The 143512-nt window shown below is 33.9% G+C and overlaps 11 protein-coding genes and 1 long non-coding RNA gene across 13 annotated transcripts in view; 3 read left to right on the top strand and 9 right to left on the bottom strand.

Moving 5' to 3' along the window:
* LOC18594365 (protein trichome birefringence-like 41) lies at positions 2976 to 5732 on the bottom strand. Its single transcript, XM_007021890.2, has 5 exons — positions 5409 to 5732; positions 4110 to 4281; positions 3839 to 4023; positions 3553 to 3711; positions 2976 to 3462 (listed from the first exon to the last, which is right to left on the bottom strand). The coding sequence occupies exons 1-5, from the start codon at positions 5666 to 5668 to the stop codon at positions 3147 to 3149; spliced, it is 1092 nt and encodes a 363-aa protein (XP_007021952.2). The 5' UTR covers positions 5669 to 5732; the 3' UTR covers positions 2976 to 3146.
* Positions 5972 to 8482, bottom strand: LOC18594364 (protein trichome birefringence-like 41). Its single transcript, XM_007021889.2, has 5 exons — positions 8191 to 8482; positions 7636 to 7807; positions 7244 to 7419; positions 7001 to 7159; positions 5972 to 6494 (listed from the first exon to the last, which is right to left on the bottom strand). The coding sequence occupies exons 1-5, from the start codon at positions 8454 to 8456 to the stop codon at positions 6191 to 6193; spliced, it is 1077 nt and encodes a 358-aa protein (XP_007021951.2). The 5' UTR covers positions 8457 to 8482; the 3' UTR covers positions 5972 to 6190.
* LOC18594363 (protein trichome birefringence-like 41) lies at positions 9946 to 14383 on the bottom strand. The gene is made up of 5 exons (XM_007021888.2): positions 13476 to 14383; positions 12038 to 12209; positions 10767 to 10942; positions 10487 to 10645; positions 9946 to 10396 (listed from the first exon to the last, which is right to left on the bottom strand). Exons 1-5 carry the CDS (start codon positions 13742 to 13744, stop codon positions 10102 to 10104), a joined length of 1071 nt encoding a protein of 356 aa, XP_007021950.1. The 5' UTR covers positions 13745 to 14383; the 3' UTR covers positions 9946 to 10101.
* LOC18594362 (probable leucine-rich repeat receptor-like serine/threonine-protein kinase At3g14840) lies at positions 17002 to 29760 on the bottom strand. The gene is made up of 24 exons (XM_018124845.1): positions 29514 to 29760; positions 29212 to 29386; positions 25955 to 26026; positions 25775 to 25843; positions 24893 to 24964; positions 24702 to 24773; positions 24436 to 24507; positions 24286 to 24357; positions 24109 to 24180; positions 23932 to 24003; positions 23755 to 23826; positions 23059 to 23133; positions 22674 to 22739; positions 22308 to 22370; positions 22166 to 22201; positions 22004 to 22044; positions 20651 to 21036; positions 20298 to 20496; positions 19510 to 19674; positions 19175 to 19293; positions 18849 to 19059; positions 18427 to 18664; positions 17939 to 18089; positions 17002 to 17626 (listed from the first exon to the last, which is right to left on the bottom strand). The coding sequence occupies exons 1-24, from the start codon at positions 29602 to 29604 to the stop codon at positions 17231 to 17233; spliced, it is 3057 nt and encodes a 1018-aa protein (XP_017980334.1). The 5' UTR covers positions 29605 to 29760; the 3' UTR covers positions 17002 to 17230.
* On the bottom strand, positions 35680 to 36672 carry LOC18594359 (mitogen-activated protein kinase kinase kinase 2). The gene has a single exon (XM_018124322.1). The coding sequence runs from the start codon at positions 36670 to 36672 to the stop codon at positions 35680 to 35682; it is 993 nt and encodes a 330-aa protein (XP_017979811.1).
* On the bottom strand, positions 46349 to 61884 carry LOC18594355 (probable leucine-rich repeat receptor-like serine/threonine-protein kinase At3g14840). The gene is made up of 24 exons (XM_018124828.1): positions 61584 to 61884; positions 61284 to 61461; positions 60215 to 60286; positions 60027 to 60095; positions 59845 to 59916; positions 59659 to 59730; positions 54264 to 54335; positions 54070 to 54144; positions 53899 to 53967; positions 53728 to 53799; positions 53560 to 53631; positions 52987 to 53058; positions 52485 to 52550; positions 51032 to 51091; positions 50903 to 50938; positions 50757 to 50797; positions 49640 to 50010; positions 49242 to 49440; positions 48798 to 48959; positions 48504 to 48622; positions 48177 to 48387; positions 47769 to 48006; positions 47242 to 47392; positions 46349 to 46944 (listed from the first exon to the last, which is right to left on the bottom strand). Exons 1-24 carry the CDS (start codon positions 61696 to 61698, stop codon positions 46546 to 46548), a joined length of 3063 nt encoding a protein of 1020 aa, XP_017980317.1. The 5' UTR covers positions 61699 to 61884; the 3' UTR covers positions 46349 to 46545.
* LOC18594354 (NAC domain-containing protein 72) lies at positions 69464 to 72132 on the top strand. 2 transcript variants are annotated; one of them, XM_018124913.1, is made up of 2 exons: positions 69464 to 71327; positions 71441 to 72132. In XM_018124913.1, the coding sequence occupies exons 1-2, from the start codon at positions 71128 to 71130 to the stop codon at positions 71775 to 71777; spliced, it is 537 nt and encodes a 178-aa protein (XP_017980402.1). In that variant the 5' UTR covers positions 69464 to 71127; the 3' UTR covers positions 71778 to 72132. The 2 variants fall into 2 exon arrangements, with proteins under 2 accessions (XP_017980402.1, XP_017980401.1); XM_018124912.1 differs by having other exon boundaries at positions 69470 to 71327; positions 71411 to 72132.
* LOC18594353 (probable leucine-rich repeat receptor-like serine/threonine-protein kinase At3g14840) lies at positions 72599 to 89772 on the bottom strand. Its single transcript, XM_018124831.1, has 24 exons — positions 89595 to 89772; positions 89335 to 89509; positions 86959 to 87030; positions 86783 to 86851; positions 86252 to 86323; positions 86057 to 86128; positions 79766 to 79837; positions 79604 to 79678; positions 79450 to 79515; positions 79284 to 79352; positions 79117 to 79188; positions 78511 to 78582; positions 78020 to 78085; positions 77655 to 77711; positions 77524 to 77559; positions 77359 to 77402; positions 76182 to 76558; positions 75861 to 76059; positions 75244 to 75390; positions 74846 to 74964; positions 74519 to 74729; positions 74120 to 74357; positions 73514 to 73664; positions 72599 to 73213 (listed from the first exon to the last, which is right to left on the bottom strand). The coding sequence occupies exons 1-24, from the start codon at positions 89686 to 89688 to the stop codon at positions 72815 to 72817; spliced, it is 3024 nt and encodes a 1007-aa protein (XP_017980320.1). The 5' UTR covers positions 89689 to 89772; the 3' UTR covers positions 72599 to 72814.
* LOC18594352 lies at positions 80392 to 85450 on the top strand. The gene is made up of 3 exons (XR_001928831.1): positions 80392 to 81213; positions 84828 to 84878; positions 85079 to 85450. It is a non-coding gene; the product is annotated as an uncharacterized LOC18594352 (long non-coding RNA).
* On the bottom strand, positions 91021 to 100712 carry LOC18594350 (probable leucine-rich repeat receptor-like serine/threonine-protein kinase At3g14840). Its single transcript, XM_018124829.1, has 24 exons — positions 100456 to 100712; positions 100193 to 100367; positions 98029 to 98100; positions 97835 to 97903; positions 97518 to 97589; positions 97339 to 97410; positions 97129 to 97200; positions 96952 to 97023; positions 96782 to 96853; positions 96613 to 96684; positions 96452 to 96523; positions 96176 to 96247; positions 95685 to 95750; positions 95334 to 95399; positions 95172 to 95207; positions 95005 to 95045; positions 94177 to 94556; positions 93812 to 94007; positions 93278 to 93433; positions 92948 to 93066; positions 92627 to 92837; positions 92276 to 92513; positions 91811 to 91961; positions 91021 to 91609 (listed from the first exon to the last, which is right to left on the bottom strand). Exons 1-24 carry the CDS (start codon positions 100544 to 100546, stop codon positions 91202 to 91204), a joined length of 3051 nt encoding a protein of 1016 aa, XP_017980318.1. The 5' UTR covers positions 100547 to 100712; the 3' UTR covers positions 91021 to 91201.
* On the bottom strand, positions 121732 to 122166 carry LOC108662764. The gene has a single exon (XM_018124321.1). The coding sequence runs from the start codon at positions 122164 to 122166 to the stop codon at positions 121732 to 121734; it is 435 nt and encodes a 144-aa protein (XP_017979810.1).
* The window catches only part of LOC18594349 (probable LRR receptor-like serine/threonine-protein kinase At1g53430), a 10349-nt gene continuing 433 nt past the window's right edge, over positions 133597 to 143512 (top strand). The window contains exons 1-24 of the mRNA XM_018124830.1: positions 133597 to 133971; positions 136196 to 136367; positions 136914 to 136985; positions 137543 to 137611; positions 137719 to 137790; positions 137877 to 137948; positions 138467 to 138538; positions 138620 to 138691; positions 138821 to 138892; positions 139024 to 139095; positions 139197 to 139268; positions 139868 to 139939; positions 140067 to 140132; positions 140237 to 140299; positions 140404 to 140442; positions 140529 to 140578; positions 140698 to 141059; positions 141223 to 141418; positions 141500 to 141640; positions 141793 to 141911; positions 142073 to 142283; positions 142378 to 142615; positions 142994 to 143144; positions 143249 to 143512. The exon at positions 143249 to 143512 is cut by the window's right edge and continues 433 nt beyond it. Of these exons, the coding sequence (XP_017980319.1) occupies positions 133857 to 133971; positions 136196 to 136367; positions 136914 to 136985; positions 137543 to 137611; positions 137719 to 137790; positions 137877 to 137948; positions 138467 to 138538; positions 138620 to 138691; positions 138821 to 138892; positions 139024 to 139095; positions 139197 to 139268; positions 139868 to 139939; positions 140067 to 140132; positions 140237 to 140299; positions 140404 to 140442; positions 140529 to 140578; positions 140698 to 141059; positions 141223 to 141418; positions 141500 to 141640; positions 141793 to 141911; positions 142073 to 142283; positions 142378 to 142615; positions 142994 to 143144; positions 143249 to 143512 (2904 nt within the window). The 5' untranslated portion in view covers positions 133597 to 133856. The remainder of the gene's footprint in view (positions 133972 to 136195; positions 136368 to 136913; positions 136986 to 137542; positions 137612 to 137718; positions 137791 to 137876; positions 137949 to 138466; positions 138539 to 138619; positions 138692 to 138820; positions 138893 to 139023; positions 139096 to 139196; positions 139269 to 139867; positions 139940 to 140066; positions 140133 to 140236; positions 140300 to 140403; positions 140443 to 140528; positions 140579 to 140697; positions 141060 to 141222; positions 141419 to 141499; positions 141641 to 141792; positions 141912 to 142072; positions 142284 to 142377; positions 142616 to 142993; positions 143145 to 143248) is intronic.

The following is a 143512-nucleotide window of genomic DNA, read 5'->3' as shown; positions in this document are numbered from 1 at the left end:
GATTCAAGTTTTCAAGGTAAGAAGGTTTTTAGTAGTCCTTCCAAATTCTGAGCTATTGAAAAGCCTCAAGCTTTTGATACTTTTAAGGATAGATTGCCTCTTCAAGGAACTCAATTTTACCATGGCAAGATGTCCCAATAAAGGCTTAGGTGTTTATTATGTGGTGGAGGACATCGAGCTATTGAATATTAGCATATTACTGATGTTTGCTTTGGATGTGGCCAGCAAGGCCATTGTATTACTGATTGTCCCTTCATCCCTCAAGAATCTCAATTAGTGCAGAGGGCACAAAATTCTTGAATCTTTGAAATTGCAATGTAAAGAACACAACTCACTCATGTTGTGTAGATTGCATTGACACCTCCTACTAGACATCAAAAAGCGAGAAGACCTCGTACCTAGGTGCTTATGCTATCATTCAGTAAGATGCAAAGGCATCTAATATCGTTGTGTCTAGTATACTGCTGGTTGCCTCTGTTTATGCTCATGTATTGTTTTAAACTGGTGCATCTCATTTTTTTATTTCTTCTACATATGTTTGAAAGTCTGCCTTACCTTATATGTTTTTATATTATGAACTATGTGTAGAAACTCCAATTAGAGGTGAAATTGTCCTAAATCAGATTTGTAAGATATGTGTGGTAAAGATTGAAGATAGAGATTTGGTTACGGATTTCCATATTTTAGATCTGCAAGATTTTGATGTAATTCTTGGTATAGATTGGTTATTTTAAAATTTTGCTAAAGTTGATTGTTAAGGAAAAAAAAAGCTTGATTTTGAAATTCTTTGGGAAACACCTTTTTGTTTTCATAGAAGCGGTATTTGTACTCTTTTGTGAGTCATCTTTGCTTTTAAAAGCTAGGTGATTGCTTAATAGTGGTTATAAAGGATATTTAGCATCTATTTCAGACACTAGAAAAGAAGAATTAAAGATTGAAGAGATTCCTATTGTGAAGGAATTTTTTGATGTTTTTCCTGAGGGTTTACCTGGTTTACTTCCTGATAAGGAAATTAATTTCTTTATTGATTTGGTTCCAAGAACTACTTTATTTCTAAATCTCCTTATAGAATGACTCTTATAGAATTGAAGAAATTGAAAAAACAATTACAAGAACTTCTTGATAAAGGTTTTATTAGACCTATTGTATCTCCGTGGGGAGCACCAATGCTATTTGTGAAAAAAAAAAGATGAGAGTATGAGATTGTGCATTGATTGTTGAGAGTTGAATAAGATAACTATGAAGAATATGTATCCTTTGCCATGAATAGATGATTTATTTGATTAACTTAAAGGCACTTATGTGTTTTCCAAAATTGACCTTCGTTTACCACTTATTGAAGGTGAGAATTGAAGATATGCTCAAAACTGCATTCTGTACTCGATATGGAAATTATGAGTTCCTTGTTATGCCTTTTGGGTTGACATATGCTTCAGCTGCTTTTATGAATTTGGGGAATAGAGTTTTTAAACCTTATGTGGATAAGTTTATGCTTGTTTTTATTAATGATATTTTGGTGTATTCCACTAGCTCAACAGATCATGTAGAACATTTAAGAATTGTATTAGAGATTATGTATTCCTATGAGTTTCCCCTACTAGAGGAGTAGTGCGATTTGGGATTCGAGGAAAACTTAGTCCTCGTTATGTGGGTCCATTTGATATCTTGAATAGGGTCGATGATGTGGCTTATAAACTAGTACTTCCACTTGTTCTATCTGAAGTGCATAATGTGTTTCATGTTTCCTTGTTAACGAAATATGTTCTAAATCCTAGTCATGTGGTGGAGTTATATCCTTTAAGACTTAGAAAAGATTATCTTATGATAAGTGTCTTATACGTATTGTGGATGGAAAGGAGCAAGTTCTGAGAATGTGGACTATTCTTTATGTTAATTAAGGTCCAGTGAACCAGTGGAGTAATCACACAAAATGAAAAGCGACTTGGGATTCGGAAGAAAATATCAAGGGGAAGTATCTCAACCTTTTTGAGAACCAAGGTAAGAGTTTAAAGGACTAAACTGCTTTTAAGGAGAGGAGGATGTAATACCCCTCACAAAAAAAGTTATATTATACTTAGTTAATTATGTTAGAAAAACATTTATACCTATTAAGTTATAGTGTTTATAAAATAAATAAGTAAAATGTTGTTTTATGTTTTATCAATGCAGTTATGACTTTGGAGTTTATTTAATAAAGAGAGAATAGAAGTAAGGACTTAGGTGTAGCGATAAAGTCTTATAGTTTTTATAAAAATAAATAAGTAAAATATCATTTTATTTTTATTATAATTGTTGGTATAACTTTGGGATTCATTTAATAAAAAAGAGAAGAGAAGTAAGGACTCAGGCGTGATGATAGGTACCTTGATCTACATGTTAGAGATCTTTGGTTCAAACATTAAACCACTCAAGTCCTTACCACCATGCTAAGTTCTTGCTATTATAAAAAAAAAATAAAACAATATTTTAGTTATTTATTTTTATAAAACCTAGAACTTAATATGTATAAATATTTTTATAACATAATTAAATAATTAAGTAAGTATAATATAAATTTTTTAGTTATTTATTTTTATAAAAACTATAACTTAATAGGTATAAATGTTTTTATAACATAATTAAGTAATTAAGCAAGTATAATATAAGTTTTCTTTAGGGGTATTACACATGGGGACCCTGTTCTAGGGAATTTCTGCAGTGATAGGAGTGAAGGCTGTGTTTAATTAAGACAGGGGAATAGACAGAGGTATGCTGCTGCAGGATTTTTTTTGTCCAAACTGCAGTTTTTGTCTCGGGCATCAGGGGACAGGTGCAAACCTCCCTTGTGATTTTTTTGTACAGATATGATATCAATACAAAGATAAAGCCTTCCAAAAAAAGAATACCTAACCAATTTAGCCATTAAAGAGAGTTTAAGCTGAAATATATAACCCTCATAATTTGATTTCAAAATCAACAATAATCAAATGGAAGTCTAACTTTGCAAATTCAATTTATGTGATTATTTCTTTTTTATGTAATAAATTTTGACATACACGAAAAATTCTGACCTCTGCAAAAGATCAGCTGATCGAGAAGAAGAAATTTGGGTTCTCAACAACGTCAAATTCCTTTCTCAACATTATTTATTAGCTAATAAAATCCCGCTACTTTAACCTTGACGCTTTGTCCCCTGTTGAAAGAATTGCATAGAGAATTTCATTCCAAGAATCGGGAACTCCAGCAAGACACCAATGGCTACAATCATTTCCCTCATTTCCTGAGTAAAGAGAAGGGTGCCCATCTTTCCTTAGCAGCGAAAGCATTGTTATATCGATCAAAGTGACGGGCTTTGACATGCTTCCCAACACTTCCTTGACAATGTCTACTGCTGGTGGCAAACCTCCTGGATATGTTGTCCCATTCAATGGTTTGGTTTCGCCTTGGCAGGTCGCTGTTATGGGACCATTCCATCCCTTCCCACTTTCACAATTCACACCAATAACATGTTACTTACCAAGATTTATATATGAAGCCTAACATATAACAGTGCCATTACTATATTTTACTTACTCGTAATGAATTGGCGAGATGCCCTGAAAGAATACTTGTGTAGTGTGAGGGTCAACGTTGGAATCAACCCATCTCGACCAAGTAGTCAGTCCCTCTTTAAAAGCAGCCAATCGATCCATATCTTTCACTTTCTTTCCTCCCGATTCAATGTATTCCCAGCTGATTCAATACATGAAATCAGAGCCATATAATTGAAACATCAATTGTAGTATAAATTTAAACATTTAGAAAAAGAAAAAAAAAAGAAATATAATTTCGGAGAATGATAAAATGAAAGAATACGTACGGTTGATTCTTTCCTTTGACTGTATGAACCCACCAATGCCAGGTATTGAAGATGAGGACATCGTATCCTTTCCATGAATAATTGCCATTATCAATAGAGTCGAGCTTTAAAACAACGCCTATGTCTTCTTTGACGAGATCAACCAGATACACATTGTGGGAATACTCCAACGAAACATTAAAGTCCTGCAATATCCTTTTTTAATTGTTTCTATTTTTCTTTTTTTTTTAGAATGGAAATATTGCTACTAATATAGGGTCATGGAACTCACTGGTAAAGCAAAGGTAGAGAGGTTTCCATGACTCTTTAAAGTGTACTGTGATTGTGGCACAGCTACATGAACCATGCACGTGAATGACTGCCACATATTCAAGCTTATAGAGTCCCCAACGAACAACACTTTTTTCCCCTTCATCCTCCTCACAAATTCCTCACCATTAAAGCTGTATCAGCAGTTGTGTACAGCATCAAAAATATCCAATGAGATTACACAAGACATTAACTTTTTGGATAAAATACCTTCATACTCCTAAGTTTTAATCGAAATTTCAAACGAGTTTATTAGTTTTCAAAATAAACACTTTACCCCAAGAATGCAAATGGCGTTAATAGAGATTATGAAATGACTAAAATATTTTTTTATTAATTTAAAAAATTATTATTATTTTTAAAAAAATAAAAAAAAATAGGAAGCACTATCCGGTGCTCCCCAGCTCCCCAAGAAAGGGGAGCACCGATCTCCCTTGGTGTTCCCCTATTTTTTTTTAAATTAATAAAAAAATATATAATAGTAATTTTTTATTAATTTTTAAAAGTAATAAAGGGTAAAATTATCATTTCAATATTATCATGTCTTCAAACTAACGAAAACTCTAATGATTGGGCCTATGTATCTAACAGAACATATTTTTTTGGAGTAGAGGATCCATTTTAAAAACTAATGAGTCCGTTTGAAATTTCGATTAAAACTTAAGGAGGTGAAGTTTTTTACCCTAACTTTTTTGATATAGTAAATCCTTTCTATTTAGCATACATATGGTTTTTCAATATCCTTGCAATAAATATTCTCCCTTTTCTCGATGATGTTATCATTGACTACAAAGATAGTTACAAGCAAGCAATATTCTATCACTATTCATTAATTGTGATTCTGTCATTTTCTTAATGATTTGTCATTTTCATATCCTTATATGTTTTGTCATATTCATATTCATTCATGCTGCTAACATTTAAATTCTAAATTTTCGTTGCTTATGTTGTTCTTTTATGGGACAATGAAAGATATTAAAACGTTTCGCCAAATGTTATTCACCAAACCATTTGAGCTTCAAGTTGATGTAAGTGTTGAGCAGGGAGTTTCTGCTCAAAAACCTTAGTGATTAAGGAGTACCAAAAAGAGAATCTTTGTAATCAGAAGTTTAATTTCAGTTTATCATATCCGATAAAAGAAAAGAAGAAGTTACTGATAAATTTAGCTTCTTTATAATCTTGAGTTGGAAGCCTTTCCCCTAAGAAATATAATTAATAACATAATTGGCAGGAAAAAAAAAAAAAGAAAAAGGAAGTATACCTGGGCAATGCGCAAGATGCTGGCTTCCATCTATATTTCAGGTAGAGTTTGTCTAAGCGTCCATTTGCTTGACAATCAAACCCTTTCAAGATAAAGGGACATTTCGAGGTATCATAAAGAGGGTAAGCATCGTCTTGAACCCAACTCCCCTGGAAAAAATCACAGCTATCGGATTGAGACTCAGTTTGGTGAAGCCACGAAATGAGAATAATCAAAGAAAAAGAAACGTGGCAAAAGCTGATAAGAACTCCATTCCCCATTGTCAGAGAGAGAGAAAGAGAGGCTGTAGGAAGGACTTGAAGAGGTGAGCGAGTTGATAATGAAATGAAAATGTTACATATATATAGACAACTCAGGTTTGCAGAGCAAAAATATATATATATATATACAACTCAGGTTTTGTCTGCTAAGAGTCTGTAATCAATGTTTTTCCTTTTTCTTTTCTACTGTTTTTCTCTCTTAATTTCTTACCTGGCATGTTTCAAATGAAGACAGGTTTTCCTCCCTTTCTTGCAACTCCAAATTAAATATAAAGCTTTGTATGGAAAAGATGTATTGGATAATATTCCATAGGTGGATACACTAGTAACACCACAAAAAAATTCATGCTAATATTAGCTTTCAAGCCATAATTTTGCAGAAGTGGCAAAAATATGCCACTAAAAGCTGTCCTGGATGGTGCACTTGTGCCTCCCACCTTTTCAAATTTCAACCATTAATGTGAATTAAATTTCTTTTTCAACTTAATACATACATTTAAAAAAAATTGTAAGCTATAATGTTCAAGCTTCCCCAGTTGTAAGAATTGCATACAAAAGTTGATTCCATGTGTCAGGAACACCAGCTAGACACCAATGGCTACAATCATTTCCCTTTAGACCAGTATAAATTGATGGGTGCCCATCTTTCCTCAGCTGTGATAGTCCGGTTATATCGAGCAAAACCACCAGCGTAGACATGTTTCTCAACACTTCCTTTACGATTGTCACAGCTGGTGGCGGTGAACCACCTGCATATATTGAAGCGGTTGCTGGTTTGGTCTGACCCATGCAGGTTGATAATTTGGTCCCATTCCATTCCTTGCCACTGTCGAATGCATCAAATGTCAAATTGTGAGCTAGAGTGGATAATAAATTACTTCTGAACTTGGAAGTCGGAGTTGAAACTTAATGATTTTTTTTTTAAAAAAAAACTCATTTTATAAAAATACAGAATAGAGGTGTTCATGAATCGAGTTATCTATTTAGATTATAAATTTAATTTAAGTAATTTTTTAAATTTGATTCTATCTAAATATATTATTATCAAAACAACAAAAATATTTTATATTAATATTGTAATATTTCAAAATTCAAAATATCATTAATTAAATAATAAAATAGTATTTTTCAAGTTTAAACTTAAAATCTAAGTCTAAGATCGGCCCAAATTGGGTAGGGCCAATTATTATTATTGATTATATAATTAGTGTACAGCAAAAATGGCATCCAATTTTTATTAACTTATTTTAATTTCCTTATTAGAAGTAAAAAAAGAAGGACAAAGCTAATGCCAAGGTAAGGATTAGCAATATCAAGAAGAGAATAGCTTACTTGAAATGAGTTGGAGAAATGCCCTGAAAGAATACTTGGGTAGTGGTAGTGTTAACATTGGAATCCACCCATTTTGACCAAGTAGTTAGTCCCTCTTTGAATGCAACCAAACGATCCATATCTTTCTTCACCTTTCCTTTTGATTCAATGAAATCCCATCTGATATCCAAGCATTGAAAGCCAAATTAGTACCTGGAAATTGATTTTTATTCAATAGAATTGCTGAATTTTGAAGTCTCTTACGGTTGTTTTCTCCCTTTGTGGTTCCACCAGTGCCAGCTATTGAAGATAAGCAAGTCATATCCTTTCCACAATTTGCCATTTTCAATGGAATCCAGCTTCAGAACGGTGCCTCTCTTATCTTTTACTAGATCGACTAGAAATGCATTGCGGGAGAGCATCAATGAAACTCCATAGTCCTGCAATGATGTACATTTTTGCTCAACACAATTATCCAATGGTAACTGCAGAAATTAGGGGTCGAAAATTCGAGTACAGCTGTTATATATATTCAATCCGTACTCTATTATCTTCCGGAACTTCCCTCGGTAACCAACTATATTTAATTAAAAGGGAAGGCAGTTGGCATTTAACTAATCAATACCAATAGTAGACAGGTAGAATTGGCGACTCACCGGCAAAGAAAAGGTAGAAAGGTCTCTTTTTCTGTTAATGATGTAGTTTGATTGTGGCACAGCAGCATGCAACATGCATGTGAGAGACTGCCATTGATTCAAGCTTAGGGAGTCCCCAATGAACAAGATTTTTTTCCCTTTCAGCTTCCTCAAGAAATCCCGACCATTAAATCTGGACCCAAAACATATACCAGATGCGAAATCCAATATTTTTTTATTCACATAAGACCAACAGGTGTCAATGAATTTTGGTGCATTATGCATAATATTGTAGTCAGATTATTGGAACTTGATTGGTGAAGAGTGCTTATCACTTGGGGCAAGGTGTGGTGATGAGTTCATGTTATACAATGCAACATTTCACAAAATTTCATTTTGCCTACCTAATAATGAAAATCTTGATTTCGAAAAGACCAAATAAAATTAGTGATCAAGATCAAACGTTGAATTAATGAGGATGATATATCTTCTTCTTTGTATAATTCTTTCCTTGCTGTCAAAGTAGAGGAACCTAACAAATTGCAGTCATAACGAATCAAAACATAGGGCACTTACCTTGGCAGCATGCAATCAGTTGGCTTCCATCTATATTTGAGATAAAGTTTATCAGGGCGTCCATTTTCTTGGCAATCAAACTCTTTCTCAATGAATGGACAAGCCGATGTGTTGTACAGAGGGTAAGATTCATCAAAAACCCAACTTCCCCGGAAAAAATCACAGCTGCCATGCAATTGTGGTTCACTCAGCCGAACTTGGTGAATGCATAAGATCATAATCCAAGAAAAAGAAATCCAACAAAACCTATGAAACCCATCCCCCATTTTAAGAGAGATGAAGAATAATAAGAACTTGAATGACTATATATATATATTAAATTAGAATATGCAAGGAAAGTGTTTCTTTTTCCTGTGTTTCTTTTCTTCATTCCTAGTGGGGAATGGGAATCACTTAAAAACAAAGATAGCTTTTCTCTTCTCCAATTTTCCTTTTCCCCTTCTGTTGGGTGTAGTTGTTTGGAAAACGTAAAGGCCAATTAATTTCCAATCATTTGTCTAGTTTAGATACTATCCTTCTAAGAAAAGCTTCCTTTTGGGGGGGCATGCATGTTCTTTTTGTGTTATTGGCAAGAATATATCAACCCTTGTTCTGTCAAGGAAATTCAATGGAGGTTAAGTTACAATACCATAGAGCAAAGAATCTTGCCAGAATTATCGGCAGGGAATTCAGTGAATGACTATAAAATTAATTTCACGTGTCAATAAATTTCTAGGATGATTTTCGAAAAGGATATTGTGGAAGTGTACAAATTAAAGAGCAGACAAGGAAAAAGCTTGCATCAGGACAAAGTAAATACTAACTGCGTTTTGTTTGATTCCACAAGAAAGTGTTGAGTATAGCTAGTTACATCCCCTCTTTTCTTGTGGTGAACTCATTTCATAATTAATAATAGGAAGCTGCATTAATAACATGTGGGTCAGAATTGAAAAGTAATTGTCATGAGTTGGTAATTATATACACCATTTTTTCCCATATTTATTAATTTTAGAGCTCAGCCTAATCAGTATGGAATAATTTGTTTGTAAAGCAATCTTTCATTGAATTATTGATTACAGAAAGGTTAAAGGCATGGGCAGCTGACCTAAGTAATGATATAAATTTTATGTACTTGAAACAGTTAATCAATAATTGCCCAACGAAAGGGAAATAAAGATTGTCATAATACTGTTCTGCGTAGTTGACTATCAATCTTCCAATGGGGGTCTTAAAAGAAAATTCAACTATAATTTTAAAGTAATATTATTACTTCCAACCGAAGAGTTAATCAGCAAAGAACTCAGAAAGAAGCAATCTTTTAAGTAGGCCGATGCTAGCTGCCAGCTATATTGTTATTCTCTCCCTCAAACCTACATTATTCTAATCTCTAGAGTCTAAAACACAATACCATTTCAATTTATTACGTTTTTCCTGCCATCAATATCTTATTGCTCTTAAGAAACCCAAAGTTTGGGATACAAGCCATCGAATGCTTGACAATTAAAGGTAGAATAGCACTTAAAACTTTAGACGTCTTGAATATGCATAGACAAGTGCCTTGATTTCCCATAGAGGGCGCAAACTTTAGCAACGTTGAGAGGAAATACTCTTGATTTTGGATCTTGACTCGTTTGAGAAGGGATACATGCATTTTGTTCATTGGGTCAAATACACAATTATAATTGATTTGTTACGTAGTCTAGGCAGAAATGAGAGACAATTTCGATTGTTGGGACTTAACTGCAATTAATATCAAATAATATTAATGGATTCGGATTAAGGAAAAGAGAACTAAATTTGTACGGAAGAGTTTACACGTTGGCCTCTAGCGCATCACATGAGCTCTGTGTAATGAGCCGATAGTGAGGTAGGAATCAAATGAGCAATTGATCATCATTATGACATTATTAGTTCATGTTAACAAATCGATGTTCAAAGAATAAGATTGTAAAGAATCTCGTTCCAAGTATCTGGAACTCCTGCAAGACACCAATGGCTGCAATCCATTCCTGTCGGTCCTTCACGCCCATACATTGAAGGATGTCCATCTTTGCGAAGCAACGAGAGCATGGTTATATCTAGCAACTTAACAGGTTTTTTCACTGTGCTTAAAACTTTCTTCAGCACATCTAAAGCTGGTGGTAGACCTCCTGGATATGTTGTACCAAGCAATGGCTGCTTCTGCCCTAGACAGTTCTTTGCGTTGGGTTCATTCCAAGATGATCCACTGGCATAAGAAATTCTAAACCATGTCAGATTCATTACTATCAGATAGTGAAAATTCTGATTATGAAGGGGCTTGCATTGTCAAGCTTACTTGTAATGCGATGGAGAAATTCCCTGGAAAAAGACCAGAGATTTGGCGGGATCAATGTTGGCATCCACCCATCTAGCCCATGTGTTGAGAGCTGTTTCGAAAGCAAGCATTCGATCCATATCTTTCTTAATTACGCCTCCTACTTCAATGAAATCCCATCTGCAAAAATTCATCAAATTCCACCAATATACATTCCATTAAGAACATATTTAGTCGCAGTGTTTTTCTCTTGTAGAAAAGAACACAAAAAGGAAAACCATAATGGTAGCTACTAGCTTACGGTTGAGTGGGTCCGCGACGGTTCCACCAATGCCAGGTATTGAAGATAAGCATGTCAATTCCTTTCCATAGCTTGCCTCCTTCGATTGAGTCAAGCTTCAAGACCCTACCAATCTTTTCCATCACAACATCTACCAGATACACGCTGCGATCAAGCATCACCTTAACTCCATAATCCTGCATATTTGCACAAATCATGATGAGCGTTTGCAAATAACAACCTAATTACAACATTAATCAGTAATCTAATTTTAAAATTTTGATCAATGACAACCATTATGTACGTTACTGCTTGCTTTTATCTTATTTATTGGATCAGTATAGCAGATGCCTAATAGCAATTCTGATTATCAGAAGAATACCCATTTAAGGAAAACACTGAATTTGTTTCTCTGTTATTGGATCTCCATTTAGACCAATGGAAATTGATTGCCATAGGTGCCTGGCACATGACAAAGATTTAACCACTGTGAAGTTGACCAGTGAACAATACAGACAGACTCTTAAATTCTTTCACAAAAAGGTTCCTTTGCGGTTTTAACATAAGGAAAATGGACAGTGAAAGGACCACATTGATGGTAACATTGCTGGAGAACCAATGGAAAATCGAGAAGCCTTCCATGACAAGCTAAAGAGGTAGCCAATTTCAGCAAGTGAAATACAAAATGATTATTTAAATCGTGACAAAAAGTTTTTACAATTGTCTGGTCTGATATGATAGATGAGTGTTGCAGAGATTTAAACTACCACATGTAGATAGGAAATGACAATCATATTATCCAGCCCACCACCCTTTTGTTTTTAATGAAATCTATTCTACCATTAACCACAAGAAAGCTTTTGCTAAAGTTAATGTCATAAATTTCGAATTTGTCACTATGTTATGATTCAATATTAAATTTTATCATTATATTTTTAATTGCGTTAAATTTTATTATCATATTTTAATATTGTTAATTTTTATCTAAAAATCAATCAAAATAATCGCTTGGTAACAAAATTTAATGTAATTGAGGTATAATGGCAACATTTTCAACATTAAACTATAGTATAGTAACAAATTTGAATACTATCACCAAGTTTATGCTGTATTTTGGTTAAAGAGATAGGAATTTGAATCACAAATTTGGACTTGATGATCATGTTAACTCTTAAGAAATTTTTAAAAACTAGGAAAGAAAGAACTTGTAAATCCCCGAATTTAATACCGAAAACAGTGCCTCCTACGTAAAAACTGTGAAGCAAAAGGAAAAGATTAAGGGTTTAACGCACCAGGAATTCAAATGTGGAGACATCTCCTACTCTAGTAATGTTGAATTCGGCATTGGGAACTGCAGAGTGAAGCATGCATGTCAAGGATTGCCATTGGTTTCGACTTAGAGAGTCTCCCACAAACATTATGCTCTTCCCTCTAAACGTTTCTAGGAAGTTCAATGCATTAAATCTACAAACAAGAAAACACAAATTGTTAATTGTTATCAACCCAAATGAAATTATTTACTTAATACTCCAAAATGAGTATGAAAATCCTACAACATCTTAAATTCTTCAATTGAAGGATCCAATCGAAATAGGATAAAAAGATTAGGGCAAAAAGTGAGATACGGAAAAGACATCCCCACCGCAGATCTCGTGAGGTCGACAGCACGAAACAAGAGTTCCATTAGAGAATCAATGTCAATTATACATCACATTTTATATTCCACGCGCTGATTGAGAGCGTGCCAAAAACATGACCAATCAGCGTGCTAACAATCATTTCCGTCTTCAGCAAAGCAAAGCCAAGCGACATTTACCCACGCGCTTCGTAAGTAAAGATTAGTTCACGTGATGTGAGAAATGGAAGTCCAATATATAGCTTTGATGTGTGTCATAAGGAGAGGAAATGCAGTTCACATGGGAAGAAAATGATTAAAGAGGCTAACAGGAAAAAGAATTAATAAATAAATTATTAAATAAATGCGTGTTAATTCTTTAATTCTTTAATTTCATTTGTGAAATTTAAAAATTTCATTGCTAATAAATGAATAGATTAATTCGTAAATTTTTTAATTTCACCGTCACCTGTCAATGGGGTTATGATACAACTTTTAATGTACATCGCAATTGATTGAGTTGCAAAACCATGTTTATAGAATTGTATCTTGTACTTTAACTATGGTTGGGATGCTTGATAAATCATCCAAACCGAATGCGTGTTTCTTGCAAAGAAGTTTAAAATCTGAGTTCTTGAGTGAAAATGAGAAAGGAGAGAGTTGCTGAGGATTTAGGTATACCTAAACTTATGTAGCAATGAAAGGGTTCACTTAGGCTTGGCGACTACTGCCTACATTAAATCAACGGCAGCCCCAACTGAGTGCGTCCAGAGTAGCATAATAAAACCAACTTTACTGCTGGCCTGTGGCCACCACAACAAACATAAATTTACCATGGTGACCTCCCCCCATCTTTCCATACTAGCAATATGCCAGTATCACTATATTGAACTGGCATACAATAAAAAATGTTCAGCCCCCATTGGCCATAACCTGTCTTTTCCTACCAATTGGAGACAACTCCTACTTTTAATGTGTTAAAATGGAGGCTAAAGAGCTCATTATACATCAACCACTAACCTTACTTTTTTCATTTTTCAAACAAAGGAGCAGCAAATTATTCACGAGTGAGGATAGAGAAAGAGATAAAGTAAGAGGAGATAGAATGGGGGTACCTTGTCAAGGTGCAACCAAGAGGCTGCCATCTATACTGTGTGTAAATCAGATCTTGGCGTCCATTTTTTAGGCAACTGAACTCTCTTTCAATGAAAGGGCAAGCAGACGCAGAGTAGAGAGGGTAAGACGGATCAAAAACCCACCTGCCTGTGAACAAATCACAGCCAGGGGAAGGGCCATAGGCAGCCGCATTTCCCTGGCAAACAAGACCCAAAACCATGAACAATGATGATGAAACAAGGAAACTGGAATGAACCCATAACCCCATTGTGCCTGTTACCTCTCTCTAAACAGGGAAAGAGAGGAACAGAGACAGAGAAAAAGACGAGAGAAAGAAAGAGAGAGATTTTTTCAAATAAGAGAAAAAAAAATATGGGACTTGAGACGGGGAAACAGGGAGCCACTCTTTCTCTCTCTCTCTCTCTCTCTCTCAGAGATGTGTTCTGGCCTGGCCAAGCCTGGCCTGTTACATCTTTATATAGTAGCGTGTTTGTGTTCCATTATATCTATGTCAGACTCGAAGAAGTTTACATATATAAGCCTTTCCATTGTGTCATTAGCCATATGGTACCACAAATACTAACTAAAACATTTTTGTTTTCTTTGGCCTCTTTTTCAATGGTAATGAATGAGAACAGTTATCAGTTTTGTTAAATTCTTTTCATCACAACAGTTTTAAGTCTAACATGTCAAAAATAGTTATCATATATGAATCTATAAGCACTTTATTATTAAACTGACAGAGTTGTTCTTATTATTAAGTTGCAGACTCATTTATACTGACATATTACTACTTTATATATCAAGTCCACATCTAATAACATAATAGAAAAAAGTGTATACAATACTTTCCTGTTATACGACAGAATGACAAAATTTAACCCAGCAAGATACTGACTTAAATATTTTTGACGCCATGGTGAATGCATGGCCCTGCAAAGGGGAAGACAGAGACAAGTGGGTGCAGCAGCAGTGACAGCAGGGGATACGGCTTTTCATTTTTTGCAAGTTTTTGTTGGGGGGTGAAAAGTGAATTCTCACTCAAGAGGAAAGATTGGCTGCTTGCTGATACAATAGGATCACGATGCAGAAGTCGAGAGCAGATCAGACGTACGTAGACAAAGCATTTGTGGGTCCTGATTGATGGGGAAATAACAATGTCACAGCCTGTAACTTTACTCTTACACAAGGGAAAGGGATGACACATGGTCCTTGACTTTTAGCAGTTACCACAATTTAATTACAACTACAGTACGTTCAAAGTTGAATGTCAATGTTAATCAGATGTTTCAATGTAATGCCTGGAGAAACGCTTTTCAGTCTTACCCTTAATTGAAATTTTAACTTTAGGATAGATACTTTTTAATTTTTATGTTATTATTCTAAGATAAAATTTATAAATTAAAAAATAAATTTATTTTTTAAAAATTTATATCATTTCACAAGTGAATAGTTAATTCGAAATAGAGAAAACACTTATTTACACTTACAATAGGTTTACATTATTGGGATTTTAATGGATTTTTTTTAAAAAAAAATTGATAATAAGGATTTTAATGGTTTCATTTGACTAAAATTAATGACTCTACATGTTCAAACCTAGAATCATTACTTGTAACTTAACAAGAAATATTTTAATCAAAATTATAAATTTATTTTAATGTGCTAATATTCTACTCCCTCCATTTCATAGTTAGTATTTGAGTTTATTTTTCGATCAAACTTTTTCGAGTTTAATCACTCTTTATATGTCAATTATTATTAATTAAAATTTAAAAGAAAACTACTCTTTCAAGACTATGAATAAATAGTTTTTGAACATATTTGTTAAAATATAATTTAATCAAATATTTGAATTTTAAGTAAAACAACCAAATTAAGACAATACTTATGAAATGAAGGTAATAATTTATTTAGTGTTAGGTATTTATTACCATCATCATATATAGACAATCCATGTGGTGCATCTTTAGATTTGTCATCTCTCTATTTTTCTTAGAAAAAAAAAGAAAAGAAATAATCTGAAAAGAAATCATTAATAGTACATAGTTATTACTACATAGGATTGAACTAAGGTCCAAGCTCCCATATACTGCCTTCTCTCATTTAAGATGTGTTTGATTCGTTTTGTGCACGTAATTGGAAGTGGCAAAGTTCACCACAGTTTTCTAGACTTCGCTGTGCATGGTTGGATCATCACTCCTAAATCCTGACACTCAACGATTGGATGTTTGCAACTGCCTAAAGCCAAGCTAAGAAGCTGACACATAGCATCAAGGTATAGGATTCCATAACCCAACTTGGAAAACTGCCAATTAACAGACTTGGGACCAAGATGATTTTTTGTGATGCAAGAAATCCTAGCTGATAACCTAACAAAAAAGGGAAGAAAAAAACAGAGACTATGTGCAATTGGGCTTTGTTTTCTTGGACAAATTTTTTGATGCTTTTGTTTTCCTTTTGCAATTGGGTTTCTCCAAGACTTTTTGCAGACAGACAAAACTTGTTTGTGTTGTGACACCATGATTGGTTATAAACTTTTGTTGCTTTCACTCTACTGATTCATCTTTTCTTGTTTCCTTGTTTACTTGAAAAGAAATACAATAAAGTAGAGATTTGATTTAGGGGGAACGTCCATTGTTGAACAGCGGTAATGAACCCCCTCTGTAGCCTCTTTTGTATGGTTTCCATGCCAAGAACAAATCCATGAAGGCTCATTGACAAGGATTTCTTGAAATGGAGAGATAGATGAATGCCTAACTGACAACAATTTATCTGAATGCTGCTGCTGAGCAGGATTATTCAAGTTTCTTAATAGAATGAGTTGTATCTGAAGTTGACATGCGTATGACAAGTAATATGAATGAAGTGAGCAGACCCTTATTCTAATTCTAGAAGTGGAATTAACCAGTTGGGTTCAGCCTAGCAAACAAATGGATAAGCTCTGTAAGTACTTACGGTCTGGGATAAAAGTAACTCAAGTGCCTAGAAATGTTTCCTTCTATTGTGTTCATGAAGAGAGGGGCAATGGAACGCATATAGATGGTTTAATGTCCTTGTCTCTCAATTTCTTACACAAAACAAAGAAATGCAAAGGCCAAAATTTTTGCTACTCTGCACTAATCCACTTTTACCTGGTTTCTCCAAGTTCTAGCAGGGTTGAAACTTCCTGAAATTTCTCAGACAGAATCAAAAGTACTGTTTATAACAGTGCTTTGCACTAGATGTTACACTTGTCCGTTTTTGCATATTGCCTTTACCATCACTGTTGAATCGCTACTGCCATGGTAAAAACTGCTATGGAATTCTTAAAATATTGCATCAAGAAGTTAAAAACAAGAATGCTAAGTATCCAAAAAGCAACAACCATAATCTCTAGAAGTGGCTGACACCTCCTGCCAACTATATGCTATAGCTTATAACAATCCTCATCCTGCATATACTGTTGGCCTTTTTTCCTTTTTTTTGCTCAGCGGATACTGTTGGCCTGTTATCTCACTACCCTTTCTGATATTTGAAACAAAATGAGGACAAGGAATCATAGATTTGGATTATTGTCTGAAAGGACAAACAGCTTCCATCAATAACAAATTGTTTTTAAGTATTTTCGATCTGTTGATATATATAAAATTATCACTTCACACTAGCTAATCTTTGCAAATGCACATTCAACTTAATCACTTCACACAAGAAAAATATTCGTTGTACCTTTCCTTTAAGGTATTCTGATAGCTAATCATGACACTTTTTTTTTTTAATTTGTTGAATCTCTGTTCTGCCAATAACTGGAAGTCAAACTGATTGGATAGAGATCAGCAGCAGAAGTAGAAGAAGTTGATGGCACATTTGCTAGCGGGCCACTCATTGTCCGACTGTTATCTGTTTCATTTTCTTCAATTTGCTGATACAACTTCATTGCAGTGATAAACTCATCAGTAGAAATACTTGAATCTGCAACGAACTCCGGAACTGCATCCCTTCCTTCAAGCATGCTCACCACAGAAGACATGGAAGGCCTTGATGCAGCAGTTTGATTAGTGCATAGGAGAGCCACATTGATCATTACCATCACCTCTTCAATGTTGCAATTAGAGCCTATCCTTGGATCGACTAAATCCAACAAGCTCCCTTTCTCCTTCAAAATTTGAGCCTAGAAACACAAAATTAATCGCTACATTAATTTTCATTTTAGAAATATTACACTTAAAACTGACAAAGACATAAGCTCCACTTGAGATAATAAAAATGAAACATGCACATATCCAGAAAACTGCAACCCTGGAAGAGTAAGCATTCCCTCATTTAAAGATCAAAGTAGTATTGCATTTCAATAACTCAATCTTTGTTGTACAAGCATGATAGTTGTGAGATTAGTCATTTAACAGACCTCTCTCATTTAATTTTGGTAAGACAACATAACAACATTAATAAACAATGGAAGAGAGAATTAGAGCTTACTTACCCAATCAAGGATATAGAAAGATTCTTGCTTTAACCGGTTTTGAGTGTTGCACCTGCCACTAACAATTTCAAGGGCCACGATCCCAAAACTATATACATCTGCTTTATCAGTTAAATGACCACGCAATGCATATTCAGGTGCCATGTAGCCCCTGCAAAGTGAAGAAGCTTAATTAAATAAAGCTTTTTTTGCGTCAGTCACTTCTATAGATTGCTATTAGCATAACATTTATCTTTGATCCTTTGTGCCAAAGACCAAATCACTGTGTCAAGTTGCACTAGAGAGCACCTAACCTAGAAATTTCTATACTGCCAAATGTTTCTTCAAGTGAAAGTGAAAATGTAGATAGGCAAATTTCTCTGTCCCTGTGCCAGTAGATATATCCTTTAGGAAATATTCTATCATACATTGGCATTTGAGAAAAAGGAAAATGCATATAAATGAAGTAAAGGAACACATTGACAATCAATCTAAACAGATATACTTACATAGTTCCGGCAATTCGGGTGCTTATGTGGGTGTTATCCTCTTCATCAAGCTTGGCCAGACCAAAGTCAGATATTTTGGGGTTTAGATTCTTATCAAGCAACACATTGGTGGCCTTAATGTCTCTATGGACAATCTTCAACCTTGATTCTTCATGGAGATAAGCTAAACCTCTTGCTATACCAATGCATATCTTCCGCCTTGTTCTCCAGTCTAATTTCAACTGAAATTCTTCTGGGCCTTTTAATAACCAAAAAAAGAGAAGCTCAGATATGATAAACATACGTCTCTTCATAGATTATTAATTACAAGCATTAGCATGTGCTTGGCTGTTGCGTGTGCTTGTGCGTGTGCGTGTGTGAGCATATCATTGAATATCACTAATACCAAAGGGAGTAAAAGCAAATAATGGGACAATATCTACCAAACAATGCACGAGCAAGGCTGTTGTTTTCCAAGTACTCGTATATAAGCATCAATTGATTTCCTTCGATGCAACATCCATGCAGCTTCACCAGATTAGGATGTTGTAGAGCTGAAATCATTCCAATCTCAGTCACAAACTCACGATTTCCTTGCTTTGATCTAGCAGATAGCTGCTTAACAGCAATTGCTGTGCCATCTGCCAGAGTGCCCTGCGTTTGAAAAAAATTACATGTTCAATCAACAATAAAGTACCTGGAGGAAATGCCGCAATAAGAATGGTGATCACACATGCATCAGAAGAAAGATTGTGTTTGCCCATGATACCTTGTAAACAGGACCGAAACCACCTTCTCCAATCTTATTAGCAGCATCAAAGTTGTTTGTGGCAGCTTTAATTTGCCTTAAGGCAAAGGAACTGGTGTGCAACTCTAGACCTTTTAGATCTGTGGAAGAAGCTAAGCTAAATGAGAAGCACAAATAATATAGGTTCTAAAATATTTGTATTCCCATAGTCTTGAGTCAGGTCTAAATGGGGTAATTGACACCAATTATGTTTACCACTCCTTGCCAAAATGGTGAAAGGGGAACGGGGAGGTGATGTCCTGGTCATAGTACCATATCCTTTCTACAAGTTTAGATAAAGACGGTTCCATAAATACCTCGTTCCAAGGTACTCTTCTGTCTTAAACAGCCATTCCACCAAAGGATACCCCCAATCAGGAAGATGGCAAATGCTGCTCCAGCCACAATTCCTACCACCACACCTGCAGAGATGACAGTACTACTACCCCCATTTTCTGACGGTGGTGGTGGTGGTTTATAACCTAGTTGAAGAAAATTATAGAAGAGTTATTTACAAAGATGAGATGACACTGTCAGTTGAAAGCATAACTCAATTATTTGGAAATCATGGAGAATATATAGGTTGTGATCAAATCATAAAATAAATAAATGAAGGAAAAGAAAAGAACAGGTAGTGGGGGGTATAGTAAACAGTCAAATTCTCTTGTCTGGCCTAACTTTTCTGTAGAATTAAGGAAAACACTCAATGGAAGGCTATGGAAACAACCATTCCATCCTGATGATCTCAAATGGAAATCTTTTCTGCCTCAAACTTATTCAAGAACAAAAAGAATAAAATCCAATGGCATCTGAATCCACATATTTGGCTACCATAATGTCCTAGAAATACATCCAAGTGAGTACATTTAGCAAGATTCTTTCTTGAATACTAGAATTCATTGAATCAAACTAAGAAATAAGAATAAAAAAGGTGAAGCAAAAATAAACACATTCTGAAGTTACAGCATGTAAATTCCTAGAATCTTAAGGAACACAAATAGCACAATCTGAATGAAATTTCCTAGCTATACTGAGTACAGAACATAAACCATGTCAATAGCAACGATTATAGACAAGAAGAATCTTGCAATAGTGGGCAACCTACCAGGATTAAAAACAGAGATAGCTGAGACAAGAGGACCATAAACTCCTTTCTCTGGAATAGAAGTTGTTCCTTTTCCAGCCCAGTAGAAACGGATCTCCAGAGTACTATCATTCACATCTGCAGTAAAATTTTTAATGATTGGCTTGCCAACCCCACCTGCTTCATCCTCAATATTGAAATCCTTCAGCTCCTGCTTGCCCTGCAATTATCCATTCCTTTTAACTGAACTGTCTATGCAGGAACATGTAGGAAAGGCAATTATTCTTTTGGAGTTGGATGGCCAAAGCTCCTTCAAGCAGAATGTGAAGTTTCTACTACACGAGAACTTTGTAAGAAGATTAATATTAAAATACCTGAATGTAAACATCAAATATCCGCCTTCCTAAGCTGCTAAAGTTTTGACCACCAGTGAACCGTATCTCCGCAAAATGGAGGCTTACATTGTAAGTTCCATTCACCAGACAGAATGCATAGTAAGTCAAAGAGATAGGTGAAAGTCGAGCAGTCGTGTACAGTTCATGATCACGCATAGAAAGTTGTGTATTTTCAATAATTAACTTGTCGTTTTGCTGGTTTGGCTGTTCAGCATCATCCTCAAAGTAACCAGTGCTGCTAAATGCCCAATTATTTCCACCTTTGAAAAATCTTAAAGGACTAGCTTCTGTTGAATCACCTTCATATGTGGTATTACTAACAGGTATTTGTTTCCCTCCACAGTTTATATGCAGAAAGTGCGAAGCTGAGGTATACAAAACAACAGTTCAGGGAAAATGAAACTGCTCTTAACATTTTGTGCAGGAGCCATGTGTTTCAAAAGGAAACGGCTCTGAATTTTGGTTGTTCTTGCTGGTAGACTGCTAGGTTTTAGGTGTGTTCTGTTTCTTTATGCACAGCTTATCTCATATTAGGGACGTGTCCTACATGTTTTTGCTGCAATACTACCAAAAAGAGGTAGCTCTTTGTACACATCCATGAAGTTTTTCTTTACAATTAATCTACCAAGTGCTTAGCTATAAAATCTCCCCCGCAACACAAGTTAAAACAGACTTTTTTTAGGAGACAGCTAAGCACAAGTTACACGGATAATGGATCCCAGCAGCAAATTTTCAATCTCAAATGGGGCAAGCAGTTGGTCATATAGCAACAAAAGTTAGAGCATATGCAGAAAGATTGGTGGTTTTTGAAAGAAAAAGAGAGATCATATTCTCAAGTATGCAGTTTGTACGCAAGCTGATGCATATTATCACAAAGCCACATAAGACCAATCCCCCTCCTTTTTCTCCTTACAGTGCTTTAGGTAATTCCTCTCAGAAAACATAGCAGGTCTATGACAGATTTCACATGAAATTATGTTTCATTTTATTCACGACAAGAAGACCCAATAGATACACTAGCACCATAGCCAGAATGAGTTCATGACCTTTTACTTAAAATACTAGCACCATAGCCAGAATTAGTTCAAGACCTTTTACTTAAAACGACATTTTTGAGTTTTTAAATCGTTTGCTTCGCTCAACCTCTTCCAAGCCCACCCTCACCCCCACCATTACCCCTCAAAGAAAAACTTGAAACAAAAATAGCAAAAGCATCATACAGGAAATATGAGAACCTAACATTGTTAAGAAGTGTATGACATTGAAATAGGCAAAGCATTACAGAGCTATTAGACATCCTAACATTGTTAAGAAGTATATAATTTTACTTACTTTGTTGACATTGAGTGATTCCCAAACATGAAACGATTCCTCTGATAAAACGATTAAAAGCCCCAGGAAAATGTCAAGCATTATAACAGCAAAATTGCAGTCACTCAAAGATAATGAAAATTCAATGATATTGTGTTAAGAAAAAAGTAAGTTAAAACTCACGAGTTCTTTCCCCTTGAAATGCTTGCAAATAGGTTCCTAGAGTCAATAGCACATATTAGAAAAATCTAGCTGTTTTTATCAAAGATCCACTCAAACACCAAAACTCACAAGAATGAAAAGAAAAAACAAATAACATTCTTACAAAATTTCCCCATTTCCACAATTTGCATCGCTTGTGCTTGTGAAATTGTTATATGAAACATCCCTACATGAAAGTAGTACAGCGCATCCATTAAACGGTTATCCCATTTATCTATGACTTTCTCTTTGATTGAGTTTTAGACAGAATGAACTGTTATCTCATTTCCTTGGTTCAGTCATTTTTTTTTTTTGAGTCAAACGGGCATAGCCACAGCTAAAGCAGGATTATACAAATGAAACTTACTTATGTATACAAGTTTCACCTTGTCAATTGAAGTATCAAACTTCTTTTTGGTTAATAGGAAATGTGTTATGATCAAACTTATCAAGCATATAATGTCATACAACATTTGGAAGAGAATCTTACACTGGTTTTTGTCTTTCCAATATCCAATCAGGGATTGGTCCAGTAAAAACGTTTCCAGTTAAATACCTGATAGAAGGAGTTATGATGTTATTGCAATTAGATATTCTGCACTAAAGGAAGATTTATTAGTTTTGATGAAAAGACTGTGTGTATTGAAACAGAATAGTTCTGATATATATATAATGGCCGGGAGAATAGTCAATTTTAGTAACTTAAAAGTTCAATGGTCATAAAAGTTTCCTAATGTCTTGTAAACCTCCAGTTTGTAGAACTGTAGTTATCCATCCTCTGACAGAGGGACAAGTTTGGGTTAGAAGATATATGGCTGAAGATGGCTGGTTGTCTGATAAAGAAAATTTTCACTAAAACAAAATCATTTGCTTACAAGTGTTTCAGGCGATTGCCAAGAACATCAAGTGTGGGTGGAATTACTCCACTGAGTCTATTAAAGCTGAGATCTCTGCAAGAAAATTTACAAAACGGTTACCCAAACCCAATGCTGTCTTGGAAAATTTTCTCAGAATGCAAAAAAGCTTCAGAACAACTGCATCAAATTCACAATTGAAAAGCAGAAACAAAGAAAAAGAAAGGAACTGCTAAGGAATATAAAATATGTCCTTAGCTAAGTTGCACATGCATGAACAGTTTGACGTCCTTGAAATGCACACCAAATGTGCAAGCACATTTACGAACTGCAGGTCGGTGAACTGATATTAGTCTGTGAACAACTACACATATTAGAACAAAAAAGAATTAAAATTGAGCCATGAGCAAGGACTTTTCTGCATGCTGCTAGCAGCATGATTGTGTTGCAGAATGAGTGGTCAAGATGAATTGTTTTAAGGTCTGGATTCTTTAAATTACAACGCCTATTCTTCCTCTATGTCAACATAACATAACATTGAACCTGGGAATAGAACCGGATGGTTCACTCATCTTAGGGGTGGAATGAACCAAAAAACAAAAAATCATAATAACATTACAAACGACTAGAAGAACATCATTATTCTTCAAATAGAAAGATATATGCTGTAATAAAATTGAAAGAGCTTTTCTTCAATCAAGGAAAGAATACACTAACAATTTCTTTAAAGCTGTCAATTCCCTAAGAGAATTAGGTAGGTCTCCAATGAGTTTGCAACTTCTCAGAACTCTGTAATACAATCACAAATGTTTGTTATTTAAGTTGCCACAAAAAAATAAAGAAAGAAGCTCAGAATTTTTATCAATCTCTGCCATATCTCAGAGTTTTACTCACAGTATTTCCAACTTAGTGAAATTATCAAGTGGTGGAAGAGGTCCTTCAGCTCCATTCAAGTCACTAATTACCCTGTAAGCCGACATTTAATAAACAAGAAACATAGTGATAAAACCAACAACATCCCAATTCCCAAGTTACATACTAAAATCTTTGAAATTTAACATCCATGCTTACAATTTAGTTAAATTTTGCAAAGCACCAATAGCTGAAGGAATTGGCCCACTCAAACCACTTGCCTGAATATATCTGTCATTACCAAAGTTGGGTTTATTTAAAAGATTGAAACAAAAAACAATATTTCTAATGACAAAAATGACACTTCAAACTATACCACAATATTAAAGCTCTCACAATGTTTTAAGCTGAACCCAGTTTTGGATGAAGTCAGGAATCTTTCCTGTGAAGTTGTTGTCTCCAATCCGACTGTTGAGAAAACAAAACAGTCATAACTACTTAGCATAGTACATTTTATAGTAATTCCATCTGAGCATAGAAGCTTACAAGTCCGTCAATGCAGTAAGCCTTGCAAATGTAGAAGGCAGTTCTCCTGTAAAATTGTTGGAATTAAGAAACCTGAAACACCAGCAACAACAATGAGTCATGAACCAATTAATTAAAGAAAAGAGAATAGCAATAGGTTATAAGACGTATATACAAACCACTTGAGCCAAAGCCAACCCTTAATGGTGGATGCTTCATGTTATAAGCATAAAAATACCAATTGTGAATGAAATTTAGCTAGAATTTAAAAAGGAAGAGTCTCTCACATTCTCTCAATTTTGGGTAGATTCCCAAGCGCTGGAGGCAAATTCCCTGCAAAGTTATTGTGCTCAAGGACTCTAAGCACATTTTTTCAATAAAATAAAATAGACTCATTAGACATTGATAACAAATATTCTATAAAGTTGTCATAATGAAATGAGAAATATATACTAGAACTTGCTACAAACCAACTCACAAGCTGGTAAGATTGCTTAAGCTTGCTAGCTCTTCTGGGATTGAACCTGTTAAACGATTTCCAAGAAGGGAACTGCAATAACATACATTTTTATTACAGAGATTTATAACAAAACACTTTGACTTTGAGTGCATTTAATTATTTTTTCAAAAAATTATAATATGGATAAATTTCTTTTTCTTTTGGTCAATTTAGTATTGATAAACTATAGTTTTTAATAGGCATAATATCTGAAAAAACCTCAAAACTATTTACAAAAATTTAAATAAATTTTTATATTTTTATTATGCTTAATCAAATTTTTATATTTTTATTTTGAGTCAAATAACTTTTATAACTAATAATTGACTTAATTAAAATATCTTTTATCATTTTATACTAGGTGACGTTGACTTAATAATACCATGACATATTGACATGTCATAATGGATGATCACATAGCATAATAATATGGCTATATCACAATTTTCACGATTCACATCAATTTTACGTCAGCGTCACGTGAATATAAAATGACTAGTAGCATTTTAATTAATAACAATTAGTCAACTATTAGTTATAAGGTTGATTTGATATAAAATAAAAATATAGAGATTTAGTTAAACGCAATAAAAAAAGAGTCTATTTAATTTTTTTTAAATAATTTAATTTTTTTTAATATTATACCTTTTGAATATAAAAAATTAAAAAAATTAATATAAAACATAAAACATTAAAGTTGTTGATGTTCAAAAAGGCAAAGTAAACATAGTTTTGGAATGGACTAAAAAGGAAAAATGGACATTCAATTGGAAATAAAAAGAATAAATAATATGAAATGTAGAAAAGTTAAGATTATTGGGTATTTAAATAATATATATATATATATACACACATACATACATGTGTGTCAATTGCATAGATCCCCATTGTGGGGGAATGGCGCCATTGAGATAGTTGCGAGTGAGGTCACTGCAAGAAGAATTACAAGAAACAAAGTCAATCATAAGGAAAATGAATCACAAGTATATAATTTATTGAGGTATAAAATGATGGAAGAAACAAGTTTGGAAAGGTTGTTACATTTCTTTGAGGAAAGGGAGCATGGCTAGTTCTGTTGGGAGAGTACCTGAAAGATTTTGTGATTTGAATAGTCTGTTCCAACAAAAACCATAGGGTTATTTATGTATTATTCAACATATACTACTTTCTACCAGTTGAAGATAAGTACAGATTGAAGTGAGACTCTTGAGTATTTACTTCTTAGTTTGTTGTTGCAATTATAATTACTTTAAGTGAAAGACCTTTGTGTTAATATTATATATATGTTTGGATTGCATCTAAGCATTATATCCATTCATAAAAGTAGATATTTATCTCAATAAAACAGATTAGATTTTGAATTGATGGAATTGAAAAAGAAAGTAATGGGAGGGTCCCTTCTAATTTAAACAAGGGATGGTGGGAACCTCTCTTTTTTCAATCACAAACTCACTTTTCTTATCATTTATATTTATAATATCAGTGTTTGACTTAATAATAGATGCATGTATCATTCTATTTTAAGAATTTTATTCAAATCCTCTCTTACTACATTTATATCTATATTCACTTGCTATTAAAGTTAACCCCAATGAATCGGTTGGTAGACATCTTGATGTCTAAGGGAAAAGATCACCTCAAACCCTCAAAATTGGAGGGATTTTAAGGGAAAGATTCTTCACCCGAAAAATTTTAATGTACAGAAGAATTAATTATCCTAATTCAACTATATATGATTGTAAAAATTATAAAAAAGCAAGAAATTATTTTTTCTTTTCCTTCCACCACCTTAACCAAACAAAATCAATGAAGTACTATTTGTTCTACCTTTTTCCTTTTCTTTTTTAAGAAATTAATTCAAATTATAAAGACTTTACCTTTGGAGGTATGCATGGTGCAAGCTGGAGCAGGCCAAACCCAATGGACACTTCCAAATGTCAAGTTTGGGTCTAGCCCATCTATTTAGACCTATTTAAATTTAATTTATCATTAAATATTAAAAATATTTTTATATTTAAAATTAAAATAAAATAAAAAATATTTATTTATATTAATTTAATAATCCTTTAAGTTAGACCTAAAATCACCCGTCCATGTGTCACGGCTTAGAACTTTAGCCAAGTTTCATGCGGCGCAATAATCTTATTTTCATAAAACTAAGCAAATCTAAACGAGGTTTCTTAATGAACAATACAGAAAAACAAAGTAAATAAATATGAAAAAAGAATTTTGAGAGAATAAATGCATCTGAGCATTTGGCTTATTGGTTGGTGCTTGATTCTCTACCTAAAGAGTAGGGTTCGAATCTCTCATCCACTAATTATAAAATTTTTTTTGAGAGAATAAGTAAGTATTATTGCTCTAATGAAAGAAAAACAAATTACCTAAAATCTAAATACAAAGTAAATTACCTGATTCGGTAAACTTGATTTACCTAAAGAGTAGGGTTCGAATCTCCCATCCACTAATTATAAATTTTTTTTTGAGAGAATAAGTAAGTATTATTGCTCTAATGAAAGAAAAACAAATTACCTAAAATCTAAATACAAAGTAAATTACTTGATTCGGTAAACTTGATTTAATTGTCTTACAATGACTCTTAAAGGTGCTATTTATAATAGTTTACTTAACCTAAACTTAGTGCGTAAGTAAAAATAAATATTAAAGTATCTAATCTAAAATTCCTTAAAGTACAAGAAAAATAAAGTACTAAAACTATGCTTCCTCAACGAGCAAGTAATTAATAAAAAAAAAATTATTTTTGAAAAGTATTCTAACTACTTTATAATACTTTGCTTGATTGCCAGGATGATAGTTGATGATCCCTTACATGTGGACTGACTTGGCAGTCCATTCGGACTAAACTAGTGATGTATCTGCAGATCATGACACTAAAGACTCTACCCGCAAGTCTAAAAAATAATTTTTTATTAATTTAATAATGTCCCTGGTGGGTTTACTTATCCTCTTTTGCCTCCTCTTTTCTCTTTCTTTCATTTCCTCTACTTTCCTTTCCCTTGTCCATACTGTATATAGTTTGTTCAACAATCAAAACTTGACCTAATTAATTATTACCCTTCCTTAAGAGAAATGATGTCCACAATAAGAATCTTCTCTCTCTCTTGAGTTTCCTTATATGTAGTAAAAAATATATATATTAGTTAATTTATTCAACATGGTTATATATGTTATATTATGTTTTTTTTCATTTATTATTTCTATGTATTAAATTTATTTTGTCCTTGTAAAAGGAGCACTCTATACCTCTTTTTCATTTTTAGATACAAAAAAGATAAGCTCTATTATTATACCGTAAATTAACATAGGGAAATGCCGCACTATGTTAAAGATTGAGAAGTTCAAGTATATTACATACCAACAAGCATAACGTTATGTTAAAAATTTTGGATTGAATCTCATTTCATTCTTAATTGTTATGATAATGAAAATAAAAGGATTATTATCCATGTTTCCATGTTGTGTTGGGGCTGTCATAAAAAAGTTGGGTCCATATATTATTTCAATTGAGTGTTCCACTTGGCTACAATGTCTCTAGTCAACACTGAGTTGTTGTCGGTAACTAGACTTTTTGGGTTCATAATGACTGCATTTTGCTCTTTTTTTCTTCCGTTTCTGCTACGAACTTTCCACATAAATTAATGTCTGGCCTCGCATCACTGCCACAGGCTTACCCTTGCATTTCAGGTTTTAATACTAACTAACATTAGTAAAGTAAAACTTTTTCCTATATGAGCTTTGAACTTATACAACAACGGTATGCTCCTTTTGTATATGGTAAGTTTGTGTTTAGTTTATACTTTGTTTTGGGTGTGGCTTTAATATGACTTTGATTTTGCTAGTTTTACGTTTTGAATGTGGTTTAAATTTGATTCTAGTGCTAAATGATTTTTCTTTGTTTTCTTTTGTTTTGTAAGGTATTTAAACATTCTCTTATTGAGATGTTGGTAAACTTGTTTTCAGTTTGTCTAATTTGGATATAAAACTGACTATCTATCAAGTTTCTAATCCATATATCTATCAAGTTTCTAATCCATATATCTATCAAGTTTCATTGACTTAAAAAAAATTTGCTTGCATCAACACCTGTTTATTAATTTATCGAAAAAAATGATTTACTTTTATTCAATTATTTTTTGAACTAATAATTTATAATTAACGCGTCAATTACAAATTGTTCATTTCTGAACATACGAACAATTCATGAACAGATCGTCTAAAGTCGATAAACTTTTCAGTTAAAAAAATTAATTTAAAGAGAGGGAAAGAGAGATGCTTACATGCTGACCACATGGCAGGTAGTGTTATTAGAGAAGGAGCAATCACAGGTGACATTATTAGCATAAAAGGGGCTGCTACCTACTTTCTCTTCCCAATTGTTGTCTTGACTACATGGAACATCAAAGTTCCAGTCTCTCTTCCCCAACGTTTCCACTATGCTTTTCAAAGCTTCCACTATGCATATATAACATAATTAAGTAGTTCCCAATTAGAAAAAAAGAAAAATTCAAACAAAATGAAAAGGATTAATGAAAGCAAAAAGAATTGAGCCAAGTTCTCTCTACATTTACTGTTGGATTACCTTCACCATTCGGAGGTGTAGCTCCAAGTGCAAAAATTGAGAGGCAAATGGCAATGAATATTGAAGCGAAAACAAGTCGAGGAGAGAACATCTTAGAATGTTGAGGAGGAATTCGCGAGCTCCTTAATTTGCTTGAACTGAAAGAAGAACAAAAATAGCTAGAAAGATTGGGTTTTAATAAAGATATTTGAGGACTTTCTATGAAATGAAACAAAGGCAAGGGGAAGAAGAAGAAGAATAGTATCTGGCCGTCTTAAATAGAAAAAGAAAGAGGGGGTGAACAATTTTGAGTCAAGTCAATTATATTTGTACAGTTAGTGGATGTTCGTATGACTTCTAATAAAAAAAATTTTATCATATAGTACCAAGTTGTATAAAAGTCCTACATGAGAATACAATGAATTAAGGTCCCATAGATAACGATGGAAACTGGAATCCTGCTTTCTTCCTTTAATGATTAAGACAATTACACTTTCTTGAAAAGTATACCATATATATATATATATATAAACTAAGTATCTAAACAAGTTCTTGAATTATAAAAAAAAAAATTAATTAAGAGTCTATCTTTTTTATTTCATTCAATTAAATTTTTATATTTTTACTTCAAATCAAATAAACCATTTTCATGAAATATGGACTAACTTTTATTAGTCAACGGTACAAACCATACGTTTATACTTCATCATCTGTCATATGACAAGTTTGATGTGTCATTTTAATGATTTCATTGTCACGTGACAGATGACGCGTTATTAAATATTGTTGATTACGATTAATTTGTATGTCCTTTTACCCATACACATGTTAAAAAAGGATTGGCTTAATGTTTTAAAACAAAAAAAAAAACCTTAATTTCTTTTTTTGCTAACATGATAGAAGACAAAGTTTTGTGCTTAAACAAAATAAATCATCTAAGCTAGGGTTTAAACCAAAATCCAAAAAAAATGAGAATCCTAGGCAATATACTCAGTGCTTTGCTAGTAGCTGCTGGGCGTTTACTAGCATCTACCTGCCAAACAATATACAATCCCTTAGTAGTTATCATAAGGACAATAACAAAGTCAACACCATTGTCACAAATAGCAGTAATGATGGAACATAGTTTTGATGCATAGTAATTTCATAATTGTAATAATTTTACAAATTTTTATAAAACTTTTATATTTCATAAGTTTCATCCAATTAGTACTTAATAACCTTTTATTATTGCATTAACACAAAGAAAAACCTTTATTACATATAGTTATACGAATAAATATGCATTAAATGACAATTCATATTCCTTGATTAATGCAATTGGCTTAAAGACATATACCAACAAAAGGATTATTATCCATGTTTCCTTGTTGTATTGGAGCTGTCATAAAAAAGTTAGGTCCATATATTATTTCAATTAGGTGTTCCATTTGGCTACAAATCTAAAGTCGTCAACATTGATTGGCTTTTGGTAGCTAGACCCTTTGGGTTCATAATAACTGCATTTTGCTCTTATTTTCTTTTGTTTCCGCTACGAAATTTCCACACAAACTGCTATGTGGCCTCGCATCAATGTCACAAGCTTACCCTTGCATTTCACATTTTAATACTAACTAACATTAGTAAAGTAAAACTTTCTTTTATATGAGCTTTGAACTTATACAACAAGGGCATGCTCCTTTTGTGTATGGTAATTATTTGTATATGGGGAGATATGGAGAGGATATGCACCACATAGAGTGGAGGTATTCTGCTGGCTGTTCATCTTGGGAAAGATTGCAGTGAAATAGGAACTTGTCCGCATAGGTCTTATAGGTGTAGAAATGGCTACTTGCCCTTTTTGTAGAGCTGATATGGAAAAGATTGGCTATTTGTTCTTTGGTTGTCTTGAAACATGGAAACTACGGGCCTTATGGTGTAATGAATGGAATATCAAGTGGGTGGCTCTTAATAATGCTAAGTCCTTCCTCATTTCATGGATATTGGTCCCCCTAAGTGAGAATGTAAAGAAAATTTGGATAATACCTTTTTTTGCGATGATATGATCCAATTAGCTATTTCAGAATGAAATGACATTTCAAGGTAAAAATTGAGATTCTATGACCTCATCAAATTATGAGTGGCACCGTGGATTAAAGCAAAATGGGCCAATGATGCCAACTCCACATTGGATATTTGTAAGTTTTCCATGAAGATGACTATACCGCAAAAAGAGAAGAAAACTAGATTGGGCACTATTTGGATTGCTTTAGTTGATGGGTGGATAAATTTTAGGTTAAAATACTCACTTCTCTAATTTTTAGTTATAATTTCATACAAGTTTAATTAATTTTTAAAATAAACAATGAAACCCAAAAGTGCAAACACCTTTAATAAAAAGTATGAAAAACTAAAATACTTTTTATTCTTTCTCTCTTATTTTTTTCTCTCAAACAATGTGGCTGCCAAGCGATGCTCTCTATCACCGGGCGACCACCCACAGTAGGTGCTCCCCAAGGAAGAGGAGCACTAGATCAGTGCTCCAAAGGGAAGGGAGCACTGATCTGGGGTTCCCAAGGGAGGGAGCACCAGATCAGTGCTCCCTAGGGGGAGGGGCTGGTGCTCCCTCGCATGGGAGCAAGTATTAGATCGGTCTTTTTTCTCCTAGGGAGCACCAGATGCCACTGACCACGAGGTGGCCTAAGAGAATTTTTTTTTTTGTAAAAAAGAGAAAAAAATTTTAAAAGTAAAAAATTATAATTTATATAATGATAATTTTTAAAATTAATGAAAGAGAAAATTATTTTTTTAATATTATTACGTCATTAAATTAAAAAAAACATTAACGGTTGACTAATAACTAGATTTATATGTCTAGTAAAAAATATTTTTTTGAAGTGGATTGTTCATTTTGAAAATTAATGAACTCGTATAAAATTATAACTAAAAGTTAGAGAATGAGAGTATTTTATCCAAAAGTTTAATGTCGATGGTGGAACCCAAAAGGGCATGGATCGGTGGAATACTACTAGATGAACAAGATACAATTAGAGCTATTTCCACATGGTCAATAGGAAACAGAGACTAATCTTGCGAAGCTACAGGCAATAAGGGAAACGTTCCTTATTTTTGTGGCATTTGATTGGGGATACAGCTTCAAGCTTGAGATTAAAAGCGATTCACTTAATGCTGTATCTTGGATTAAGAATCCCAAAGGTGCACCTTGTAGAGTTCAAAAGTGGCTGCTCCACGTTGAGACTTTCAACACTGAAATTGGGAAAAGCGAATTCAGAGGCTGATTCATTAGCCAAAACAGGAGTTAGAAGAAATTATAATCTGCTGGAAATTTTTAAAGAAGAGATGGTGGTGTATGGGAGTTTGGATCAACCTACGACATCATTGAGAAATAGTTGAAGGAGTCAATAATCAAATGGTCCCCCTCCAGTGGATTTAATTGTGTCATGCAGGTATTCGCGCCCTTGTTCCTTATTTTAAGTTCCTTTTCCAAATGGTGTTGGTCTAGGTGATGCCCTTCCTTTATTTAACTTTTGTTTGCTTTGGGATTTATTACCTGCTACAATTACCATTGTGTTGGGAGCATGGTTTTATGGGACTACTGAGGTGAAGTGGATGTTGGTGTCAGTTAATATTGTGGCCAAAGGAATTTTTGAGCTTGTTGATTATTCTATTGTGTATGGGCCAATATTATTTCAAGTCTGGTTGACTCATAGTTAATCTAGGTTGAGCCGTGCTTTCTGTTCCCAGGGTGCTAGTCTCTGTTTTGTCTTGTGTATAGCAAATGCTTCCCTCCTTTTGGCTTGTTATGATGATAGGGTCCGTGTTACAGCTACCCAAAAGTTGGGCTTCGGTTTTGTATATAGTTACAGGGAACATCCAACTCCCTGATTGATCAATGCAAATGCCTACCTTTCAAAAGAAAAAAGTTTACTTGTATATGAGTTTTGTGTTTAGTTTATACTCTGTTTTGGTGTAACTTTAATATGATCTTGATACTGCTAGTTTTATGTTTTGAATGTGGTTTATGCTTGATTATGGGGTTAAATGATTGCCCTTTACTTTGTTTAGTTTTGTAAAGAATTCAAACAGTCTCTTATTGAGATGCTGCTAAACCTGCTTTTCGATCTGTTTAATTAGGATATAGACCTGACTTTTTATCAAATTTTTAATACATAATTAAATGAATCTATTTGATTAAGTAAAAAAAAGTTACTTGCATCAACACCTGTCTATTAATTTATAAAGGAAAGGGTTTGCTTTTGGTTTGATAAATACTTTTTGAATTAATAATTAATAATTAACGCATCAATTATAAATTGTTCATTGAGAACATACGAACAATCCATGAACAAATCGGATCTAGTGCGTTTAGAGTCAATAAACTTTCCGGTGAAAAAAATTCAGGTAAAGAGAGAGAAAGAGAGATGCTTACTACTTAAAAATTCAGATAAAAAAATTCAGGTAAACAAATCTATATAACTTTTGTTTAAATGTAGTTGTCCACAAGAAGATTAAATGATTTTTTAGATATATATTAAGGGATGACAAATGTAAAAATTGGTCTTCAATGATTATAACGTTTGTTTTTGACAATTAACAAGGAAAATTATGCATCTAAACGTTAGACTTAATCATAAGTCTCCTGGTCTAAGAGTAGGTTTTGAATTTTTCTTCCTTTAACAATAAAAATAAAGTAAAACTTAGAGACAAATTAATGAATATATACATTGTCAGTAAAATGCAAAAACTTATAAAAATAAGTTTATATTTGTTTATATCATGTGTACTGCTATTTTAACTAAACAGGATAAGCAAACTTGGAAAATTTTTAATTTTGTTTATATATGTGTGTGTGTGTGAGACTATTAAAATTATAATATTTTCTAATTGAATTAACATTAAATTCCTGATTGATAATTTTTTATTCTCCATAATTGATAATCTTTTTATTAATTAGATAACATCGAAGTATATAGTATTAAAGCACATTATTGTTGTAATTGCATTGCAATTTAAGGTTTGAAAAAAATGTATTTTTAAGCAGAAGGTTGGCTTTCTCAATTTTTTAATTTTCAGTGTTGGGTCTGTTGCTGTTTTATTGGACCATTCGGTATTTTGTGAATTTATCAAAAGTTTCAAATGTGAATAATATTTTAAAATGTTTTTTTTAAATTATTTTTTATTAACCTTCGTAGTCAGAATGTTGTTTGCAAGTCTCTAGTTTTTCTGTCTAAAGACTTCCTATGGTATGAAATCTTACTTGGACAATAAAACTTCTTGTACAATTGCAAGAAGACTCCTCGTACAATTACATGACCCAAACGCTGCACAACCACAACAAAAATCAATGCTGCAAAAACAAAAATCGCAGCCATCATACAAGACCACAAGGCTAAACAAACCAAAAGGAGGCACCTATACAGATATCACTCATTAAGCTCTATGGCACAAGCACATAACAGGATGCCAGCTTTCCTAAACAACAATCAAAAGAGCATAAATTCTGAACCAAGGTCTCGACAATTTTCTCGAGCATGAGTAAGTGGAAGAAGAAGAACCTCATCAGCATGGTATTACCTATCATTCTAACATGTTTCTTTAATTGGTGGTAAATATAAATATTCATAGCATGAGAATGGCTGCTATAGACTTTGGGGCTAGTAGAGAGAAAAAAAAGGAGAAAATATCTTTTCCTTACATAACTTATATGCTTTAGTACAATGCTTATAATCTATATGGTTTAGTAGACATTCTGAATGATGATAGCAAGAATTATTTGTCCCAAAGCAAAAATTATATCAATGCTTTGTCTCAGATTTTGTACACTGTAGTGGTCATTGCTTAGTCAAATGTTTGTTTAGTTTGGTATCTAAATGTCAAGGTACCAAGGTTTAATAAATGCATAATCACGTAAATATAATTTAATTTTTTATGTCAAAAAACTAGGCGGTCAGTTGGTAGAATCTTTGGAATCATGATGACTACATCCCCATGAGGCACGAGCAATTGAGCAAATTTCATAAGAATACTCTCATTAATCAAGCATTGATAAGGATAAAAGTTCAAACTGAAATATGCAGATACAACCAATCATACAATTCTGAAATATTTCCTCCTCACCAAAGTTGAGTGAGTGAGAATTCCTACCAATTTCTTAATTTGACATACATGCGCAAAAAAGAAGAAAGCTTTAAAAGAGTGCACGTATGCTGGAAAACGAAGGTTGTCTCTCCGAACAACTTGAAGTATCTGGCAAAGGATCTTGAAGAAAACTTCTCTGTGGAGCCAATAAGGTAGAGTCCGGAATGAGAAAAGGATGATTTATCAGCATGTCGGCAGTCCAACGTTCACTGGGATCCCTAGCAAAGCACTTCATCAAGAAATCTTTCCCTTCCGTGGACATGTTGTCCGGTATAATATATGGTAAATCGTTTGTCAATGCAATCTTCTTTGCCAAATCTTTTGGATTCCTGGTAGATGTCCATGGCCGTGTTCCAGTCATCATCTCAAGAACAACACATCCTAGCGACCATATGTCTATAGAAGCAGTGATTTTCCCATCCCTGAGAGATTCTGGTGACATGTATGCTGGCGTACCTTGAAACCTAGGCAAGGGGTCAGGTGTTGCCTTTGGCGCATCACTTTGTTCAGGTTCTTTGGCTAAGCCAAAATCACCGATCTTCAAAGTAAACAAACCGTATTGATTGGAAGGATAAACAAGGACGTTTTCTGGTTTGAGATCACAATGTACGTAACCTCTCTTATGAATATCACAAAGCCCTCCAAGTATCATCCTGATATAACACCTCACGTAAGATTCTGGTATTTTACCACCAAATTTCTGGATCAAATTGAGAAGATTCCCTTCAGGAGCATATTCAACAAACAAGTTGAAGTAAGGCTCCGAATATCCAAGGCTCATCATAGCACCATAGCATTGAACAATATACGGACAACCAAGAAACTGTTGAAGGATCTTGTATTCCTTGGAAAGTGAGGGGCAGGAGAAAGGAGAAGATTTAACAGCAAGTATACAAGACATAGGCTTTATTATCTTCACTAAATCCACAACTGCAAAACATCCCTCGCCAAGGGTTTTCAGTTTGATCCAATCCATAGTCAGATCTTTCGTCAATGAATATCCTGTTGTTGCTACTTTTGAACCAGACTTCGTACTACTCATGCTGTATATGACGATGGAAACCCTACGACTCGAGAAACAATCAGAGCCCCAAGCAAAGCAAAAGATGAAGGAACGAAAGCAATAGATTCTTGGAAAATCTGTTAGAGATTTTTCGACTTCAGAATGTAATATTATACCCTTCGCAACGCCGATCACTGGAGTGGGTTATATATAAAGTCCTCCCATACGAATCATGGTGGGTTTAGGAATATCTGTAGCTTGTAGAATTTGGGTTCTATAATATCTCAGAGTTTTTTTGTCCAAAAGCAAAATCTACCAAGTATTCCGATTTCAGTAAAAACAAGGAATTATTATTCCAAATTTAATAATAAGATTTCTTATGAATAAAACCACAGTAAATCTGAAGCAACAATACAATCAGAAACAGATCGTTCAAAAATCTCCTGATATGCAGGAAATTGATTTAAAATAATTTCAGATATTTGTGTAAAGTGAGAATGGCGGAAAAAAAAAAGGGATTGCGTGATCGGTGGAAGAGATGACGTGGAAGTCATCGTGGTCGTGACAGAGGAAGACTTGGGGCTCTCCGCTATCCTTGAGAACGCCGTGAAGCCTGTCGAATACTTCGGCCGGGGGGGGGGGGGGGGGGGGAGTTTGGGGTGTAATGAGGTTTCGTGACATGAACATGTTCGATCCCTTGAACGCTTTCGTCTTCACCATCATCATCATCATCTTTATCTCTTTGAATTCGGGAATTGGAAAAACGCGGGGAGGGTCTGAATTAATATCTCATGGGCCAAAATGGGTTGTCAGTTTGCCGCTTTGTTTGTAGTTTTGGGTTAATGGGACGCTTACTCGGTCAACCCATGGTTCGGATCAAGGTCTTTCCCTTACAACTAGTCAATAGAAAATTTTGCTGCATCAATTCACTTTTACCAGGTTTCTCCATGTTCTGGCAGGGTTGAAACTTCCTGAAATTTCTCAGACAGGAACTCGACAGTACTGTTCAACAATATAACAGTGCTTTGCACTAGATGTTCAAATTGTTGTCAGTGTAGGCAGATTTCCTTTACCACCTCTGTGGATGGCAGAAACTGCTACAGAATTCTTGATATATTGCATCAGGAAATTTAAAAGCAGAATGCGCACATGAACATTTGGCTCATCAGTTGGTGCATGATCTCCCTACTTAAAGAGCATAGTTCAAATCCCCCTTCTCCCAATTATAAAAAAAAAAGTTTAAAAGAAAGAATGCTAAGCGTGCAAAAATTAACAGCCATAATCTCTAGAATTGATTGAGACCTGTTGCCAACTATTTGCTATGGCTTATAGCAATCCTCATCCTGTTGATATTGTTGCTATGTTTTCTCACTACCCTTTTTGAATTTTGAAACAAAATAAGGACAAGAAATCATAGTTTTGGAAAGGAATGTTGAGAGTTAAGTAATTCCATCCGGTAAAAGAGAAGAAGATGAGTCTGGGGGCACCAATTTAACAACCAACTGAAGAAAGGAAGAAGATAGACATTATGTCATTTTTAACCAACAGCTAAAGAGTTAATGAAACGAAAGTCAGTTTGTCGTTTTATCTCTTATTACTGTTTCTTTTATTTTGACTAAACGGTGTGTTGTTGATTCGTTTTATTTGGTCTATAAGGCTGAGAAAGCCACGTTTTTTTATTTGCCTGGTATTCTTGTTATTTCTTCTTTATTGTTGTTGTGGCTGTTGTGAGGCATAGAAATCCATTTTTGGTATCTTGTGCGCAGTTGTTTTCTTCTCTTGTTTCTTGTTTCTTTTTTCAATGTCGAGTATTTCGGATCGGTTGTTAGTGCTCATATATATACACTCAAGCAAAAGGATGAAGAGGTGAGTTTTACTCTCCAATTTTCTTCATTAAAAACCTCTACTCCCTACTCCTCTGTTCTTCATTTTTTATGTTTATCAATTGAGTTTGATAAATTTTAACTTGGTATCAGAGCTCCAAGGGTCTTAAGGGGCTATTTTCTTTTCCTTTTTCGCTTCTATTTTTCCTTTAATTTGTTTTTTGAAGTGTTGATTCATGGCTACCTCAGGGTTCAACACTATTGCTCCTTCAGTCTTTAGTGGAGAAAACTATGTTTTCTGGTCGGTGAAAATGCAATCTTACCTCAAAGCTTTCTCTCTCTGGGAAGTGGTGGAGACCGGAGCAGAAGCTGTTTAGAGACATGCCAACCCAACTCTAGCTTAAATTAGGCAGTTTGAAGAAGATAAGGCAAAGAGGTATAAGGCTTTTTTCTATTTACAATCTGTAGTTTCAGATGAGATTTTCTCTAGGATAATGCATCTAGATAACCCAAAAGATGTATGGGATCATTTAAAAGAGGAATTTTATAGTAGTGATCGAACTAGAAAAATCTAGGCTCTGAATCTGTTTAGGCATTTTGAAAATGCTGCAAATGGAGGATAATGAAACTATTAGAGAATTTTCTAGGAAGATGATGGGGATAGTGAATTAGCTTAGGTTGTTAGGGAAGGAGATGGATGAGGAAAGGTTAGTAAGCAAGATGCTGGTAGCATTACTAGAGAAGTATGAGTGTAAAATCTCATCATTAGAGGACTCTAGGGACATTAGTCTGATGACCTTAAAGGAACTGGTGAGTGCATTTGAAGGCCTAGAGTAAAAGAGAGCCTTTAGGCAGAAAGGTTTTGTTGAGAATGCCCTGGTAGTGAAATCAAAAAATGTGAAGCTTGGAAGTAGTAATTCTAGGAAGAATGAGCTTGATAAGAAGGATAAAGGAAAGAAGTTAGATGAGAGAAACCATGGAGAAACTAAGAAGTCATTTCCACCATGCTCTTATTGTAAAAAAACAAATCATTCAGAAAAGTTCTGTTGGTTTCGACCAAATGTTAAATGCAGGAGGTGTCACCAACAGGGTCATGTAGAGAAAGTGAGTAAAAGCAAAGGTAATAAGATTGAAGAGAAAGTTGCTCTGGTTAAAGAGCCTTAAGCAAATGAAGAAGTTCTATTCATAGTTAAGAAAGTTGATATTAAAAAGAAGAATGACACCTAGTTATTAGATAGTGGCTGTTCAAACCATATAACCGGTTGTAAAGAAAACTTCATTAGTCTAAATGAGAGTTTTAGAACTAGAATGGAAATTGGGAATGGTGATATGTTGCTAATTTTTGGAGCTGGTACAGTGAGAGTGTAGACTCCTAATGGAACAAAATCAGCGGCAAATGTTTACTTTGCTCCTAATGTAAGTCAGAATTTACTCAGCATTGGTCAACTGGTAGATGAAGGCTTTGAATTAAATTTTAAAGACAAGGTTTGCACAATAAAGAACCCATCTAGTGCAGAACTTTTTACAGTGAAAATGAAGAACAAATGTTTACCATTAAATTGGATGGATATTAAGCATACTACTTATAGCTGTATTTTGAATGATACTGAGATGTGGCATAGGAGGTTTGCCCATGTGAACTATGATTCACTCAAGCTGATGGCAGCTGACAACCTAGTATAAGGGTTGCCTTTAATGGCAAATGTTAAAAAGATCTATGATGTGTGTATGTATGGGAAGCAAAAAAAGGTACCTTTTCCAAAAACCAATACTTGGAAGGCAACACAAAGACTACAGTTAATACATACTGATCTTGGAGGACCTATGAAGATTCCATCACTAAATGGCAGTAAGTATTACATACTTTTTATTGATGATTATTCAAGATTTTGCTGAATATATTTCTTGAAGATGAAATCTGATGCCTTGAAGTCTTTACTAAGTTCAAAGTCTTAGTTGAGAATCAAACAAGTCTGACTGTGAAGAAGATTAGGAGTGATAATGAGGCTGAGTATACTGCCAATGAATTTAAAGACTATTTGAGCAAGGTTGGTATCATTCATTAGTTAACAGTTCTTTACAACTCACAACTGAATGGAATGGCTGAAAGAAAGAACAGAACCTTGATGGAGATGGGTAGGTGCTTGCTATTGGAGAAAAAGTTGCCTAAGTCTTTGTGGGCTGAAGCAGTCAATACTGCTAATTATCTGCTTAATATGTCTGCTACTAGAGCCTTGAAAGGCAAAACTCCATATGAAGCCTAGTATGAAGTGAAACCCTCAGTCAAACATCTAAGAGTCTTTGGATGTATATGCTTTGCTAAGTCCCAAATGCAAGAAGAGCCAACTTGGACAGCAAATCTATGTTAGCTATCCATCTTGGATACAATGAAGTTTTAAAAGGATATAGGCTGTTGGATGTCAAAAGCATGAAGTTATTCATTAGTAGATATGTAGTGTTTGATGAAGGCAAGTTGTGGAACTAGGAAGCTAAGCAAGTTGCAGGGTTAGATAACTATGTTTCAATAGAAAATCAGTTGACAAAAGAGGAATTTGAATTGAATTCAGATGATGTGGATGAAATGCCAATAAGAGGAACAAGAAGTTTGTCAGATGTTTATGCTAAATGTCATGTAGCAATCTCAGAACCTAGATCATATGCTGAAGCTGCTTCTGATGAGAATTAGAAACAAGCCATGGAAGCTAAAATGAAGATGATATGGAAGAACAAGACTTGGGTGCTGGTGGATAAGCCAACATATCACAATGTTATAGGTGTCAAATGGATTTACAGAACTAAGATGAATCCGGATGGTTCAGTAAACAAGTACAAAGTAAGACTGGTAGTTAAGGGATTTACTCAGATATATGGAGTGGACTACATGAAGACATATGCTTTTGTGGCCAGACATGATACAGTCAGACTACTGGTAGCGTTGTTTGCAAGAAAAGGTTGGTTAATCTATCACTTTGATATAAAATTAGCTTTTTTGAATGATTACTTGAAGGAAGATATATATGTAGAATAACCTGATAGCTTTGTTGAGAAGGGTTCTGATGCCGGGACGTTGTAAAGACACCTGGACGTTGTGAAAGACACCAATCGTGACGAGGTTGAAAACCCCACTAAGGTGAATCACCAATCTTGGCAAGTTTGAAAACCTCACTAAGGTGAAAAATAGCCAAAATCCCACTTTGGTTGGTTAGGCCAAAGATACTAAAACCTCTTACTCTTTAGAAAAAGCCTAGATAAATAAGCACTCTTACTTAAAAAAATATTATTTATTAACTCTTAACTCTAAATGTCTCATAACTAAGCCTAAGGGTCCTATTTATAGTATTATAGGCCCATATCCTAATAAAACTCTACTCCTAATTATTTAATACAATTAGAATAATTAATAAGAGATTTGAATAAAATAAGTGTTTTATTCCTAAATAGAACATGACTAGCTTAAAATCCTAATACAAGTAAAGGAAGAATTTTAATATACCTATAATTCCTAAATCAACTAAAATTAACAAAAATTAAATTAAATAAAATATAATCCTAGATGCTCTTACGTCATTCTCCTCGGGTCAGAAGAACTCGGTTCTGACGAGTAGGCCTTAACATACTCCATGTTTGGATCCACATACTGTAATAGTCCATACCAACCATTTGAAGAATTCATCCATTGTTTTGAAGGTTGTTTTCCATTTATCTCCAAGTCGTATTCGAATTTGTTGATATCCTTTCTTCAAATCGATATTCAAAAACACTCTAGAGCCAATGAACATGTCATCCAATCGAGGGATAGGAAAGTCATACTTAATTGTAGTCTTGTTAACGGCATGGTTGTCCACAAAGCTTCTCGATAAGTTTCCTGAACTTTGGTTGACCAATTTTGTTTGACCATATATAGGTGAAGATACTTCATTCTCCTTGGAGACTAAGAAGAGATATAAATGGTTTGACTCACAATAAGCTTTGTTTAAGCCAGACATAGTGATGAGTGTTTTATTTTCCTCTTGTCTCTTTGGTCGGTTTTCTGGCTTTAATGGAGTCAACATAATTTTTACTCCATCCTTGATGAAGGAATAAGTATTCTTGTATTCATCATAGTGAGCTCGACGATCATATTGCCATGGCCGTCCTAACAACAAGTGGCATGGGTCCATTGGGATAACATCACACCAGACTTCATCTTCATACTTATTTCTAATAGAGAATTGAACACAACAGCGCTTTGTTACCTTAACTTCGTTTCCTTTTCTCAACCATTGTAGCTTGTAAGGATGAAGATGTACTTCAGTTGGAAGTTTCAACTTTCCACCAAGTAGTTGGCAATAACATTCTCACAACTTCCACTATCAATAATGACATCACAAACTTTTCCTTGGGATGTGCACCTTATATAGAATATGTTGTGACGAAGCCAACTTTCATCTTTAGTCATTATGGCAGTGTTAAAGTTACGACGAACAACAAGAGCTTCTCCATGGTCAGCAGAAACTTCTTCTATCTCTTCGTCATCATACTTATCATAGACTGGTTCTAATTTTTCTCAATTCACATAATCTTCTTCTTCTACTAAGGAAATAATTCTTCGATTCGGACAATCAGAAGCAATATGTCCAAATCCTTGGCATTTGAAGCACTTTTTTTTTACGTTAGAAGCACGAGTAGAAGTAGTCTCTTTATCATTATTGCTTACAATTTTGGAAGAGTTTACCTTTGGAGGTGGAATGATTGTTGAACTCTGACTTCCATGGTTTGAGGTAGATTCTTGTTGTCTAGATGAACTCACTGAGCTTTTTCGTAATTGTTGTTTCTCAACCTTTAATGCTAATCTGATGACATCATTTAGGTTCCAATATGGTTGTAGTTGAACAACATCTGCAATTTCAACATTGAGACCTCCAAGATAACGAGCTACAGTTTATTCTTCAAGCTCATGGATATCGCACTTCATGTGAAGTTGTTCGAACTCCATTGTATATTCTTCCACCGACATTGTTTTTTGCTTCAAGTTATGAAATTTGATAAAAATTTCTTGTCAATAATGCTCAAGAAAGAACTTATGCTTGAGTTCTCGACGCATCTTATCCCATGTTTTGATCTTGTTGCGGTCTTCTCTTTCTCGTTGTCTTTTGAGATTTTCCCACCAAATAGAAGCATATTTCTTCAATTTAATTGCCACAAGCTTCACACGTTTTTCATCGGGAATATCTTTGAGCTCAAAAACTCTTTCCACTGTGTAGAGCCAGTCGAGGAAGTCATCAGGATGAAGTCTTCCTTCAAACTCAGGAATGTCAACTTTGATTCCCAAATCTCTGGTAGCAGCAGTTCTCAGGCGACGAATAGGAATTTCTTCATCAGAAGACGAATTTTGATGAAATGGGTTAGTGTCATTCTTTTCATCACTAGAGTTGTTATTATTGATTTCAGCATCACGTCTTGCGAGTTGCTCTTGTAATTCTTGAATTTGCTGACGTAGCTCTGCAATCTCAATCTTGTTATCATCTTTTTGACGATTTTGACGTCTTTGTGGCATTTAATTGTATAATGATGACGATGTGGTGGTGTAGAGAAAAAATAATGATGATATAACTTATAAAGCAATAAATAAAATTGCCCGAACAGGGAGTATCGAAACTTGACAGTGAACTGAACTTATGCAGCGAACAATGATCTTCCCGCTCTGATACCAAACTGACGTCGGGACGTTGTAAAGACACCTGGACGTTGTGAAAGACACCAATCGTGACGAGGTTGAAAACCCCACTAAGGTGAATCACCAATCTTGGCAAGGTTAAAAACCCCACTAAGGTGAAAAATAGCCAAAATTCCACTTTGACTGGCTAGGCCAAAGATACTAAAACCTCTTACTCTTTAGAAAGAGCCTAGAGAAATAAGCACTCCTACTTAAGAAAATATTATTTATTAACTCTCAACTCTAAATGTCTCACAACTAAGCCTAAGGGTCCTATTTATAGTATTATAGGCTCAAATCTTAATAAAACTCTACTCCTAGTTGTCTAATACAATTAGAATAATTAATAAGAGATTTAAATAAAATAAGTGTTCTATTCCTAAATAGAACATAACTAGCTTAAAATCCTAATACAAGTAAAGGAAGAATTTTAATATACCTATAATTCCTAAATCAACTAAAATTAAAAAAAAATAAATTAAATAAAATATAATCCTAGACACTCCTGCGTCAGGTTCTAAAGCCAAGGTTTGTAAATTGGTTAAAGCTCTTTATGGTCTCAAACAAGCACCAAGGGTTTGGTATGAGAGAATGGATGCTCACTTGCTGAACCAAGGTTTTATTAGAAGTGCTACTCAAGCAGCACTCTATATAAAAAAAAGGTAGTGATACTGTAAATTTGATAATGGCATTGTATGTTGATGATCTACTGGTCACTGGTCCTAAGACTGATTGCCTAGTTGAGTTCAAGTCACAGATGCTGAAGGACTTTGAAATGACTAATCTAGGTTTGATGACCTATTTTCTTGGGATGGAATTTATTCAATCATCCAAATCTATAGTTATTCATCAATCAAAGTATGCTCAGGACTTACTGAAAAAATTTCACTTGGATCACTACAAGGCTACTAAAACTCCACTAGCTGTAGGTACTAAATTTTGCAAGCAAGATGGGACAACTAATGTAAATGAGAAGCTTTACAGGAGCATTATTGGATCTTTATTGTACCTTGCTATAACCAGACCTGATCTAATATTTGCAACAAGTCTTATGTCTAGGTATACGCAAGCTCCAACAACTACTCATTTTACTGCAGCTAAACGCATCCTCAGATATGTTAAAGGTACTGTAGATTATGGAGTGAAGTATTTGAGAGCTGAAAGTGGTCAACTTCAAGGATTTTCTAACAGTGATTGGGCAGGCTCACTAGATGATTCTAAAAGTACAAGTGGCTATTATTTTTCATTTGGAAGTGGAGTTTTCTCGTGGAGTTCTAAGAAATAGGAACTAGTGGCTCAATCATCTACAGAAGCAGAATATATAGCCACTGCTGCAGCTACAAACCAGGCACTCTGGTTAAGAAAGATCTTAGCTGAATTAGGGCTCTCACAGAACAAGGGAATGTTACTACAAGCAGATAATCAATCTGCTATTGCAATAGCTAAGAATCCAGTTCAACATGGGTGTACACAACATATCAGAGTTAAGTTCCATGCCTTAAGGGAAGCAGTAAAAGAGGGAGAAATTGAGCTGAAATACTGTCTTACCAATGAATAACTAGCAGACATATTTACTAAATGTTTGAGTACAGAGCAGTTTGAATATTTGAGAGGAAAATTGGGAATTTACTCATCTGGAATTAAGGAGGTGTGTTGAGAGTTGAGTAATTTCATCTGGTAAAAGATAAGAAGACGAGTCTGGGCACCAATTCAACAACCAGGTGAAGAAAGGAAGAAGATAGACACGATGTTATTTTCAACCAACAGTTAAAGAGTTAATGAAATGAAAGTCATCTTCTTGTTTTATCTCTTATTACTATTTCTTTTATTTTGATAAAACGGTGCGTTGTTGAGTCGTTTTATTTGGTCAGTAAGGCTGAGAAAGCCACATTTTTTTATTTGCCTGGTATTCTTGTTATTTCTTCTTTACTATTGCTGTGGCTGTTGTAAGGCACAGAAATCCATTTCTGGTATCCTGTGTGCAGTTGTTTTCTTCTCTTGTTTCTTGTTTCCTTTTTCAATGCTGAGTATTTCGAGTCAATTGTTAATGCTCATATATATACACTCAAGAAAAGGATGAAGAAGTGATTTTTACACTCCAATTTTCTTCATTAAAAACTTCTGCTTTCTGCTCCTCTATTCTTCATTTTTTATGTTTATCAATTGAGTTTGATAAATTTTAATAAGGAAAAACAGATTCAATCAAATAACAAAATTGTGTTTCATTTATATTCTTGTGAAAAATACAATTATCACATCAAACTAATAAATCTTTGCAAATGCACCTTAAAAGTAATCACATCAAACAAGGAAAATGTTCATTGTACCTTTCCTTCAAAAAAAAAAAACCCTTTCCTAGTTAAGGTGTTCTGACAGCTAATCATGTCACTGTTCTTAGTTTGTCGAATCTCTATTCTGCCAATAACCAGAAGTCAAATTGACTGGATAGAGATCAGCCGCAGATGTAGAAGAGGAAGTCCATGGCCCATCTGATAACATACTCTTTGTCTGGCTATTATCTGCATCATTTTGTTCAAGTTGCAGGTACAACTTTTTCATTGCTTCAGCATTCATCTCTTTTGCAGAAAAACTTGAATCTATAAACTCAGAAATAGCAGCCCTGCCTTCAAGCATGCTCACCACAGAAGACATGGAAGGCCTAGCTGCAGCAGTAGGATTTGTGCATAGGAGAGCTACATTTATCATTGCCATCACCTCTTCTATGTTGCACTCAGAGCCTATCCTTGGGTCGACTAAATCCAACAAGTTCCCTTTCTCCTTCAAAATATGAGCCTAGATACACAAAATTTCATTGCCACATTAAGATTCATTTCAGAAAATATTACACTCAAAACTGACAAATGCCTAAGCTCCAATTGCTATAATAGGAATGAAACATCAATGTGTCCGTGCTGCAATCTTATAAGAGTAAGCATTCCCTCATTAAAGGATTATGCAGCATCTTGTATTTAATAACTCAATCCTACAGCCTCTTTCATTTAATTTTGATAAGACATTCCTCCAAAAAAAAATGGTAAGACAGCATAACATGTATAAACAACAGAATTAAGAAAGAATGAGAGCAGTTACCCAATCAAGGAGATAGAAAGATTCTTCCTTTGATCGGCTTTTAGTGTTGCACATGCCACTAACAATTTCCAGGGCCACAATCCCAAAACTATATACATCTGCTTTGTCAGATAAACGACCATGCATTGCATATTCAGGAGCCATATAGCCACTGCAAAGTTAATAAGATTAATTAAATACAGCTTTTTTTTTTTGGTGTTAAGCATTTTATAGATTTCAAACAGCAAGCACTGCTGTCATTATAACATTTATATTGGTGGAATCATAAGCACACTGTGTCAAGTTGCATTGGAAACCTCCTAACCTAGAAATTTATGTACTGTCAAAACATTTGTAAGAGTGAAATTGAGAACGTAGAGAAGCAGCCTTTCAAACAAAAAAAAAATGTAGAGAAGCAAATCTCTGTCTCTGTGCATATTTATCTCATGGGAAATTTTCTATCATTCATTGGCACATGAGAAAAAAGAAAAAGCATATAAGTGAAGAAAAGAAACACATTGACAACCAGTCTGAACAGAGATGCTTACTAAGTTCCAGCTACTCGGGTGCTTATGTGGGTATTCTCCTCTTCATCAAGCTTGGCCAAACCAAAGTCAGATATTTTAGGGTTTAGATTCTTATCAAGCAACACATTGGTGGCCTTAATGTCTCTATGGACTACCTTCAACCTTGATTCTTCGTGGAGATAAGCTAAACCTCTTGCTATACCAATGCAGATCTTCCGTCTTGTCGGCCACTCTAATTTCAACTGAAACTCTTCTGGGCCTTTTAGTATACAAATAAAGAGAAGCTCAGATATACCATCATTCCTTTCTTCATATATTATTAATAATAAGCATTCACACGTGTACGGGTGTGTGTGTGTGCACGCTTGCATGAAATAGATGTCATTAATACCAAAGGGAGTAAAAGTAAATCATGTGGACGAGATCTACCAAACAATGCACGAGCAAGGCTATTGTTTTCCAAGTACTCGTATATAAGCAGCAATTGATTTCCTTCAATGCAGCATCCATACAGCTTCACCAAATGAGGATGTTGCAGAGCTGAAATCATGCCAATCTCAGTCACAAACTCACGATTTCCTTGCTTTGATCTAGCGGATAGCTGCTTAACAGCAATTACTGTGCCATCTGCAAGAATGCCCTGCATTTGAAAAACATTACCAGGTTCAATCAACAAAAAAGTACCTGGAGGAAGTGCTGCAGTAAGAATGGTCCAAGTGCAAGTGATCAGGAGAAAAAATGTGTTTCACGTGATACCTTGTAAACAGGACCGAAACCACCTTCTCCAATCTTATTAGCAGCATCAAAGTTGTTTGTGGCAGCTTTAATCTGTCTTAAGGTAAAAGAATTGGTCTGCAACTCTAGTCCTTTAAGATCTGCAGAAGTGCTAAGCTAAATGAGAAGCATCCTAGTGTCTTAAGACAGGTCTGAATGGAGTAATGAACACTGATAATGTCCCAAAATGGTGAAATGGGTCATTTCCTAGTAATATTTTACACTAACACATTATGTCTACAAGTTCACTGAATATATTGATTTCTCTCTAAATACCTTGTTCCAATGTACTCTTCTGTCTTAAACAGCCATTCCACCACAGGATACCCCCAATCAGGAAGATGGCAAATGCTGTTCCAGCCACGATTCCAACCACCATGCCTATAGAGATGCCATTACTACCCCCATTTTCTGGTGGTGGTGGTGGTGGTATATAACCTAGTTGAAGAAAATTATAGAAAAGTTATTTATGAAGATGAATATACTACAATTCATTATATAAAACAAAAATAAACACATTCTATTTCCTCATGATAATAAAAAGTTTCAGCATGTAGATTCCTAAAATCTTAAGGAACACAAGTAGCATGATCTAAAATGAAATTTCCTAGCTATATTGCATTTGTAACAAAGCCATCAAAATAGCATGGTTTTGAACAAGATGAGGCAGTGTGACACAAAGAGAGACAAGAAGAATATATACTCCAATTGACAACCTACCAGGATCAAAAATGGATATTGCTGAGATAAGAGGACCATAAACTCCTCTCACCGGAATAGAAGTTGTCCCTTTTCCGGCCCAACGCAAATGGATCTCCAAAGTATCATCTTCCACAGTTGCAGTAAAATTTTTTACAATTGGTTTGGCGGCTCCACCTGCTTCATCCTTAATATTGAAATCCTTCAGCACGCGCTTTCCCTGCAATTATCCATTCCATATAACCGAACTATCCATCAGGGCACATGTTGTAAAGCTTACTTTGTTCAGTTCTTAATGGATAATAGGAATTTGAAGTTGATTGGCCAAAGCTCCTTCACTGGCTCAAATTCAATCAGAATGTGAAGTTTTGAAGTTCCTCTTACATCAGAACATCTTTAACAGAATAGTATTGAAATACCTGAATGTACACATCAAATATCCGCCTCCCTAAGCTGCTAAAATTTTGACCATCAGCGAACTGTATCTCGGCAAAATGGAGGCTTATGTTGTATGTGCGATTTGCCAGACAGAATGCATAGTAAGTCAAAGAGCTAGGTGAAAGGCGAGCGGTTCTGTACAGTTCATCAATCATAAGAAGTTGCATGTTTTCCGAAACATAGATGTCATCTGAACGATCATCACCCAAGAAAATACCGGTGTTGCTAAATGCCCAAGTATTTGTACTTTGGAAAAATGTTGAAGGCCCAGCTGTACCATAATCAGCTTCATAGGTGGTTCCATTAACATTTTCTTCTCTCCCTCCACAATTGATATAAAGAAAGTGCAAAGCTGAGGTATAAAGGAACAACAGTTCAATAAGTATTGGAGGAAAATACAAACAGAGTGAATCAGCCGCATAGAAAACAAGAAAAAAGACGAAAAGTTACTAGGACTTTCTCATCCTATTCTTCCTCTTCTTTTCTTTAATTTTTTTTAGGCAGAGGTATGGTGAGAGGGGAAGAGGACACCAGAATTTAGGGACATTGAAACTGATTTAAGTTGTTCTTTCTTTTTTGTCTCCTGACCATAGGAAACAACTTAATCTTTTTCATTCTTCTTTCCATTCTACAAAGTGCTTAGCTGTAAAATCTCCCCTGATGATTGCAACGCAACTTTAAACAGACTTAGGAGACAGTTAAGCACAAGTTACTCAGATAGTAGATCTCAACCCCCAATTTTCAATCTCAAATGAGTCAAGTAGTTCGTATAGCAACTTAGGTCAGAGCATTTGCAGAAACTAGATCCTTGATTTTTTGAAAGAAAAACAGAGAGAATATTCTGAAGTCTGTAGTATGCATGCAAGTAGATGCTTTTTTAGTGAAGCTACATTACAAAAACCCCTTCGTTTTTCTCCTTCTAAAACTTCTTCAAGTCCTCTCAGAAAACATACCAGGTCTATGAATAATTCTAAGACACTTGCACCATAGACTTAGAAGGTAACCAGAGTGAGGTAAAGACCCTTTAAACCCTTTGCTTCCAGGGCAAAGCATTGTAGAAACTAACATTATTAAGAAGCATATAAAATTTCCACTTACTTTTAGTACAGTTATGGCTTGCCAAACATGAAACAATTCCTCTGGTAAAACAAATATTAGTCCCGGAGAAAAGTCAATCATTATAACAGCAAAATCACAGTCTTATCAAAGATAATGAAAGTTATAATATTGTCTTTAACACTTACGAGTTGTTAACCCTCGAAATGCTCGCAAACAAGTTCCTACAGACAAAAGACATATTATAAAAAGCATATACCAAAGATCCACTCACAAAGAAAAACACAAAAAACAAAATTAGTTGAGAGCATTCTTACACGCTATTGTGTTCACAGCCTGATGCACCTGTGCTTGTGAAGTTGTTATATGAAACATCCCTACAAATAGAATTGTTCAAACTATTAGTTTCATTAAATGGTTTTTTTTTTGCTTTTTTGAAAAGCAATGATTTATTCATCCACTACCAGTTATGCCATGGCAAGTCTTTAACCTGTTTGGCAAAAGACTTTTGGTGGTATGAAGAATCTGGTATGGGCAAAAACTAAATCCTTACGAAAGATAACACTGCACCACAAAACCATTGGCAGCATTCTATCTCTTCCAGGACCACATCAATAAAGACAACTAACATTAAAAAGAACTAACTAGTTAACCTAGAAGGCCTGACTTCAGCAATTCCGTTTGACCTTCAAACAGTCCTATTCACAAAATTTCAACCAATCATACATTTTCAGAACCATTATCACTACAATACGCCCTTTCAAAAAATACTCAAGCAAACCTCGCTGCCCCGCTCAAAAACCTAAAGAGTGAAGCAAATCAGATCTCCTTGCAGACTCGGCATGGCCCCAAACTCATGACTCTACCCCACGAAACCAGCTGTAAATTCGTCCCTCATAATCAACAGGTTCTAGAAATCATCAAGACACAACTGCAGACATTCCAGAGATGAACAACCTCATTCCATGACCAGATTTGCACAAAGATCAGCCACTTTAATCCGTCTAACCCGATCAAAGAAGCCTATTGCAGACTCCATGACAACCCACAACATATGACTGAACCCTCACCCCAGTACTTGAAACATAAGTCCCATTATTTACCACCACAATCTTTTAGTCAACTTGCCTCTCAATCGGACCAACACAAAAGCATCAATCCCCAAAATAAAATTAGCCCATACTTTGATCACAAAACAAATTTCTCCAAACCACCAAGACTCCCTCTCCAAATCCCCTACCTCACTCTTACCACTCCTCAACCCCCACTGAGATTAAATCATGCCCCATCCTTACCCAAGCATCAAACTACAATCCTAAATCCCTCCATGTTATTTGGTCCACTTAATTCTGTATCCCTAACATGTCTTTTCCCCAATTCCTTCGTTTCCCACAACAACCACTTCATTTTTTTTTTCTTTATCATCTACCTTTTTACCTATTCCTTTGTCACAACTCCTGAATTAACCTTTGGGACCTGGCTCTATTTAGATTCATTAAATGGTTATTGATTAAATGATTTGACTATGACTTTTCTCTTTTATTAAGTTGCAAATACAATAAACTGATATTCAAATTTCCTTTGTGCAATCAATTTTTTAAGGCCACAGCCATAGCTAAAGCAGGATTATACAAATTAAACTCTATGCCATATCACTTACCTATGCAAGTTTCACTCGTAAATCGAAGAATCAAACTTCTTTTGGTTAATTGAAGAATATTAAACTTCTTGCGCATAAAATGTCATAGAACATATGGAAGAGAATCTTACATTTCTTCTTTTGTGTTCAGTATCCATCCAGGGACTTCTCCAGTGAACATGTTTCCATTTAAAAACCTAATAAAAGAAATTATGAAGTTACTGCAATTAGGTATTCTGCACTAAACTAAAAATACTTATCAGGAAAATTTATCAGTTGTGATGACAAAATCTGAGGATAATGAAGGAAGTACAGTTATCAATCCTCTGACAGAGGAACAAGTAACTTTAGAATATCTATTGCATGGCCGACATGTTTCTAGATTGATGAACTGAAACCCTTGCTGCTGATTAGATAATCATATTCACTGAATAAGTTTAAGTTCTGTCTTCTACCACTAAAAATTGTGGTTGCCCTTTGGTAAAGACACCAACCCTCTTAGGAGGTGGAAGTCCTGCAGGGCTAGGGTTCTAACCTCAGCTCCTGCAAAACCCAGCTGTTTATATCTCCTTAAATCCATTATGCCAGAAAAACCAAAACAAGAAAATTTACACTAAAAACTCAAATCCTTACAATTGATCCAAATTTGAAAGAGCAGAAAGTTTAGTTGGAATTTCTCCACTGAGTCTGTTAAAGCTGAGATCTCTGCAAGAATATTTATAAAAGGGTATTAAAACTACATCATCTCAGAAAATTTTATCAATTAAATTTCTTGAATAATCAAGATAGGAAAAAAAAAGGCATAAAAAATAATAAAAACAATGCATCTAAATTCACAAGTAAATTAAGTGCTAAGACAAGTAAAAACTTAAAACTAAATGAACTTTTTTTATGCCCTTTGAAATGCACACACAAATATGCAAGGTGAAAGCTCTGTATTTGCTTTGAGGAACTAAATATAGTAACAAAAGAATTAAATTTGAGCCATGAGCAAAGGATTTTTTCCATATTCTACTAGCAGCAAGATTATGTTGCAGAACGAGTAGTCAAGATGAATTATTTGTGCCTATACCTTTTTATGTCATCATAACATAACATTAGCCAATAGAAGAACATCACAGTTCTTCAAATAGAAAGTTATATGCTGAAACATAAATTGAAAGAGCTTTTCTTCTTTTAAGGGAAGAAACCAAGTTTATTACTCACAAAATCTTTAATGTTGTCAATGTACTAAGATTATCGGGTAACTCTCCAATGAGATTGCAACTCCTCAACATCCTATCATACAATCAGATATATCCATTGTTAGTGTTAGAGAAAAAAAAAATCTCAGAACTTAAATCAGTCTCTGCCTTATTGCAGAGTTTTACTTACAGTCTATCCAACTTAGGCAAATTACCAAGTTGTGGAAAAGTTGCCTCAGCTCCATTCAAGTCACTAATTATCCTGCAAACCCAATATTCAACAAACAACAAACATGTTCATACAATCATAATGTCCCAAGTTTATAACTTGAAATCTTTGAAATTTAACATCTGTTCTTACATGTATTTTAAATTTTCTAAAGCACCAATGTCTGGAATTGGCCCACTCAAACCACTTCCCTCGATGTATCTGTCATTATTTATTTAAATGATTGATAAAGCAAAAATATTTCTAATTAATGACAAAAATTACACTTAAATATGCATCACAAAAAATAATTAAAGCTCTCACATTTCTTCAAGTTTTGTCCATTTCTGGAATATGAAGTCGGGAATCTTTCCTGTGAAGTTGTTGTCACTAATCCGACTGTTGAGAAAACAAAAAATAAGCATAACTGGCATAGTAGACTGTAATCAATTTTGAGTATGTAAAACTATGAAAATGAAATTTCTGATAACATATACAGAAGAAAATTAGAAGCTTACAACTCCTTCAATGTAGTCAGCCTAGCAAATTCTGCAGGCAGCTCTCCACTAAAATTGTTGGAATTAAGAAGCCTAGAAAACCAAGAGAAAGCAGATATTAAATCAAACGCACGAAAAACAATCATTCAAGGATATGAAGATGGATGGAAATGATTCAAAATTTCTGTTTTTTTTTTTGGAAGAAAAATATTACAAATTAGATATCAGGAGATATACCTTTAATTTCCTCAAAGATTGTAAATGCCTTGGTAGACAACATAACATTTGGTCATTTTTCTTTCTTAGTTTGCGGGGAGAGTCTAATTAGTCGATTTTATGCTTCATATCATGCTTGTTACTAGGAGCGTATTCTTACTGCCAACAATCATTACAGGGTTGAAGATGCATGCCCCTAAAGGCTAATAGCTTATGTTGTTGCGACTCTTTATTTCTTTAAAATACCTACGTCAATACATATACGGTGGACATTATATGGAGGTCTAACTGTTGAAATACAACTTGCATTGAAAACCACATCAGTTCATGCTATTATCCTTAGGATTATATGTGATTATTTTTTTATCAGGATAGCTAGCTTACTGTTAAATTATGTTAGTTATGCATCTAGTGAATGACTAATGTAATTATTAACATATAATCTTGTGCCTAGCTATCATTCAAAGCTTGCTCGTTAAGTATTTGCTATGTATATTTTCTAAGTTGTATATCAGAATTAGCAAAACCCTATTGTTTAGAACAAATATTTTCACTTACTCTATTCCTCAAGCTTAACTGCTTATTCACTGATAGGCTGTGTTCATCCTATCTTTACTAAAAAAGCAACATGGTATCAGAGTTTTCATAGTCTAAGAAGCCTAGTAGCAAACTTGAAAAACTTTCACAAAGAAAAAAAAAATCAAAAACACTCCATCAAAACATGCTTCAAATGGCAACATTTCATCCATTTCACCATCAGTCTTCAATGGTGACAACTATGCTATTTGGGCAGTTAAAATGAAAGCCTTCCTTGAAGCTTTCGACCTTTGGGAGGTAGTTGAATAAGGAAGAGAGCATCCTGCACTAAGAGCCAATCTCACCATAATTCAAGGCACTGTCTTATATTCACACTATTGTGACTAATGCAATATTCACAAGAATCATGCCTTGTGAAACAGCTAAGGAAGCTTGGGATAAGGTCAAGGAGGAGTTCCAAGGGTTAGATAAAACTAGAAAGATGCAAGTTTTGAACCTAATGAGACAATTTCAAGTGCTAAAGATTAAGGAGGATGAGATAATGAAGGATTATGTGGATAAGCTCACAAAGATAGTTAATCAAGTTAGGCTTTTGGAGCTTAGTTGTTAGATTCAAGAATTGTGGAAAAAGGTAGTGATTAGTATTCTTGAGAGATTTGAGTAAAGAATCGCAGCTTTTGAGTAATCAAAAGACCTCACCACGATGACCTTTCAAGAGTTAGTTAATGCTCTTCAAGCTTCTGAAGCAAGAAGGCAGATCAAACTTAAAGAGAGCACATTGACAACATTACAAGCAAAGTTTAAAGAGAAAAATGTTCTCCATAACTCCTGTAGAAAGTCTCTAAGTGAAAAGAAAGATAAAGAGAAGGCTTCTACTTCAAAACAGAGACAAAATGGAACAAAACCAAAAATGCAATGTGTTCTTACTCTAAAAGGACTAACCATACTGAAAAATACTATTGGCTTAGGGCAAATGTTAAATGTAAAAAGTGCAATAAACTTGGTCATGTGGGAAAAGTATGTAAGAATAAGGGAAATGTGCCAAATTAGCAAGCTCAAGTCTCAACAAAAGCTAAACCTACTGAAAAGTTATTGTTCATGGCATCTGATGGCAAAATAAGAAAGTCAGATCATACTTGGTTAATAGATAGTGGCTATTCAAGTCACATAACTCCAAATCCATCCTTGCTTTCTTCCATTGATTAAGGTTTGCGTACTAAGATCGAAATTCGTAATGGTGATTACTTCGATTCTATTGGAAAAGGCACAGTAGTTATCACAACACCAATTGGAACCAGGTATGTCACTGATATTTATTTGGTACCTAAAGCTAGTTAGAATTGATTGAGTATAGGTCAAATAATTGATAATGACTACACTTTGTTGTTCAAGAACAAAGCATGCACCATAATTGAGCCTTCTGATAGTGTTTTAATGATAGTGAAGATGAGAAATAAATGTTTTCCTTTGGATATGCAGCACTTAAGCCTTAGTGTAGTTGAAAAGGTAAATGCTAATGTGTTTGAGCTATGGCATAAACATTTGGGACATTGCAATTAACCATGAAGTTTCTCAATTTTGGAAATTTTGTGACTAAAATGCCCTTTGTTGATGTGCACACTGATATTTGTGAAACTTGTCAGTTAGGAAAGCAAACTAGGTTCCCTTTTCCAACTTCAAGCTCTAAAAGAGCCTCAGAGAAGCTAGAACTGGTACATTCAAATGTTTGTGGTCTTATGAGCATTGAGTCTTTGAATGCTAGTAAGTATTTCTTAATGTTTATTGATAACTACTCATGGTCTACTTGGATTCATTTCCTCAAGCACAAATCTGATGTATTCAGCATATTTAAGAAATTCAAAGCTTCTGATGAGCTTTAATCAAGGTGAAAGGTGAAATGTTTGAGAAGTGACCATAGAGGGGAGTTCACTTCAGATGAGTTTGAAGGGTTTTTATCTACTGCTGGTATTAAATATCAATTCACTACTCCCTATCCACCTCAACAAAGTGGGGTTTGTGAAAGAAAGAATAGGACAGTATTGACTATGACTAGGTGCTTGCTATTTGAAAAATCAATGCCCAAGTTTTTTAGGCCGAAGCTACCAGCATTGCCATTTATTTGCAAAACATACTTCCAACATGGGCATTGAACAAAGTGACACCTTATTAAGCTCAACACCATGTCAAGCCAGCAATGGAACATCTTAGAATATTTGGTAGCATTTGCTACATTCATGTACCAGAGGGAAAAAGAACTAAATTGGATCCTAAAGCAGAGCTTGGAGTATTCTTAGGCCATACAGTTTGCAAGCCAAGGGCTATAGGGTCTTCAATATAAATTTAAAGAAGGTTAAAGTTGTAAGAGATGTCATATTTGATGAAAATGAAAGGTAGAATTAGGAGTCTAACCTGGTTGAGACATCTGATGACAGAATACTTGGTTCAAGGTCATTGTTAGAAGTCATTTATGAACCTGATTGTGATCCTGATGACATTGAATTTGTGGTCAGAGGTTCCAGGAGTTTGGAAAACATCCATGATAGATGCAATATGGCTATCTTAGATCCTACATATTATTATGCAGCCAAAGATCAAGCTCATTGGCAAGCTGCAATGCAGGAAGAGCTGAAAATGATCAATAAAAACAAAACTTGGTCCTTAGTGGAAAGGATAGACTCCATGAATCTCATTGGAACTAAGTGGATTTTTAGAACCAAGTATAATGCAAATGGTTCAGTCAATAAACACAAGGCTAGATTGGTTGTGAAGGGGTATGCTCAAATGCCAAGTATTGACTATGCTGAAACCTTTGCACTTGTTGCCAGATTTGAGATAATCAATCAGGTTGCTCAATTCAATTGCAAGAAGCCTTGGTTGAGATGTCCATCATCTATCAAGATAGCATTCTTGAATAAAGACTTAACTGAAGATATTGAAATACCTGAAGGACTAAAAGTCAAGGGCAAGGTCAACCTTGTGTACAAACTGCATAAAGCTCTGGGCTCAAGCAGGCCCCTAGAGCTTGGTATAGTAAAATTGAAACCTACCTAACCTCAAAAAAGTTCTCTAGAAGCATGAATGAACCTCCCTTGTATGTGTTACAAGCTAATGAAATAGTGAAATTGATAGTATCATTATATGTAAATGACCTGTTTATTACGGGTTCTAAAAGAAAGTTCATCATGTAGTTCAAGAATGCAATGAAATATGAATTTGAAAGGAATGATCGGGAAAAATGAAGTTTTACCTTAAATACCAAGTTGATTAGATTTCACAAGGTATTTTTCTTTCCCAGAAAAACTACATTTTTTATATTCTTAAGAAGTTTAATATGTTGAGTTGCAAACCTATTGGTTGTCCTATGGTTGTGAATACCAAAGTTGATGTTGGTGATCTTCCTAAGTTTACTAAGCCTATATTATATAAGAGCCTGATAGGGAGTTTATTGTACGTATATGGCACTCGACCAGACATTATGTTCTCAGTAAGTTACCTTTCAAGATTCATGCAAACTCCTTCAATTCAACATTTCAAAGCTACCAAAAGAGTTTTAAGGTACTTGAAAGGCACCTTAGACTTTGGTTTGAGTTACAAAAGAATTTCTAAAGTTCAACTATGTGGTTTCAGTGATAGTGATTATGCAAGGGACTCTACAGATTGTAAAAGCACTTTAGGCTATGTTTTTTTCATTGGGAATGCTGCTTTCAGTTGGAATTCTAGGAAGCGAGATGTTGTAGCTCAATTAACAACTGAAGCAGAGTATATCGCTGTTGTAGCTACCACTAATCAACCAATATAGATCAGAAAATTACTTCAAGATTTGAAGCTTGAACAGAAAGGAGCGTTGAGTTATTTTTGGATAACAATAGTGCCACTTCTATTGCTAAGAATCCTATTAACCATGGTAAAACAAAACACATTAAAGTCAGGCTCCATGCTATACATGAAATAGAAAGCAATGGTGAAGTTAAGTACAGCTATTGCAGTTTTAAAGATCAAGTGGCTAATATTTTCACTAAACCATTGTCAATGTAGAGGTTTGAAGACCATAGATTGATGCTAGGGGTTTGCAAAGCAAGTCCTAAAGAGGAGTGTTGGAATAGGACTTGCATTGAAAACCATATCAGTTCATGCTATATTAACCTTAGGACTATGTGTGACTATTTTTGTATTAGGACAGCTAGCTTACCGTCAAATTATGATAGCTATGCACCTAGTGAATGACTTATGTGATGATTAGCGTGTAATCTTGTGCCTAGCTTCTTTTCAAAGCGTGCTTGTTAAGTCTTTGCAATGTATATTTTCTAAGTCAATGCATATCAAAACCAACAATTGTCTATTGTTTAGAACAAATATTTTTGCTTACCTTGTTCCTCAAGCTTAGCAACTTGTTTACTGATATGCTGTGTTGATCCTATCTTTACTTAAAAAAACAACACTAACCGTCCAAGTGTAAGAATGTACTTATATTGGGCACATACATGTATCTAAGACTCTTGTCCAATGAATCAAGTACCATGCCCTCAAGGTTTTAAAAAGGTAATGGTTGAAGAGATCAGATTGAATAGTGACCAAGTTGATGAAGAAAACGATTTAAAAAAAAATCATACTACATATACAAGAACGAAATTCTGCTAGGATTTAAAAAGGAAGAGACTCTCACATCCTTTCAATGTTGTGTAGATTCCATAGTGCAGGAGGCAAACTCCCCGCAAAGTTATTGTGCTCAAGGACTCTACACATTTTTTCAATAAAATAAAGTAGATTCATTAGACATTCATAACAAACATATTATAAATTGTCATAATGAAATGAGAAATATACTAGAACTTGCTACAAACCAACTCACAAGCTGGTAAGATTGCTTAAGTTTGCCAGCTCTTTTGGGATTGAACCTGTTAAACGATTTCCAAGAAGGGAACTGCAATAACATCAATTTTTTTCTTGTGAGCATAATAAGATACATTAGTTACATCTACCAAAACATATACTTGATTGATATATATATATATATGTTAAAAGAAAGCATACATATCAGTCAGTTGCATAGAACCCCATTCTGGAGGAATGGTGCCACTAAGATAGTTGCGAGTGAGATCACTGTAAGAAGAGTTACAACAAAGTCAGTCATGAAGGAAATAAATTTTACTATCTATTGAATTGAAGTAAGATAATGTGCTAAGCTATCATGAAAGAAGTTTGAAAGTTAAGGTACTTACATCTTTTTGAGGTAAGGGAACCTGACTAATTCTGGTGGAAGAGTACCAGTAAGATTTTGTCCCTTGAGCTCTCTGTTTCAACAGAAACCAGGGTCAGGGTTAATGATGCTTAAAATTATATATTAGTACTAGTTAGTAGTTAACATATCAACATTAATTTCCAAATAGTTGAAAATAAATAAAGAATTCTTTATTATTAAAACCATTAGTACTATTATTTTATGTGAATAACCTTTACATTATAATAGCTTATTCAACAAAAACATATGTTAGATGTGCTTTCGTTTTGTTAATCCTAACTGTCAAATTATTCTGTCCTTATCAATAAGAAAATTACATAAATTATTATATTATTTTCTCCACATACTGTTACGTCTCATCTCATTAATAATTGAAAGAAAAAGACTTATCCAAGTTTTAGATGCGAGAGAGAGAGAGAGGGCCAATCAGCCTTCTATATTCGACTGTAGATGACCCTTTGTTCTTTCACTATCATGAAAATACAACTTCTGGGTAGCCCGCCAACAAAAAGTCGGTCCCACTTTCCGATTCAATGTTCCATTGCCTATCTATCATCAGTCAACACTCCACAGCTGGTTGGTTGCTATTACTAAATTCTATAATAGCAAGTTAACCGGTTGACGCATCGTTGCCGACAAGCTTCTTAGACCTTTTCTTTGGTTTATGTTGAGACTTTTTCCTACGATACTAATCTTACTTTTTCCAACTTTCCACTATTTATTTGAAGACTATTGCCCTTGTTGATTGTTTGAACCGTTAACCTATAGTAATTCTTTCTTTGAGGTTCTAAGTAACTTGTAATTAATTTTGTTTAAGTCAATAATAAGGTATGTTTCATTTATGCATGGTAATTACTTGCATCAGCATCTTTCTGCTAACTTATAAAAGAAAAAAATTCGATTTTGTTCGATTACATTTTAAATTAATAACTAATGATTAATGCTTCAAATATATGGATAATCCATGAACAGATTTAGTTTAGAGTTTAAAAGATAAACTCCGGTGACAAAGAATTCATTTTAAGAGAGAGAGAGAGAGAGATGCTTACATGCTGATAATATGGCAAATGGTGTTACCGGAGAAAGTGCAATCACAGGTGACATTATTAGCATAATAAGATTTGGGTGGTACTACCTCTTCCCAGCTGCTGGGTCGACTACATGGATCAATGCCAAAATCCCAATTTCTCTTTCCTAGCGTCTCATTTATGCTTTTCAAGGCTTCCACTATACATATATAACATTTTTAAGTAGTATTCAATAACAAAAAAGTTCAAACAAAGTGAAAGAACATTGGGTGAAAATTACAAAAAGAATTAAGCCAAAGTTCTCTTTAGATTGTTGATTACCTTCATCCTTTGCAAGCGTAGCTCCGAATGTGAAAGTTGTAAGGCAACAGACAATGAATGTTGAAGTGAAAACAAGTCGAGGAAAGAACATCTTGGATGTTGAAGAGGAATACATTAGCTTCTTGCTTGATTTGAATGGAAAAAAAAAATGGCCGGAAAGAATGGTTTTTAATAAAGATATTTGAATATGAAAGTTGGAAGTTTCTCTGAAATGAAACAAAGCAAGAGGAAGAACATTATGTGCCGCCTTACAGAGAGAAACGAGAGAGGCATTGAAGAATTTTGAGTTAAGCGAAGCCAATAAATGTACTGTTATTAGATGTTCGTACGACTTGTAAACAAAAATATATTATTATATGGAGGCAAGTTGCATAAAAATCCTGCACGTGAAATTAATGAAAGGTCCCACTTATGGACGACGATGGAAACAGAAGTCCAGCTTCCTTGCTTTGATGATTTGTGCTTGTCATTCAAAGAAACTTGTAAAAATGAATTTACATAAAAAGTATTAAAAAAGAAATAGGGAACAACAAATCATCCTTTCAAAAATAATCTCAAGGATATACATGTAAAGGAACCCCATACAAAGGAACAAAGTAGTGTTATCCCTCTCAAAAACAATCTCAGGGGCCTGAAGTAGAAGATACACATGTGATGACAGTCCAAGACAAAGAAATAGAAGTGAATGAAGCGTTCTTCGATCGATCAGATGATGATCTCCATGGAGACATTTCAACAAGTGGCGGAAAGCACCCAACAGAGTCAGAGTCATGGGCATCCATGGAGACATTAATTTCAACAAGTCGTGGAAAGCACCCGACAGAGTCATGAAACCATGGGCAATAATCACAAGAGGATAAACCGGTCATCTATGAGTGTGAAGGCAGCAGCTCCTCTCGTAAGGCAGTAAATAGCAAAAAGCTTGAAATCCATCCCCAAACGAGCATTAAATATGATGGACCGGTCAATTTCCATCTTTGTCAAAGAATCCGCAAAGAAGTTAATTAACCTCCCTGTTTTAAATTTGACATCCCCAATCTACGGACTTTAATTTTATAAGTCAATAATTTATACTTAATTAGACAAGTTATAAGCATATAAGCACACTAGTAAACGTTATATATATATATATATATTCTACGTATATTAATTTTATATATATGTATATATATGTATGAATTATAATTTTATAATATTATTTTATTATGTTATTTGATAAGTGTTGATTCGAGTACGTACCTAATAATATCTAATTTTTTTAAATGTTTTTTTATATTTGGATATGATTATGCTTTTTTTTTTCTTTCCTTCCGTTACGTATCTTATTGAACATATAGCAATTAATTCCATTTTTCTTTGTGTTGCTTTAAATCTAGAAAAAAAAAAACCTTTGTCTTCTAATGGTATGTTCTTTTGAAAATTTGATAAAAACTGAAAATAGGAAGAACAAGGATGAAAGAGAACCAGAGAGAATAATCGAATGAGAGGAAAGAGAAAATTTTTGGGTCAGCACAAAACGGTGTGCACAGCCACATTCATATACTCCGTAACCAACTTTATACACACGATGGAAGAAAGAGAAGAAGAAATAAAAAAGAACCAGCTGGTTTAAGCAACCACCTGGCATTCCAACTTTCTAGATGCTATGGGCATGGTGAGATATTTCCTGCCACTAGTCATTTCTCAACCACTCATATGATGTAGTTTTGGAAGAAATATAATGAACTAAGACCTAAATTCTAGCATGTGGGAAAAGTAAATAACCATAGTCGGTAAACAAAAACAAAGTAAAAATTAAACAAGCTAAAGACACCAAATGACATAGGTAAAGAAATAAAACAATAGCTAAAGTCTTCTTCTATTTGAACTCGTCCAGATTCATCACCTTTGTTGCTGCAAAATAAAGCACCAGATTTCAACATGTTTTTCTTGTAAATTGGATTTTTGTCTTTTAGTATCGGGTATTAGGTAGTCAACCCACTGTAATCTGAGCGATTAGATCAGATTTTAGCGGCAACAGAGCATTTATTTTAGTGAATACAGTCCTGATATGATCCACTAGAGATGGTTGAAGAAGATATTTGAATAGTATTTTTAGGTATGAATTCATCATCGAGGCAAGAAGGGTTGTAAACAAGTTGTATGGTGCATTGCTGATTGATCATCAATTAGGTGTCAATATTGCCTAGTTTGGAGATTGTGAAGCCTTTTGAAAAAGGAATGTTGTAGGAAACGTAGTAGTACATGTAGAAGAATGAGAAGGTGAGGGTAATATAGGGTGTGTCATGTATGAATCAAGAAGTGACACAAATCATAAGAAAATCCTATGCACAAGATTACAAGAAAATCAAGAAGCGCAGAAAATTTTCGTCAATGAAGTCTTAATTTTTAGTGGTGTATAACTGAAGGGTCAATATGCATATTCAAAAGTTGTTCATTAATTATCCATGAATTTTATAAGCATGACCATTATAACTGCATAAGCTTCACAATATAATATCATACATGAAATTAAGTACTAGTACTAGTATCGTCCTGAGCTTGTTATGTTCCAAATTTATGACTACTAGTATTTGACCTTTTTGACTGTTGTTGTAAGTTTTATAAGTAGTCATCAATGAAGTTAATATTTTGAACCATTGTTTAAAGATGTTGCTCTCCTTTGTCTTTGTCATTGTCATTGTCATGAAAAGATTCTTCCCTTACAAACCAAAAATATAGGTAGTTTTTCTCTAAATCAATTCCAAGTTATATTATGATGATTCCATGAGTCTTCCTATACAGTTATGAATCGAATGTCTTTCCATCCCTACTCATTATGAAGAATAAATTGATTATGTACTTTTCTCTCATCTGGTATATTTTGACATGGAAGGAACTTTTATGCCCTGTATACCCCAAACCAAGGTAAACCCTTCACATCGACAGTCTTAGCTGCATTTATGTTGTGAACTTCTAGCTATAACCCCTCTTTACAGATCAAAGAGGTTGAGGACTCGAAGAAGAAGAACTTCCTCTCCTTGTGGACTGTCTCTTCAACTAGCTTGCTGAAGCTTTCCTCTTTAATTGTTTTTTTTTTTTTTGTGTAACAGGCTAGTTTTCTTGCCTTGCTACTAGGTTGAGGTTTTGATACCAAAAAGTAACTCCTGTTAAGAACAAGTATTTTCGATGTTTTACTGATGCAGAGAATATTCCCCTAGTGTTAAGAACTGTTATTGAAAGAAAACCAAATGAATCCACAATAGCATTCGAGTAAAGTGGTGTAGAGAATATAGAATAAGAAGTAAAAACAGAGAGAAAAAACCAGAAAGAAGAACTAGAAAAATGAGAACAATTTGGAGAGGAATACACATCATTCCTTTTCATTTTGTATATATATGATAGTAACAACTAATGCCGTGCATATCAGCTTTGCGAAACGAGTATTGAAAAAAGAAAAATTAGTTGAACTGAGTTGAGCACAGAATTTCAAAACTTGAAATTCTGTGCCTTACAACGGTTTGCTGTAATGGCTAAAACAAAGGTAAAGTGACTTAATAAAACGACACAAGGTAAAGGCGTTTAAGCCATAAAAGAAAACATAAAAAACGACAAGGACTCTTGACGTTTAACTTATTTACTAATAAAAGAAGAAACGACACCGTTTGTTCATTCTAACTTCCTTCAATAGGTTGTTGACTGATGCTTTCGATCTTCTTCTTCTTCATCTACAATCACTGAAGTTCTCCACACACCTCCTTGATTCCAGATGAGTGAACTCCTAATTTATCCCTCAAAAACTCAAATTGTTCAGTGCTCAATCCTTTAGTGAAGAAGATGTCTGCAAGTTGTTCCTTTGAAAAGCAGTAATTCAGCTCCACTTCACCTTTTTTTCACAACCTCTCTTAGAGCATGAAATTTGATCCTTATGCGCTTAGTCCTACCATGATCCACTGGATTTTTGGCTACTGAAATTGCAAACTTGTTATCGATCCATACTGTGGTTGGTTCTTCACAGCTAAACTTTAAATCTTGTAAAATCTTCCTTAACCAAATTGGTCGATTTGCAGCTGATGCAGTTTCAACATACTCTGCCTCAGCAGATGATTGTGCCACTATATCTTGCTTCTTGGAGTTCCAAGCAAAAACAACACTTCCAAATGAGAAGCAGTACCCACCAGTGCTTTTTAAATCCTCCAAACTACCACCCCAATCACTATCACAGTAGCTTAGGAGCTTTTGTTTTCCATTTTTATAGAACTTCAGTCCAAAACTTACAGTTCCTTTGACATATCTAAGCACTCTTTTGGCAGCACACAAATGAATTTTAGATGGCCTGTGCATGAACCTAGAGACCAAGCTTGTAAAGTACATAATATCTGGCCTGGTTGAAGAAAGATACAGTAAACTCCTTATTAACCTTCTATAATAAGTTTCATTTATTTTAGCACTACCATTATCCCTGCATAGCTTGGTACCAAAGGCCGAAGGTGTTGCAACTGACTTACAGCTCTCCATTCTACATTTATTCAACAAATCATAGGCATATTTTTTCTGACGTAATAGAGTATAATCAAGACCTTGATCAACTATCATACCAAGAAAGTATGACATCTTCCCCAAATCACTCATCTCAAACTCAGTTTGCATCTTTGCCTTGCATTCATCCACAACTTTGCCACTTGGACTAGTAATAAGCATGCCATCAACATAAAGAGAAATAATAAGCTGAATACCTTTGTCTGAACTCTTCACATACAGTGTATGCTTATTGTTACTTCTATTGAATCCTAAGCCTTGCAGGTAAGTATCCATTCTCTCATATGATGCCCTTGGTGCTTGTTTGAGTCCATATAGAGCTTTAACCAATTTACAAACTTTGTCCTCCATTCTTGATTCAATATAGCCTTCAGGCTGCCCAACAAAGATATCTTCATCAATAGTTCCATTTAGGAATGCTGACTTTATGTTCGATGTCAATTGACTAATCTTCATTTGCAGCTAGTGCAACCAGTAGCCTAATAGTGTCATGTCTGGCTACTGGTGCAAAGGTTTCAAAGAAATCCACACCATATACTAGTGAGAAACCTTTGACCATTAACCAAGCTTTATGCTTGTTAATGGTACCATCTGCATTTATCTTAGTTCTGTATACCCATTTAACACCAATGACCTGGTTTTCTGGTCTATCAACCAATATCCAAATGTTATTTTTCTTGATCCTCATCATTTCAGCTTCCATAGCTTGTTTCTAGTTCTTATCTCTAGTGGCTTCCTAGTAACTGTTTGGTTCAGTAATAGCTACATGACATCTACTGTACACATCCTGAAGTGACCTTGTTCCTCAAACTAGAACCTTGTCAATGTTCTTATCATCAGCATTTTCCATTTCACAGTCATCCACAACCTCAGCAACAATGTCATTGACCTTACTACTTTCAACCTTCAGTGTTTCCCAATTCCACTTTATTGTTTCATCAAATCTAACATCTCTACTAACTAAAACTTTCCAGGTCTTCACATCAAAAACTCCGTACCCTTTAGAGATTTCACTGTAGCTAAGATGATCTACTACAAGTGACTTTTCATCTAGCTTGCTTCTCTTTGCATCAGGAATTTTTGAGTAACAGAGGGCTTCATTTGAACCAAGCTTCATATGGAGTCTTAATTTGGAAGAGCTTTGGTCTGAACAATGTTAAGTATGTAGTTTGCAGTATTAGTTACTTTTGCCCATAGGTACTTTGGTAGGCTCATTTCAAACAACAAACATCGAGCCATTTCCATAATTGTCCTATTTTTCCTCTCAGAGGTTTCATTTTGTTAAGGACTATAAATCACTGTGAGCTGATGTACTATGCCAAATTGACTGAGATATAGCTCAAATTCTACTGTAGTGAATTCAGTACCATTGTCAGTTCTAATATTCTTAATTATCTTGCTTGCTTGATTTTCCACTAAAGCACTGAACTTAGTACAAATACTTGAAGCCTCAGATTTTATTTTCAGGAAATAAATCCAGTTGAACCTTGTGACATCATCAATGAACAACAAATAAAATCTACTTCCATTTAAAGATTCGGTCTTCATTGGATATCCTATATCTGTATGCACTAGCTCCAACTTTTGTGTTGCTTTCCAAGTTCTAGTTTTAGGAAATGTAGCTCTCTTTTGTTTTCCAAATTGACAAGTACTATAGATTCTGTCAAGTTCACCAATTCTAGGAAGTCTTACAACAAGGTTATGCACTACCATTTGCTTCAAGTAAGCATTATTAACAGGACCATACCTCCTACGCCACAGGTCAGTATCAACTATAATTGCTTTATAAACATTCTGCTTAAGCTTCATCCAATTTAGAGGGAAATATCTGTTTCTCATAATTACTGTGAACAATTCAATACCAACAAGATCACTAACAATGCAGGCCCTATCTTTGAAGACAAGCATATAGTTGTCATCAATCAATTGTCCTACACTCAATAGATTCTAACCAACATTAAGAGCACAGTAAACATGATAAATCAATCTTTTACCTGTGGGGGTCTGAACACCAATAGTTCCCACACCAAAGATCAGAAGAAAGTCTCCATTTCCAACCTCTATTTTTGTTCTAAAATTGGAATCCAGAACAATGAAGTTATCCCAACATCTTGTTATATGGTTTGAACAACCACTATCTAGCAACCGGGTATTCTTTTCTTCTTCACTATTTACATTTTTTGCCATAAACAGAACCTCATCTTCAACTTGAAGTTCTTCAACTACAGCAACTTTCTCATCAGAATTTTTTTACCTTTGTTCTTGCAGACCTTTTCCACATGTCCTTGCTGATGGCACTTTCTGCACTTGACATTAAGTCTAAACCAACAAAACTTTTCTATATGATTTGTTTTTTTGCAATGAGAACATGGTGGAAAGATTTTCTTATGATCCCCATGTCTCTTTTCATCAACCTTTTTCCCTTTTTCTTTCCTGCAAGCTTTATTCCTCTTAGAGATACTACTACTAGGCTTCCCATTCCTTGTTTTGACAACTAAGGCATTCTTAGCGAGCCCTTTATGTTTAAAGGCTCTTTTTTTTCTCTAAACCTTCTAGTGCATTAACCAGTTCCTTCAATGTCATTTGACTAATATCTTTAGAGTCCTCTAAAGAGGAAATTTTTCACTCATATCTGTCGGGTAGTCTTACTAGCAGCTTACTGACTAAACTTTCCTCATCCATTTCCTTCCCAAGCAACCTAAGCTGATTCACTATTCCCATCATCTTACCAAACAACTCCTTGATAGTTTCATTATCTTCCATTGACAACATTTCAAACTGCCTAGATAGATTTAAAGCCTAAATTTTCTAGTTCTATCACTGCCATGGAATTCCTCTTTTAAATGGTCCTAGACTTCCTTTGGGTTATCTAAATGCATTATTCTAGCAAATATCTCATCAGAAACTGTAGATTGTAAGCAAGAAAGAGCTTTGTACCTCTTTGCCTTGTCTTCTTCAAATTGCCTTATCTGAGCTAGAGTTGAATTAGCATGCCTTTGTACTGGTTAATTCCTGGTCTCCACCATGTCCCAGCGATTGAAAGCCCTGAGATAGGATTGCATCTCCACTGACCAGAACACATAATTCTTTCCGGTAAACATTGGAGGAGCAGAGGTGCTAAATGCAGCTGCAGCCATGACCCAAAACAAAAAATGAAATCTAGAGTTCAGAAAAGATGAGAATCAAATAAAGAATAGCCCTTTAAGATCGATTTGATGCTCTGATACCATGAAAGAAAACCAAATGAATCCACAATAGCATTCGAGCAAAGTTGTGTAGAGAATATAAAATAAGAAGTAAAAATAGAGAGAAAAAAAAAAAGAAAAAGACTCAGAAAAATGAGAACAATCTGGAGGGGAATACACATCACTCTCTTTCATTTTGTATATATATGATAGTAACAACTAATGTCATTTATATCAGCATTAAGAAACGAGAATTGAAAAAAAGAAAAATTAGCTACTGAGCTAAGCACAGAATTCCAACACTTGGAATTCTATGCCTTACAATGGTTTGCTCTAATGGCTAAAACAAAGGTAAAGTTGACTTAATAAAATGACACAAGGTAAAGGCGTTTAAGCCGTAAAAGAAAACATAAAAAACGACAAGGACTCTGGACGTTTAAATTATTTACTAATAAAAAAAGAAATGACACCATCTGTTTATTCTAACTTCCTTCAATAGGTTGTTGACAGATGCTCTCGATCTTCTTCCTCATCTGGAATCACTGAAGTTCTCAACAGTTATAAGGCTTCTCTTTTTTGTCCGTTTCAGAATTCATTCGTTACATTACATAACAGAAAGCAAGTCTCTCTCATTCCAATCAAGACAGTTTGACTAAGTTATTGATGAGTCTCTATTATGCCAACAATCAGAAGTTAAATTGACTGGATAAGGATCTGCAGCAGATGTGGAGGAAGAAGTCCAAGCCCTAACAATTGACATGCTACTATGTGTCTGGCTTTCAGGGGCACTCTTTCTTTAAGATGCAAGTAAAGCCTCTTCATTGCCGTCTGAGAATTTGATTCGTCGGGAAAAATGATTGAATCTGTAACCAATTCCTGAATAGCAACTTTGCCCAAAAGCATGCTCGCCACAGAGACAGATGACATGGCAAGCTATCATACTGGATACCACCTTTTGTTGATTCATATTTTTCAGATAGGAATCAACAAATATTTAACAATATAAAATTGCTTTGCACTAGATTCTCCAATTGTTGTCAGTGTATGTAAATTGCCCTTTGTCACCACTGTGGATGGCAAAAACTGCTATAGAATTCTTGACATATTGCTTCAAGAAGTTAGAAAACAAGAATTTAGGGTATGCAAAAATCAACAACCATGGTCTCTAGAATTGACTTCGACTGGCTGCCAACTGTGTGCTATAGCTTATAGCAATCATGTTGAGAATTTAGTGATTCCAGATGGTAAAGAAGAAGAAGAAGAATTTGGCGCCAGGCAACAGGTTGTTGAAGGAAGGAAGAAGATAGGAACGGTGTCGTCTAACTCATGGTTTAATGAGTTAATGAAACACACGGGAGCTTGTGATTTTGTTCTTATTTTTTATGCTGGCTTAAACGTCGCTTGTTATGTCGTTTTGCTTATATTTTGTAAGGCTAAAAAGCCACGTGTTTGAGTGTATAGTTCTTTTATTTTCCTAATCGTTTGAACAACCGTTGTAAAGCACAGAATTTCATGTCTGGAATTCTGTGCTTAGCTATTTTTTCTCTCCATGTTTTTCATTTTCCAAAGCCGATTTACCAGGCTATGGTTGTCACTGTCATATAAATAGCAATACGAAAATGAGTGAGGTGGCTTTTTCCTCAAATTTTGTTTCGCTTCCCAAATTCTTTCTTAGCTCCTCTATCTTTTGGGTGCTTTGGTTTTCTCAATTTGAATGCTATTCTTGATTCATCAACAATTCTCTCCATGGTGTCAAAGCTGTAAATTGATCTCATGGGACTGTTCCTCAATGGTCTTCATTCTTTTACGATTTCCAGATTTCATCCTTTACCTTGTGATTCATGGCAACCAATGGTCTTAGTACCTCTGCTCCTCTAGTTTTTATTAGAAAAAATTATGTGTTCTGGTCGATGAAGATCCAATCTTACCTCAGGGCGTTCAATCTCTGGGAGGTGGTAAAGACCGAGACTAAACCAGTGCAAAGGCATGCCGATCCAACCTTGGCTCAGATAAGGCAGTTTGAAGAAGACAAGGCAAAGAGGTAAAAAGCCTTTTCTTGCTTGCAATCTGATGTATTTGATGAGAATACTAATTTAATCTGTAGTATTTGATGACAATCTGTAGTATGAATTTTAAAATCACTGGCAAGTCCAGGCTGCATCTTGATCAACAAGTAATCAAGGATTTTGACTTGTACGGAGAGAAAGAACCTTGGGAAATATGGGAGTTGTACGGTGGGGATAATCTTCGGTCTGGAGAAGATGTCTACTTCTTCACTCGGTTAAAGAAGAAAACTCAAAACAGTTCAAAGATGAACCGCTTGATTGGAACCGGTACTTGGATGATAACTGGGCCGGTCGAGGCAATAACATATTCCCAATTATCAGCACAGCCTTTGGGGTTCAAGAAACGGTTGATCAAGTTTGTCGTCAATAGCAAAGGATTGTCATCAATCCTTGATTACAATTTTTTTCCTTCAACAGCTTGTTGAGGGAAGGAAGGAGATGGGAAACAGTGTCGTCTAACTCATGGTTTAATGAGTTAATGAAACACACAGAAGCTTGTCGTTTTGTTCTTTTTTCTTATGCTGGCTTAAACACCGCTTTTTATGTCGTTTTGCTTATATTTTGTACGGCTGAAAAGTCATGTGTTTGAGTGTTTGTTTCTTTTTTTTTTTCCAAGCTGTTTGAACAACTGTTGTAAAGCACAAAATTCCATGTCTGGAATCTTGTGCTCAGCTATTTTTTCTCTCCATGTTTTTCATTTTCCAAAACCGATTTACCAGGCTATGATTTTTACTGTTATATAAATACCATTACAAAAATGAGTGAGGTGGCCTTTGTTGAGGAGTAATACTTGCATGGTAGCAGCACGTGATGTCATTATGGTAACTTATTTTCTTTACCTTAGTTCGGTTTGCTTTGTTATACTGTTGTTTAATGTTAATGTGATCTTTGAACTGTTCTTTGACGTGTTAGTTTGCATGTAAACACTTACACTTGTTAAACATATTTATAGGTGTTTCTTATGTACACAAAGTATATAAGCCTTGTTTTTGTACTAATGAAAATAGTTCTGATCATTATCTCTTCTATGTGTTCTGTTCTTTCTCTCATTCAGAATATTAACACCTTTTTCCCCCAATTTTGTTTCGGCTCCCAAATTCTTTCTCAGTTCCTCCGTTTTTTGGGTGCTTTGGTTTTCTCAGCTTGCATGGTATTCCTGATTCATCAGGAATTTTCTTAAAATCTTCATCCTGTTGATACTGTTGCTGCGTCATCTCACTACCCTTTCTAAAATTTGAAACAAATATTGACAAGGATTAATAGTTTTGGATTATTGTCTGGAAAATAAAAGTACAGCTTCAACAAAGAACAAAATGTTTTTGATCTCTTGACATATGCAATTATCACACCACACTAATTAATGTTTGGAAATGCACCTTCAAAGTAATGACATCACACAAGAAAAATATTTGTTGTACCATTCCTAGTTAACGTATTCTGGCAGCAAATCATCACAATTTTCTTAATTTGTCGAATCTCTATTCTTCCAATAATCAGAAGTCAAACTGACTGGATAGAGATCAACAACAGATGAAGAAGTAGTCCATGGCCCATCTCCGAACATACTTTTTGTCTGACTGTTTTCTTCATCATTTTCGTTCATTTGCTGATACAACATGTTCACTGCCTCTGCATTTAACCTTTTCGTAGAAATACTTGAATCCGTAATCAACTCCTGAACAACAGTATTGCCTTCAAGCATGCTCACCACAGAAGACATGGAAGGCCTAGCTGCAGCAGTGGGATTAGTGCATAGGAAAGCCACATCAATCATTACCATCACCTCTTCTATGTTGCGATCAGAGCCTATCCTTGGATCAACTAAATCCAACAAGCTCCCTTTCTCCTTCAAAACATGAGCCTATAAAATAGAAAATTAAATTGCCTCATTAAGATTCATTTCAAAAAATATTACACTCAAAACTGATACATGCATGAGCTCCATTTGCTGTAATAGGAATGAAACATCAATATATCCAGTGAACTGCAACACTGAAGAGTTAGCATTCCCTAATTTAAGGATGACGCAATATAGTATATTTAATAACTCAATCTTTTTGTTCTACTAGTGTGATAGTTGTCAGGTTTTTCTTTTAACAAGCCTCTCCCATATTTTTTTTTTGTAGGACAGCAGATCAACAATGGAAGAAATCTCAGTTACCCAATCAAGGAGGTAGAAAGATTCTTGCTTTGACCGATTTTGAGTGTTGCACCTGCCACTAACAATTTCAAGAGCCACGATCCCAAAGCTATATACATCTGCTTTGTCAGTTAAATGACCATGCATTGCATATTCAGGAGCCATATAGCCACTGCAAAGTTAAAAAGATTAATTAAATACAGCATTTTTTGTCTCAGCCTTTTGTATAGATTAAAATAACAGTAATTGTTATCATTATAACATTTATCTTGATTGAATTGTCATTAAGTCAAATTCAAGTACACATTTTCACTTCCAAGTACACTGTGCCAACTGCCAACTATTTGCTCAGGTGAAACTGAAAATGTGTACTTGAATTTAGATCAAGTGGTCAGGTTGGTGTAGTATTTGGGTAGACATCCTAGGTTTTAGTCAAAGCGCTCCCTTTCATATCATAAAGAAAAAAGGTCAAATCGAAAATTTAGGTAAGCAAATTTCTCTCTCTGTGTTAATATTGTATATATCTTGTGGAAATTTTCCTCTCATTCATTCATTGGAATTTTAGACAGAAAAGGCTTATAAATGAATAGAAGGAACACATGACGATCAATCTGAACAAACACTTACTAAGTTCCAGCAATTCGGGTGCTAATGTGGGTATTATCCTCTTCATCAAGTTTGGCCAAACCGAAGTCAGATATTTTTGGGTTCAGATTCTTATCAAGCAACACATTTGTGGCCTTAATATCTCTATGTACAATCTTCAACCTTGACTCTTCATGGAGATGGGCTAAACCTCTTGCAATGCCAATGCAGATCCTCCGTCTTGTTGGCCAGTCTAATTTCAACTGGAATTCTTTCGGGCCTTTTAGTAACCAAATAAAGAGAAGCTCAGATATGTAACATGCATTTCTTCATAAATTATTAACAAGCATTCACGTGTTTGGGTGTGTGCGTGTGCATGCATGCACGCAAATATCATTAATACCAAAGGGAGTTAACGTAAATCATATGGACGAGATCTACCAAACAATGCACGAGCAAGGCTGTTGTTTTCCAGGTACTCATATATAAGCAGCAATTGATCTCCTTCGATGCAACATCCATACAGCTTTACCAGATGAGGATGTTGTAGAGCTGAAATCATGCCAATCTCAGTCACAAACTCACGGTTTCCTTGCCTTGATTTAGCAGATAGCTGCTTAACAGCAATTACCGTGCCATCTGCCAGAATGCCCTGCATTTGAAAAACACTACCAGGTTCAATTAACAATAAAGTACCTGGAGGAAGTGCTGCAGTAAGAATGGTCAGAGTGAAAGTGCTCAGAAGAAAGAACATGTTGCGCATGATACCTTGTAAACAGGACCGAAACCACCTTCGCCAATCTTATTAGCAGCATCAAAGTTGTTTGTGGCAGCTTTAATTTGCCTCAAGGTAAAGGAATTGGTCTGCAACTCTAGACCTTTTAGATCTACATAAGTAGCTAAGGTTAATGAGAAGCATTTATAATCTTAAAAAAAAAATGAGAAGCATTTATAATACAGCTTCCAAAATCTCTTTATTTTTGTTGTCTTGAGACAGGTCTCAATGGAGTAATGGCCACTGATTATGTCCCCTATTCCTTGCCAAAATGGTAAAACAGGGTATTAGGTACGGGGATCACTTTGGAAATATTTTACGCTACCATATTTAGGTCCATAAGTTTACGAAATTCAGAAGTAACAGAAGATATTGATTTCTCTATAAATACCTCGTTCGAGTGTACTCTTTGGTCTTAAAAATCCGTACCACCAAAGGATACCCCCAATCAGGAAGACAGCGAATGCTGCACCAGCCACACTTCCAACCACGATGCCGGCAGAGATACCACCCCCATTTTCTGGTGAAGGTTTATAAGCTGGTTTAAGAAAATTATATAAAAGTTAGTTACAAGGATGATGTGACACTGTTGGTTGAAAGCATAACTCAATTAATAGGAAATCATGGAGGATATATATAGTTGTGAATATATAGTATATAATGATTTTGTCACTACGACACAATCTTATTGATATCCACACCTCTTCTCTAAGATGGTCTCAAAGTAAAATCTTCCCATCATTAAGTATAAAAAAGAGTAAAATCCAATAGCATCTGCATCCACATATTGGCTACCATATTTTCCTAAATTAAATTCATCAAAGTAAGTACACATACTAAGACTCTTTATTCAATACTAGAATTCTTTATCCCAAATCAAAAAATTGAGAATAAAAAGTTGAAACAAAAATAAACACAACTAGCATGATCTAAAATGAAATTTCCTAGCTATATTGAATACGTAACAAAGCCATTAAGTTTTGAACAATCTCCCAATTGAGAACCTACCAGGATCAACAATAGATATTGCTGAGATAAGAGGACCGTAAGCCCCTCTCGTAGGAACGGAAGTTGAACCTTTTCCAGCCCAATGCAAACGGATCTCCAAAGTACCATCAGTCACATTTACGGTAAAATTTTTTAGAATTGGTTTGCCAACTCCCCCTGCTTCATCCTTAATATTGAAATCCTTCAGCTCCCGCTTTCCCTGCAATTATCTATTCCGTTTTACTGAACTTCCCAAGTAGGCTCAAATTCAAGCAGAATGTGAAGTTTTGAAGTTCCCCTAATATCGGAACTTGGTAAGTGAAGAATATTATATTAAAATACCTGAATGTAAACATCAAATACCCGTCTCCCTAAGCTGCTGAATGTTTTGCCATCAGTGAACTGTATCTCCGCAAAATGGAGGCTTACGTTGTATGTGCTATGATTTTTCAGACAGAATGCGTAGTAAGTCAAAGAGCCAGGTGAAAGCCGTGCAGTTGTGTACAGTTCAAGATCACTCATAGAAACTTGTGCATTGCTCAAAATTAAGTTGTCACGATCACCAGCATCATCCAAGAAAACACCGGTGGTGCTAAATGCCCAAGAATTTGAACTTAGGACAAATGTTGAAGGACCAGCTCTATTAGAATCATCTTCATAGGTGATACCATGAACAGGTACTTTTCTCCCTCCACAGTTTATATAAAGCGAGTGCAAAGCTGAGGTATAAGGAGCAACAGTTCAATAAATATTGGAGGAAAATACAAACAGAGTGAAATGGTCACCTAGATAAAAAAACGTTTTTAGTCTTTCTCATTAAATGGACACCAAAATTCAGGGCAATTGAAACTGTCTTAAGAAATTAAGTTCTTTCTCTGGCCATGAAAAACAACTTAATCTTGTTCATTTTCCTTTCCGATCTGCAAAGTGCTTAACTATAGTGTCCTCCTACACTTAATCTGGTGATGCAAAACAAGTTCAAACTGACTTAGGAGACAGCTAGGTACAAGTTACATGGAATAGTGGATCTCAAATGCCAATTTTCAATCTCAAATGAGTCAAGTATTTTGTATAGCAACATAGGTTAGAGCATTGGCGGAAAGATCAGTGATTTCTGAAGTAGTCAGCATATGCAATCTGATGCCTTTTTAATAAAGCTCCATAATAAAATTTCTCTCCTTTTTCTCCCCCTAAAACTTCTTTTGGTCCTCTCATAAAACATATAATACTATATGATACTAGCATCATAGCATTTAGAAGGTAACCAGAGTGAATTGAAGACCTTTTATGTACTAATGAGTATTGAAATTTGAAACCCTTTGCTTCCCCCTACATCCACCCCCCACCCTTACCCTCAAAGAAAAAATTAAAAGAAAAATAGGGCAAAGCATTATGGAGAAAATATGAGAACCTAACATTGTTAAGAAATGTGCGACATTAAAATAGGCAAAAGCATAACAGAGCTATTATGATTATGAGAACCTAGCATTCTTAAGAAGTATATGGAATTTCTACTTACGTTCTGCTGGACACTTAAAGCTTCGCAAACATGGAACAATTCCTCTGGTAAAACAATTAGAAGCCCCAGAAGATAGTCAAGCATTATAACAGCAAAATTGCAGTCACTCAAAAGATAATGAAAGTTTAATAACAGTTATAACTAGTTAAGTGTTCTAACACTTACGAGTTAGTGATCCTTGGAGTGCTTGCAAACAAGTTCCTAAAGACAAGAAGCACAAATTATAAAAACCATAGCTATCAAAGATCCACACACAAAAATTAAAAAAAAAAAACATTAGATGCAAATATTCTTACACTCCTTTTTGTTGACAATCTGGTACTGTAAGTGAGAAGTTGTTATATGAAAGATCCCTACACATAGAATTAGAATAGTCCACATTAAAATTTTCATTAAACGGTTATCTTATTTATCTATGACTTTCTCTTTGATTCAATTGCACTTATTATTATAGAAGAAACTCATTTATCTCATTCTCTTGATGCAATCAATTTGTTTTTAGGCAACAGCCACAGCTAAAGCAGGATTATACAAGTTAAACTTTATGCTATAGCACTTATTACAAGTTTCACCTTTTAAATTTAAGTTTCAAATTTCTTTTTGTTTTGTTATGATCAGACTTCTTAAGCATACAATGCCATCATTTGGAAAGGAATCTTACATTTCTTGTTTTGTTTCCAAAATCCATGGAGGGACTGGTCCAGTAAACATGTTTCCATTTAAAAACCTGATAAGAGGAATCATGAAGTTACTTCAATTAGATATTCTGCACAAAACTAAAGACCTCATCGGGAAGATTTATCAGTTGTTATGAAGAATCTGAGGATAATGAAAGAGTTTTCTTTTTGCACGAAACTAAAGAGGAATATTCGTCCTCTGACAAAGCGACAAGTGTACGTTAAAAGATCTATAGCATTAGACAATTATATTCATTGAATCACCTTAAACTTAAATTTGTCTTCCACCACTCAAAAATGGCGGTTGCCCTTTGGTAAAGAAAATTTAAAGCTCACCCACACCCCTTAGGGGGTGGAACTCCTGCAGGGCTGGGGCCATAACCCCGGCTCCTGCAAAATTCAGGGGTTTATATCCACATAAATTCACCGTACCACAAGGAAAAGAAAAGTTTACACCAAAAAATCATATCCTTACAAGTTATCCAAATCTGTAAGAGCAGAAAGAGCAGGCGGAATATCTCCACTGAGTCTGTTAAAGCTGAGATCTCTGCAAGAAAATTTATAAGAGGGTATTAAAACCAATATTGTCTCAGAAAATTTTCTCAGTTTCTTGAGTAATATCACATCAAAATTCACAAGCACAGAGGGGAAAATGTAAAAAGGAACTGCTAAAGAACATGATAATAACGTCCTAACACAAGTTAAAACTTAAAACACCATAAACTTATTGACGCCCTTTCAAATGCACACATCAATAAGCATGCACGAAATTGCAGGGTACTGTTCTTATATTTGTCTTTCAGCCACTACAGCAGCAAAAGAATTAAATGGAAGCCATGAGAAAAGACCTTTTTCCATTGCTACTAGCAGTTTGATTGTTTTGCAGAATGAGTAATCAAGATGAATGGTTCATGGTCCACATTCTTTAAAAAATACAGTGCCTAGACCTTCCTTATGTCATCACAAAATAAAATTGCTCAATAAAAGAACATCACAATTCTTCAAATAGTAAGATATATTGCTGAAACAAAATTGAAAGAGCTTTCCTTCTATTAAGGAAAGAAAACAAGTCTATACTCACAAGATCTTTACTTTCGTCAATGCCCCAATAGAATCAGGTAGCTGTCCGATGAGATTGCAACTCCTCAATATCCTTAATACAATAAAAAATGTCTACCATTTAAGTTTCCAAAATGAAAAATGACAGAACTTTAATCAATCTCTGCCTTACAGCGGAGTTGTACTCAGAGTCTCGTCAATTTAGGCAGATCAAGCTGTGGAAAAGTTGCTTCACCTCCATTCAAGTCACTAATTCTCCTGCAAACCAATATTCAACAAACAACAAACATTAAGATAAAACCACAATATCCCAAGTCATATGCTGCAATCTATGAAATTTAAAATCCATGCTTACAAGTCAGTTAAATTTTGCAAAGCAATGTCTGGAATTGGCCCACTCAAACCACTTGCCTGAATAAATCTGTCATTACCATAGAGTTGGGTTTATTAAATGATTGGGAAAGCACAATATCTCTAATGAAAAAAAATTACATTTCAGAATGTCTCACAGTTTTTCAAGTTTTGTCCAATTCTTGAATATGAAGTCGGGAATCTTTCCTGTGAAGTTGCTGTCAGCAATTCGACTGTTGAGAAAACAAAATAATCATAACTATAGATAACTATAAAAGAGAAATTCTATCAACGTATATAGAAGAACATTAGATGCTTACAAGTCCTTCATTGTAGTCAGCCTAGCAAATGTTGTAGGCAATTCTCCACTAAAATTGTTGGAACCAAGTTGCCTGCAACACCAGCAACAACAATGAGTCATGAACCAATAAATAAAAAACGTATACAAAGAGGAATCATATATTAAAATCAAAAGTAACAATCTCCTCTAGATCATTCAGGGATATAAAGGAGGAAATAATTCAAAGTTTTTACTTCTTGTAGAAGTGCGAGTTATAATGGAGCACTTCTCCTCTTTTTCTTTTAATAATTGAATTTACAATTGTTAATTTATTAAATAAGTTATTAATTCAATAAATTATTAAGGTATTTAACTCAATCACTTTTTAACAGTTATGGACTTGGCACTTGTATTTAGAGAGAAGAGAACAAAGCTTGAGAGAAGAACAGCACAAAGGAGTTTCCATGTGTGAAAGAAGAAAGCTGGATAGTAGGTGCTCTATGTGCACCGTTTAACCAAGGGCTAGGATATTAGCTCTCACAAGTGAAACTCACATTTCGCTAATAAACCTTTTAAAAGTTAGTTAGGATAGTTGTACAGAATTAGTAAAGTTAATTTTTCTCTCTCTTCGTTTATTCATATCTCTATGTGTATAAGACCATGTACAGAGCATATTTCTCAATAAATTCTTTTGACATCCTCAGAAATTCTTGCGCCGCCTTCCCCTTTTCTTCTCCTTTCATCATGGTATCGGAGCAGGGGAGATAGGACACCAGTCAAGGTCAAGCTCAAATCAAGGGAGAGTTGTTAACTTCATCTCAAGCCATTAGTAAGTCTATTGATCTAGTTTTTCACTCGACATAATACTTCATCCCTATCATCATATTTTTTTAAATTAAAGTTTTATTCAGCCATTGCCAAAAAAATGCCACACCAAGTCTTTAGCTTGTTTTGCAGAGGACTTTGTTTGGCATGAAGGAATTGGCATGGGAAAGGAACCTGTACATTTACAAAATCACGACACTGCTCAAAAAAGATTGGCAGGAACCAGGACTCTAAAGCTTCATGATCCTACATCTAAAGCCAACGAGCAGATCATCACAAAAAGGTGTCATTCGTAACACTCATCACCAAGTGTGGAACGGAGACCTAACCAAAAACATGTCCATTCAGAAATCCAGGCCAGATGAAGGAGCAAAACAGAAAAATCATACAGAAAGCGGAGGAACATCCAACCACCAAAAACAAAGGTCAAACCGATGGCCAGAACCAAGGAATCCAGAAGCCGAGAACGCCCACTGAACCTGGGTAAAGGAAGCTCCTTGTCACACAGTAAGAGCACCAGGGTCACGGAGGGCACTGTTAATGCCGACCTCACTGTTCATCCCGATAATCATACTTGGGTTCCATTGTGTTTGATAGCTGAAAATGTCTAAATCACCTTAATCTAGATTACAAAGCACTACACCAGACTCACAAATCTCACCTGTAAGTGAATCCCGATCCCTATACTACCTTCACCACACTCGGGCGGAGCCTCATATAATTTTTGGGCCATGTTTTTAAAAAATTTTTTGTGTTATATAAAAATTTTAATATATTCCCTGGTCCCTCAATAATTTTCTTTTTAATAATTAATATAAATAAAAAATAACAAAAAAAATCTCACATGGTTCACTCAATTTTAAAGTTTTTTTTTTAATTTATATTATTATTATTATTATTATTTATATTTTTTATACTATTTGCTTATATGTTCTAAATTTTTATAGATTTACTTCTTCAAATTTTTATGAACCATCAATTATACTCTTTTTTTTTATATCATATGTAAGTTTCATCTTCTATTTGTTATGTTCATTTTTTTTCTGTTATTTCAATTTTATTTTTCATGATCTTAATGTTTAAAAATTAATAAATTATTATATAATTCTCAAATATAAATTGTAGTGTTACATTGTTGTTTAAAATTTTTTCAATGTATCATTTTTTAATTAATCCTAATTATGTAAGAGAAATTATCTTGAGTATATCTTTTTTATATACTTTACGTTTTATATTTAGTTGAAAAAAAGTTATCTTGAATATATAGCTTTTAAATACTCTTAATTATATAAAAAAATTATTAATCTTATATATATCATATTTAACTATTTATGTTTTAGGGATTATATAGTTTTATATTTAGTATTATAAGTTTAAATAGAAAAAAAATAAAAATATTAGATGTTAAATGTATTAATTTTTTTTCATGTTTAATTAAAATATGAGTAGGTTGAAAACAAGTAACAAGTTTTTTAAAAGAAAAGATGCAAATCGTCCAAATGATTCTCTTTCACTTAAACTGTCAAGCCTCATTACTTCAACTAATGAATAAAAGTAATGTGAATCAAAATGTCAAACATTCAATTCTAAAAATATAAATTTTTTCAGTACATAATTTGTAATTAATGAATTTAAATTCAGAAAATACAATCGAACACAACTTTCTTAAAAAATTATTGTAAGTTTTTTTTTATTTACTAGTTATATAAAATTATTTTTTATTAACAATTTTTTATTATTAATTAAATTTAATATATTAATTTTTAAAAAATTTAACTTTTATTATTTTGCTACTTAGCAAGATAAGTGTTCACTATGTTCACGCCTCATCTTGAGGGGTAGTATTAGACAAAATTGGAGAATAAGGCTGTAATAACCCACACAAAAAAAAAATTTGAAAATAGAGTAGATATATATTAGTTAGAGTCAAATTACGTTATCACGTTTAAATAAAAATCAATCAGTCTTATCTTATTATATTTAAAAAAATATAAAAATAAAAATTAAATTAAATAATAATCAGTTAATCTTATCAAATTTTAAAATAAAAGTAATGAGTTTTATCTCAACAAAAAGGCAGAAAACTCACATTTTATTTCATCAGACTTAAATAATAGGCAATCAGAAGAACTTAACACCAGAGAAGAAGAAAGATAGAGGAAAGGGAAAATGATTCAAGAGATTGTTGATTGAGATATGTTTAGGGTTGTCTTTTCATAGTTTGGGCACAAAAGCTCTAAATAATTTACACTCTTTTTTACCTTTTATTCAAATTCAGTACTTTTTCGATGACTTTTCGGTAGCATGGTGGGTACCAATGGAAAGGCCTTGAAAAGATATTTCCAATGGTTTTTGTAGCATCTTATTTGGTTTTGTGGTTTGGAAGTTACAAATTTTTAAAGTTAATTGGGAACTTGATTTTTCAACAGTTTTGACAACCCAACTTTGGGTCACCGTAACTCCATATTTCGGCAACGTTTTTGGTCATTTCTTTGAGAGCTTTTGTAGTATGAAATGAGATGTTTGATTTGGCATCAATGGCTCGGTTAGAGGTTTCCTGTGTTAAGAGAATTAAAGTATCAAATTAAGCTCGTTGGTACTGAAAACTCAGAAATCTGAGTATTTTTGTGACGATTTCGAGAATTTTGGCTTTCGAAACTTGAAAATTTTGTGTTCTTTTTAATCAAAGCAACAGTTTGGTATTGTAGTGTGATATGAATACTTCATAATGGTATTGATTTCATCATTGGAAATTATTCGGATTAAAGGATACAAGTGCTCAAAGTAGGCCAAATGGCCATTTAGATTCTGAAAATTTCAGAAAATAGAAAATTCCTTTTTAATTCTTTTAAAAATTCGATTTTAATTAATAAATGATAAATTCTGTTGTAAACTTCATAAATATTGGATATGTGATTTTTACTGTATTTTTTATTTCTAAAAGTATATATATTAATATTTTTTAAATTAGTAAATTTTACTAAAATATAAAAAATTTATGAAAAATTTTAAATATGATTTTTATGATTGAAATTAGTGTTATCTTATATAAGAAATTAAAATCTTTAGTAATTCTCTAATTTAAATTAATTTTTCAAATTTTAATTGATTTTTTATTAACTTAAATAATAATAATAATAATAATAATAATAATAATAATAATGATAATAATAATATATTACTTATTTAATTGAAAATATTTTTAAATTGCAATAGAGGTTGCTAAACACCCTAAGTGTTTAGGATGGTCAACGGAAAGTCACCTTGTAGGATTTGTTTGCAAATTCAGTTTTGATTTTTGTATGTATTTCTTGAAATATTAGGCTACTAGAAAGATTTTCTGATTTACTACTTGAAAGTGAAATTGACAAAATCAGGTAAGTGATTGATATCCTTTTGGTGTTTTCACACCCTAAAAATTTACCTCAATATGAAATTAAATTTTCATATATTATGTATAATATGTTTTGTCCTATGATTTGTAAAAATCGGGTTGAGCATGCAAAATGTATGTATATGATTCTCGTATGTTGGATTTTAGAATGTGAATTTTTGCGAAATACGATTTTTAATTTTGAAATATAAGTATGATTTTATCTAACATATGCATATATGATTATCTTTGTGATTATATATACAAGTACTTGTCTAAAATAAATATGTTTTTGATGTGCATGATATGAGTTTTGTGAAAGTGAATATTATCGTTTTGTGAACTTGGATAATCAAAAATATATTTTGTTTTGTCTCCGAGTATGACTATGTTATGATCCTGCTAAAGGGGGTTAAACGTTGGTCATGTCGACATGTATTATGTGATTTGAGATTGATCTCCCAACCGCACCATCGGTTACAGAATAGTGGTACTTGTGATGTCTATTCAGAGCAGCCAATAGTTGCTTCTGATATACTTATGACCCATGCCACTGGGGTTAATTGTGGTTTTAATGATCCATGCCACTAGGGTTAATTGTGGTTTCTATTATGATTATGACCTATGCCATAGGGGTTAAGTATGGCCATAGTATGTTACGGGAGACCATTAAAAATCTGCAATAATTGTGAAATCATATTTTATCCATTATTTTAAAATTTTGGAATTAAGATATTTTTGTTATTTGAATTAGATTACCCAAAATTCTGTTTTTTTTTTTATATTTATATGAGAATAAAAGTTTTTAGCCTAAATGTTTTGTGCATGCCTAATCCGGCTGAAGCGATGTTAGTCACTTGCTGAGCTGTTGGACTCACTCCTTCCTTCACTTTTTTTTTTTCAGGTTGTGATTTGATCAAACACGTGAGAAACTTCGGGAAGTGACGTTTCATAGGTTAGCATATGCTGTTAGTTCGCTTCAGGATTGTTTAAATGTTATGAACCTTTTGTTACTTTAAATTGTTTATTCAAGATTTTATCTCAGTACTATAGATTTGAGAATTATTATATTTCATAAATATATTTGACCCATTTTAATTAGTTGGTTAAGATATTGGTTTTGAGCCTTGCATGCCTGTAGGGTTTATCTTGCAGGTGTGCGGCGTCTGTTGTGCCTCAAGTTTGGGGCGTGACAAAGGCTAGATTTAATCAAGGTTAAATGAATAACAAAGGCAGCAAGAGCTTGAAAGAAGAACGGTACGTAGAAAGGAGTTTCTAAGTGTGAAAGAAGAAAGCAGGACAGCAGGCGCTCTATGCGCACCGTTTAACTAAAGGCTAGGAGATTAGCTCTCACAAGTGAAACTCACTGTTTCACTAATAAGCCTTTTAAAAGTTAGTTAGGACCGTTAGTTGTACAGAATTAGTAAAGTTAATTTTTCTCTCTCTTCAATTATTCATGGCCCTATGGGTATAAGACCATGTACAAAGCATATTTCTGAATCAATTCTTTTGACATTCTCAACAATTTTTGCGCCGCCTTTCCTTTTCTTCTCTTTTCGTTAATTTTTATGGAATTTGTGTAAGTTTTTTAAAGTTAGGTTCTTGAGATTTTTTATTAAAAATGATTAAATAAAAATTAATTTTAAATAACAAACACCAATAGATTGATAGAGTTCAATGAGAAGATCAATAAAGTTTATTTAAAATATTTTCTACACATAAAATTTGATTAATACTTGTTGAATGTTGAAAACTCTGTCATAATTTTTAATGAAAATATCTATGTTAAAAAAATTCTTAAAACTTATTCAAAAAATTTCAAATTTTGTACGCTTAATCTATGGGACAAGCTTTTCAATCTATTAATTTGGATTTATTATTTTAATTTTTATTTAATCATTTTTAATAAGAATCTTATTAAATCGATTTAAGTAACTTGATGTAAATTTTAACCCATATGAGTGTTTTTGAAGTGCTTAGGAATTGAAATGTTGACTAAATGGACTGAGGCAGGCATGACTCAACAATCGTCAAATCTTCGTACAACAAAGGATACAATCATTTATTAAAACAAAAACAAAAACAATAATATTGAGTGAAATTCTGGAAGAATTTAAAAAGGGAGAGTCTCACATTTTCTCAATGCTGGGTAGATGCCCAAGCTCAGCAGGCAAAGTTCCCGAGAGTTGATTTTCCTCAACGACTCTATAAATTTTTCATAAATAAATAATTACTTCAGTCGACAATAAGAACAAATATCGATATACTAATAAAATTGTCATAATGAAATGAGGAATATATACTAGAACTTGCTACAAACCAACTCACAAGATGGTAAGAGTGCTTATGTTTGCCAGCTCTTTTGGGATTGGACCTGTTAAACGATTTCCAAGAAGGGAACTGCAATAGAACTTATGTTACATCAGCCAAAAACAAATATACTCCATGGATATTGGATACAGCTTTATTCTACAATTTAAAAGTATTTTGTATATATATAATGCACACTAAGTATAGTTGGCCATGTTTCGATGTATACTTTTATTCTTAACCTATGTTACTTCACTTTTTATTTTTTATGAAGTGCTAATCATCTTTAGACACATATCCGACAGACATGATTATGGAAGTCTAATCTTCTAAACATATAGTAAAACTTGAAATAAAATTGAATATGCTATACATATTCATATCTAACACTTACTTTTGAATTTGAGTAATAGAAATTTTAATAATCTGACACATTTATACATTGAATAATCACAAAATTCTTATAACTTTCGATATACATAATATCATGCATGCATATATATGCGTAAGTGTGTGCATGCTTGTGTATACATGTGATAGAGAACGTACATGTTTACAAGTTGCATAGAACCCCATTTTGGAGGAATCGTGCCATTAAGGTAGTTGCGACTAAGGTCACTATAAAAAGAGTTAAAAGTAGGTTAGGGATAAGGAAAATAAATTTACTCTACAATAAATTGTGGTAAAGATATGATTCATGAAAAGAAGTTCGGAAAGGTACTTACATTTCTTGGAGAAATGGGAGCCTGACCAGTTCTGGTGGAAGAGTACCTGACAGATTTTGTGCCTTGAGCCGTCTATTTCAACAGGAACTAAGGTCAGGGTTCAAAATTTGAGAGGAGGCAAAAGGAAAGAAAGAAAGTAGAGGGTTACAAGTGTTTCTAAAAATTACAAAACACCGATTACATTTTCTCTTTTTTTTTTTAAAGGTCTTTTTATCAAGTTTAAAACAACAATGTAACCATTGCAATGAGAAGGATATAATAATAGAAGTGCATTGGATTTTTGAAGGTCCGATACTCTCCTCACAAGTGCATTGTATTCCGAACTTTCAAAATGACATCGACAAGGCCAGTAGTGAAGGGTCGATTTGATTAATTAAGATATTATTCGTAGAAATGTTTTGATCCTGAAAAAGGTTGAAGCAACGTAGGAAATGGGGTGGAAGCTGGGATTGGAGTTCCAAGGAAGCAAGGAAATGACGATGAAGGCTCTTACGGAACTGGAACTTGGAAATGGCCTAGAGCGAGTAGTATGAGGAAGGGGAATAGCATCGCCAGATTGGGGTAAGGATTCCTTCATATGTTACTGTTATTTGTCACCACAAATACTACTATGATAGATACAGTAACAACAGTTATATATTTTATAAAATAAAATTTTGTACAAGTTAATGTACACCAATAATTAAATATGATAATATAATTACTATTATATATTTATTTCATAAAGTATTTTCAACTCAATTGAAAAAAAAACCTTTACCATCCCAAGCGAATCGCACAGATAATAAAATAATTTTATTAATTGAGAAGGTTTAGGCAATTAATAGTAACCATTTTTTTAGGAACATTTATGTCGCGAATGATAAGAGTAAAAGAAAAGGATTACGAGATAACTTGGTTCAAGTTCTCAAAGATATTGAGGTTGAGGGAGGGATTTTTAATGTTGTCAAGAGCACAGATGAGAGGATTGGATGGGTCGATAGTTGGAGATCTAATGTGCAGTTTATTGAATTTATAAAGGAAGGGCTTGTGGACCTTAATTTCAATGACTGAGAGCAAATAGATATACAATAGTGATTATATTATCATAGTTAATAGATTGAATAGGTTGTTAATTGATGCAAAGTGCTTGGGATGGTTTTAGAATCTATCTCAAAGATGCTTAACTGGCTCTCTTTTCAATCGTAACTCGGTTATTATTGGTTTGGAATCGATCAATTGGGGCCTTGACCTTTTAAAATTTTCAATCATTGGTCAGAGGATAGCAGTTTCCAAAGCTTGGTAAAGAGTAAATGGAAGGTAGTTGAGGAAACAAGGCCTACAGCTATCTTAGAAGCTTGAAACTTGTAATAAAACAGTGATAGAAGGAGAAATTCGAGAACATGCATTATAGGATCGTCACGCTGGCGGCGAGGGACGGTGGCCCGACGCTGGAATCTAGAAATACGGGTGGCTGATAGGCTTGAGAGAGGAGGAGAGATAGAGTGAAAAATAGAAAAAAAAAAAGTTCTATAGTTAGCATTTAAGGGTTTAAAAAGACACCAGAAAGGCCTTTTGGGTGAAGGAGGAAGCGGGTTAGGCCTAGCCCGTTGCTTTGGGTTTTGAACCCATTTAGCTATGTTTTCGACTCATCTTAATCTTTTCATTTTTTTTTGTCATTTAATTTGATTTTTTCATATTTTATATTTTTCTTTGTTTTTATTTCCATTTTATTTATTTATTTATTTATTTTCTTTCCTTAATACACATATTTAAACTTGAATAATTATTTAAAAAATGCTATAAATAATAAAATATGAAAAAATAAAATCTTAATCATTTCTTTATTTCTTTATTTTTTTTCATTTGCATATTATATCCTATGAAATTATTTCAAAAAATGTTAATTAGGAATAATAAAAACTGTCAAAAAAAATTTTAATTAAATTTGAAAATCAAAATTATTTAGTGTAAATCTTTTAAAAAGGGAATTTTAAAAAAGTATATAAGTGATTATTTCTTTAAATTTTTCAAAGTGAATAATTACGAGATCTTACCAAAGTGTTTGAGGTCATCTCAAAATTAATTTTATAATAAACTTAATTTTACAAACTAGATATCAATTAAACACTTAAAAAATCATAATATTACCACAACAAAATCTTCACACATTATAAATCCAGTTGCATAAGGTAGGTATCCCTAGTTTAAAATAATAACTTTATGCTCGGTTTATGTATGGTATCTACATAAGCACCTGCATACTAACTTCATTGAAAGGATTTGGTTTTTCAAGTACTTTTTAAATCAATATATGTAACAATAATTAATTAATAGATGAGTTATAAATATTGATTCAAAAATTCATCTTAAGAGACAAAAGAGAGAGATACGTACATGTTAACGACATGGCAGGTAGTGTTATTGGAGAAGGAGCAATCACAGGTGACATTATTATCGTAGTCTTTCAAATCTTCTACCTCAACCCAACTGCTGTGTCTACTGCATGGATCAACTTCAAAGTTCCAGTTCGTCTTCCCTAACGTTTTCGCTATGCTTTTCAAAGCTTCCTCTATACACATATAACGCAATTCAGTAAAAAAATCAAACCAAATGAAAGAATTGAGCCAACTTCTGTCTAGAAGATTGTTAATTACCTTCATCATGTGGAAGTGTAGCTCCAGATGCTATCGTTGTCAGGCAACAGACAATGAATATTGAAGCGAAAGCAGCAGGTCGAAGAAAGAACATCTTGGAATGTTTGAAGAAGAATTCAGTTGCTTTCTTTGATTTGTTTTCACTTATTAGGGAAATATAAAGTATGAAAGGACACAAGGCAAGACCAAGAAGCCGCCTTGACGAGGACAAAAGGGAAAGTGAACACGTTTAAGTCAATACAAGTCAATCCTATTGTAATTATTGGATGTTTGTAGATACTATACTTGACTTGCAAAGAGAACTAGTCCACACAAAATTGTGCTCATCAATTGGCAACTTGTATAAAAGTCCTGCATGAAATTCACTGAAATTAATGTCCCTAGATAACGACGGAAACCGACGTTCCAGCCTAGTACATATAAATATCATAATACTACGTTTTTGTAAGGTAAAAACTTGATTAGTAATTATTTTATAAGTAAATATTTAAATAGGTTACTAGTGGTGAAATTTAATTTGAGAACCCATCTTCTTTTGTACTAGGAAAAATGTTAACAATTATTATAACTCATTGCAAACAAAAAATAATCCTTTGTATTACAATTCTTCCTTTTAAATTTTCGAAGCAAACAAAGTTTGTCAATGTAGTTATACATTTTTCTGACTTGATTGAATATATTTGATTAAATATATTGTACAGCTTCGCGTCGTCATTGTTGACTTGGAATCTCTTCAATTTTGGCTTGCTTTGACCGCTATTCAATTAGTTCTCTTTTTCTCTATTTTCTCAATGCAAGCGTTCTACGTCAGCTAATTGAACTCATTGTGTTATCCCAAAAATATGTACGTTAGATGAAATCAACTTGATTAACTAAATTATATAAATTTTAAACTTTTAAAGACGTATTATTATTTATTTTATTAAATATATACGGTAATTCTTTTTTAGTATAATGTTTAAACAAGTTTTTAAATTATTTAAAAAAAATTTAAATAAGTTTTTATTTTTTTATTATGTTTAATTAAGTTTTTATATTTTTATTTTAAGTTAAATAAATATTTATAACTAATAATTGACTATTATTATTATTAATTAAAATATTATTGATCATTTTATATTACTGACTAGTATTGACGTGGAAGATGAAAAATGTCATATGATTATATTATTATGTCAAATTAAAATATTACGTTATCATCAATTATGTTATATCAATATGTCAAATCATTATCAATTATTATATGTTAACATACTACGTCAGTGACATGTGATATAAAATAATAAATACTATTTTGATTAAATCAATTATTAATCAAAAAAATTATTTGATTCAAAATAAAAATATAAAAATTTATTTAATTTAAAATAAAAATATTAAAATTTGATAATTATACTAACAATACAAAAATTTATTTAATTTAAAATAAAAATATAAAAATATATAATTGCATAAAACCAGTTGCTATATCTGCCAATTTACATTTTTCTTTTTGGGAAAGTGTTAACAAACGTTCTGAGACTTGTTTTTCTTTTCCCTTTTCCAATCCATTTGCTAAGCTACATAACTGAAAGCGAGTCTCTCTTGTTCCAATCAAGGCGGTATGCTTAAGTTGTTGATGAGTCTCTGTTCTGCCAATAATCAGAAGTTAAAGTGACTGGATAGAGATCAGCAGCAGATGTAGAGGAAGAAGTCCACGGCCCAACTGTTGACATGCTACTGTGTCTCTGGCTCTCAGGGGCACTCTTTTCTTCAAGATGCTGGTAAAGCCTCTTCATCGCCTGAGACTTCGATTCATCAGAAAAATTGCTTGAATCTGTAACCAATTCCTGAACAGCAGCCCTGCCTTCAAGCATGCTCACCACCGAGGACATGGCAGGCCTAGCAGCAGCAGTAGCATTGGTGCATAGGAGAGCCACATTGATCATTGCCATCACCTCCTCTTTGTTGTAATCGGAGCCCATCCTCGGATCAACCAGATCCAATAGACTTCCTTGCTCCTTCAAAGTAAGAACCTGGAAACAACAGGGAAGATTGAATTGATACAATTAAATATTCAAATTCTAGTAAGTGCATAAGCTTCCACTGATAAAATTGGAAAGAAAAAACCAATATATCCAGGAATTGCAATCCTAGAATAAGAGTTCCAATAAACTTTTGCTGAAACAGAAAAAGAGAGAGACAGAGAGAGAGAGAAAGAATAAATATAACATCACCCAATCAATAAGATGAAAACATTCTTCCTTCGGACGGTAACTAATGTTGCTCCTCCCACTAACAATTTCCAGGGCCACTATCCCAAAACTATAAACATCTGCTTTATCAGTCAAATAACCACGCATTGCATATTCAGGAGCCATATAGCCACTGCAATAGTTCAAAAGATTAATTTAGTACATCATTATAGTTTTTTCATGTCAGACATTCATTGCATTTAGAATATTGTAATAACTGTCATCATCATGACCTATATCTTTCTACCGGATGGCCTTGCAACTATACTGAATCAACTTGCACTAAAGTACTATCCTATAAAGTTCTGTATTGTCAAAAATATCTATTTGTATGAATTTTTTCCTCTCTTTTCATCCCTTTTATTTCTGTTACTTGTTGTAATAGTAAAGCTTGCAAAAGAATTATGAAGGAATAAATTCATAAGCAATCAGAACAGTGATGCTTACAAAGTTCCAGCAACTCGGGTGCTAATGTGAGTGTTATCCTCTTCATCAAGCTTGGCTAAACCAAAATCTGATATTTTAGGGTTTAAATGCTTGTCAAGCAACACATTTGTGGCCTTGATGTCTCTATGCACAATCTTCAACCTTGATTCTTCATGGAGATATGCCAAACCTCTCGCTATTCCAATGCAGATCTTCTGTCTTGTTGGCCAGTCTAATTTCAATTGTCTTTCTTCTGGACCTTTTAGTAAGCAAATAAAGAATAGTTCAGATATATAATGTTTATTTGCATGTATACATTCATGAATATCTTTAAATTCAGGCAATCAAGTTAATCATGTGTCTAGAACCTACCAAACAATGCACGGGCAAGGCTGTTGTTTTCCAAGTACTCATAAATCAGTAACAGTTGATTTCCTTCTATACAACATCCATATAGCTTTACCAGATGAGGGTGTTGCAGAGCAGAAATCATGCCAAGTTCATTCACAAACTCACGATTTCCTTGCTTTGATTTAGCAGATAACTGCTTAACGGCAATTTCAGTGCCATCTGCCAGAAGGCCCTGCATTTGAGAAATATTATCAGCTTCAACTAATGTTAACATATTTGGAGGAAGAGCTGCAACAGGAACATTGCAAGGAATGAGAAGAATGTATTTGTTGCACAAGATACCTTGTAAACAGGTCCAAAGCCTCCTTCTCCAATTTTATTAGCAGAATCAAAATTGTTTGTGGCACCTTTGATTTGCCTCAAACTAAAGGAACCAATCTTCAAGTCTAAACCTTTTAGATCTGTTGAAGAAGCTAAGCAAGATTAGGACCTTTTATATGACAGCTACTAAAATCTCTGGTTCCTTGTCTACAGGCAAATTTAAGTGGACATTGGTAATTTTTTTTGTTTTTTGCTCAGCGGACATTGGTAATTGGTATCCACTCTAAGCTTAAAAGAGGGAAAATGGGGTTGGAAGGTAACATCCTAATAAAATCTTGCACCCACAAATACCTTGTTCCAATGTGCTTTTTTGTCTTAAACAGCCGCTCCACCAAAGCAAAACAACAATTAGAAGGATGCCAAATGCTGCTCCAGCTACAATTCCAATCACTGCACCCACAGATATACCGCTACTAGCTCCAGTATTTTCTGATGGAGGTATGAAATCTGCTTGAAGAATAGATAGATTGGATGCATAATCCAATTAATTGGAAATCATGAAGAATAGATAGATTGGATGCAAAAATAGAATTCTTGATCATCAAACAAAAGACTAAGTTAAAAAAAAATTGAGTGAAACAAAATTGAAAATGTTTTTTCTTTTGTGTATGATAAAAAGTGACTCAAATCAAATTGACAAGAGAAATTTTTTTTTGAAATTTCAGCATTTGGATTCCTAGAATCTTAAGGAAACACAAATATTGAATTTTGAACAAGATTGCCTAGCTATATCATATAGTAAATTATAGCAGTGCTGGTGACAAATTGGACATCTGGAACAGACAATGAGAGACAAGAAGAATCTTATGATATTGTACAACATACCAGGATTCACAGATATAGCTGATATAAGAGGACCATAAACTCCTCTAACAGGAATACCAGTTGTCCCTTTTCCGGCCCAATGAAACCGGATCTCCAAGGTACTATTAGTCACCGCTACAGGAAACTTTTTTATGACTGCCTTACCAACTCCACCTGCTTCATCCTCGATATTAAAATCCTTCTGCACCAGCTTGCCCTGCAATTGGCAATTCCAGTTAACTGAAAATTTCATGCGCGCACATGTTAAGAAGTTCTTTTGTGCTCAGTTTTAGAGTGTAATAGAAATTATAGGCTGAAGCTCCTAGTATTGTTTAAGTTTGTCCAACAACTGAACTTTGTTAGCAAGAACTAGATTGAATAACTACCTGAAGGTAAATATCAAATATGCGCCTTCCCAAGCTGGAATACGTATTGTCATTAGTGAACATTATCTCTGCAAAATGGAGGTTCACTGTGTAGTTTCCATTACCCAGACAGAATCCATAGTAAGTCAAAGAAATGGGAGAAATGCGTGCATTCATGTACAATTGGGAGTCATTCATAGATAGTTTAGATGCATTTGTCCCAATATAGGTGTCTGTTGGACGGTCATCATCTAAGAAGTGGCCAGTGCTGCTAAATGCCCAATTACTTCTACTCTGGAAAAATCTTGAAGGCCCAGATCCATCTGTATCTTCTTCATATGTGGTATTTCCACCAAGAGTAACTTGCCTGCCCCCACAGTTTATAAGGAGAGAGTACCAAGCTGAGACATAAAAAACATCAGCTGAAAAACTATTGAAGTATTATACTCTTCAGAATGAAATGTTCACACACATAATAAGAAGAGCAACGAAGGGGTACTATTTTCCATCTACAAAAGTATTTTCATAGTTTCATTGTGACAATCTACAAACTCTTTACTCGACGACTATGGTAACTTATGGCACAAGTTTAAACGGACTAGCAAACAGCAATATGAGAGTCATGTTGATGTGGATCCAAAATAGCAGAATTTCAACCTCAAATTGCCAGCAAATTGGTCTAGTGCTAAGACACAATGGTTAGAGCACTTGCAGAAAGATCAGTGATCTTTGAAAGTAAAAGAGAGTGTTCTAAATCATCATATGCAATTCAATGCTAAAGTATTATCAATGAGAATCTATTCCTAAAGATTGGTGATCTTTAAGATGTATAATAACATTTCTACTTACATTTTGGGCACTGAAAGCTTCTCAAACAGTAAACAGTTCCCCTGATAAAACAATAGAAGGTCCAGAAAATGTTAGCATTTTGACATCAAGACTGCATCGTACGTGTAAGAATGATAAAAAGTTTGAGAACACCCTTTAAAAGAAAAACAAAAGAAGTTCACACTTACGAGGTATTGCCGCGTGAAGTGCTTGCAAACAAATTCCTGCAAAAGCATTAAAGATTATAAAATCATAGCTAGCAGATGAATAATTCATAAACACTTACACCCCACAAAATAAATAAAAATAGAAAATCATAGCTAGCGGATGTCAGATGATAAGATTCTTACACACTCCGCTGTTGACAAGTCAATGTCCCTTGGCTTCCAGCTGTGAAATTGTTATAAGAAAGATCACTGCAGAAATTTTAGACTTCTGTAAGTTATCAATCATAAATGATCTAATAAGCTTATTCACAAGAATACTTCGAAGATACATTTAAAGTATAAATTTCATTAATGTTCTGCTAAGTATATCTATGGCTTTTCCTCAAATTTGAGCTTATAGTACAGAGTAAGTTGATATTTCATTCCCTTTATGCAGTTACCTTCTAAGCAGGATTCAAAAAATTAAGCTTTAAGAAGACCAAACAAAGGCCTATGCACAAATCTAATTAACTGATATCAGGAAGAGAATCTTACACAACGTCTCCTTTTTCCAGTATCCAAGAAGGGACTGATCCAGTAAGCAAGTTTCTAGTAAAATACCTGATGAAAAATAATAATAACTTAATGAAATTAAATATTCTACATTAAGGAACAGAATAACTGATAGGATGATTCCTCACTTGCAATGCCAAAGAAGAGTATAATGAAAACAGAATAAATATTTAGACCAGCACATTTACATTTTAGTTAAAGACTTCAATTATGGTATAATTTGATCCTAAACTCTAGTTGATGGAATTAAATGTATACATCTTCTGACAGAGGAAACAAGTTAGGCATAAACAAAGAATGGTTATGCATATAAGTTGTTGGTACAATTTAAATGATGTATAACTTGGGCCATTTATTGCTACTTGCTAATAGTAATTATGTTCAATGGATCAGCTAAAACATTGTCTTGATATCCTAGGAAAATGCTGCTTGCACTTAAGTGGGGAAGTTTACAGTCAAGATCAATCACTTACAAGTAATCCACATCCACAAGGCCAGAAAAGCTGGTAGGAATTTCTCCACTGAGTTTGTTAAAGCTGAGATCTCTGCAAAAGGAAAACAGAAAGGTTACAAACTCAAAGGCATTGTAACCAAAATGTGTCTCAGTAAAGTTACTCCTACTCTCAAATAAACAAGGTTGAAAAGAAAGCCTAAATATTTCTGAGCAGCACTCTGAAATTCACAACTAAAATGGGAAGAGAGGATGAAGGATGGCACAAAATTAGAAGGAAATCAGGTTTATAACTCACAAGGTTTTCAAAGTTGTCATATCCCCAAGATATTCAGGTAACTGTCCAATGAGATTGCAGCTTCTCAATATCCTGTAACAAAGCCATAATAGCAATTATTTAAGTTAAAAACAGTTATTGATATGGTTAATGACACCTCTTTATTGCAGAATTTTACTCACAGTATCTTCATCTTTTGCATGCTACTAAGTGGTGGAAAAGTTGCATCACTTCCATTCAAGTCACTTATTCTCCTGTATATCAGTATTTCATTATTAGTAAACTACATAAGAAAACTGCGATGTACCAATACTTAGAATTGGAATATATTAAGATAAAGATCCAGCTTACAAGTCAGTTAATTTTTCCAAAGCACCAATGCTTGATGAAATTGGTCCAATCAGACCACTTGCCTGAATTGCTCTGCCATTACCAACTTTTTTCTTAGGTAAGTAAATTATAAAGTAAATTCTAATGAATAATCTACTGTTCAGAATGCGTCTGAATACTGAAGACCTTACAATTTTTCCAGTTTTGTCCAATTCTGGATGAAGTCAGGAATCTTTCCAGTGAAGTGGTTATCACTAATCCGACTGTGAGAGCACATAATGATCAGAATTAGCATTGTAACATAGTAATAAATTCAAGTGTATAAAACTATAATTAAAGCCTGAGAAATCAGAAAAATAAGAGCTTACAAGTCCTTCAATGTGGTCAGCTTAGCAAATGTTTCGGGTATGTCCCCAGTAAAATTGTTAGAGCTAAGAAGCCTAAACACGAACAACAACAATGGAGTATGATGAAATAAATAAAACTAGAACAGAAAGAAAACTCAAGCATTAAATCAAATATAATAAAAGCAGTAATAAATGAAATTCTTATGAAGATTTAAAGATTAAGAGTCTTACATTCTTTGAATTTTGGGTAGTTTCCCAAGCTCTTGAGGCAAAGCTCCTGAAAGCTGATTGAACTCAGCTGATCTACATGTTGTTCATCATTTAAATTGAGTCAGCTGCTATTGATAACAGACATTCCTAGATCATACTAAAGTAAGAAATTCCAAAAAAACTGGCTACCAACAACTCACATGCTGGTAAGAGTAGTTATATTTCCTAGCTCTTTTGGGATTGAACCTGATAAGCGATTTCCAAGAAGAGAACTGCAACAGTGCTCATGTTACTTTCACCATAGCAAAAGAATAAAACAATTTTGAATTTCACATACATTTGTGCATCATAACTATTTGTCAGCAGGTTGCAACAATTAAAATCTTGCTGCAAAAATCTACTAGTAACAAATTTGAAGTCGTTAAAGATAGTTGTGATGCAAAAAACTATTTGTAACAATCTTATGCTGGTGTAAGATACATGTACGTGAAACTCATGTATGATATAGAGAACATACATGTTGACAAGTTGCATGGAACCCCACTCTGCAGGTATTGTGCCATTAATGAAGTTGCGGCTGAGGTCACTGCAAGAACATTGACAGTTAAGTTCGTTAATGCAAAGGAAGTTATGGTCTTTGGTAGCTGCGGAAAAATTGAGGTGCAAAACTAAACTTCCATGAAAAGGATTGGGAAGTAGTTAAAGTCTTACATTTCTTGGAGGTAAGGGAACTTGACCAATTCTTTTGGGAGAGTCCCTGGGAGATTCTGTGCCTTGAGAACTCTGTTTCAATAGAAAATTAGGGTGTGGTGCATGAGACTAACTACTATCGTTAAGGTTAAGTTGGCTGACCATGGTTATACATTTAAGTTATAACAAGTAGAAGGTACAAGTTACTCATTGTCATAAAAACTTTATGCTATTAGAAAATGATTCAGTCATTATATTTAGATTCTAACAGGCCTTTTGTCTCGTTAAACATATTAATGAAAAGCACCTTAACTCTTAGTTTTTAAAATTTTTTATAACGTCGATAAATTATAATTTTTAATTTCTAAGAATTAAAAAAATATTAAATTAATATAAAATTTAAAAAATATATAAAAATTGCAAATGTTTGATAATGAGAAATAGATATAATTTTAAAATAATGTAAAAAATAAAGACGGACATTAAATATTAAATTTAAAATGTAAAATAAAAACATAAAAAATTAAAAAAAATAAATTAAATATCTCATCTAATAATAAGTACTTATATCTCACAATAACAACAAGATTTGATTAAAAGGTATAAAACCCACCTCCCCAAAATTGTAATTGATGAGAAGAAATTAAGAACAGTACTGTTGGAGTTGGTTTGGACCAGTTTAGACTAGGTGTCATTGGTTGACCAAGGTCAAAATAACTTAGGCCCACCTATACCATTTCTGCACATATATGCCATTGACCCACATATCAATGTGCATGCTTTTGTCGGGACTTTGCTTTGCTTAATTTCCATGAATGTCACCACTTCAAATCCCCTCGGGAGTCACTTCCAACCTTCATTTTCACATGCTCAATCATGTATTTCTTTAGACTAATAAAAAAAATTATACACTTAATTCTCATCTCGATGTTAAGCTCGAGATAGGCAGCTTTAACGTGAGGGTACAAGTCAAAGTCAACATCAGTGGGCTTACTAGCTGTCTGAAGAGGACGTAAAGATTGGGAAACGACAACGTTTGCAACTGATAGGCCTCTTTTTTGTTTGTTGTTGAATTTCTTTCTTTTGTTTTGTTTGTTTTTTACGAAGAATTCACATTCGAATTCAGTTCATGCATGAACTTGGATATTCCTTGGAGGGCGACGTGTCTAATCTCAACTCAAACTAATCAATAGTACGTGAATTTCCCTCAACCAATCACTAGCAAAAGGTTTGCTAAGGCTTTCCAAGGTCATAAGCACAATAATAAATGCAGAAAGAGACAGGGTTTCTATCTTTGTAGCCATGCTATCAGTCCATTATATTTTACTTTAACCTAATCACTCATCATGCACTTGCCAAGTTCGTGCCTAAATTTTTCTTACTCATTACCAAGAAGCATGATCAAACATTTAATTATATATAATAATATAAGAGAAAAAAGGAGTTTTTTTTTTTATCTTTTAAATTGCACAATTCATCTTTAATATCCTAACTAGAGAATTAGCAAAATATTCTAACTGTTGGGTCGATTCTGCAAGCCCAAAGGCAAAGAGAATTGGTTTTTTCTTACCGTATGTGATTTTAGATGTTTGCTCTCTCTTTGCTTTGGCTTATTCATAACCAATAAATCTCCTTTAGTAATAAGAAACTTGTTAATGAAGACTTCATACTAATTAGCTTGCTAAAATTAAAGTATAAAGCACTTTTACTTGTAATAATGAGCTAATTAGATATAACTAATCCTCGTATTCACTATGCATGATGTAACTTGATTAGAAATGTAGATAATCACCTATAAAAGTAGAACACATTTATTTATTTTATTTATTTTTAAATAGAACACATTTATTGTTTGAACCCTCAACTGTCACCGCGTATGCTACCCTACTTGAGAGACAAGATTAATTGTATTGCTTCTCAAGTAATTGTAAAATAATAATTATTGTTATTATTACTACTATATTTGAAAACGTTTATAGGAATAGGGATAAATCTCAATATTTTTAAATAGAATAATCTGTCGGAATATGTCTGAACTGTTATTAATAATAGTTTTTTTTTTTCATTATTGTGATTTTCGAACTAATTTTTACTAGTATTAATAATTTCAACAAGTATTGGAGATAAGTCTCGAAGAAGAAATTGGAAGGAGAAAAAGAAGAGAGAGAGAGAGAGAGGTGCATACATGCTAACGACATGGCAGACGGTGGCATTGGAGAAGGAGCAATTACAGGTGACAGCATTTTCGAATCCTTTGACCGGGTTGGCCGTAGCCCACCCTTCTTCTCCACTGCATGGATCAACGCTGAAGTTCCAGTTTGTCTTCCCTAGTGTCTTTGCTATGTCACGCAGGTATTGCACTGCAAAACAAAAATATCCATGTACAACATCAAACATAAGTGAAAACAACGCAAAAAGAAAATGATTATTCAACAAAAAAAAAAAAACCTTCATCGTCGGGAAGTGTAGCTCCAAATACAGAAGTTGTAAGGCAACAAGTTACAAGGATTGAAGCTAGAAGAAGTCGAGGAGTGAACATTTTCTTTTTGGGTTTTTAAGAGGAAGTGATCAAGACGTTCAGTTCAACACTGAATGCAGAACATGGCTAGAAATCAAGAGATGAGTGAAACGGTAGCTATATATGTGAGGTTTGTTGGAAGAAGTTAATGAAAAGAATGGGCATTTAAAGTGTATGAAAAGGTACCAAAGAAGGGAAGACTTTTTGGTTTGATTTATTGAAGATGGAAAAAAGTAGATCTCGAAGACAACTCCAAAATATCAAGTCAACCATTATTGTATGACTATGAACAATTTTGTGTAGTCCCACCAGAATAATATCCAAGAACCAAGTTGCATAAAAAGTATGGTATGCTTTTGATTTAAGTGAAAAAGAGCCCCCCCCGTTGATAAGGATGAACACTGAAATCCATGTGCTGCTTTTGTACGTATGCAGTGAATTTGCATGTGTTGTTGTCATATGAAACTTTTGTGTAGCATTAGAAATGTTATAAGACTTCAAGATTCGTAAGTATTTACATTGAGGCCATGAATCGATCAGTGAGAAATCATGGTAGCAGATGTCATTTTTTTTTTGGCATAACGCTCAAATAAACTTTAAATTATTTTAAAAATTTTAAATAAATTTTTATTTTTTATTATATTCAATCAAGTTGTTATATATTTTTTTTTATCAAATAAGTCTTTATAACTAATGATTAATTTATTGTCATAAGTCAAAATATCTTTTATCATTTTATATCCACATGACATTGATATGAAAGATGAAAAATACTATATGATCATGTTATTATATCAAATTAATATTTCACTTCATCATTAATTATATTATATCAACATGCCACATCATCATTAATCATGATAAGTTAGCATGAAATGTCAGCAGCAAGCAACATATAATGACAAATGATATTTTAATTAAATCAATTATTAATCATAAAAATTTATTTGACTTAAAATAAAAGTATAAGAACTTATTAAGCTCAAAATAAAAATATAAGGACTTGATTGAACGCAATAAAAATATAAATACTTATTTAAATTTTTTAAAATAATTTAAGGATTTTTTTATCTTTTGTAGTATAGATTATAATCATATTGTATTATTTTTAGCTCCACGACTTCGAACAATAATTTAAATTAAATTTTAAGAAAATAATTAATTTACAAAATGGACCTCAGACTTTTTTTTTTCTCCCCCTCAATAAGGGGAAATTTATGATTTTGACATACAGTCTTCACCATATTGACTAATTCACAACTACTTCAATTAATTACACAGATGAGGAATATGCATGGGGTGATGGGTAGGACTTTCCCTTTCTATACGTTTGAAAATTGAAAAATTTTCTCACATGCACCGACATTTTGGTAATTCAAACAAGTTTAATAGAAGGCCCACAAAGTGACTGCTTATACTTGTACAAATAGAAATGGCTAAAGAAAAATTGCTAGCGATTGATCCTGCCCATGGCAACTTGCCAGTGAGGAATTAATTAACAATGAGGTGAAAGGATAAGCAGTAAAGGAAATGTTTTCTATCTTTGTATTGACCAAAGAAAGACAGAAAATATATACCCAACCAGCTACCAAGTTTGATTTGGAACTAGGGAAATTATCTAACCTTTGTGCTCCACCAGATTTCATTTCTAACTCGAATTACTAGTAAAATAATACAAGTAGCTCTATATATACACACAAGAGCACATTACTCTGTGTTGGACAACCATGCCTTGTCGGATTATTTGCTGGTGACAGCTCTGCTTTGCTTCATGTTGATGGTCAACTAATTTCACCATCAATTTTTCTATCCTACTTGCGGTAATTTATTATCGAAATTAAAATAAATAGGTATGTTCTTGGGAACTGATAATGAATTTAAATATATAATGATCCAACTAATTTGAATATGATACATATTTTGGGATAATGAACCTAACTTCATGCATGTTTGTATTTTTTTTAAATTGCAAATGTTGCCATTTGAATAGGTTAAGTAAATAATACAACTGACTTGCATGAAAAAAGAAAAAGTGTGGGTGGAAAAAAAAACACCTTATTGTATAATACTTCAAAAAGTTTTTAAATTATTTAGAAAAATTCAAATAAATTTTTATTATTTTTATTATGTTTGTTAAACTTCTTGTACTTTTATTTTAAACCAAATAAGTTGTTGCATTTTTATTTTGAGCTAAATGAATCCTTATAACTAATAGTTGGTTTAATAAAATATCATTTGTTATTTTTGTGCGTCGTAGTGTTGACATGGCATGCTGACATGTCATAATGGATGATAACATGATATAATAATGTAGTATAATGACATGATCATACGGTATTTTTTACCCTCCACATGTTGGGATTCGACTTCATGTTCAAACAAGAAATTAATCATGAAATTAAAAATATAACATAGCAAAAAAATAAACTAGCATTTAATCAGAGAAATAACCAAATCCTACAGGATTAACATTTGTATTTTTCATGTAATTTTCAAATTAATTATGAGCATTCATAAGTTTAAGAGTTATATACCTTACTCTAGATATCGTAATCAAAAGCATTGTTTTTCTAAAAGCATAATCAAGAGCAAATTAAATCTAAAAATGCTTGTAATGAAGTAAGAAACCTCAAAAAGAGAATAGGACTATTTAAAATCCTGCATTCGAAATCTTTGCTTCTTCACATTTAAGATTTTTCAAATCTTCAATCACTCAAATGTTTAGCCTTTAATAGTAATCCACATAGTAATCAATTAAGATCTTCTCAAAGGTAAGATTTTACTTGTGCTAGCAAGTTTTGTTTTTAAAACAAAACGACAAAAAATTATTGCCAAATCTTATCTTTGTAAGGCAAAGAAAACTATTTTCTTTTTTTATTTTTATGAAACGGCTAAGAAGTGACTAGAGGTTTAGAGTTTTAGTTGGCTAACATAACATATTTATATAACCAAACTAAGTTGTAACCCTAGATACAACAGTTGTATTTTAATTCAATGAAGTCTTTGTGAACTTAATTAATTTCTTACCGTATTTTGGTCTATTCCAATTAAGTCTAACTTAATTGATTATCCTTATTTAATCTCAATCATATCACTTAATGTATATGACCTATTAGACTTTTAATATATTGGCGATAAATATAAATTCTAATCAAATATAAGTTTGACAATTGATTTATATTTATAGATCATGAACAATATCTAGCAATACATCATGACCACCCAAATGTTAGAGAGTCAATTAAATAATTTGACAAAACTCTTCAGTAATAAGCCTCTTAGTGAATTACAATCATTTCATCAAATATCTCGGATATGTCATAAAGTATGGCTCAGTATCTACTTATAATATTTCATATTAGTTCTCATAATTCATGACTAACTTTATGAATTTAGGAAACTAACTTTTCTCAAATTCATCATACTTTGGCCAAAGACTTTATACAAGTTAATCTAGAACTGAGAACAAGTGAGATACATCCCATCATATCACTTAGGATGATGAATCCTCTCTTAACCACTCATCCACCTTTGTATGCTTCATGGCATACCTAAAAGCACCCTGTTTAGGCATTTTGTCACCTTCGGACCCGTAAAGGTGAAATCAAAGTGTGTGATTCCCCATACAAGATGATCTGATGTCTCAAACTTGAAGACTAGTTATACGACTATCACATAAGAACATATTCCATGAACACTTGAGTGAAATATCAAATAAAGTTTTCATAGCAAGTCACGTTCAGAGAACTTGCTCTTTAACAAGTACCCACATGTTATCCTCAAGTATCCCATATACTTCATTTTATGAGATCAATTACTTACTTCCCAAACAAGGAGACTTAACATATATTAGTCTTTGAGCATTGTCAATACCCTGTCTTGACAATACAATGACAAAGAACAATTTTAGGAACATGACTTTCATGCATAATGATTTCATAATTGTAACAACTTTACAATTCTCTTGCAAGGCCTTTACGTTCCATGGCCTTCATCCAATTAGTACTTAATAACTCCTTATTGTTGCATTAACATGAAGGAAAACCTTTATCACATATTATTATGTGATTAAATATGCATTAAATGACAATATATCCTTTGATCAATCCAATTGACTCCATGGGATATATCAACAATCTCCCACTTGCACTAAAGTTAATTGCTAACGTATCCAATATCTAACTCTTTCACTTAGTAACTGTGTCTCTACTAGGACAACTCAAATTGCAATATTTGAAAATATGTTAATTTATATATTTGACAATTTACATTGTCATAATTGAAATACTAATTTAGATCACAACGAGACCTTGATTCCATTATTATGGCTCTTGTTATTACTTTAACAACATGGAATCATTTATTGGTGTATTAAATCAATGATCCAAATATCTTTTTTTTTTGTAGCCTAAACAAAAGGTTTGTATCCAATTATATATATAATCATGAAGTTATCTCTTGTTTTGGAACCATTCTAATGCAACTGCTCAATTATGACTTTATGTCACTTTTAACATTTAGGATTATCTCTATGTTAAACTCCTTTAACATGTCATTGTAAATTCTTTTGTTAAGTCCCTTTTTAGGCTCTAACTCTTTAGTTCCATTTTGTTTTGCTTAAACTGACAAATGTATCTTATATACTTTTAATAAGTAACTTATCTTGCTCCACTAACCTTATGATTTGCACAAAATATGTTTATCTTATTCAATGTATTCAACTACTTTGAATTTATTGAATAAAGATTATTATCCAATTATTTATGTTGGATCATTTAGTAGACTCATCTTATATGAGTATGTAGACACTAAAAAATATAATAAAATTTTATTAGTAAAAAAAATCATAAAATAAAAGAGAAAATGGGAGAGGGGTACAACTGGCAGGATGCAGACCTTCACGTTACGACAGCTGGCGACTCCGCTGGGGACTACCGAGAGTCGAACCATTAAATAAAAATAGGTTATCCAAGGCTTTAAATAATTTGATGTTTCCTTAGTGTTGATGATTTGTTTTGCATATTTTGTTTAGTGCATTTATTTATTTCGCATTTGTTACTTTATTGCTTTTAATAATTGTGGGGATTTAGGATAGAGGGATGTGAGAATATTACTCCGAACTCGATGTTTTCCTTCACACACAACACATTTGCATTCATGCATAAACCCTCCACTCGGGTTATGTCTTTTTTAAGAGGGAGTTTAGTAGCTACTCTCTTGTGAGGTGATAACCTCCGCACGGGCTAGTGAAAACTCCCACTCAAATGGAATCTAGTCCTTTTGGAGCCTGTAATGGGTGAGGATCGGGGTGCCTTACTAGTCCGTGTGGATGACAGTGAGGAACGATTTGGGAACCTTAGCTCTGTTTATAAACCCCGCTCAGCATATAGAATATCGAGAGCAGCTTAACCCTAGGTAGAGCCATACTCGTGAGAGTATACCCTATAAATAGGTACACATGAAGGAATTTCTTTCACTCCCTCTATTTTAAATTTTGCCACGAGATAATAAAGTATCGTGGAGTAAATAGTAATACCCATGATATTGCTTATTATTTTCTCATTATTTTTAACACTCCACTATTTCTTTTTACCATACTAAGTTAAGTTTATTTTGCATGTCATGTGCATGTTACATGTTCATTTGCATGCATCGTAATTGCATATAGGAGAAATATTGGCTACACAACATCCAACCTAAGAGATCCCAATTACACCCATGGCATCGTCATCAGCAGGTCCACTCAACATATACAGAAATGACTATGAGATAGAGTTACAGATGAGGCAAATTCAACAAAAAAAAGAGACTGTTTGACCCAATGACATATCTCAACTTTACCCGAGAGAGTTCACTTGGACCTTCAGTAGAATGACTTCACGAAAATTGTAGGAATTTGGGAACAATAGAGACGTGCTCACCGAGACAATTTTCAGAGCAAGTAGGGACACATTGCATGGCTCCTATATGTACTTGTTGATGACCAGATGCTTCGAGCCATCGTTCAGTTTTGGGATCCTTCATACCGTTGCTTTGTCTTTAACAAGGTGGACATGACCCCTACCATAGAAGAGTACTCCTCTCTACTCTGAATAGATCACATGCAGCCTGACAAGATCTATTGGAGGGCCTAGAAGACGGGACACAGGAGGAAGTTGGCCAAGTTGCTAAGAATGACAACGGTAGAAGTGGATCAGTACCTGAAGAAGAAAGGAGATACAGAATGCCTTCCGTGGAGTTTCTTGAACTGATATATTAAAAAACACATGGAGGATGAATAAGGTCTCCTAGCTTTCGCGATGACAATCTATGGCTTAGTGGTCTTCCCAAAAGTTCTAGGTCATGTGGAGGTATCAATCATAGACTTCTTCGATCAGGTGACAAGGAGCATCAACCCGGCCCCATCCATCTTAGCTGAAACCTTCAGATGTGCTTAACTCTTAACCATATGGGTCAAAAGCCATTTCGAATGCAAAGAGAGCAAATTTCGAAAGCTTTATCTGTTTGTAAGTTGCCCTATCCTTGAGTTCTACAAAAGTGTATGGCTCGACTGCAAGAGGAAATAAGAGTGGGTCGCGAATCTCCGGAGGTTAATGAGGATTGAAGTAACTTGGAGAGCTCCATGGATGCCGCGAATGCAAGTGATGTATAAATGCGGAGACAAGCCATAGGTGCCACTGATGGGACCATGGGGAGCCATTAGCTATGCACCGATAATGGTACGGAGACAGTTCGAATCTGAGCAATTCGTGCCCATGACTCACCAGCTGAACCAGTTAGAGTTTACATATGGAGAGCCAAAAATGCTAAAGAAAATTAAAAAAATTGCACAAGACTGGAAGAAAACGTGCCAAGTGGATCAAAGGAGGGTTACCGATGAAGTCACCACAGGATATCATACTTGGCATGACCAAAGGGTGAAAGATGTAGTATGCCTCCCGAAAAATCCATCAAAACATCCCATAAACCTAGAACCTCAAGATGTTCTACTAGAGAGCGAGTTGACAAGAAAGAGACTTGAAAAAGAGATGATGAATATGAAGCGAAGACATGAGGATGAGCTAGAAAAAGTGAAGAAAGAGACGACAAGAAAGGTATGGATGGCTTTAGAAGAGCAGGATGAATGGCAAAGCAAGTTTGAGGAAGTGAACGTGGGAAATTTTTCTCCGATAGCCAGAATGTAAGAACTCCAAAGTGCCAATAATGCTTTGCAGCACGAGGTACGAAGACAAGAACAAACTATCCAAGAGTTGAGAAATGACTGCAGCTTGTTGGAAACTGCCATGGAGGGCTACAAGGCATAGTATGAAGCAGTAAAGCAAGAGTATTTCCAAATAAGGGAAAGAAATGATTCGTGCACACAAAGCCTTCAAAGAAAAGAAGTTGAAATGCGATGGATACTGAGACAGATGAGAGAAGTGGCTTTTAGAGCGCGAGTAATGGCAGACAGACCGAAGAACTCAGGTGAGAGATTCTTCTGAGGGATGAATTGAGTGAGCGGTTGATCGATCACCTCAAGATGGTTAGGGACTAATATAAAAAAGTTAGTTTTTCCTTTTGGTAGTTATGTAATGGTTTTAGACAATGATGTAATCGGATATTTCAATTCTATGGATATGAATTTTCTTATGGTAAATGTTGGTTGGCCAATATTTTTCCTATTTTTCTTTTCTCTTCAAACACATTTCACTTGCAACATAGTTGCATGATTCATATAAATAAAAACAAATGACAATGCATTCATCAATAGAAAATTCTAACTTATCCATTTAACTTGTAAAGAATAAAATTTTAGAGAACGAACCCTACACAGATACAACACAAGAGTTCGTTCTAAGATCATGGGGGACGAACACTCGAAGAGAATAGACAAGATCAAAAAGAAGCAAGAAGAGATCATGGGTCAGTTGTCAAAGATTTTAGAGTTGACAGATAAAGGGAAGAGAGTGGCGGGGAGTTCTGGTGTGTCAGAAGATGTTCAACAGACAGAAGCCAATACAAACCCCATATATCCACCAGGATTCACACCACCACCGACAAGGAATGCGTCTATCCCCATGCCATCGTTAGGACAATATCCGTTCTTTGGGATGCCAATGCCTACAGGGTCACCACTAACTTATGCCCAACAGAGGCCAATTTGAGGGGTAAGTCCTTCAGACCCCATCTCTATACTTGATCTGGACTATCCAAAAGAACAAGAAAAGCTCAAGTGTGGATCCATTGAATCAAAGGACAATATCGATACCCACTAAAAATTTGACTTTTTGGAGGAGAGACTACGCATGATTGAAGGAATGGGAATGTATTGCTTTATGGATGCAATCGAACTCTGTCTCATTCCAAATGTGGTTATACTCCCAAAATTCAAAGTTTCAGACTTTGAAAAGTATGATAGAACTAAGTGCCCAGTCACACACATCACCATGTATTGCAGAAGGATGGCCGCATATGCCCATGCTGACAAGCTCTTGATACATTGCTTCTAAGATAGCCTCACTAGTGCTATAGCAAAGTGGTACATTCAATTGGACCGCAATCGAATCCACACATGAAAGGACCTTGCTCGAGCATTTGTAGCTCAGTATAAGCATGTTACAGATATGGCTCTAGATCGCCTTTCTTTACAAAACATGGAGAAGAAACCCACTGAAAGCTTCAACGAATATGCTCAAAGATGACGAAATATGGCTTCTCAAGTTCAGCCACCATTGACTGAGAAAGAAACCACCGTGATGTTTGTTAACACCCTCCGAGCTCCTTACTATGAACGATTGGTCAGTAGTGCCACAAAGAACTTCGCTGATATGGTGATTTCGAGAGAAATGATAGAGACTGCCATTAAGCATGGGAAGATAGAAGGAGGTGATGCGGCACAAAAAAAAAAGAAGGAACTTTTAAGAAAAAGGAATGAGAAGCCCAAGCCATCACTTCGGGACAACCTCAATGAGGAAACTACAACCCTTACCATTCATATCCACCATACCCCTATTACTCAGTTGTGAATAACGCTTCACAAAGCCCATACCTATATCCACCCATGCCAAATGCCTTTTCTAACCTGTACCTATATGCTCCCATACAACAAACACCTTACCCCACAAATATCCACCCACCTACTTCCACACCCGTTACAGCTTCAACCACACAACAAACAATACCTTCAAATAACCATACTGCCGGTGAATCAAGAGGATGGCGAAACAAGCAAGAGAAAGTGCAATTCGACCCAATCCCAATCCCATATGTTGAACTCTTCACTCAGTTAGTTGCAAATCATCTGGTGGCACCTTTATACATAGAGCCATTAAAACCTCTATTCCCGAGATGGTATGACGCTTCCACCCATTATGATTATCATTATGGAATTAAAGGTCACTCGATCGAGAATTGTACAGCATTCAAACATAAGGTGCAAGGGTTGATCAAGGCAGGAATCTTGAATTTTGAAAAGAAGTCGAAACAGAATGTTAACAACAACTCACTACCAAATCATGCTGGGACAAGGGTAAATGCAATTGAAGGGGAGGTGTATGTTAAAAGGAACATTCGGGAAATGGAAATCCCCCATGAAGAAAGTGTTTGAAGCCTTGGTAAAGGCCGATATGCTCGAGGATTGGTAGGAATATCCTAATGTGAATGACTTGAGAGATATCCAAAGACCATACTGCTTATATCACAAAGAATGTGTGGGGCATTTAATTCGAGATTATAGTTTTTTCTGAAAGAAAGTGCAAAGGATGATGGACGAATCAAGGATTGAATTTTACGTGGAAGCCTCAAGGCCAGTAGTAAACATGATGGCCAAAGATTCCACTCACCTAATGAAGATAAAACCTTTAACCATTTTCTATGAACCAAGAGGAGAGTCTGTGGAAGACAGAACCCATGCCCAAATGACCATCGAAGTCACTAAACCTTTCCCCTACAAAGATGACAAAGCTGTCCTGTGGAACTACATTTGCAATGTACAAGTCTCAAATGCGAGAAAATGGATGGCCGAATTTCAAGATAATGCTGCAAATATAACTGGTGTTGGGGGGATTACCCGCAGCAGATGTTGCTATACACCGAAAGCATTGGAGAATCTCAGGAAAGAGAAGGGAAAAGAAAAAGAGCAAAATTCGAGAGAAAAAAAAAGTGCAATCTTAGGAATCGACAGATGGCTTAAAGGGACTGGTGACAAAAAAAAAGCTGCAGAGTTTCTCAAGTTCATCAAACACAATAAGTACAATGTAGTCGAGCAATTGAACAGGTTGCCTGCTCGTATCTCACTGTTATCATTTCTCCTCAGCTCAAAACCATATAGAAATTCTTTGATGAGGATTTTGAACCAAGCATATGTGGATCACGACATTTTAGTTGAAATTTTGGACTACATCATTGGGAACATTTCAGTGGGTAACATAATATCTTTTAGCGATGAAGAAATCCCTTCTAGAGGTAGGGAAAACTACAAAGCCTTGCATATCACTACCAAGTGTAAAGGTTGTACCATCGTAAAAGTGCTACTTGATAACGGATCGTTCTTGAATGTGATGCCCATGAGAACCTTGGCCTGCTTACCCATCGACATGTCTTACATGAGCAAGAGCCAGATGATTGTGAGAGCCTTTGATGGGACAAGGAGAGAAGTAGTGGGGGACATTGAGATACTAGTAGAAATCGACCCGTGTACCTTTACCATTGAATTTCAGGTTATGGATATCGCTCCTTCATACAATTATTTGTTGGGAAGACTTTGGATCCACTTGGCTGGGGCCATACCTTCATCGCTTCACCAAAAAGTTATGTTCATCGTGGATGGGAAGATTGTATGTGTTAACGGGGAAGAGGACTTACTCATAAGCAAGACAGCAGATACTCCTTATGTGAAAGCGACGGAAGAAGTGCCTGAATGTTCCTTTCGATCCTTTGAGTTTGTTAACACCACGTATATTAGAGAAAGAACCACACCACCCATTCCGAAGCTTTCCAAAACCACCAAGATGGTTGTCAGTCAGATAGTAGGGAAAGGATACTGAGCGGGGGCAAGATTGAGAAAAGAGTTGTAAGGCATTAAAAGGCTAATACGTGCTACCAAAAATAAAGAAAGGTTTGGCCTAGGATATAAGCCGACTAAGAAGGAAAGAGAATAAATGATAGCCGAAAGAAGAAGGGAGAGGTTGGCTCGCTTTAAGGGGCACGGGTTGGAAAACTATAGAATGATATATCCTCATCTCTACGAGATATTTTGGTTAAGAGGCTGCATCTTTCCTGAATCACTCACCGGTGGGAGCCGAGAGTCAGTGTCAATATTAGGGGAAGCCTTTTCTAATATATCAATATATGTAACGGAGGAAGATAAAGAGCAGCTAGAAAATGCGGAGGGGATCCCTACTACATACCTCGAACCACTTGAGTTGAAGTTGAGCAGTTGGACCACCATGAGTTTACCAGTCACTTGTGATTCAATTTGAAAGTAATGCAAACTAAACATCCGTGCTTATGCCTAAGAGCATTGAAAATTTTATGTATCGGGCTTTTTATCATTTATCATTCTAATAAATTGACATGCGTAGTGCATTTCTCATATCTCCCCTCATGATTCACCATTTCCATTCTTGTCGTCTCATCCCTTTATTTTAGCTGTTTATCTATACAATAGCTCTACATCTTTCAATTCCCTTTACCTTCCAGGATTCCAAATAATGAATGCAAAGATGATAATGACAGTGGTTTTGAGGTTAATTTTGAAAAAGGTATAAGTGTCAGTGAACTTGACGATACAGAAAACGTGGAGGATTATTATTTAACTCCGGACTTGTTAAAACTAGTAGAACAGGAAGGGAGACAAATTGTCCCACATCAAGAGACACTTGAAACGATTAATTTGGGAAATGAAGATAATAAGAAAGAAGTTAGAATTGGTACGACGTTGGTGCTGATTGAAAAAGAAAAACTAATAAAGCTACTTCATGAATATGAAGATGTGTTTGCATGGTCCTATCAAGATATGCCAGGACTCAATACAGACATTGTAGCCCATAAATTGCCTTTAAAGCCCGAATGCAAACCAATTAAGCAAAAGTTGAGAAGAATGAAACCTGAAATGCTATTGAAAATTAAGGAAGAGGGGAAAAAGCAGTTCGATGCAGGATTCTTGGAAGTAGCTAAATACCCTGATTGGGTTGCAAATATTGTCCCAGTGTCTAAAAAAGATGGGAAAGTAAGAATGTGTGTGGACTATCGAGATTTGAATAGAGCTAGCCCAAAAGATAATTTTTTTTTGCCCCACATTGACACCCTTGTTGACAATACTGCTCGCCATTCCATGTTTTCCTTTATGGATAGTTTTTCAGGGTATAACCAAATTAAGATGGCACTAGAGGACAAAGAAAAAACTACCTTCATAACTATGTGGGGGACCTTTTGTTATAAGGTAATGCCATTTGGTTTGAAGAATGTTGGGGCAACTTATCAACGAGCCATGGTGACTCTTTTCCATGACATGATGCACAGAGAGGTTGAGGTGTATGTGGATGATATGATTGTAAAAGCTCGCAAAACAGAGGATCATGTGACTAATCTTGAAAGGTTATTTAAGAGGTTACGAAAGTTTTAGCTCAGATTAAACCCGATAAAATGTACTTTTGGAGTCACTTCAGGAAAGTTACTCGATTTTGTTGTCAGTGAAAGAGGAATAGAAGTTGACCTGAATAAGGTTCAAGCAATTCATGATTTGCCTCCTCCCAAAATGCAGAAAGAAGTTAGAGGATTCTTGGAAAGGTTGAATTATATAGCCCGGTTCATATCATAACTCACACTCATATGTGACCCGATCTTCAAGCTCCTTTGCAAACACAATCTTGGGGCATAGAACGAGGAGTGCCAAGTTACCTTTGACAAGGTTAAAGAATATCTGTTGAGTCTGCCAGTGTTGGTACCACTTGTGGCTGGGAAACCTCTCATTTTGTACTTGACAGTAAATGAAGGATCCATGGGATGTGTTGTGGGACAGCATGATGAAACTGGTAAGAAAGAAAGAGCAGTTTACTACTTGAGTAAAAAGTTCACTGAGTACGAGTCCAAGTATTCTTCGTTGGAAAAAATGTGTTGTGCTTTGACATGGACGGTGCATCGACTCAGGTAGTACATGCTATATCATACCACTTGGCTCATTGCAAAGTTGGATCCTATTAAATACATCTTCGAGAAACCATCCTTATCAGGTAGAGTGGCAAGATGGCAAATGTTGTTGTCTGAATATGATATTGTATATTTGTCCTAAAAAGTTATCAAAGAAAGTGCAATCGCAGATTTTCTGGCGGAAAGGGTGGAGGAGGATTATGAACCAATGGAGTTTGAGTTTCCCGATAAAGACCTAATGTCAGTTTGTCAAACAAATGAGGAGGAATCAAAGGAGAAAGAGAGTTGGAAGATGTTTTTCGATGGAGCTTCGAATGCCTTGGGGCATGGCATAGGGGTTGTGTTAGTATCACCAGAATGAGGTCATTATCCCATCATAGCCAAGCTCAATTTCTATTGCACCAATAATGTGGCTGAATATGAAGCTTGTATCATGGGTCTTCAAGCAACAATTGAGAGAAAAATTCACGTTTTGAAAGTGTATAGGGATTCTGCTTTGGTTATTTATCAGTTACGAGGAGAATGGGAGACATGCGACTCGAAGTTAGTCCGGTATCATAAGTTTATTTCAAAGCTGATTGAAAATTTTGATAAGATTTGCTTCACCCATTTGCCCCGAGAGGAGAACCAAATGGCTGATGCATTAGCCATGCTGGCAGCAATGTTCAAAGTTGGTACCGATGTCAAGATTCAATCCATCATGATTAATCTTCGAGAGTGCTCTGCACACTGCTCCAGTGTAGAGGAAGAAGTAGATGGGAAACCGTGGTACCATGATATTGTACATTATCTCAAGTTTCAGCAGTATCCAGAACAAAGCTCAAAAAATGATAAGAAAACCATTAGAAGGTTGGCAATGAATTTCTTCTTGGATGGGGACATCTTATACAAGAAAAGTAGGGATCAAGTGCTTTTGAGATGTGTGGATTCAGCCGAAGCTCGGAGAATAGTTGAAGAAGTCCACGAAGGAATTTGTGAGGCACATGCAAGTGGGCATATGTTGGCAAGACAGGTCATGAGAGCAAGGTATTACTGGCTCACGTTAGAAATAGATTGTATAGATTTCGCTCGAAAGTGTCACAAGTGTTAGATATACGCAGACAGAATCCACACTCCTGTAAATTTACTGAATGTATTGACATCACCGTAGCCATTCTCAATGTAGGGCATGGATGTGATTGGGTTAATAACCCCGAAGGCATCAAATGGGCATTGATTTATTCTGATGGCGATTGACTACTTCACTAAGTGGATAGAAGCAGCATCTTATGCCAATGTGACCCAGAAAGTGGTATGTAAGTTCATCTAAAAAGAAATAATATGCCGCTATGATCTCCCGAAAAGGATCATCACAGATAATGCTAGTAACCTCAATGGTTCAATGATGAAGGAGATTTGTGCCAAGTTCAAGATCAAGCATCACAATTCAGTTCCTTATCGCCCAAAGAATAATGGAACGGTAGAAGCAGCCAACAAGAACATCAAAAGGATAATTGAAAAGATGACAAATGTATACAAAGATTGGCATAAGAAGTTACCCTTTGTTTTGCATGCTTATCACACAACAGTTTGAACTTCCACGAGAGCTACGCCGTTCTCTTTGGTATATGGGATGGAAGCAATTTTTCTAATTGAAGTAGAAATCCTTTCCCTAAGGGTCCTTAAAGAAGTACAATTGGAAGAAGCCAAATGGGTTAACGCTCGTTATGAGCACTTAAATCTCAAAGAAGAAAAAAGGTTGACTGCACTTTGCCATGGGCAGTTATATCAAAAGAGAATGATGAGGGTATATGGCAAGAAGGTACATCCTCGTCAGTTCCAAGAGAGAGAGTTAGTATTAAAAAGAATTCTTTCGAACCAGCAAGATCCTCGCGGAAAATGGACACCGAATTGGGAAGGACCATTTGTGGTGAAAAAAGCTTTTTCAAGAGGAGCACTAATTTTGGCAGAGATGGACAGAAGGGAGTTTTCCAACCTAGTGAATGTCGATGTTGTCAAGAAATATTTTGCGCAAAAAAAATAAAAAAAAAAGAGAAGAAAGAAAAATTTTCAAGTTGAAAACCTGAAAAGGCGGCTTGAGTATGGGAGATGTGTTTAGGGCGAAAACCTGAAAGGGTGATCTAGACGCAAAGGAGGTCCAAACACTACAAGGGCTTAACACAGAAGGGGTGAAAATTATGATCCGAGATGTTTAGACAAAAGACAAGGGAGTTGACAATTGTGCTTGTTTCAGGATAAAATTTCGAGACTACTATCAATATCTATCGGAATAGTCATTAAGAAAGAACTGTATCCCTTTTGTATTAATTGGTTTTCCCCTGATCCTTGTCATTATGCTTGATTGTAGAAACTTCACTTTTTTCTAATGAAAAATAGCCTTTCTGCTCCCAACATTGTCATCATTTTCATTCTGCCAAGAGAGGAGATATGAGTACGTTGCATTGCATTTGTCATAAAATTGGAATGATATTTAATAAAGAACATGATAAAGTAAGAAATGTTTACAATATTTTGAAAAAGGATCGTAATTGACGGGGAATGAAATGGAGTCTGGTAATGTAAAAAAGAAAGAGAAAAGACTAAGAAAAGAGAGAAAGAAATGGAAATAGCAACAGAATGGAGAACAGTAAAAAATGTGAAGAATAATTGGACCATGCATATGATAGAAGAAGAAAACAATTGTGAGCAATGAATCGGGGAAGACGAGAGATCAAAAACGTGATCGGTTCATCCCCTATTGATAAAAGAGAATGCTCTAAAACCCAAAAAAAAACTGATGAAGATGATTAAGATATTTAAATTGCCATGTTCAAAGTTTTAAAATAACTAAAAAAGAAGGAAGTTCATCTTTAAAATCGTAGACCTCATATGAGGAATTGATTATTTTTCACAATTTCAAAAAAAGAAAAAGGTTTCGTTACCTTAGTTTTGAGGAATTTTTTTAAAGTTTCGTTGTCTCAGCCTTAAGGAGTTCATTTTAAAAGTTTCGTTGCCTCAGCTTTGAGGAGTTCATTTTTAAAAATCTCGTTGCCTCAGCTTTGAGGAGTTCATTTTAAAAGTTTTGTTGCCTCAGCTTTTAGGAGTTCATTTTTAAAAGTTTCGTCGCCTCAGCTTTTAGGAGTTCATTTTTAAAAGTTTCGTCGCCTCAGTTTTGAGGAGTTCATTTTTAAAAGTTTCGTTGCCTCAATATTGAGGAGTTCATTTTTAAAAGTTTCGTCGCCTCAGCTTTGAGGAGGCACATTTTAAAAGTCTCATTGCCTCATTTTTTAGAAGTTTATTTTAAAAGTTTCGTTGCCTCAGCTTTGAGGAGTTCATTTTTAAAAGTGTCATTGCCTCAGCTTTGAGGAGTTCATTTTTAAAAAGTTTCGTTGCCTTAGTTTCGAGGAGTTCATTTTTAAAAATCTCATTGCCTCATTTTTGAGAAGTTTATTTTAGAAGTTTCGTTACCTCGGCCTCGAGGAATTCATTTTTAAAAGTTTCGTTACCTCAGCTTTGAGGAGTTCATTTTTAGAAGTTTCATTGCCTCAGCTTTGGGGAGTTCATTTTAAAAAAAACAAAAACAAAAAAACCTTGGTAAGAGAATTAAAGAATTACTCAAATACAATGTCTACGTCTTTGCACTATTTCAAATTTTCGAAATGCGCAAAGAGGGGCAGCTGTAGACATTAAAAAATATAACAAAATTTTATGAGTAAAAAAAATCATTAAAAAAAAGAAGAGAAAAGGGGAGAGGGGTACGACTGGCATGGTGCGGACGCACCCTGCCAGGCACCTCCCTCACCCTGCCAGACGCGAAAAATTCGTGTCTGGCAGGGTAGTGAAGGCACTACACTCAACCAAAAAGCTGAGTGTATAAAGCCCCACTGTAGCAAAGGGGATCGGGGAGCCAAAACCAGCAAGCCAAAAATCGACAATAAAAAAAAAACCCTAGTCTCTAGCAGCAAAAAGCCACAATCAATCAAAAATCCCTAGTCTCTAATAGCCACAACAATCCACAAAAAAAAAAAAAAAACCAAAAAATTAGAAAATATGCACAATGAGAGAGGGAGAATGGTTGGGTTCTTGGGTGAATTTTTAGTTGATTTTTAGGGGGGATAAAACTTGGTTAGTTTTCGCCCATTAAAAGACAGATTTTGGGGATTTTTGTGCCTTCGGTGGGAGTGTTAGAGCCAGGGTAGTGTCGTCGGTAGAGGGGAAACCCGATTTGGGTAGCTGACGAAAAGGGAGAGAAGGAGATCTTGGGCAAAGAGAGGGCCAGATCTCTTTGACCGGAGCAGCGGTAGGATAGAGAGAAAGAAGCCCGACTTGGGTAGTAAAAAGGGTAGCTGGGTTTTAGGAAATCGACGGCAATGAGAAGACCGATCGACGCCAAAGGGAGAGTGGAAGGGTCGGTAGCTGGCAAGCTAGAGAGGGTTGATAAAGCCGGCATCGGTGAGAGAGAAAAGAGAGAAGAAAAGTGAGATTTTTTGTAGAGAGAGAAGAGAGAGATCCGGCTACTAGAGAGAGAATTTGAAGGGACAAAATGAGAAAGGGTGAAAAAAAAAGCCATTTTATACTTAAGGTAGGACATCAAAACGGCGTAGTTTTGTACTTGGAAAAGTGGGCTTCTGGAGCTATTGTGGACATCTGCGAGTTCAGTTTTGGGCTAGTCCAAGCCCGACCTTGGTATGTTCTAGGCACTACAGTTATTGGGTTTGAATCTTTGATGCCTATTTTGAATGTTTTTAATTTTGTTTTATTTATTTATCTATTTTAGTTATTTTTAGGGAAATAAAATTACAACTTTATATATATAAGAAGTGGGATAAGACAAACATATAAGAATATATATATATATATATATATATATATATATATTTGATTATGTAATAAATAATTATAAAATTGGGTAGAAAGGTTATTTAGTTATAAAAATAGATCCAATAATAAAATATATAGAAAGAAACAAAAGAACATCTAACTAAAAATAATAATAGGTTTAAGTGAATGTTGAACATAAAATAACATTAAATATTTAGTAAATGGGAATAGGTTCACTTAGATTAAATTATATGTATCATAAAAGGAAATATATGACTAGATTAAGAATATGGGTAAGAGAAAATATAAAATGTAGGAAGAGTTGAAACGTGAGACATAATAATAATACACTTAATTATGTGAGTTTATATGGAGAAATCATGAATGGAAAAGAATTTGAAAAAATAATAAAATAATAAAAATAGAAAATATAGTAGAATAAAATATGTAATTGTCAAAATATTTGAAAAGATAGCTTCATAAATGAAAAGGAATGAGAATGGGGCAAAGTGATGAGTTATTCAATTTAAATAAGATAAGTAAACAATACCGATGATGGGATGATCGGTCGGGACATGAGAAGTCGCAATCCCGGGCCCATATTCCCTAGGTTCAGAATCCAAATCAAGGCTCCACCAATACGATAGAAGGGCCTCGATTTCAAGATCCCGAAATTTTTAATAAATAAAGAATTTGACTATACAAAAATTACTCAATAAAAATAATAAATAAATAACAATAAATAAAAAAATGATGATGAAAATAATAATAATAATTCAAATATATAGTAAATAATTAATTTGTGAAAATGCAATATACAGGACATTAAATAAATAGGAAAATAAAAAAAATAAAAAAATAAATAATAATAAAAATCTAAGACAACAACTAATTTAAAATTAAGCATTAAATGGAATCATAAACAATTTATCCAATTATAAAAGGAAAATATAAGAGTAACCTAGAATAAAAATGTAAAGTATGAAAAAATAATAATTAAAAATATAATAAAAAATATGATAATAAAAAATATAATAAAATAAAAATAATAATTAAATAATAATAAATAAAAAAATAGACAATTGCATTAGCATAACATATATATTGCATCATGCATATCATTGCAAATAAATATTTCTGTTTTTGAGTTTAAGCTCCGATGATGGGATCTTCCGAGGATCTTGCGAAGGCGGGTATTCCTTGAAAAGTTCTCTAAGTGAAAAGATGTCCCCGAGTCCCACCAGTATGATGAGAGGGCTCGAGAAACATCTTTAATAAAAGGCTTTTACCCGTATTAGGTTCATTATACACGAAAATATTATTTTAAAAGAAAACGTATGATGACCCCGATGATGGGAATTATTCGTTGAATTTGTGAAGGTGAGTTTCTCGGGTAATTTCCTAGGTGAGAAAACACCCCGGATCCCACTAGTATGATGGGCGGATTCGGGAAAACGTTTTCTATAAAAGGATATTCGTCTGACATATTTTTATCCCACACCATGCATTTCATCTTGCCTCACACTTGCATTCCATTTTAGGTTAAATAGGAGATAAAATAAGAGAATAATAACTAAGGAAATATAGTGAACTTAAAAATTAAAACCTAATAGGATAATCTAAAAAATGGTACCGTTCATGGAACGGGCATCCCGGGGGTGCTAATCCTTTCCCGAGCATAATCGTACTCTCGAGTCTAGATCTAGAAAATCGTAGACCAGTTTGAGGTTCTCTTTGACAGACTTAAAATTAATTTAAGGCCTCGTCGATTTGAATTGAGTCAATAGGTGGCCAATCACACCTAGTAAAAAAGATTGGTGGCGACTCCTAATTTTTTAGAGTTTTCACTCGCATTTGGCGGTCGGGTTTCCGGACTCGCACGTTACGACAGAATAGTGCATCAATATGCATCTTACTAATGGTTTGTATTTAATGGATTCATCTCATGAAATATGCATCCCATTAAATCAATCTCTGTGCATAGATCTTATCAATTGGATTTCATAATTTCATGACCTTTGACCTTTAAAGTGTCATTAGCTCCCACTATTTTTATCATGTACAAAAATCTTGCCAAGTAAACTTATTTACTTTCTTTTGGGGTGTTATATCCATAACTTTTATGTATACTTACGTATTATAAGTTGTTCATCATCAATTATGGGATAAAATCCTCTTAAAATTTAGTTCATGCGATTAATTGGGTTTAGAATGCATTGTGATTCATCTCCCATGAATTCAAATGATAATTAATTATTATTTAGTTTTAAGCAATCTTAATTTAGAAATTTTATCTCAATAAGAATGCTTCTTAACTAAATGTCTCCATAATCCTATTATGAATTCATTGAGTTAGGACTCAATTTTATTTAAGTCATCTCATTAATTTCCTTTTTGATTTATAATCAAAAGAAAAATAATCTCACAATGATCTTATCATTATGACTTAGTATTGATTATCATATATGCTTAGTTATATTTAAGGATAAATAATTTAGGACAATTTCAAAATAAAATGAGATGTAATGTCAATATATAAATATATATAAGCTAAGCATCTCATGCTAGCAAAATATAAATCTATATTTCCTAAACATAAAATAAATATTCAGCCATAGGCCAAAACCAAAACACCTCATCTTGACAATCATGCCATGAAAACATTCAATGTTCTTAAATTATTTATTGTTCCACAATCTAATATAGGCCAACAAGCTTGAACACCATCAACTAAGGTTGTCACCTTCACAGTTTTATTCTTCACTACTCCTTATCATCAGTTCCTTCAATATGTCATACTTATTAAAACCATTAACAAAGAGTAACGTATCATATACCAAGTAGTGAAAAATAAATCATCATATGATTTATGCTTGATGTAGAAGCTTCCTTTTGCTTTTTCCCTTTGATGGATTCAAGATAATCATTGCAATTGCGCTTCCAATGTCCTAATTTGTAGCAGAAATGGCATTGGTCATTGTTTTTGTCCTTGTTCACTCTTCTAGTAGGCTTTATACATTTCAAAGTTAATGCCTTTTTGCCCTTGTCTTTCTTAGAAAATTTTGTTTTCTTATTTTTATTTTTCTTAAAAAGACAAGATAAAATGAAGGCTTCTCCTTCGCTATGGTGTTCTTAGCCTGTGTAAGTATATTTAATAAGCTCGAAAAGGTCACCTCAATCATATTCATGTTGAAATTCAACACAACGTATGAATAGCTCTCTGGCAGCAAAGAGAGTACAAGGTTTATGCTCAAATCATTTTTCATAACCCAACCCAACTACTCAAGTCGAGTGATATATCCCATCATTTTAAGCACATGAGGCCTTACTCGGCTTCCCTTAGACATTTTACATCGAAACAATTCCTTTGAAATGTCAAATCTTTCTGTGCGATTTTCCTTATCGGACATTTCTCTAAACTTTAGGATAATATTTAAGGCATCCATAGCTTCATGTTGCTTTTGAAGATCTTGAGTCATACTTGCCAACATCACACATGTGGCTTGATCGAGATCATCCATATAAACTCTATAAGCCTCATTTTCCTCATTTATAACATCATCGTTATGTTCCTTAAAAACAGGACCATCTAAGACATAAGCATTTTTCTCTTGTTTCGAGACAATCTTAATATTGCAAAGCCAGTCAGTGAAATTTGGGTCTGTCAACTTGTTTACATCAAGTATGCTTCTAAGTGACAAACTATTCACCATGATTGATTTATATCCTATATAAATTAACATATATAAAGCTTAGTCATTAACACAAATTATATAATCATAAAGACAAAGTTTTAGAATATTATATGATTATTCTCAATATTTTATCAAAATAATAGCCCTCTTTTAATATTTCAAGAAATTTAACCTTTAAACTTCTATTTGAGCTAGGACCCTTTTCATCCCACCATGACCTTGAGTGACTTAACAAGCTATAATGAAACTAATTAGGTAGATAACTTAGCTTACTAATTGTATCTTATACAACTTAGATAAATTAAGTGAAAACTCCTTGTCTAAATGCATCATTTACATTATGCCTAACTATGCCTCTAATACCATACAGTAATATGTGACACATCCGAACAACATTTTATTAGTTGAGTGAGATCCACCCATAACTCAAACGTACTCATGTAAAAGTTTGGCCTTGTGTGACTCAATAAGCTTCCAATTAAAAGTGCAGCTCGGTTATCTTGTTATATGGTGGAAAGTAACTTTTTAACTGAATATATTAATGAGATATTTTATTTATTAATTCATTAATTAAGGTCTTATTGATTTCACGTTGTTGACATGTGTAGCATTTATCTCATTTCACATGTATCTCATATATATATGTATATTGAAAAATAAATCTATCACATGCCAACTACTAAGATGATTATAGACTTTACTAATTCTAATTTCCTTGAGCCATTAAGGAAATTAGTTGGTTAAATTCCTAGGGGGTTAACACAACATCGTCTTTAAACTTTGCTTTTAACCTCCTTGAATCTCCATGGCACCTTTGGATCTCCATCTTCAAGTTACAAAACTTTTTCTAGCTAACCCTAGTTTTACACTTTGATGTAACTAATTACATTCTATAATAAAAGAACCTCGAGTTACATTCGAGTGGAGTTAAATGAGAAAAGAATTTTACAACCCAGAGAAAATAAAGGTAAGGTAGGGTGCGCAGATCCCATTTTAAAATAAATATCATGAGAAAAAAATTTAACCATCCATAACCTAATATTCTAAAGTCTAAATTCATAATTATCCTCATGTTTTATAATCATAATCAAAAGCATAGAAATAAATGTAAGCTCAATATCACTTGGTGATCTTGTGTGTTATTTGAGAAAAGTAACAATTAACTCACTTAAAGTGCTAGACTCAAATTATTTGGTATTGTTTTATATCAATTTAGTGTTTAAGAAATTCTCATTTTCAAAACACTTAAATTAAACATTTTACTCATTTTGCTTAAATTGAAATTCATTGAAATAAAAACTTTCCATTTTAATTCTTTCCATAATTAAAACTCCTTTTATTTTTGAAAATTTCTTTATTTTAGGTAATCTTCCTAAAATATAATTAAGGCAACATTTTAATTTCTCACATTTAGAACAAGGATTAGTTTCCTAAATTGTATCTTGTTCAAGTTACCTAAATGGTGACTTAACAAATTTTGAAAACTTCTAGTCAAACTAAAATTTTAAGTAAAGTTCAATGTTACCATATAAATTTAGAAATTTCTTTTAAAGTAGAAAACTATTTTCTATGAATTTTTCAAATTAAAACACTATCCTTAATTTTAGGAATTTCTTTTAAAGTAGGAAACAATTTCCTATTCTTTATGAATGACTCAAAATTAAAATTCTATACTTAATTTTAGAAATTGCTTTTAAAGTAGGAAACATTTAATTTCCTATTCTTTATGAATCACCTAAAATTAAAATAGATGACATTTAAGTGCTCTTAAAACTCCATAAATCATGAGTCAAACTCATGAAAAAAGCTACTGAAAACTTTCAGTAAGTGTGTTTAACAATTAAACACAAAATTGATGAAGAATTAACCCATCAAAACTGATCATAGCTATCCAAATTTTTTTACATTGAATCTTTGTTGTTTTGGAATCCGAAAACATGATTTTATAATTCTTTTTCATACTAAATTAAGTCTAGCCGAAACTTGCAATAATTTAATTTGATAAAACTAATTTTTAATAATTAAAAACTGCTCATAACACTTACCCAATTTTATTAAAAATAATCGGCACACTAGTCCCCAAAACACCTCAAAACTATTCGATTTTAACTTGACTTTCCAAGCCTTTTAATCCATTCATTAATTATTTAACTAAACATGATTTTAAACCCTTTAAAACATGTTTTAATGAATTAATTACATACTGTCCATATTTTAATTAAAACAAAAAAGCAAATTTTAAAGAAAGCTTTCAAAACCGAAATATACCAAATCAACACACAAATCAATCATATTGATTATCACCAAGAATCAAGCATGCAAATTACATGAAAAGAAAATCAAACAAAGGCTCTGATACCATTGTCGAGATTCGACCTCATACTCAAACATGAAATTAAAAATATGTGTAGTAGAAAAATAAACTAACGTTTAATTAGGGAAACAGTCGAATCCTACAGGATAAATGTTTGTGTTTTTTATGCAATTTTCAAATTAATTATGAATATTCATAAATTTAAGAGTTATATACCTTGCTCTAAATATCATAAGAGCAAATTAATTCCAAAAATACTTGTGATGAAACTAGAAACATCGAAAAGAGAATAAGACGGCCTAAAATCTTACAGTTGAAATCTTTACTTCTTCACCTTTATGATTTGTCAACTTTTCAGCCACTCAAATGTTTGGCTTTTAACAGTAATCTATACAATGATCGAGTAAGATTTTCTCAAAGGTAGGATTTTACTTATGCTAACAAGTTTTATTTTTAAAATAAAAGACCAAAAACTTTTGCCAAATCTTGTCTTAGTAAGATAAAGAAAACTAGTTTTCTTTCTTTATTTTTATGAAACGGCTAAGAAGTGACTGGAGGCTTAGAGTTTTAATTGGCTAACATAACATATTTATATAGCCAAACTAAGTTGTAACCCTATATACAATAGTTTTATTTTAATTCAATTAAATCCTTATGAACTTAATTAATTTTTGACTTTATTTTGGTCTATTCCACTTAAGTCCAACTTAATTGATTATCCTTATTTAAACTCAATCATGTCACTTAATGTGTGTGACTTATTAAGCTTCTAACATGTTGGCAATAAATATAAATCATAATCAAATATCAATTTGACAATTGATTTATAGTTATAGATCATGAACGGTATCTAACAATACATTATGACCACTCAAATATTAGAATTTGACATGATTGAGAATTTGATAAAGCCTTTTAGTGATAAGCCTCTCAATACAATACGATATTTTCATTACATATCCTGAATATATCATAAAGTATGGCTCAGTGTCTATTTATAACATTCCATATTAGTTCTCATAATTCATGACTAACTTTATGTGTTTAGGAAACTAACTTTTCTCAAATTCATCATGCTTTGGTCAAAGATTTTATACAAGTTAATCTAGAATTGAGAATAAGTGAGATACATCCTCTCATCTCACTTAGGGTGATGAATCATCTCTTGACCACTCATTCACCTTCGTATGCTTCATGGCATACCCAAAAACACCCTGTTTAGGTATTTGGTCACCTTCAAATCCATAAAAGTGAAATCAAAGTGTCTCATTTCCCATACAAGATGACCTGATGTCTTAAGTTCGAGGACTAGTTACACATCTATCACATGAGAACCTATTTCATAGACACTAAAGTGAAATATCAAATAGAGTTATCATAACAAGTCATATTCAGTGAACTTGTTCTTTAACAAGCATTCATATGTTATCCTCAATTATCCCATATACTTCAATCTATGAGATTGATTGCTTATTTTCCAAATAATGAGGCTTAACATATATCAGTCTTTGAGCATTGTCAATGCCCTATCTTGACAATACAATGACCACAGATAATATTAGAAACATGGCTTTGATGCATAATGATCTCATAATTGTAATAACTTTACAATTCTCTTGCAAGGCCTTTATGTTCCATGGACTTTATCCAATTAGTAATTAATAACTCCTTATTATTACACTAACATGAAGGAAAACTTTTATCACATATTGTTATGCAATTAAGTACGCATTAAATGACAATATATCCCTTGACTAGTCCAATTGACTCGAGGGCTTATATCAACACCACATTAATGCTATGTCAGCACCACAAGGGTATAAAATTACAAGTAACATTTGGACTAATTGCAATTCGTTAACTATTAGTTATAAAGGCTTATTTACATGTGTGAATGTAAACAAAGAAATTATTCAATTAACAAATCTAATTAGATTGACACATCACATCATCTACAAGGTTTTTTTTATTTTTTTTAGGAAAACAGGTGAAAGATTATCATTGCAGATCAAAGCAAGCAAAGGAAGTCACAGCTTACATGGACAAAAAACATCAAAAGACAAAAAAGATTGTGGTAAGGAGACCTCTATACCACTTAGAATAATAGCATAGTAGTCACTGCTGACAAAAACCTCCTAAGAGAGGCTTCATTATACAAAAACTATATAAATCTACACACTATACAGAATGCCTCCAAAATTCAGTAGCATCACAAAGTTTAGTAATAGCCACAAAAAGATCACCAATAAAGATCACTTGGAGTGAACCTAAACCAACACTTGGGTTCATGGCTCAACAGAAAGCAAAAGGCCAAAAATTGCATAAGAACATAGGATAGCAAATCATAATCCTACAGCAAGCCACATCTCTACAAGAAACTAAACATAGCATCTCTTCCAATTAATCAGTCCCCTCTTCATCATTGTTAGGATACATTTGATCAAGGTTGATCCAGAACAAATCCTAAGGCCTTTGCACCCCTTTTTTTGCAAGTTAATCCGCAACCTCATTGGTAGACTGGAGTATGTGGGTAGAACTCCAATAGTAGACTTTCTCCAATAATTTGATAATTTGGATGACATGCTTTCTAAGCCTCCAAGGAACATCAATACGAATTTTGGATCCACTTCACAATATTGGATGAGTCAGATTCAAGAATGAGAGAGAAAGTAAAATGCCAACCTGATGCAACAAATAGAAAGAGAACCTTCTTGATAGTAAGAAGTTATATTAGATTAGAGTTAGAAATCCCAATGGCCTTAGAGAAAAGAAGAAGACTGTCACCATAGGCAGACCCACGTTAGAGGGAGTGGTGTCACATGACACCACTCACTTTTTAAAATGTTTTAATTTTTATATTATTTATTTAGAATTTAGGGTAATGAATATACCAATGAAGGCAACGGACTCGTTATTTTTTTAACAATTTTACAAGGAGTGTGGTCAAAGACTCAAAGTAAAAGTGTTTTATCAAAATGTAATTTATGTATTAATATTTAAATATTATAAAAAATAAAAAAATTCCTTCTATAATTTAATATTTTATTAAAAAAGTCAAAACCTAAACTACTTTCTCTATCTAAAAATTCAAGTCCTTCCCCTCTTCAGTCTTTGGCTGTATTTTTCACTTTTTCAAAACAACTCATCTAAGCTTCAATTATAAATAATTTTCAACCCAAATTAAGATTTTATGTCTAAATGTTTTTTGATTAATTTGATAATTTGGGTTCATAATTATAATCTAACTTATAGAAAATAGTATTGCATGTTAAATAATATATTGAAATTATAAGTCTTTCTTTCTTTATTTATTTTATAGATATATTATTTGATTTTTTGTATTAACTTTATGTGGTTTGTGGATGCTTATATTTAGTTTTTGATCAATGAATAGAAAATTGTCATATTGTTTGTTGGTGAACCTGATAATTTCCTATGTGAGATAATATTTTATTTAATTTTAATATATACTAATGAGTAGTAATTTTTAACAAGTTTTATAATTTTAGATAAATCGGTCATCGAAAGATATTTTAAAAGAAAAAAAAATTCTCATAAGGATTAGATCAGATCATAGGCAACAACAACAAAATTTTGCTAATGATGATACTCAACAATATTCTTTTAAGTAGTCGTATTGAATTTGATCTAAGTACTCTTTTAGTAGATTCTGGATCGAAGAAACAAAAATTTTGAATATCATCTTAATGACACCACTCAAAAAAATTTTGAGTCCGCCCTTGACTGTCACCATGATCATTTACGATCGCACCCACTCCAGCTTCCTCGGGATTACCCTTACTAGCACCATTAGTATTGATTTTCAGCTTGTCTGTTGGTGGTTTAACCTATTGTGGGTTTTGGTGTTTCTTTAATACCTTCGGGGTAGGTGCACAGTGGCCATTTATGCTCACATTGAAAAAAGAGAGGACTGATCATTTCTTTTTCTTTTTTGCATATGAGGCATGTAATAACTGCATCATTTATAATTCCTTTATTCATGAGGTTATCCTTAACAACAATGCCCTTTTTAAAGAGTTGCCAGCAGAAGATTTTCGTTTTAAACGGAGCGAGGCTTAACTAGGCTTTTTCCTAATGCTCTTCAATTGCCGAATTGTCATGAAGTACAAGACTATAGAAAAAGCTGGAGTTGTAATTTCCATTGGAGCAACCTTTCTAGATAAGTCCGTCTTGAAAGTTCATTGCAAGAATTTGGCTCTCTAACAATGTCTTGAAATGCTCATACTGTTACATTTCCCAACAAAAAACCTATCGCCTTAGTTGAACATGCCAATGCTATTCATCGCCAATCTACTCACCAAAATCAGCAACTCAGCCTTTTTTGTTTTTTGTGGTGACGAAAGCAAAAATTTTAGGAAAAGCAAATCTGAGGACACAACCTTCAATCTATTTGTCGTCCCAAAACCTTGCTTGTTCCCCATTTCCAATACTTAACCTCAACCAATCTAACATATAATTTATTGGTATATTTTCAAAATCAAAGGTTATGTCATATAATGAAAAGTTATCTTAGATCAAAAATTATATCACATAAAGTGACATAGTATGTCTATTGGATTATAGGCATGTTTTCATGTGAATAGTTATGTCTCTTGGTAAAATGACATTCAAAAGTTATGAGACAAATTGAAAAGACAGCATAGCTCAAAAGTTAAATATAGAAAGTTATCGTTTTAATTTATAACTCAAAGATTATATTTTATGAAATAAATAGTTATTTTTTCATAAGATGATTATTGAAACAATACTTTTATCCAAAAGTTGTATTTGGCAAAATTTAAAGATATCTTTTAGACAAAATAGTGCCTTAATGAAAGGGTTGTGTCCTTGAAGAAGAGACACTTGCAAACCTATATAAAAGACTTATTGCTAACCATTTTGAGACATCAAGTCAAACACAAAACAAGAGTAAAAATATCAAGAGTAAGAAAAGTGTTGTGTTCTATTAACATAAACACCTAAGTTCCCATCAATTACAAAAGCTTTCAAATCCCTTATAATCAAATTGCTGCAGAAAGTAGGCCTTAAGGCTAAACAATTTTGTAAACCCTCGACTGTATCTAGCGGTCTACTCTCGTAAAGGGTAAGACGAAATTAGACATTGGCTTCATTATATCCTTAAGGCTATTTATATTATTCTCTTTTTACATACAGAGTGGTGAGGTGAAATAAGTCTTAAAGATTGTGTCTATTAAAAGGCTCACCTTGAAGTTAATTTTGTCGGTTCCTTGAATTCCATTTAAACCCTATCTGCACCAACATAATTACTATAGTCATATGTATTGGTAAGAGATTTAGTTATATTTTTCCAGACAGCAAAAACTTTAGAACCATATGCAGGGATAGGCAAAAATCCATTATGTTGTTCGCCTAGTTTTTACACCATAATTTTTCTCCATTGGCTTTCTGGTTCGTTTTCAAAGCGCCACAACTATTTGTTTAACAATGCCTTATTCTTGAGGCCAATATCGACCAGCCTTAATCCACCAAGTTCCCGTGGGCTGCACACAAATGTCTAGTTCACATGATAGAGCTTGTGCACTAGGTTCGGCCTTCCCACAAAAAAACACCTCTGAATTTTGTTAATGGTATTTTGTATAATGACCAACATCTAAAAAAGGGACATGTAGAACACTAGAGACTGTTGAGGATCGATTTGAGGAGTGTGACACAACCACCCATTAAAAAGGTGTTAGCTTTCCATGAGGCTAATTTGCTTTCGACCCTCTAAATAACTAGTTGCCACATATTAACAAAGCCTTGTTTGGCACCCAACGACAGCCCCAAATAGTTGGCTGGAAGCGTACCAGCTTTGCAATTAATGAGGGCAACCCACTTGTTCATCATATTGTGCTTAATACCCACTCCATATAGCTGACTTTTTTAAAAATTAATTCGAAATCCTGAAATAACTTAAAAATATGTTAACAATCTTTTAATATTGACAAAAAAATTAAAATCAGGTTGTGATAGGATTACCTTATCATCAGCACATCATCTACAAGGTTAAACTGCGGAAAGGATTCTATACCCAAAATAAGTATCAAACTACCATATTATATGATTTTTTTTGGTTTATTGAAAGAATGGGCTGGATCACGCTACAGTAAAAGAGAGCCCGATACCTTCCTTAACCCTCTTAACGCACCACACTTAAAGGATTACTTAATCATGATAGAGTAATTGAGTCAAATTAAGCGTAGATAATTGGTCTTTGGTATTCTAATTCCTAGGAAAACATATAGAATAAACCAAGTTGTGATGAGATTTGAGTTGTACTAAAATTTGTATACAACTTATGAAATAAAATAATTCAAAATTTCACACATATTTTGCAATTCTTGAATCAAATACTCTACTTAGGCAAATAATGCATTGATACTATTGTATTGCACAATATTTATTAAATATAGTTTGACATTTGATTGAACTCAGTTTCATCGTACCTAATTGTCCTGGGCATATATTTCTTGATTTCTTTGTGAATAGAAAATTTCTTGATGTTAAATTAAATATGTTGTTAGCTTTTCTTAGTCATCATACTCGGAAATAAGTTTGGCATTTATTCAAAATATAAAATTTAAAAAAATTTTAACTAAATTTTTATCTTTTTATTACGTTCAATTAATTTGTTTTGTTTAGTATAGAGGTGTCCAAAACCTAAATTTTTTATGGATGTGCGAATTGGCCTAATTTGATTCAAGCTACCTTAAGCTTTTAAACATGTCTTAACGTGCAACCAATGAACTGCTTTATAAATATCTGCACTTTTCCACAACCAAGCGATGTGAGATCCCAGACACCAAACTCCCATTAATGTCATGTGGATCAGGAGGTTGGCATTAGATGAGTCAAGGATCTATAAGTGCTTAAAGGAAGTACACATTAGACTTGTTAGATGGGTAAGGATTTTTTGGGAGTAATATTAGTATCCACTCTTATTGATTACAATCACAAAACTAATGGTGACGATCAACTGTTAGATGCTACTAATTACAAACAATTAATTGGAAAGTTGTTATATTTAACTTTCATCGACCTTGTCCAAGTTTTATCACAATTCATAGACAAACATGGAAGTTCTCATTTGCAAGCAGCTATTAAGGTATTGAAATACCTTAAGGATCACTACAGCAAGAAATTTTACTATTTAGCAAAGTCTTCATTATCTAAAAGCTTATATTGATAGTGACGTGACAAGGTGTGAAGATTTAATAGTAAAAATGTAAAAAATAAAGCAACTAAATCAAGCTTGGATTTAATTTTTAAAAAGAGAAAGTGGACAAGCTCAGTTCAATTCATGAATGCCTATAATATCATGTTCATTGTCATAAAATAAAAAAGCTAACTTAGTCTTCATTATTTAAAAGCTTATATAGATAGTGACGTGACAAGGTGTCAAGACTTAATAGTAAAAACGTAAAAATAAACCAGCTAAATCAAACTTGGATTTGATTTTTAAAAAGAGAGATTGGACAAGCTCAATTCAATTCATGAATACTTCCAATATCATTTTCATTGTCATAAAATAAAAGGCTAACTAGCCATCTAAAGAGTCATTTTTTTTTTTTAAATTGGAGATGGGGATTCATTATCTAAAGAGTCAATTTTTTTTTTGAAATTAGAGATGGGGATTCTCCATCTAAAGAGTAAAATTTTTTATTTTAAAAATTGAAAAAAGAAGATTCGAACTCTACTCTTTAATTAAAAAAATTATGCACAAATCAATGAGTTAAATGCTCAAGTGTTTAACTATTGATAATTATTATTATTATTATTATTATTATTAATGTATAATTTTATAAACATTGATGATTAAAGTATAATTTTAAAAATTACAATGATTTAAGTATAAATTTTAATAAATTTAAGTAATTATAGATGTAATTTACTTAAAGTTAACAAAATAAAAAAGTATACACTTCCTTTTACAAAAAAAAAATATTTTTACTGATAATTATTAGTTTGAGGTCAGACGGTTCTGTAATTTTTTTTTATTAAATGGTACTACATAATGCTAAAAAGATAAAAATAAGAAAAAAATGCATAATCTTATTTTTAAATTTGGTACGGTTCCGTACGCGGGTCAGCCACCTGAATTTGAACTTTCCAAATTAGTGTTTGATTACGTAATGGATTGAAATTTCAAATAATATTTTGCTACTTTATGGATGTTCTTTGCATCAAGTTTTCCAAAAGTCAAGTTTGATTAGTAGAATCATTAAGGCCAAAGAGGCCTTTTAGACCTTTAATTACGAGTTCCCATTATTGACCTTGTTTTTTTTTTTTTTCAAATTGGTTTGATCAATCTCTCATTTTGACTATGGAATTGAAAGGTGGTAAAAATCAAGGTTCTGCAATTTGGAGCAAAGTGCCTTTAAAAAATGGAAGAGGTCAAAAGTTTTATTCTCTTTCGCACATGGATAGTTTGCTAGAAAAGCCCACAATTTTGTTTTTGGCCCTTGTCTTATACTTTTCTATCTCCATTTTATCTTCCTCTACATTTTGCTTTTATTTCTCTAACCTTTCCTTCAAGCAAAGTCCACCTTGTATCAAGCAATTGATTTCATTACGTATAATCTTGATGTATATTCATCAAAGGCATAGGTTAGAAATAACATGGCACCAAATATTTATCTTGAAGGGAAATTGCTCAAAAGGTCTTCCTTTTCCCATTCACTTCCTTAATTTTTTTTTTCATTTCTTTCACATTTATGTCATTCAACTAGCACTTGCAAACTTGAAATACATTTACCAAGGTTTCAAGGTATTAAGGCACACCTGTCTGAAAATAAGGTATAAACATAAATATAAATATATACAAAGTTATGTAAAAAAATTGTACATACTATAATTCTAAGTATAAATAATGCCGGCAGCCGGCAGAAAAGCAAAGCGTGTGTGCACTGTAGCAGTTTCCAAGGCAGCGCCCGCTGATGTAGAAAGCCTTAATCGGCGGCTTCTCCCTCCCTCGCCAGTCCCAGTCTTATTCATTTACTCACATCTGTCTTTTCTTTTCTTTTACATTAAAAAAAAAATAAAAAACCAGAATAAAAATATCAATTCCTAGCACAATAAATAACTCGTGTTCCTTTTCTGACCACGTTTGCTTTTCTTTCAATAAAATAAAACACGACGTCTTCCCTTATAACCTTTCTTTCTTGTCTTGCATAACCATAACAACTCCACTTCGTTTCTCAAACGAATCATAGTTCAAAGAAGAACATAGAAGCATAGTGTTTCGCTTTGTTTGTAACGTTAGTTTATTTTGTCTTGTTGCGGTTGTTTTGAAGGGTTTATAAGTGTATGGTATATATTTTGGTTTTAAGACAAAGAGAAAGGGGAGAAAGTCTTGGGGTGGAAGAAGAGGAAAATGGGGTTTGTTTTCTCTGTATTTAAGATGGTTTGTGTACTTCTTCTGGGCTTTTTGGCTTTGAATTGCTTTACTGAGTTTGGATCAAATGCTCAACTTTTGCCTGAAACTGAAGGTATGCGAATAACCAACCACCTTTATTCATACTTTGTTAAGTTCTTTTTTAGTAGTATATTTTTCGGTGTTTCTTTCTTTTGTTTTGACTGTTTAAGTTCATGTTGCTCTGTTTGGTTCCTGAGAATTCAAGGGTAAAAGAGATGAAAATTTTTAAGGATGTGGGTGTTGTTCCTTTTTGAATAGAACTTACTCTGTTTGGTTACAGAGGATTGGGAGAGAAAAAGAAAGAAAAAACTGATTTTTAATTTTTTATTCTTCACTTTATGTTCTAGTTTCTGGGATGCAAACTTTCTTGTAATGTTTTTAGTAAGAATGATTCTTTTGGCTATATGTGACTTAGCAATTTTGGCAACAAATTAGAAGGTTTTACAGAATTTGAAGCATTAAGAAGTTAAAATGTGATTAAAAGCGTTATGTTACATGGAATGCATTATGTTTTTTCTGGTGATGAGAAAATATATGACGACAAAGATGTTTTTGTCATTTTGGACAATGCTGGTTTAGTTTCTTTGTTCTTGTATGATGTATTGGCAGATAGCTCTGTTTGGTCGCTGGGAATTTCTAGTAAAAAATTACGAATAGGATTGAAATTTTGGACTCTTTTTCTCTCTTAATAATTTATGTTGAAGTTTTGATGTGATTGATCAGAAAACATGGCTTACGTGAAGAAAAAGAACTCTTGGAATATTTTTAAAGAGTTCATTAAAGTTGGGATTTCTTGTTTCTATTTTCTTTTGCTACTCTGTTCTATCCGCAGAAAAATTTGATTTGACTTTGTTTTACTTTAATTCCTCTGCATTAATCATCACTCATCTCCACTTTTCTCACATGGGTTTTCTTGGATTGATGCATTTTTTGTTTAAGGTATTTCCTCTGTTCTGTTTGGTTTCTGGGAAAATGGATGAATGTTTAAAGACAATGTTATATCCTTATCCTGTAACTTCTTTATGTTATTGTTTCTGTCTTTTGTTAGTGAAACAAAAACCTAGAGATTTGTTTGAACCCCTAACATGTTCTCAGCAAGACGACAGATGATTAGGATAATTGATAATTTTTAATTTTGTTGGATGCTTGTTTTCTTGGACTATCTGTCAGTTGCTTTCAAAATAAGATGACCTACAATCTGATTCCCTGCTGTATGTTTATGGTCTTCCATATTTGTTTTTCTATGCTTCTAAATATGTAGCTTTCATTATCTCAAACATTTGGCAATTCTCAATAGAAAAAAGGAATAGTTCCTATCAAAGGGATGTTACCACAGAAAGATAGTGATTCTCATTTCAAACTCAACTTTGATCCAGTCCATTTCATTCATTATTTGGTATAGCTGATGGCCCCACTAGTTTGCCTAGATTTGGGGCATTTCCTTACCTGCCTTGCATTATTTGTACATGTTGACTTGGTCAATAAGAGATATTTTAAGAAACATTCAGAACTTCATTAATTCAAGGCCCATCACCAAACCACTTGCCATTTTTTCTATGCCAACAACATCCAGTGTTTTTCATCTGCTCTTTGTTCATGTGAATTTTTAAACACTTAAATAAGGAAAATCACAGTCATAGGATGGTTTCCATCGGTGATTAGATCAGATATAGACTTTATTCCCTTGGCAGTGATGGCTATTAGTATAAGTAAATTTTTAATATGATTCCATTAGTTATTAGATTTTGCAATGTCCTTTGTCTGGTAGCAATTATTGCTTGATGGGGCTGCTTCTCTTTGCCGCTAATTTGAGTACTATATCTGTCTTCATCCTACATTTTTATAAGCATGAATGGCCAATTAGCTGGCCATGTTTACATTCCTTTCGTGAATTTTTTTAGTCAAACAGTTAAGCTGGGGTCAGGTTTTGATAATCCATTTATTTTCTTTAAATCTGAACATGTTTGACATTACGAGCAGAAAAACAGCATCCTGAGTTTGACCATGGTGTCTACTGTTACTGAATGGTCAAATCTGAATATTTTATATGGCCTTGACTTTTCTCATGTTTGTCCTGGTCAAATCTGATGTGCCATCAATCTTTAGGCTCATCATAATGACTCCAAACTTCTTACAGTTGCATTTATTTCACGCGTCCAATGGAAAATCTTGGAACATGTTTTTCCTTTGCTGAACATTTGATTCAATTAAGAACAAATGATAAACTGATTAAAGGACTATTTTTATTATTATGTATGTGTATTTACTGAGTAATTTCTCGGACTTGTCTGCAACAGTGCAAACTCTTCAAACTGTATTTTCGAAGCTGCAGCATCCAAATGCTACTGGCATCAGCCGAACCTTTTGCACTGAGCCTGGATGGAACTATACCATTACTGAACTTACTGAAAGCCTTATTGCGTGTAACTGTTCTGATGGCAACAACACTGTCTGCCACGTCACTCAAATGTACGTTCTCTTTTTCTTCTTCCTTTTTAGCAAGGATTTGCTTACATACATACAATGTATTAGGTTTGTTCAGTCATGCAGATTCTACTGATATTTTCTTTACTGCAATGGAACATTGATCAAGAGGGAACATTAGGCTCTTTTCTGAGAATATTATAAGGAGATGTTGTAGTGAATATGTTTAGGACTAATTGTTTTGGTTCATTATCTGCAACTAGTTTAAAACTTTGGCAGAGAAGGCATATATTCCTGGGGCAAATTAGCAGCAGGCCAAAACTGAATGCTGAAATTGATACTAGTTATGTTAATTAATACCCACTAAACAATCATTTATGTAATTCTTGTCAAAGTTTCTAATGAAAAAAGCTTTTAATGATTATGTAATTCACTCTATGAAGATGTCATCAATTCCCAGGCTTGATCCTATTGGGGTTACTAGATTCTTAGTCCTGTATCAAAATTATTAGTATTTTACATCCTTTTCTATATATATATATATGTTTCCTTCTTAATTGATTTTTTATTTTTTTTGCTTTGCTGTAACAGTTTGATAAAGGGTCACAATATGACTGGAGTTATACCACCAGAATTTGGAAACCTTACTCATCTGGAAGTAATGTAAGTTATATGTATTTATTTTTCAACATTAGGAATTCAGTTTACCTCATTGGTTCATTAATTCATTCAATTCACTTTACAAATATACTAGAATATGGAGATCATTTGTTAATAGGTTGTCTCTAAATGAGCCTGGATGGATTGATAGGATTTGAAACTGCTTTATTATGTTCTAGATATAGGGCATTGTTAAAATTATTTCTTGTAGTAAACAATAAACAATCCTTTTAGTGATTATGATTTGTCTGAGAGACCAGGCTCACAATTTGTTTAAACTTCAAATTGCTGGGATAAATATCAAGTTCATATGCTCTCTGTTCTAGATTTAGTTAACAGGTGCAGGAATCACATTATATTGACAAAGAAAAATACTTCAGAGAAACTATCCACTTATTAGCTTTCTCCCCTTTTTCTCCTTTTAAAATTTTCTATGCTTAACAATGCAAAAGTCTGTCCAATCATTTGGTAGAAGGTAATGATCTGTTGAATATCAACTGTTTCTCTAATGCTTATCTGAGATTGGAAAAGTACTTAGCAAAGCTTCCATTGTTGAACAGTGATCTCACTCGCAACTATCTTAATGGATCGATTCCATCGAGTTTGTCTCGTCTACCTCTTGCCAACTTGTAAGTTACTATTTTCATTTTATCTGTCAGGTGCTTTGCTAGTTGCCATAGGATTATTTAGCCATCAATGAAGGTATATAACTGGTCACCTTTTCTAACTGCTTCAGGTCACTTTTGGGGAACCGTCTTAGTGGTTCAATTCCTCAGGAAATTGGTGATATTTCTACACTTGAAGGACTGTAAGTCATGATGCATAAATCTGCATGTACTTGAACAAAGAAGTTGTTGTATAATATATCAATTCCAAATTAAATTTTGTTTTCAGGGTTTTGGAAGATAATCTGCTTGGGGGGTCTCTTCCATCCAACCTAGGAAATTTGGGCCGCTTGAATAGACTGTAAGTTCTTTTCTCAGCCTTAAAAATGTTATATGATTACTATTAACAATGAGATGAAATGGCACCAAGTAAAGAACCATATGGAATTGATGCTAATTATATAGGTGGATCTGGTTCTCAATTTACACTGTTATACAATTCATTTAGCCAAAGTTTTGATGGTCTAGTTTAATTTATGTTTCCTGGATTTCGAAAATTGGTTACTGTGGGATTTTCTGTTTCCTGGATACCTTATGCAAAGATTGATGTATCAAAGTAAAACAAAAAACGATACAGGTCTAGCAACTGTCTTTAAGATGGATTTTAGTTGGTTTTTCACAAATTATGGTTTTTATGAATATGAGCTTAGTTACTGCTGAAAACTGCCTGAATGTACCACCCATTGTTCCAGACAACATGCAAAATTTTATTTTATTTTGAATTTTTCTCTTGTTCGAGTTCAATGGCATTTGTTGAGTGAATTCCCGATGTATGTTCTGTCCTATTTGAGTTATAACTGACTTTTTCTACTCCTTCAGTCTTCTTTCAGCAAACAATTTTACAGGCACAATTCCTGAATCATTTGGCAATTTGAAGAACTTAACTGATTTGTAAGTGTTATCTGATGTGGATATCTGAAAATTCATCATACTGTTTTGCGAAATCCTGACCTTCTGAAATGCGTCTTGCAGCCGGATAGATGGAAGTAGTTTGTCAGGGAAGATACCTGATTTTATTGGGAATTGGACCAAACTTACAAGATTGTGAGTATCAAATCCTATGTTGTTACCTACTTTATCATTTTAATAGAGAAACTATTTAAAATTGTATTCTGTTTTTTTCCCTCCTTTTACCTTTTTGTTGTTATTTATAAAGATTTTAATCTCTTGCAGGGATATGCAAGGCACATCAATGGAAGGACCAATTCCTTCTACTATATCTGAGTTAAAAAACTTAACCGATTTGTGAGTGTTCTTTCCTCAAATCGTTAGTGCTCTATTCTGTGTGGCAACAATATCCATGACAATAATTGGGAGATGCAAGAAGATGAAGTTATCAAGCATCTGTTAATATTCTAATATCTCATCATTTTCAGGAGGATATCTGATTTGAAAGGTTCAAGTTCAGCATTCCCTAATTTGGAGGGAATGACAAATATGGACGAATTGTGAGTTGATGACCATTGGTTACTGTAAGAAGTTTTTCCTTGTAATTCATTGTTTTTAATGTTTGTCTCATCAGAGGATTTGTTTTAATTTTGTGACTCAGGGTACTGCGAAATTGCTTGCTTTCTGGTTCAATCCCTGCCTATATAGGGGAAATGATATCATTGAAAACATTGTAAGTTTGCATGATTATTTGAGTCCTTTTGAAGATTCTTGATTTGATTTTTCAATGAAGATAATAGTGAAAATCAAATTGAATATAACAGCAGAAGTGTTTCACACCATTTATCCCAATTCTGTTTCATTATTTTGAATTTGCCTCTAGAAACAAAACCTATGAAAAACTCATGACAATTATCTGCAGTGACAACCTTTTGGATGGTTTGATGAAATATGAATTGAGACTTGGAATTTGCATTTTACGTTACCAAAGTCTCAATTACTAGTATTTTATTTCTCACTGCTAGTTGATAGCTTGATATGTATATGCTCATATTTTCAAGGACAGGCTGATTTCTTTGCTCAAGGTTTGACTTGTTTGTCCATGCCAAAATTTTCTTAGTTACTATGAAAGTCCAATAAGCTGTCTCTTCATCCTGATAGTTGATTTACACCTAAGATATGAAATAATTACCCTTAGGATATTGTCAAATGTTTTACATTTGCTCACTAATATATGTGGTAATCCAATTTTGTTAGAAACTGTACCCTGGTAGATAGATTCAAATGAGGAAAATTTTCTTCTAATTTATGCTTACATGACTTCTGCTATAGGGACCTGAGCTTCAACCACCTAACTGGTCAAGTTCCATCAACATTGCAGAGTTTGACGAGGTTAAACTTCTTGTAAGTCGATAAAAATCTAAGCATTATTAAATGGAAATGCTTACCTTTCTAGTAAGCAATTTCTTTTCATCTTTACTTTTTGCTTCTTGCATAAATTAAAACTGAGATGTGAAACTTTATGATTTAGGTTTCTGACTAACAACTCATTGAGTGGAGCAGTGCCAAATTGGATATTACAAAGCGACAACAACATGTCAGTCCATCTCCCGGCTCTAAATATTTCTTTTTATGTTAAGAATATTGATTGCTTGTAGTGACTGCTAGTTCAAACTAATTGTTTGAAAATATTCATTGCAGAGATTTGTCTTACAACAATTTCACAACAGACTCATCTCAAATGAGTTGCCAACAGGCAAATGTGTAAGCCTCTTGATGTTTCATGAATCTTCAATGTCCTTTCGTTTCTATTACTAATGTATCCCATCTAGTATATTCTCTAAAATTATCATTTTATTACTTAACAGGAACTTAGTGTCCAGTTTCTCATCCTCAGATAGCAACTCGTAAGTTTTGTTTCTATCGTTCTTTTCATCGTTATAATTGATTTTAGAAAATAATTGGTAACTGAAGTTACATTCTTAATTGGCAGAATCTCTTGGTGCTTAAGGAAGGACCTTCCTTGTCCCAGAAATCCCAACCGTAAGTATAATTACATATCTTATTATGCTTTTGGGAATTATATGTGCTTGTTATTTGTTCAATCTTCTTGTCCTTCTCATGAGAAATTTCTCTAATATACATTGCTTATTTGTCTGCAGACCATTCCTTGTTTATTAATTGTGGAGGAGAGACGATGAGTGTTGATGGAGATGACTATGAAGAGGACCTAAGCAGATTTGGTCCATCAAACTATTTTTCTTCAGCAAATAAGTGGGCCTATAGTAGTACAGGGGTTTTTTTGGGCAAAGAAGACGCCCCTTACATTGCAAGAACTTCATCTGCTGTGACTGGTCCAGACTACTATAAAACTGCACGGCTTTCACCTCAATCACTGAAGTACTATGGCTTGTGTTTGAGACAAGGCAATTATAAAGTGCAACTTCACTTTGCTGAGATAATGTATTCTGCTAATGAGACATTTGAGAGTCTTGGAAGGCGCATATTTGACGTATCAATTCAAGTAAGTATACGGTAGCTATATTCATGGACCTTTAGTTTTGTGTTGTAAGTTTATAGATAAAACTGTAAATGTAATTTGAAAGTTTCTGAGTGTTTCCTTTCTGTTCAAAATGTGTTCAACATATAAGTTTAGCTTCTGAAACTCTAGTTTTAATTTTCTGCAGGGGAATGTGGTTTTGGAGAATTTCAATATTATGCAGGAAGCTGGTGGTGTGCGGAGGGGCATCAGCAGGGAATTCAATGTTGATGTAAATGGAAGTACTCTGGAGATTCACTTATACTGGAGGGGGAAAGGAACCACTGCCATTCCTGACAGAGGGGTCTATGGACCACTTATATCTGCCATTACAGTAACTCCCAGTAAGTCCATGTCAAATTGAAGAACTTGCTCATTGCTAATTTCTTAACTGGTCTTTCATTAACTCCTATCTTGTCTTTTAGACTTTAAGGTTGACACGGGGAATGGGTTATCAGCTGGAGCCATTGCTGGTATTGTGATTGGTTCATGTGTAATTGTCATCTTGCTATTGATCATCCTCCGACTGAAAGGTTACTTGGGTGGCAAAAATGCTGAAAACAATGGTAAGACCATTTATGCAAGAAATATGTTCATAATAATTACTTAAGCCTTTTTGACTTTTACTTTCGTAGCCCCAAAAAAGAAGAGTAGAAACTGGTATTGTTTCTGATGTTCTTTATGACTGGCTAAATCTTTTAATCTGCTCATATTACAGAACTTCATGGGCTAGATCTTCAAACTGGATACTTCAGTTTAAGACAAATGAAAGCTGCTACCAATAATTTTGATGCTGCAAATAAGATTGGTGAAGGAGGATTTGGGCCAGTTTACAAGGTAATAATTGTTTTCATTTTAGTCTAAGATTAGAACCCTTGGTTATAGTATTCCGAATAAGATAAAGTGTCTAGTTTGTGATATATCCAATCTTTGTGCTAAGAGGGAGAAAGGATTATTTGTTGAACTACTTTCTGAATTTTCACTCTGCTTGATTGTAGGGTGTACTGTCAGATGGTACAGTAATTGCAGTTAAGCAGCTATCCTCTAAATCTAAGCAAGGAAATCGTGAATTTGTGAATGAGATAGGGATGATTTCTGCATTGCAACACCCAAACCTTGTGAAGCTTTATGGCTGTTGTATTGAGGGAAATCAGTTGTTGCTAATATATGAGTACTTGGAAAACAACTGTCTTGCTCGTGCACTTTTTGGTAAATGCTTCACTAACATCTTATACTAATATTTCAAGAAAGATAATTATGACTTAAAAAGTCTCTTCTTTTTTCTCTTGTCATTTCTTTTCAGGTCGTGATGAACAGCGTCTTAACTTGGACTGGTCAACCAGAAGGAAAATATGCTTGGGAATAGCAAGAGGTTTAGCTTATCTTCATGAGGAGTCAAGACTGAAAATTGTTCACAGAGATATTAAGGCAACAAATGTGCTGCTTGATAAGGATCTTAATGCTAAGATCTCTGACTTTGGATTGGCCAAGCTTGATGAAGAAGAGAACACTCATATCAGCACCAGGATAGCTGGAACAATGTGAGTCTCCCTCTGTCTCCCATCCTGCATCTTTTTGCTTTAATTTAGTATTTTTCTATAATGATAGATTAAATTAAAATATCGAAATAAGGGCTTAAAGTTTTCCTTAAATTTGGATAAATATGGTGAAAAAGATGTCTGTTCTTATCAAGACATTGCTGTTTGACCCAAAAAGACAATGCTGTTGATTTTTAGTCCAGTTACTTTATAGCAGATTTTAGTAAAAAGATAATAGGGAATTAGCAGATGCCTAAGCAATATGGTGACTAGCATTATGTAAACCACATGTAATACGTCAAATATCATGCAGACACTGCTATCTTAACTTCATTTCGCTAGTGCTATACTTGACATTTTTTGTATTTTTTTCTTATCCAGAGGTTACATGGCCCCTGAATATGCAATGAGGGGTTACTTGACTGACAAAGCAGATGTTTATAGCTTTGGTGTTGTTCTTTTGGAGATTGTCAGTGGGAAGAGCAACACAAATTACAGGCCTAAGGAGGAGTTTGTTTACCTCCTTGATTGGGTGAGCTATATTTATCAGCTCTTGCTTTTCTACTGTGTAATCTTTGGTTTCGACTTTATGCTGTTTCTTTGTTTTTCTGATCATGTGGGGATATATGATTGCAGGCCTATGTCCTGCAAGAGCAAGGAAACCTTTTAGAGCTAGTTGATCCAAGTCTTGGTTCACACTACTCAAAAGAAGAGGCATTAAGGATGCTTAACTTGGCTCTTTTGTGCACCAATCCATCTCCCACTCTAAGGCCATCCATGTCTTCTGTTGTGAGTATGATGGAAGGCAAGATTGCTGTTCAAGCTCCAATAATCAAGCGCAAGGATGCAGACCAGGATGCTCGGTTTAAAGCCTTTGAGATGCTATCACATGACAGCCAA

This window comes from Theobroma cacao, chromosome 7 (genome assembly GCF_000208745.1).
Source record: "Theobroma cacao cultivar B97-61/B2 chromosome 7, Criollo_cocoa_genome_V2, whole genome shotgun sequence".
NCBI lineage: Eukaryota > Viridiplantae > Streptophyta > Magnoliopsida > Malvales > Malvaceae > Theobroma > Theobroma cacao.
This window is presented reverse-complemented; position numbering and strand designations above follow the sequence as displayed.

Coding starts and splice junctions, on each gene's coding strand:
- LOC108662764 (XM_018124321.1), bottom strand. CDS start 122,166: ATGGTGAATAGTTTGTCACTTAGAAGCATACTTGATGTAAACAAGTTG.
- LOC18594363 (XM_007021888.2), bottom strand. CDS start 13,744: ATGGGGTTATGGGTTCATTCCAGTTTCCTTGTTTCATCATCATTGTTC. Junction 10,646..10,766: donor CGTCGCGGACCCACTCAACC/GTAAGCTAGTAG, acceptor GAATTTTTGCAG/ATGGGATTTCATTGAAGTAG. Junction 10,397..10,486: donor ATTTCTCCATCGCATTACAA/GTAAGCTTGACA, acceptor TTCTTATGCCAG/TGGATCATCTTGGAATGAAC.
- LOC18594365 (XM_007021890.2), bottom strand. CDS start 5,668: ATGGGGAATGGAGTTCTTATCAGCTTTTGCCACGTTTCTTTTTCTTTG. Junction 4,282..5,408: donor GCATCTTGCGCATTGCCCAG/GTATACTTCCTT, acceptor CTGCTGATACAG/CTTTAATGGTGAGGAATTTG. Junction 4,024..4,109: donor TCTCTACCTTTGCTTTACCA/GTGAGTTCCATG, acceptor AGGATATTGCAG/GACTTTAATGTTTCGTTGGA.
- LOC18594350 (XM_018124829.1), bottom strand. CDS start 100,546: ATGTTCACTCCTCGACTTCTTCTAGCTTCAATCCTTGTAACTTGTTGC. Junction 97,411..97,517: donor ATAACTACTCTTACCAGCAT/GTGAGTTGTTGG, acceptor AACAACATGTAG/ATCAGCTGAGTTCAATCAGC. Junction 93,067..93,277: donor AAAAAGCACATTGGAACAAG/GTATTTGTGGGT, acceptor CTTCTTCAACAG/ATCTAAAAGGTTTAGACTTG.
- LOC18594359 (XM_018124322.1), bottom strand. CDS start 36,672: ATGAGTAGTACGAAGTCTGGTTCAAAAGTAGCAACAACAGGATATTCA.
- LOC18594362 (XM_018124845.1), bottom strand. CDS start 29,604: ATGTTCTCTCCTCGACTTGTTTTCGCTTCAATATTCATTGCCATTTGC. Junction 25,844..25,954: donor CTCCCTTTCCTCAAAGAAAT/GTAACAACCTTT, acceptor TTCTTCTTGCAG/TGACCTCACTCGCAACTATC. Junction 24,508..24,701: donor CTACCCAAAATTGAGAGAAT/GTGAGAGACTCT, acceptor CTGGTGTTTCAG/GTTTCTTAATTCCAACAATT.
- LOC18594353 (XM_018124831.1), bottom strand. CDS start 89,688: ATGTTCTTTCTTCGACCTGCTGCTTTCGCTTCAATATTCATTGTCTGT. Junction 89,510..89,594: donor TACACTTCCACATGATGAAG/GTAATTAACAAT, acceptor ATATGTGTATAG/AGGAAGCTTTGAAAAGCATA. Junction 79,189..79,283: donor CTGCCTAAATTGACGAGACT/CTGAGTACAACT, acceptor TATTGTATTAAG/GATATTGAGGAGTTGCAATC.
- LOC18594355 (XM_018124828.1), bottom strand. CDS start 61,698: ATGTATTCCTCTTCAACATCCAAGATGTTCTTTCCTCGACTTGTTTTC. Junction 60,096..60,214: donor TTCCCTTACCTCAAAAAGAT/GTAAGTACCTTA, acceptor CTCTTCTTACAG/TGATCTCACTCGCAACTATC. Junction 59,917..60,026: donor TCTATGCAACTGACTGATAT/GTATGCTTTCTT, acceptor ATGTTATTGCAG/TTCCCTTCTTGGAAATCGTT.
- LOC18594364 (XM_007021889.2), bottom strand. CDS start 8,456: ATGGGGGATGGGTTTCATAGGTTTTGTTGGATTTCTTTTTCTTGGATT. Junction 7,160..7,243: donor CACAAAGGGAGAAAACAACC/GTAAGAGACTTC, acceptor CTTGGATATCAG/ATGGGATTTCATTGAATCAA. Junction 6,495..7,000: donor ATTTCTCCAACTCATTTCAA/GTAAGCTATTCT, acceptor TGCATTCGACAG/TGGCAAGGAATGGAATGGGA.
- LOC18594354 (XM_018124912.1), top strand. CDS start 71,128: ATGGCAACCAATGGTCTTAGTACCTCTGCTCCTCTAGTTTTTATTAGA. Junction 71,328..71,410: donor GAAGAAGACAAGGCAAAGAG/GTAAAAAGCCTT, acceptor GACAATCTGTAG/TATGAATTTTAAAATCACTG.